General features: G+C 42.5%; 5 protein-coding genes and 1 pseudogene across 7 annotated transcripts; 1 reads left to right on the forward strand and 5 right to left on the reverse strand.

The window, feature by feature from the left end:
• Window positions 1-29,460: 29,460 nt before the first annotated feature.
• LOC116460420 (HLA class II histocompatibility antigen, DO beta chain) lies at window positions 29,461-33,987 on the reverse strand. Of its 2 annotated transcripts, none has more exons than XM_058432511.1 (6): window positions 33,795-33,987; window positions 31,976-32,242; window positions 31,252-31,533; window positions 30,655-30,765; window positions 30,372-30,403; window positions 29,461-30,183 (listed from the first exon to the last, which is right to left on the reverse strand). In XM_058432511.1, the coding sequence occupies exons 1-6, from the start codon at window positions 33,883-33,885 to the stop codon at window positions 30,148-30,150; spliced, it is 819 nt and encodes a 272-aa protein (XP_058288494.1). In that variant the 5' UTR covers window positions 33,886-33,987; the 3' UTR covers window positions 29,461-30,147. The 2 variants fall into 2 exon arrangements, with proteins under 2 accessions (XP_058288494.1, XP_031997450.1); XM_032141559.2 differs by having other exon boundaries at window positions 29,468-30,183; window positions 31,976-32,245.
• An 8,615-nt stretch (window positions 33,988-42,602) lies between these two features.
• On the reverse strand, window positions 42,603-56,402 carry TAP2 (transporter 2, ATP binding cassette subfamily B member). The gene is made up of 12 exons (XM_032141558.2): window positions 56,249-56,402; window positions 55,345-55,841; window positions 55,141-55,255; window positions 53,194-53,324; window positions 52,705-52,910; window positions 50,135-50,332; window positions 49,841-49,969; window positions 47,810-47,998; window positions 47,460-47,633; window positions 47,125-47,284; window positions 46,611-46,747; window positions 42,603-46,244 (listed from the first exon to the last, which is right to left on the reverse strand). Exons 2-12 carry the CDS (start codon window positions 55,835-55,837, stop codon window positions 46,065-46,067), a joined length of 2,112 nt encoding a protein of 703 aa, XP_031997449.1. The 5' UTR covers window positions 55,838-55,841; window positions 56,249-56,402; the 3' UTR covers window positions 42,603-46,064.
• A 1,919-nt stretch (window positions 56,403-58,321) lies between these two features.
• Window positions 58,322-62,198, reverse strand: PSMB8 (proteasome 20S subunit beta 8). Of its 2 annotated transcripts, none has more exons than XM_032141562.2 (6): window positions 61,874-62,198; window positions 60,542-60,689; window positions 60,272-60,383; window positions 59,734-59,863; window positions 59,130-59,334; window positions 58,322-58,650 (listed from the first exon to the last, which is right to left on the reverse strand). In XM_032141562.2, exons 1-6 carry the CDS (start codon window positions 62,006-62,008, stop codon window positions 58,562-58,564), a joined length of 819 nt encoding a protein of 272 aa, XP_031997453.1. In that variant the 5' UTR covers window positions 62,009-62,198; the 3' UTR covers window positions 58,322-58,561. The 2 variants fall into 2 exon arrangements, with proteins under 2 accessions (XP_031997453.1, XP_031997452.2); XM_032141561.2 differs by lacking the exon at window positions 61,874-62,198 and adding an exon at window positions 61,445-61,639.
• Window positions 62,199-63,177: 979 nt separating this feature from the next.
• Window positions 63,178-71,642, reverse strand: TAP1 (transporter 1, ATP binding cassette subfamily B member). The gene is made up of 11 exons (XM_032141560.2): window positions 70,650-71,642; window positions 70,000-70,114; window positions 69,721-69,851; window positions 68,579-68,784; window positions 67,955-68,152; window positions 66,639-66,767; window positions 66,292-66,480; window positions 65,557-65,730; window positions 65,150-65,312; window positions 64,695-64,831; window positions 63,178-63,384 (listed from the first exon to the last, which is right to left on the reverse strand). The coding sequence occupies exons 1-11, from the start codon at window positions 71,245-71,247 to the stop codon at window positions 63,178-63,180; spliced, it is 2,247 nt and encodes a 748-aa protein (XP_031997451.1). The 5' UTR covers window positions 71,248-71,642.
• Window positions 71,643-71,757: 115 nt separating this feature from the next.
• PSMB9 (proteasome 20S subunit beta 9) lies at window positions 71,758-78,238 on the forward strand. Its single transcript, XM_032141563.2, has 6 exons — window positions 71,758-71,905; window positions 73,740-73,807; window positions 74,861-74,992; window positions 75,599-75,728; window positions 75,958-76,099; window positions 76,997-78,238. The coding sequence occupies exons 1-6, from the start codon at window positions 71,846-71,848 to the stop codon at window positions 77,122-77,124; spliced, it is 660 nt and encodes a 219-aa protein (XP_031997454.1). The 5' UTR covers window positions 71,758-71,845; the 3' UTR covers window positions 77,125-78,238.
• Window positions 78,239-98,860: 20,622 nt separating this feature from the next.
• Window positions 98,861-99,650, reverse strand: LOC116460040 (putative protein phosphatase inhibitor 2-like protein 1; annotated as a pseudogene).
• Between the last annotated feature and the right edge of the window lie 17,365 nt (window positions 99,651-117,015).

Genomic DNA, 117,015 nt, shown 5'->3' on the forward strand with positions numbered 1-117,015 from the left:
CTGTCTATTTGTATTTATTCAGTGAAACCTCTAAAAGTAATTATCAATATTCTTGAAACATTAACTTGATAGATTCTTGTAAAATCACATAATCTATTGAAACTTTTACGGGTGCTCTAAACTATACCCCCTGGATAATCTTACCTGTACACAGTTTGAACAGATGTCCTTTACAGCTAGAATAATGATACTAGTTAAAATCAGAGGACTAATCTATGGGTAGATCGTTTCAAAATTTACTTTGAGGCTTAAAAGGAAATATATTTTGTAAAGCAAGAAAGTATATTTTCCAAGATCCAATTAGCAAGAAGGCATCCTAATAGTATCTGGGATCGTCACATGTGAAAAAAATAAACTATGTTACAAAAGAGAGGACTTACATACGCTTAGTTCTTGCAGGAGGAAAGGAACTATCTAGACGTTGTTATTTTGCTCAAAATAAGCATAAGTACAAAAATCTGTGGTAGTAAATCTAGTGCACTATTCTTACATGTGACACTAATAACCCGAGGAAAAATAATAAAATATTTCTGCTTCTTTTGAAATGAGCCTGTCATGGCCTGCATGGAAGTTCACTACTGATAAGCACTTGTTTCTTTATTCCCTTACTCAGCTTTCTTCATTTGTAGCTTCGTAGCAAGAATCACAACCTAACACTGCATGTTATGTCTATTATGTGACTTTTTTTATTTCCTGCTAGAATTAAAGCTCATAAAGGTAGGGACACATTTGCTTTTTTGACTATTTTATCTGGAATAGCATGTAGCACTTAGTAGGAGCTAAATAATTATTTGACAAATGAATGGATGCATTCATTGATGAATTTGATGTCCAAATAAAGGCTGTCTTTATTTAAATAAACCCGTTATATCCATGAGTCCCTTGCTCCTCCTGCTACATGTAGAGAACTATCATTCAGGATTTCAGCTGAGTTCTAAACAGTTGGATACTTTCACAATCAGGGATCTTCAATTTCTCCACTTGGTGTTTTATTGAACAAATGGAAGTGCCTTTGGATATTCACACTCGAGTGCTTCTAGACAGTTTCTTAGTAACCCCTCAAAGATGTGATTTCACATTTTTATCGATGTATAATTTTATTTAAACTGAAATGACATAATATTACTGTGTAAAATATTATAGAGAAAGTTGGTCATCTTTGCATATGCTATTTTCCATTTGAGTTTCTTCTGTGAATTACTGTTCATTTACTTTCCAATATTTCCACTAGGTTATTTAATCCATTGATTGGAGCAGTACTTTATTTCTTCCTTTGTGTAACATATGTATTGAAAAATATCCAAATATACTTCATAACTATGTTGTCCAAATTTTGTAATGCATATTAACAAATATCTACCTGTTATATTCATTTTTAAGAAATATACTAAAATGTAATAACTTGTACTTTTCTCATCCCACTTTGCTTTTCTAAGCAGTGTTTATGTATTTCAACTTTTTTTACAGTTTAAATATAATATACTTAGGTGTAGGTTTTCTGTGTTTTTTTTAAATATAGGGATTTCCTACAGAGGAACTAAACATAGTAATATAATAAAATTGCAAGAAGGACACCAGAGACATATAATTGTTGGTGGTCTAAATTATCTGCTTTCAGATAATTAGATAACTGATGTCTAAATTAATACCCCACATACACAAAGATACACATATTACCATTAAAAGTCATTGAGCTGGGAATAATGCCAGTGGAGGAAAGGAATGGCATGAAGGGCTCTTGTTTTCATTAAAATACATCTTTATTGTTTAATCCTCAAACTATATACAGGTGTCCTGATAAATTTAAAATACTGATTGTAAAACAAAATTTAATTCTTACTGAAATATCAACAATGCTGCAGAAGTTGACAGAATGCTCATTGTGAAGAAGGATAGTGGCTTGCACTAGAATGACAGCAGCGAAGTTTGTTTTAAGCATGTAATTTTATAGTACCAATCTCTTATCTGTGAGAGCGTGTAAAAGACTGAGCTCTTCAGTTCTCAAATAAAAGCAGACTTTAACTCCTACTCCAGTCATGCTTCTTTGCTTCTCAAACACCCACAACCACATCTCAGATTGCGTCATATTTTGAACACATGGAAGAAAGAGTAAGGGAAATAAGAGTGGCTGGGTTACCACCCTCAAGAAATGCTGATCCCTCAAATCTAGACCTGCCAAGGGGCCAGGAGAGAAGGGAAAGCAGCAGCTCCCTTGAATTTTTAAAGTGCAATGTCCCCCCCTACTGGTGAACATGATCCAGTTAACACCCCTACAGCTGTCCATGTCTTCCTAGGACACTGACTTCTAGTAGAATCAGTGTGCTTCAGCTCAGTTTTACACCAGAAGATAAACAAAATATAAATCCAAGATTTTTGCAATGCAGTGGAGGTCTTTGAGGGTGTTGCAATGAGAATTTTAAACACAAAGCTCGTTTTAAAATAACACCATAATTAGCAGTCCCTTTCCCCGGTATCTATCTACTCCTCACAGCTTCTGCTCAGATTGTCTTCTCTCCATTGTCTCTTCTATCGCCCTGTACAAATCTCCTCTTACACTGCATTTCCTGCCAACACCCTGCTTCCCCATGTGTTAAGTTAGCAGCCTTTTTTTCCTCTTGTTGTTTTCTGCCTTCTGGTATTTCAGATAAGAAATCTGTTTCTGGGCCGGGCACGGTGGCTCATGCCTGTAATCCCAGCACTTTGGGAGGCCGAGGCAGATGGATCACCTGAGGTCAGGAGTTTGAGACAAGACTGGCCAATATCGTGAAACCCTGTCTCTACTAAAAATACAAAAATTATTCATTGATCATCTACCTGGTGCCCAGCACCAGGTCATTCCTAAGTATCACTGAACTTTGTGATAACGCTGAAGATATGTTTGGAAGTTTCAGGAACCAGAAGAAGAACACGATTCAGGATATTTCTTCTTGTGACATTTATTTAAATTCTCTGGTTCTTATATTTGAGGTTTGACTGTAGCTGGGGGAGGGTGGGAGAGGGATGGGAAAAAAGAAAATGGAAAGATATTCCTTGGAAAAGAAGATAATTGTCCAAGAATTGTTCATTTTTTCCTTGTCTTGGCACTATGAGACACTGGGATATATATAAAAGATAACAGATTTTGAGAAAAATGCATTTGTCCCATAGTTGGAGAATGTATTAAGTTTGTGACCCTCAACAAATCACATATTCTCTGTTAGCCTCAGTCATTTTAACTTTAAAGTTTAGATAGCTTCCATTTGGTGGGATTAATATTAAGATGAAATAAAATTTTATATATGAGACCTACTAATTGCAGATTCTGACAGAGAGCTACAACACCAAAACTAAGCCCTGTTATGTGCTTCCACAGGGGACAAAATAGAGGCTGTGAAAAGTAGGTAGTTGAGTAAAGCTCATCGAATTATTTAATCAGCTGCCTCCATTCTTAACCATAAATCTTGCATAACCATTTAGAGGATGCTATCCTGAAAAAGAAAATCAGTTTTACAGAGAAGTCTTGGTAGCTCTGAGGCTATTAATAACCCCAGTTACTACAGTAACAACCGGGAGGTGAAACAGATTAATCAGAGGTAAATAGGTTAAAATAATAGTTATTGGAGTTCTGGGAAATCTCTATCTATCCCAGAGAAGAATAATGCATAATGAGTGGTAAAATATTTGATTTTAAAAATTTAAATTACCCACAAATGATCTCCCATTCACAATTGCCACAAATAGAATAAAAGACCTAGGAACATAGCTAACAACGGAAGTGAAGAACCTCTTCAAGGAAAACTGCAAATCACTCTTCAAAGAAATCAGAGATGACACAAACAAAGTGAAAAACATTCCATGCTCATGGATAGGAAGAATCAATATCATGAAAATGGCCATACTACCCAAAGCAATTTATAGATTTAATGCTATTCCCATTAAACTACCATTGACATTCTTCAAAGAATTTTAAAAAAAAACTATTTTAAAATTCACATGGAACCAAAAAAAGAGCCCGAAGAGCCAAGGCAATCCTAAGCAAAAAGAATAAAGCTGGAGGCATCACATTACCCAACTTCAAACTATACTACAGGGCTACAGTAACTAAAACAGCAAGGTACTGGTACAAGAACAGACATATAGACCAGTGGAACAGAATACAGAACCCAGAAATAAGACCACACACCTACTAGCATCTGATCTTCAACAAATCTGACAAAAGCAAGCAATGGGGAAAAGATTCCCTCTTTAATAAATGGTGCTGGGAGATTGCAGCACCATATGCAGAAGATTGAAACTGGACCTCTTCCTTACACCATATACAAAAATCAACTCAAGATGGATTAAACACTTGAATGTAAAACCCAAAACTATAAAGACCCTAGAAGAAAACCTAGGCAATACCATTCAGGACATAGGCATGGGCAAATATGTCATGATGAAGATGCCAAAAACAATTGCAACAAAAGCAAAAATTGACAAATGGGATCTAATTAAAGTAAAGAGCTTCTACACAGCAAAAGAAACTACCAACACAGTAAAAAGACAACGCACAGAATGGGAGAAAAATTTTCAATCTATGCGTCTGACAAAGATCTACAATTCAGCATCTATAAGGAACTTAAATTTACAAGAAAAAAACCCATTAAAAAATGGGCAAAGGACATGAACACATACTTCTCAAAAGAAAACATACATGTGGCCATGAAACATATGAAAAAAGCTCAATATCACTGATCATTAGAGAAATGCAAACCAAAACCACAATGAGATACCATCTCACACCAGTAAGAATGGCTATCACTAAAAAGTGAAAAAACAACAGATGCTGGAGAGGTTGTGTTGGTGGGAGTGCAAATTAGTTCAACCATCGTGGAAGACAGTGTGGCAATTCCTCAGAGACCTAGAGACAGAAATACCATTTGACCCAGCAATCTCTTTACTGGGTATATAACCAAAAGAATATAAATTACTCTATTATAAAAGACATATGCATGCATATGTTCATTGCAGCACTATTCACAACAGCAAAGACATGGAATCAACCCAAATGCCCATCAATGGTAGACTAAATAAAGTAAATGTGGTGCATTATGCAGCCATGAAAAGGAATGAGATCATGTTCTTTGCAGGGACATGGATGGAACTGGAGGCCATTATCCTTAGCAAACTAACACAGGAACAGAAAACCAAATAACATATGTTCTCATTTATAGGTGGGAGCTAAATGATGAGTTCATAATTCTCATTATATGTGGGAGCTGAATGATGAGAACACGTGGACACATGGAAGGGAACAACACACACTGGGGCCTGTCGGAGGTAGGCGGTGGGAGGAGGGAGAGCATCAGGAAGAATAGCTAACAGATGCTGGGCTGAATACCTAGGTGATGGGATGATCTGTGCAGCAAACCACCATGGCACACATTTACCCATGTAACAAACCTGCACATGTACCCCTGAACTTAAAATAAAAGTTGGAAAAAACTTTTTGATTTAAAAATAAATAAAAAATAAAAATAAATTACTATTATATTTATCAAAATTATTATACCTATTGGTATAACAGGAACAGTTATCTTTTTTAGACCTTAATATGTGCCAGACCCATTGTACATTAAAATATATTATCGGATGTACTTTTCTTAACAGACTATGAGGTAATTATTATTATCTAAATTTTCAGATAAGGAAAACATCCTTCAGTTTGAGTACCTTGCCCAAGATCACAGCTCATAATTTGTTTTAATGATATACCTTAGATAATCAGTTTTGAAATTTACATAATACTTCAGTCATTTACACTAATAAGAAAAGTGAGCAAAATATTTAAAAAAGCAAAATTACACAATTTCAAATAATACAGCTTTTATTAACCCATTAAATTCATTACAAGGAACCAGTCTAAGGACGGTTGATTGAATCAAAAGAGTGATTGTGACATTCTCTTTACAATTGTCTTGAAATTAATACAAAATACTAATTTATATAACATATTAAATATGAATTTAGTTAACAACATATATTAATTGATTCTGTATAAGTGCTTTCAAAATACTTGTGATGTTTGAAAATTAGACATACATCCATATTTTAATGCCCCAGTTGCACCTCTCTCAATGGATTACTGAGTAATCTTTTTAATTTTTATTGCACAAACAGAATCTCAAGTAAGTCTTTGAATTAATTAATGCTGGTGATTAGCAAATGAACACCCTTTATGCTTCCTATGTCATGCACAATGAAGGACCTGAAATTAATTGAGGAGAATAGAGAGCCTGCATTGATGAGACATTCCCTTGCTACCACTGTTGTAAGTATCCAGGTAATTTGGGGGTTCATTATGGACATGGAAAAAGTATTTTGTATAAGGAGAATCTTCCCATGTCTGCCTTTGGCTTTGCTCTCTCCCTATTACCCTTAGTTTTATGATTTTCTGGTTTTTCAAACCTAAAATGTTCACAGATCAATCTGAAGAATTCCATATAGATTCAACAGAAATTTACTAAATTCCTAAAATGTGTTAAAGATATAGATAAAATAACTGCCTCTGTTGTGTATGTGTATTTTGGGGGAGGAAATACACTAAAATGTTTTTTAAATCAAATATTTTACCAGCCATTATGCATCAGTCACTCTCTAGGTGCCAGGAATGTTACATGGAAGGAAAATGGGCATGGACTCTGCCTCATGGGGTTGAGATTGTAGTAAACATGACAAACAGTTGTATTTTGTTTTCTTATCATGTTAAGATCTGGCAGAGCATTCCAGGCAAAAGAGAGTGCAAGGCTCTGGAGGAGAGCATGAGCTTCGTGAAAGAGTAAGGACAGTGAGGCTGGAACAGAACGGATTGGTTGGATAATTGTAGGAGACAAGGTTGGACAGGTACACATGTAAGACATGGTAAGGAGATTTGATTTTATCCTAATGGTAATCAGATCAAATATCTCTACCCTAACACTTCACTGTCACATTTCATAAAGATATATACAAATGTGAAATCTTCCAGTGAATTTTTTCTGTTTTTTTTTTTTTCGAAACAAACCTTCATATTCTCAAAACTAAGGAGATAGCACCCAAGAGCAGAACCTACAGAGAAGCAAATCAGAAAAAGAGAAATTAGGAGATAAGAAAGTTAGCAGTTTTCTTTGATAGCAAGTGGAAGAATTAAACATTCCTACATTGGGCTGGGCGTGGTGGCTCACCCTTGTAATCCCAACACTCTGGGAGGCCAAGGTGAGAGAATCGCTTGAGCTCAGGAGTTCAAGACCAGTCTGGGCAACACAGTGAGAGCCTTATCTCTACAAAAACTTTAGAAAGAAATTAGCCGGGGCCGGTGGAATGTGCCTATAGTCCCAGCTACTAAGGAGGCTGAGGCGAGAGGATCATCTGAACCCAAGAGGTCAAGGATGTAGTGAGCTGTGTTTGTGTCACTGCACTCCAGCCTGGGTGACAGAGACCCTGTCAAAAAAAAAAAAATCCTACATTGGAAAAATAACTTCTATTTTTACATTACTAAAGGGGAAAACACGAAATACAAAGCTGTCAGCTGGCTTCCGCCAGCAGTGATCTGATGATGAACGGTGTCACCTCCGAATATAAAGGTGCTCTTTGAACGTTCATAGGAGCGATAACTAACCCAGATCATAGAGGGTGTTTGTGTTCAGAGGACACTAAATTTGAGTCCCTGCATGCATCACACAAGTGCTTCGCCCAAACTACCATTTGCAGGCTCACTTCTTAGCCCCACCCCTACTGAGAACGCAGAGCCATTTGCACGCTTCCTGTCCTTGGAAATGGAAGAAACTTCAATTACGTGATGGCTTTGTGCTACCTAGACCTCTTTCTTCAGTCTTTGGCATGTTCTAATCTTGGAGGCGACTTTCCACAAATGGCAACAGCATTCGCAGCTGGGAGGTCTTTTACCAGTGGCTAAAACTTGATCCAACAGCCTCAGCTGGTTCCACCTGACTCCAGCCCTCTAGATGCTTCTCAACATCACCCTCACCTCCTTTCCTTATTCAGGACAGTCATGCCAAGAAATGCCTAAGGGAAGGGTGACCCTGGAAATGTCTTGACTCTGGGAAGATCTTCTAACCACTACACGTGGTAATAAGCACAGTGTTGACAGGTGTGAGGACTGAAGTGGGAGATCAAAGAGGAAAAGCCACGAATGAGGGTATGGGGGGGGGGCAGTCAAGAGAAGCTCCCAAGGGAGCATGATCTGTGTAAATGCAGATTCTCTGGGTATTGGAAGATTCTTGGGAACAAATGCCAAGAAGACACCAACTTCTTTTATCAGCATCTCTCAGAATCCATACCCTGTGAGTAGTGATATGTGAATATCAGAATCGCCCTCCACTGCCAGAGAGACCCAAGGCTTAATCTTGTATCTAATTTGGAAACAAAAAAAAAATGTATATGATGAAATTATTCTGTAGTTTTGCTTGTGGCAGCCTCAGCCTCAGTTATCTCAAATATTCCTCCAACACATTATTTTCTTCATTAACTGTTACTATGCCCATGGCATTCATCACTCTGACACTTTCATAATGGATTCTGAGGCTTGTACTGATTTATTTATGTATTTGTCTGTTTGTCTGTTTTTTAGAGATGCGAGGGGTCTCACTGTGTTGCTTAGGCTGGTCTTGAACTCCTGACCTCTAGTGATCCTCCCGCCTTCCAAAGTGCTCAGATCATGGGCATGCACGCAGCCACATTTTTAACCTATATAAATAGAGATGTGGGGGGCAGGGAACAAAAAACTCCAAAGCATTTTTCCTGCTGTCTTACACAGTTACTTCTGACATCAGGTATGTGGAGATTTTTCCCCCACACCAAGCAATTCTCCAGCAGACACCAGCTGGGCGTCCTCTAAATCAATTCAATTCTGACACTATTTACCTAAAAATAGCATCAGATCCCACAGATTGAGGGCTCAGTCATGCAAAACTGCCCCCTCCCACTTCAGATGCCAGTTGCTAGTAGGCTGTCACCTGTACTTCTAACCATCCAGTTATAGATTGGAGGTTCCCACAAACCTCCCCTCAGGTTCAATTAATTTGCTAGAGCAGCCCAAAGAACTCAGGGAAACACTTACTTACATACACTGGTTTATTACGTAGGATAAGACAAAGGATAGAGACGAACAGATTGATAAAGGAAAACAAAACACATAGGACAAAGTATAGGGGAAAGAGTGCAGAGCTTCCACACCTTCTTCAAGAGCCTACCCTCCAGCCATCTTTCTGTGTTCTGCTATCTGGAAATTCTTCAAACTCTGTCCTTTTGGGTTTTAATGGAGGCTTTGTTACGTCAGCGTGGTGGGTTGATCAAACCATTGGCCATTTGCAGTCAACTCAACCTTCAGCCCCTCCCTTCTCCCCAGAGATTGTGAGTGGGCTGAAAATCCCAACCCTCTAATCCTGCCTTGGTCTTTCTGGTGACCAGCCCCAGCCACCAGTCACCTCATTAGCATGCAAAAGACACTCTTATTACTCTGGAGATTCCAAGGGTTTTAGGAGCTGAAGGGCAGGAACCAGGGTCAGAGACCAAATATATACTTCCTATTATATCACAATATCACATTCACTAGCTTGGGTCAGTCAGTTGCATTAATTATTTGTGTATGATGTGAAGTCCTCTTTTTTTAGTCACAAATTTATCTCTTTCAAATTACCAGGTAGGAAGTCAAAGGGAAAATTCTTTTTTTCACTTTTGGAAAACTAATGAATAAACTAAATTAGTAATTGCATGCTATTTCCACTTCTGTAAAAATGATATAGACCCTATATGCCTGTTATGAATAATAGATGAGCTTTGCAATGAAGAGCTAGGCATGCTACTTTTTATTACAATGAGTATGGCTTCAATTTTTATGTGACTATCAAAAAAGAAACATGGTTCTTTTTTCTAATTTAGAGTTTATCTAATAATGGTCCGTGAGCTCCTGTGACCTCTCTTTAAACTACGGTACATCTCACCGTTTCAACCCATGCCTCTGTGTCCTGCTCAGTGATTCACCATCTCCCTATACAAGGGATCCCTGACCTAGCAAGCTCATCTACAAACAAATAGTCTTATGCTTGGAACAGAGTTGCCAAAAGCAGAGGCACAAAGAAAAAAAGTCTGTATTTGAGAGCTAAGGAGAGAGAGGAGCCAAAAGAACATTCTACCAGCAGCTAATGATTTGGTTCCTGAAGCGATTCGCTTCCATGAATAAAAATACGAATAGGTACTCTCATTGGCACTTCTTCCATATCTGTAGGTACCTGAGATGACTGTGTCCTCTAAAGCTTCTGTGATGCTAGATGCACCCAATATCATTTTCTGTAGTTGAGGATCATAGCTTTCCCCTGTGATCCTCTGGCTCTATTGTGGGAAGATAGTCAAAAAGTCATCTTTTAAAATAGGAATAAACATCTTTTTACAGAATCAGCTCCCCTTCCTCTGCGCTTGTGGTTTCCATTACTATAAAAGAGAGCACTGAAGTCCAAAGAAACTACTGTGTATTTCCCTTTTGGGGCCCCGATGTCCTGCCCATGGCATTCATGCCCCCAAAATTGTTTCATGCCACCATGAAATTGCCTCTACATGGTGCCCATCTTTTTCCCTTCATTCATATTCTCAACATTTCCAGAACCAGAGAGAGAGACAGAGAGGCAGGGAAGTTCTGACCTCAACACCACCTTTTCCTACAGAATATGTGGCACCTGTATTGTGTCAGAGAAGACAAATGCTGGTTGTTCCTCAGATTGGTAAGATTCATGGGCATTTCATCCTCATAATATGAGGTTGTACGCAGGCAATACCTCCTGGTATCAAGAAGCCATGTGAGTTACACCACAGAGGAGAGGAAGTTAGGGGTTTCAAATATGTCAAAGAATAAGGAAGCTACGTCATACTCAGAAGTTAAGAAGAACTTTGGGGAGAGAGGAAGTCAAAACACAGAAATGCATTCAAAAAAAAGTTTCGGACGTAGAGGAGGATGGGATCACCATGAGAGAGCCGTCCAGTGCCCATGATAGTTCCTGTTACAGTAAGCCATGCCTTCAGATAGAGAGAGAAAAGACCACACGTATACTTGCCTTGTATGAATGAGCACTGTTCTTTAATAAATTCCATCTCTTCCCCTCTTTTCAGTCCCTTCATCTTCATTGTAACAACAAGACTGCTGGTGATGTGGCCATGCAGAGCTCTTGTCTCTCATGTTCTTTCCACCTCAATCTTTCACTTTTCTCTATTTCCGCTTCTCCTGGTGCTACCTGGGCTCTCCCCGAGGGCTGCTCCTCACCGGGCAGCTAGTTACATGGCCACCACCATCCTGCCATCTACACAGAGGCCCTCCATCTCTCTATGACAGTTTTGATGAGATCTCTTTTTTTCATGGCATCCATCTTGGCAGTAGCAAGTTCATTACATGTTGGGATGCACAAAGGAATTTAAACCCCATTAAAATTCATGACCCAAATCATTGTTTATGCTTAAGAGAAATAGCAACAATAAGATTAACTGAGGAATTATCTCATGTACTAAAACAAAGACCTAATCTTTTTCTGGGAGGTAATAGCCATGAATCCAAATCAAGCCTAGCAGTAGTACATTCCCCAGTGTGCTCAGAATATGCATAGAGAGTTTAAATCAAGGTGTAAGAGTTTCCAACCCTTCTGTCTGTATGGCCAAACCCCATTCATGTTAGTGCTGGAAGCATTCTTCCTGGATCTCATTGGTTTCTCAGGGACTTTTTCTCAATGCCTCCATTTAAAAATATTTATACAGAGTTCTGATTTCTGCTTGGGGATGCAGTGAACTAGAAACAATGATGCTCCATTGCAACAAGAAAGAAATCAGACAAATTGCAAGGTCGCAGTTTTTTTGAACCCATCACAGAGCTGAGGTTAAGCTTCCAACTAGCTTGAAATCTAGGAGAGTTGTCACCTGAGTGCTTGCTTACCTAAGGCAGGTACAGCTGGGCACTGGTAAGAATTTAGCTGGAATCATTTAAAAATTGACTGAAGTCAAATGTGGGCTGGAAAGAGTGCAGAGCCCCAGGGGCTCACAAGTATAGGGGGGTTCACACCTTCTTGCAAGCTTCTTATCCGGGAACGCCAGTGGGTGTTCACAAATAAAAAATGGGAGGGTCCTGAGAAGGCATTCCGCATGCTTTTCAAGGAAAAGAATAAATAGAAGTTAAAGGCTTTATACATCGATGTGCATCAAATGAGTTAATTAGCAGAATATAAGGGAAGCAAAGACTTTACTATCTCATGTTGAGAACAGACTACATACTCAAGCCCTATTTTGTCTGTTTTGTTTGTTTGTTTGTTTTGAAATGGAGTCTTGCTTGTCGCCCAGGCTGGAGTGCAGCGGCACGATTTCCTCTCACTGCAACCTCCGCCTCCCCATTAGCAGGGATTACAGTCGCGCACCACCACAACTGGCTAATTTTTTTTTGTATTTTTAGTAGAGACGGAGTTTCACCATGTTGGCCAAGCTGGTCTCGAACTCCTGACCTCAAGTGATCTGCCTGCCTCGGCTTCCCAAAGTGCTGGAATACACGTGTGGGCCACTGTGCCCAGCCTCCTCCGTTGATCTATTACCATTCTTCTCTAATATTCTCAAACTTATTTAATTCATTAACGTGATATATGTTGACATCTCATTAAATATGTATCTATTTATAGCATACTCAACAACATGTGTGTAGTGTTATAAAATTTTAATTTATTTTATAAATATTTAACACTTACTGAGTGCCAGGCATTCTTCTACGCACTTAAATAGCAGACAGGCATGGTGGCCCACACCTGTAACCCCAGCACTTTAGGAGGCCGAAGCAGGAAGCTCACTTGAGCCCAGGAGTTCAAGATCCTGTGGTTTCAGAGGCTGAGGTGGGAAGATCACTGGAGCCCAGGAGGTCAAGACTGCAGCGAGCCATGATTGCACCACTGCACTCCAGCCTGTGGGACAGAGTGAGTGAGACCCTGTCTCAGATGAAAGAGAGACAGAGAAAGAGAGAGAGGCATAGAGATGCATATGCACACAACGATTACATGGTAGGGCTCTTTAAATTACTCACACATTCTGGCTCCGGCGTTTGTGCTCTAAACCACTATTGGTATGCTATTTCTGTCTGGCTGGTCTGGAAAGCTTCACACCACTCCTTCTCCCTTCCCTGAATTTTCGTATTCCCCCCAACCCCCATTATCCCTTTCAGAGTCTCGCAGGTTGAGGTGATGTGAGAGAGGAAGCAGAAGCGAAGGTTACGCGAGGAAAGCCCCTCGTTAAACTTGGGATTTTCATGGGGATTCAGTCCAGAGGAAGTTGAGAAAACTAACTTGAATTACGGTCTCGGTCGCCATCTGGCGGTGGAAGTCCACATTACATCCCCGGAGCAATGGCTGGGAACGTTGCATAACAGAGCGGGGCTCAAATTCCAAATTAAGTTTCTGAATTTTTTCTATCTGGAATTTTATTTGATGATTAATCTAGCATCGTAATGGTGTCCTTCGTGTTGACGTGAAAACCCAGTCTTCCTTCAGTTCATTTCCCGTTTATTAGGGATGCAAAACTCCAGCCACAGATGACCTACGACTATGACTCCTTCCCCCACACTTTACCCTCCCCTCCCCCAGTACATTCTGGGGCTAAACCCTAAGAGGTACCCATGCATCGCTGGGCCGATGATGAAAATGAAGAAGTCTTCTGATGAAGCGAGAGCCCGGAAGTGCAGCTTCAGGCAAAATCCAGAGCGAATTCTTTGCTGCCAGGGACAGTCCATAGGATCTTACTCTTAGAAATCACATAAGCATGAGCAGTCAACGCTGAAAAGCAGAGAACGTGGTTTTCTGGTGGACACCAGAGGGAGACCAGGAAATCCTCTCACTTACAATCCATCAAGAGTAGTTCCTCCAAATTGAGTACAAAGTCTCTAAAAGCCAGCAGAGACAAGTACAAAGTCTCTAAAGGTCAGCTGCAGCTCACCATCCAGATCAGAACATAAAAGGCAGGAGACCTCACGGCCTGGAGACCCACTAGAGCAAAATCTGCCATCCCAGGCAGGGAGGAGAATCAGGGGGAGGCCTGACATGGTGAGGCCTTGCTCCAAGTGGAGAAGGGGCATAAACTTAACAGCTTTGTTATTGCCGTGAGGATGTGATGTGGCAAAGGGGACAAGGACTGGATAGATTGTCTTACTGATGGAAGTTGGTAACAAACAAGACAAATCAAAAAAGAAGCCATGAGATCCAGGAAACTGCTGTACAGGGGACATGGCTGCATAATATTGGTATAGTAACTCATTATGCACTTGTGTGACAGACAGTGGCTGAATTCTGGAGATGGAAAAAATTAATAAGACATGGAGACCTGCTTACCACCCAGGAGACATATCAGCAAACAAAGGGGCTCAGCAGAAATGTGTGTAAAATTGGGACATTGAAGTCACAAACAATTAGGAAAATTTTCTAGTGGAAATGACATTCAAGCTGATCGAGCGCATATAGAGAATGGCTTCCAAGTCTAACAAAGCATGACAGGCTTGGACACCTGCACAGGCTTCGAGGGAAGTGAAATCATTCGGAATTGGTAAAGTGGGTGGAGGACAGATGAAGCAGAGGGCTAGGAAAAGATGCCTCACACACCAGGCTAAGGACTCGGGTCTTTGATCTGCAGTCAGTGGGACCAGTATGCAGACTGACAGTAAGGGAAGGGTCATGGGCAGCTTCATGTTTTAGAAAGACTACTCTGGTGGGAAGACTGGGTTAGAGGAGCACAAAATTGAAAGCAGAGAAAGCAGGGTGGGTGACTGTTAGAGTAACACAGACCAGATATGATGCAGCTCGAATTAAAGTAGGATCAGGGAATCTAGAGAGAGGGTCAGAGACATGTGAGGGAGCAGATGCAGCATGATGTGTCCTCATCCATTGTATATGGGAGAGAGGAGAAGGTGAGAGCAGAAGATGCTTGGAAGACAAAGTGGTTAGTAATTCCAGTCGTCAAGAAGGGACAGTTTAAGAGAACATTCCACATTAGACATTTTGTATTTGTAGGGCCTATGGGTCATCCAGATGAAACTTTACTCTGTGTGATAGAGGGAATAATGCCCCCCACTGCCACCCCTGAAAGATCTGAATCTATGAAACCTGTGAATCTGTTACCTTACATGACAAAAGGGACTTTGCATTAGTGATTAGATTAAGGATCTTGAGATGGCGAGAGTATTCTTGATTAACCAAGTGGTCTTGATATAATTACATGGGTCCTTCTAAGTGAAAGAAAGAGGCAAGAGAATTGAAGAAGGAGATGTGATATTAGAAGCAAAAATCAGAGGAAAGTGATTGCTGGAAGGGGGCTACAAGCCGAGGAATGCAGCTAGTCGCTGCAAGCTGGAAAAGGCAAAAAATAGATTATCCTCTAAAGTGTTCAGAAGGGGAATACAGACAAGCTAACACTTTGATTAGCCCTGTACAAGTGTTAAAAGAAAAACTTTGAACAAATTAAATTTATTTTGATTTATTTGAGCAAAGCACAATTCATGAATTGGGCAGCATCCAGGACCAGAAGAGGTACAGAGAGCTCCATTCAGCAACAGGGGCAGGCAATATTTATAGAGAGAAAAAGGAAGTGGTATACAGAAGCAGCTTGATTGTTTACAGCTCAGTGTTTGCCTTATTTGATCATGGTCTGATCAGTTGGCAACCTGTGATTGCCTGAAGCTTGGCTGCTGTGTTTGCCTGAGATTCAGCTATTTATTACAAGAATATCTTCTTAAGTTAGGGTACAATTTTCTTACACATTAAGTTAGATTTCAGTATACTATGTAGGAATTCAAAGTACAGAGGCAGCTTTAGGCCAAATTTAATTTAATTTAACAGGACCCATTTTAGCCTTATAATTTCCAGAACTGTCCAACAATACATTTTTGTTGTTTTAAGACACTAAATTGTGGTAATTTGTTACAGCACCAATAGGAAACTAATATATCCTGTAATTATGAAGCAATATAGCTCAAACCTCAGGCTTGGGGGCCATATGGATTTGAGTTCTTGTCATAGCTCCATCACTTCCTACCCATATGAACTTGGGTGTGTTAATTAACCTCCCTAAGCCTCCACTTTCTCATTTGTAAAATGGGACTATCTACTAGAATTTCTGTCTGGAAAGAGGAAAGGGGAGGCAGTGTGGTCAGCTGTTCTGCATAACAAGCCCTGTAGAAATACAGATGCTCCTTGACTTAAGGTGGGTTTGTGTCCTGATAAACTGCAAGTTGAAAATGCATTCAATACCCCTAACCTATCAAACATCATAGTTTAGCCCAGCCTACCCTCAACATGCTCAGAACACTTACATTAGCGAGGCTGACTGGGAGCTGTGGCTCACTGCTGCTGCTCAGCGTCAGGTGAGAGTGTTGTACCACATATCACTAGCCCAGAGAAAGATCGACATTTTAAATTTGAAGTACATTTCCTCCAGAATGTGTACTGCTTTCACACCATCATAGCTGAACAATTTTAAGTGGCACCATCATAAGTCAGGAACCATCTGTATTTGATGTTTTAAACCATGTCATGTATAATTTTTTTAAAAAAAGATAAAATAATTTTAAATATTAAAATAGGAAAATTTTAAAAAGAAAAAAGACATTTTTTCCTTTCTTTTTTTTTTTTTTTTATACATGACATGGTTTAATTTATCTATTTCTCTCAGCCTGGAGTGCAGTGGCGCGATCTCAGTTCACTGCAAGCTCCACCTCCTGGGTTCACACCATTCTCCTATCTCAGCCTCCCGAGTAGCTGGGACTACAGGCACCTGCCACCACGCCCAGCTAATTTTTCGTGTTTTTTAGTAGAGATGGGGTTTCACTGTGTTAGCCAGGATGGTCTCGATCTCCTGACCTCATGATCCGCTTGCCTCGGCCTCCCAAAGTGCTGGGATTACAGATGTGAGCCACATTTTTTATTTTCTAAAATGAAAATTTTGATATTTAATTTTTAATCCCCTTCAGAAAAGTAACTACTGTGTTTATGAGATTTATAGAGAATTCCATATAGTTAATACTAAATACATTCCTACATCGGAATTTCTTTAACACAAAATCAATTATTTAGGTTAAAATGTTAACACTTTTCTGCTAAATTATCACTGCAATTGTATAACTTCAAAACGCTCAGGATATTGTCAACAGAGGAAATAGAAATTGACCTTCTTGCACAATAGTCAAAGAAAATTGACTGTACAAGATTTTGGATGCTTGTTACACTGTTGACTCAAAACAATTCTAAACAACTCAATGTACTTGATGGACAGAATGTATTAAGAAACCAACAAAAGCAATTCATTTCTTACTTAGCTACATAAGCTGTGTAGCTAATGCTACAGCAAATGCTGACATCAAAGGAAGCTTTCCAAGCATAGAAATAAACTCTGATAGATTATTTCAGATCCAGGATATTTGGAAAATAAATCAAATTGCCTTTTTGGATAATTCCTAAAGAATCACACAATTATGACTTTTGAATCCTTTATTAATGGAGGTTACAGCAGCCTAAATAACTTGAAAAGTGGGGTTGGCTCTCAAATGACATGGAGGGTTTGTTTTAGAGGAAACGTATAACACGACAGGACTCCAGAAGCATGTGCTTTAAGACATAAGGACATGTACCCCTGGTGACAAAGGGTGTATAAATATTGTGAGTCCAAATATATAGGCCACTTGTTTAAGAAAAAAAGACGTTAGGAGTATAAAAAGGAATCAAATGTAAGTGCAAACTCATAATAAATCTAAACTACATGAGGCATAAAGCCAAAATAAGTGCTTAAGTAGCTGAAATCATATCACTTTATATTGGAAACCTGAAAGGGACTAAATATATGACATAGAGTCCATATTTAAAGACTTCATGTAGGCATTAAACAGAAAGGATACAGCTCATTTGACAACCAGTAGAAAAGGCAGCTATTTAAAGAAGTGTAATCCTAATGATGTACATATATGAGGTATTAGAATATGTAATTCAATGGCCATTCATGATAAAATGCTCAGAAAAATGCAAATAGAGAGGAACTGCCTCAACTTGATAAAGAGCATCTGCAAAAAATCTTACAGCGGATATAGTGGTGAAAGACTGAAATTTTTCCCCCAAAGATCGGGAACAAAGCAATGATGTCCACTCTCGCCATGCTTATTCAACATAGCGTTGGAAGTTCTAGACAGTGTAATGGGCGAGAAAAAAAAAAGGCGTGCAGATTTCAAAGGAAGAAATAAAAATGGATCAAAGTCTAATATGTAAAACATAAAGTCACAAAACTGTCAGGAGAAAATCTTCAGATCTAGGGTTAAGCAAAACGCTTTTAGACTTGACACCAAAGGCATAATCCATAACAGGAAAAATTAATAACGTGCAACTACTAGTGGTTTGTCTCCACCAATTTGTATTTGAGGTTTATGGGGAGACTTTGACACTTAGTTTTGTTGAAAATGTTAAGATGTTGTATTAAATTATACTTTTTATTTTGATATAATTGTTGATTCACAGACACTTTTAAGAAATATTACAGAGATATCTCATGTGCATTTTACCTAGTTTCCCCCAAGTATAACATCTTGTAAACTACAGTAAATTATCACAGTCTGGATATTGACATTGATATAACTAAAATAAAGAACATTTTCATCACTATAATATCCCTCATTTTGCCCTTTCATAGCCACAGCCACTTCGCTCCCACTTCTTCATTAGCACAGCAACTATAAATTTCCATTTCTACAGTTTTGGCATTTCAGGAATGTTATATAAGTGGAATCATTTAGTAGACCACATTTTGCAATTTTTTTTTCACTCAGCGTAATTCCCTGGTGATTCATCCAGGTCGTGGTGCCTGTATCCAGTTTGTTCGTTTTTATTGCTAGGTAGTATTTCCTGGTATGGATATACCACAGTTTGTTTCCAGTTTTTGTCTGAATAAAGCTGCTATGAGCATACATGTGCAGATTTTTCTCTGAACGTAAGTCTTCATTTCTCTGGGATAAATGCTCAGGAGTGCAATTGCTGGGTTGTATGGTGGTTGCATGTTTCGCTTTTAAAGAAAATGCCAAACTATTTTCCAGTGTGGCTGTACTATATTACATTCCCAGCAGCCAAATGTGAGTGATCTATTTTCTCTGCATCCTCACCAGCATTTGGTATTGTGCCTACTTTTTATTTTTAGCCATCGTGATAGGTATATAGTAATATCTTATTGTGGTTTTAATTTGTAATTCTCTAATGGCTAATGACACTGCATATGTTTTCATGTCCTTATTTTGTATTTATGTATCCTTTTTGGTTCCATATGCATTTTAAAATAGTTTTTACTAGTTCTGTGAAGCATCTCAATGGTAGTTTAATAGGAATAACATTGAATGATAAATTGCTTTGGGCAGTATGGCCATTTTAATGATATTATTTCTTCCTATCCATGAGCATGCAATGTTTTTCCATTTGTTTGTGTCATTTCTGATGTCTTTGAGCAGTGCTTTTTAGTTCTTCTTGTGGAGATCTTTCACCTCCCTGGTTAGCTGTATTCCTAGGTATTTTATTCTGTTTGTGGCAATTGTGAATAGGACTGCATTTTTGATTTTGCTCTAGGCTTGACTGTTGTTGGTGTATAGAAATGTTAGTAACTTTTGCACATTGATTTTGTATCCTGAGACCTTGCTGAAGTTGTTTATCAGCTTAAGAAGCTTTTGGGCTGAGACGATAGGGTTTTCTGGATATAGGATCATGTCGTCCGCAAACAGGAATACTTTGACTTCCTCTTTTCCTATTTGGCCGCTATTTGTTCTTTTCCCTTGCCTGATTGCCCTGGCAAGGACTTCCAGTACTATGTTGATTAGGAGTAATGAGAGGGGGCATTCCTGTCTTCTGCCAGTTTTCAAGGGGAATGCTTCTAACTTTTGCCCATTCAGGATGATATTGGTTGTGGGTTTGTCATAGATGGCTCTTCTTATTTTGAAGTATGTTCCTTCAATACCTAGTTTATTGAGAGTTTTTAACATGAAGGAGTGTTTAATTTTATCAGAAGACTTTTCTGCATCTATTGAGATAATCATGTGGGTTTTGTCTTTAGTTTTGTTTATGTGACGAATCACATTTATTGATTTTTATATGTTGAACAAACCTCATATCCCAGGGACAAAGCCTACTTGATCATGGTAGATTGGCTTTTGGATGTGCTGCTGGATTCGGTTTGCCAATATTTTGTTGAGGATTTTTTGCATCAATGTTTATCAAGGATATTGGCCTGAAGTTTTCTTCTTTTGTTGTGTCTCTGCCAGGTTTTGATATTTAGATGATGCTAGCTTCATAGAGTGAGTTATGAATTTTTTAGAATAGTTTCAGCAGGAATGGTACCATTTCTTCTTTGTACACCTGATAGAATTCAGCTGTGAATCCATTTGGTCCTGGGCTTTTTTTTTCTTTTTTGACTGATAGTCTATTTATTACTGACTCAATTTCAGAGCTCATTATTAGTCTGTTCTTAGATTCAATTTCTTCCTAGTTCAGTCTTGGCGGGTGTATGTGTCCAGGAATTTATCCATTTCTTCTAGATTTTCCACTTTATGTCATAGAGGTATTCATAATATTCTCTGATGGTTGTCTGTATTTCTGTGGGGTCAGTGGTAATACCTCCTTTGTCATTTCTAATTGTGTTTATTTGAATCTTCTCTCTTTTCATTAGTCTAGCTAGCAGTCCATCTATTTCATTAATTATTTCATAAAACCAGCTCCTGGATTCATTGATCTTTTGAATCATTTTTGTGTCTCAATCTCCTTCCATTCAGTTCTGGATTTTGGTTATTTCTTGTCTTCTGCTAGCCTTGAGATTGGTTGGCTCTTGATACTCTAGTTCTTTTAGTTATTATGTTAGGTTGTTAAATTGAGATCTTTCTAACTTTTTGATGTGGGCATTTAGTGCTATAAATTTCCTCTTAACACTGCTTTAGTTGTGTCCCAGAGCTTCTGGTGTGTCGTATCTTTGTTCTCATTCATGTTAAAGAGCTTCTTGTTTTTTGCCTGAATTTCATTATTTACCCAAAAGTCATTCAGGAGAGGTTATTTAATTTCCATGTAATTTTATGGTTTTGAGTGAACTTTTTAGACTTGATTTCTAATTTGATTGTGCTGTGGTCCAAGAGATTGTTTGTTATGATCAGTTATTTTGCATTTGCTGAGGAGTGTTTTACTTCTAATTATGTAATCAATTTTACAGTATGTGCCATGTAGCAATGAGAAAAATGTATATTCTGTCTTTTTTGGGTGGAAAGTTCTACAGATGTCTATCAGGTTCATTTGATCCAGAGCCGAGTTCAGGTCCTGAATATCTTTGTTAATTTTCTGTCTTGATGATCTGTCTAATATTGTCAGTGGGATGTCAAAGTCTCCCACTATTATTGTGTGGGAGTCTAAGCCTCTTTGAAGGTCGCTAAGAACTTGCTTTATGAATCAGGGTGCTCCTCTTTTGGAGGTACATATTTTCAGGATAGCTAGATCTTTTGTTGAATTGAACCCTTTACCATTATGTAATGCCCTTCTTTGTCGTTTTTGATCTTTGTTGGTTTAAAGTCTGTTTTGTCTGAAACTAATATTGCAACCCCTGCTTTTTTCTGTTTTCCTTTTGCTTGGTAGATTTTTCTCCATTTGCTTATTTTGACCCTATGTGTGTCATTGCATGTGAGATGGGTCTCTTAAGGACAGCATACAAATAGGCCTTGGTTCTTTATCCAAATTACTGCTCTGTGCCTTTTAATTAGGACACTAGCCCATTTACATTTAAGATTATATTGATATGTGTGGATTTGATCCTGTCATCATGATGTTAGCCGGTTAATTTGCAGACTTGTTTATGTGGTTGCTTTATAGTGTCACTGGTCTGTGTACTTCAGAGTGTTTTTGTAGTGGCTAGTAACAGTCTTTCCTTTCCATATTTAGTGCTTCCTTCAGGAGCTCTTGTAAGACAAGTCTAGTGGTAATGAATTCCCTCAGCATTTCCTTCTCTGAAAAGGTTCTTATTTCTCCTTCACTTTTGAAGCTTAATTTGGCCAGATATGAAATTCTGGGTTGAACTTTATTTTCTTTAAGAATACTGAATGTTGGCCCCCCGGTCTTTTCTGGCTTGTAGAGATTCTGCTGGCAAGTCCACTGTTAGTCTGATGGACTTTTCATTATGGGTGACCTGGCCTTTCTCTCTAGCTGCCAACTGTTTTTCTTTCCTTTCAACCTTGGAGAATCTGATAATTATGTGCCTTTGGAATTATCTTCTTGTGAAGTATCTTACTGCAGTTCTCTGCATTTCCTGTATTTGAATTTTGGCTGCCGAGACCAGCTTGGTCAGGGAGACCCTAACCCAGCAGCGCTAGAGGAATTAAAGACACACACACAGAAATATAGAGGTGTGAAGTGGGAAATCAGGGGTCTCCTCACAGCCTTCAGAGCTGAGACCCCTGAACAGAGATTTACCCAAGTATTTATTAACAGCAAACCAGTCATTAGCATTGTTTCTATAGATATTAAATTAATTAAAAGTATCCCTTATGGGAAACGAAGGGATGGGCTGAATTAAAGGAATAGTTTGGGCTAGTTAACTGCAGCAGGAGCATGTCCTTAAGGCACAGATCACTCATGCTATTGTTTGTGGCTTAAGAATGCCTTTAAGCAGTTTTCTTCCCTGGGCGGGCCAGGTGTTCCTTGCCCTCATTCCCGTAAACCCATAACCTTCCAGCTTGAGCGTTAGGGCCATTATGAACATGTCACAGTGCTGCAGAGATTTTGTTTATGGCCAGTTTTGGAGCCAGTTTATGGCCAGATTTTGGGGGGCTTGCTCCCAACAGTTGGCCTCTCTAGCTGGGTTGGGGACATTCTCATGGATGATACCCTGAAATATGTTTTCCAAGTTGGTTTCATTCTCCCCATCTCTCTCAGGAACACCAATGAGTCATAGATTTTGTCTCTTTACATAATCTCATATTTTTCAGAAGTTTTGTTCCTTCCTTTTCATTCTTTTTTCTCTATTCTTGTCTGACTGTCTTATTTCAGAAAGCCAGTCTTGAAGCATGGAGATTCTTTTTTCCACTCTGTCTATTCTGCTATTAATAGTTGTGATTGCATTATGAAATTCTTATAGTGTGTTTTTCAGCTCTATCAAGTTGGTTATGTTCTTATCTATACTGGCTATTTTATCTATAAGCTCCTGCATTGTTTTATCATGATTTTTAGCTACCTTGGATTGGGTTTCAATGTACTTCTGTAGCTCAATGATCTTCGTTTCTATCCTTATTCTGAATTACATATCTGTCATTTCAGCCATCTCAGCCCAGTTCAGAATCCTTGCTCCAGAGGTGATGTGGTCATTTGGAGAAAAGAAGGCACTCTGGCTTTTTGAGTTGTCAAGGTTCTTGCCCTGATTCTTTCTCATCTTTGAGGGCTTATTTTCCTTTAATCTTTGAGATTGCTGACCTTTGGACAGCAAAGATCATCCAACCTTTTTATTTATCCTATTTATCCTATTTGATGACTTTGAGGGTTTGATTGTGGTATAAGGTGGATTCAGCCAATTGACTTCACTTCTGGAAGATTTTATTTGGCCAATATTCCCCTCCCAACTCCTGGACTGCATGCTGTAATTCTTTGGGACTTGTTTGGGGCCCTGACTTTGTTCTCTGTTTCCTCAGAGTTAGAAATCTGCTGAGATGGGCGGGGTTGGGCGGGGCGGGGGGATGGTGCAGTCCAAAGTGCTCCCAGATCACTGGTCACTACACTCCAATGAGTGGTGTCAGCCAAAGTGTTTCATAGTACAGTGACAGCAGGATCTGTCCTTGTTTGAGTGTGCCAGCAGCAGCGGTAGTGGCAGCTGCAGCAGAGTACTAGCAGGTGCCGGGGTGCCCCCCTCCCTGCAGTCATCCACCACAGTGGCAGAGGCAATGCAGCTGTAGGAAGGGCAGGGGGGCCCCTGCTGGCAACTGTGTGTGTGGTCACACAGGAGGTCATGTTGGCTCACACGCAGGGCATTGGCAGGTGCAGGTCGGCATGCCTTTTCTGTGCAGGAGTGGGGGAGGATCTACTGTTCTCTGCACAGTGTTAGCACAGGGTAGGATGATGGAGGGAGTGGGGCTGGCTGACTCTGTGCCCACCAAGGCTCTGTCTGCAATGGCAGTCAGCAGGGGAGTGGTGGGGGGTGAATTGCACTCCTATATGCTGGTGAGGCAAGGAAAACAAAACCCACCCAGCAGACATGTACCAGCAAAGTGATGTGGGGAGTTGCTGTGGGCCCAGAGGAAGCTGTAGTGTGGGGAGGGAGTATGCAGTCTGGTGCCTGGTCATAGGGGCCTCCTCGCTGGAGCTCTCCACTCACTGGTCAGGCATGGTCTGCCAGTGTAGAAGCTACGGTACAGGCCCATAGGGCACCTGAGGCTGCCCTGCAAGCAGATGTGGCCAGGCTGGGGCCCCAGGAGAGGCCAGAAGACCAAGGTGTGCTCAGATAGAACCAGACTCATCTGATGGGCAAGACCACCCTACAGATTTCAGGACCAACAGTTCTCCTAGGGCTGATGTCTCCTATGGGAGTAAGTCGAGCCCAGGGAAATGGCCATCAGGCTCCACTGCAGATGCCCCTGCACTGAATCCTCTAGGCTCCACACCAGCTGGCTTGCCGCCCCTACCACTTCTCTAAGCAGCTCTCCCTGCCAACTCAAGTGTCCATGGTGGTCGATGGGTATCCTCCTGCCATGGTTCCAGAGGTCATGGTGACAGTGGGTTGCTCCTTGCCAGTTCAACTCACCCATTTCCCTGGAGCCATTGGAGGACAGGAATGAGTCCGGATGTGCTGTAGCCCCACGCAGGGTTCCCAGCTTTCTCCCCCATCAGCCCAGCTTCTGCATCTTCCCTCTGTCCACTCTAGGTGTCGTCTGTCTGAACATCTGTTAGGAGCACGCCAGTCATCTGGGTTCCTCGTTGAGAGCTGTTGCACCTGGCTGCATCTAGTCAGCCATCTTGCCCTCCCCCCTACCAAGATACATGTCAATAAAATTTGTGGATACGAAAGAAAAAGAAAATATCATCTGGATACTCAGCAAAAGTAGCAATGACTTATTAATAATTAGATTATCATCAGACTTTTTGATAGCAGTTATGTGAAAATGTAACTTTTTAAGATACTCAACAGCAGAAAATGGAACCAAGATTTTTATAGCCACAAAACTGACTTTCAACTATGAAGTGCAAGAACTTCCTGGTGTAGACTGAATGTGCCTTCCCAAAATTCATATGATGAAATCCTAATGCCCAAGGTGATGGTATCAGGAGGTGATGCCTTTGGAAGTTGATCAGGTCATGAGGGTGCAGCCATTATGAATGGGATTAGGGCCCTTATAAGGGAGACTCCAGAGAGCTCCCTTTCCTTCTGCCACGTGAGGTCGTAGTGAGAAGATGCTGCCAGCAGGCCTTCACCAGATCCCTACCAGGCTGACACACTGATCTCAGACCTCCAGTCTCCAGAACTGTGAAAAATACATTTCTGCTGTTTTTAAGCCATCCAGTCTCTGGTAGTTGGTTATAGCAGCTCATACAAACTAAGACACTTTCCTAAGTCTTCCTGAGGCACCTGGGAGAAATAGTTTCAAACAATCACGATGACTACATCAGTAGTTTATAATTCTTTTGGTATCAGGATCCCTTTTTGTTCATAAAATCGTTGAGAACACCAAGAAGCTTTAGTTTACGTGGGTTATGTAAAGTGACGTTTATATTAATTTGTTATTAAATAACAACAAACCCATTACATATTAACATAAACAACATAACTTTCATGGAAAATAGCTGTCTTCTCCAGCACAAAGAAATAGTGGGAAAAAAAGGAATTATTTTACATTTGTAAAAATCTCTTTAATGTCTGGCTTAATAAAGCTAGCTTGGTTGTATATTCTTCTTCTATGTTGTTTTGGCTACAGTACAAGAAGAAAATTTGGCCTCGCTCTGATACACAGTTGGGAAAAGGAGGAAAGTTTCAATAGCTATTTCAGCTATTGTAACTGTTCTTCCTCGATAAGACACCAAAACTCAAGAAACGGCAGATTCTTGCAGGTTAGTTGCAGTGTGGAATCCGAAACCTTATCAATTAACTTTTCATATTCTGTTATGTTAAAATTCACTAGTCTATCTTTAAATGGATCTTTTCCTCTATGCATGACTTTGCAATATCATGCATTGATTATTTGTAAATTATTGGTTCATGGGATTATGCAGATCTTTAAAGTGTTGATATATTTTATTAAACAATAATTTTTAAACCATACTTGTTAATATCACCACCAATCTCATCAGAAAAATCTTTAAGTAGTGAGAAGCTGCAGCACATGTGGTTTTCCAAAATTTTAATTTTCTCTTGAAATTCAAATTTCCACTGTCAATATTATTTTCTTTTATAGGATAGGGTCATAGTGTTTATTTTTGAGAAAATTTCTACCAAATATCCAGGTCTGAATAATCACAGTGTGCCTTTCAGTCATTCTTTCAAGGAAAATGATGACCCACTAAAAAAAAAAAAATGTTTAACTTCACTCACAACTCATGCAATCGTACAATGGCTTTTCCACAGGACAACTGTCTTTCCATCAGTATGCACCAGAAATGCTGCCTATGTTCTTACACTGACTATTAAACAGATGTGTGCTTGAGGTTTAAAATTTAGTAAAGTAATGATTTTATTGCTTCATCACGGTCACTGGATTTTGCTTTTTTGTTGTTGTTTGTTTGTTTGTTTGTTTTTTACTGTAGGTTTATGGCAGCGAAGAACATGACTACCTGTACAGCTTGGTCTCACCGCCTTGATTTGTGCTCAGGCACTAACAGTTTCACATGACCACCATAGATTTCTGTACCACCATGTAAATAACACAGTGAAAAAGGCAAATAACATCTTAGTATAATTAGAAAAATAGCTTGACTTCATAGGCCCCTTGAAGGGTCCCAGGGACCCTCCCAGGGATCCATGGACCACACCTTGAAAACCACAACATGGCCGGGCGCGGTGGCTCACGCTTGTAATCCCAGCACTTTGGGAGGCCGAGGCGGGCGGATCACGAGGTCAGGAGATCGAGACCATGGTGAAACCCCGTCTCTACTAAAAATACAAAAAATTAGCCGGGCGTGGTGGCGGGCGCCTGTAGTCCCAGCTACTCGGAGAGGCTGAGGCAGGAGAATGGCGTGAACCCGGGAGGCGGAGCTTGCAGTGAGCCGAGATCGCGCCACTGCACTCCAGCCTGGGCGACAGAGCGAGACACCGTCTCAAAAAAAAAAAAAAAAGAAAAAGAAAACCACAACATGACAGGGATATCAACATAAGGAATGATGGTGAGCGTTAAACATATCTCTACTCACAGAACTAAGACTAATAAGGGAGCAAGCAGTCAGTGCAATGGTACAGGTTCAACTAATATAGACATAGTTCAACTAGAAAGTGGGAGAGAGCATAGGTAAAAAGGGAGAACACAGGTAATAGGGAGAACGTAGGTAAAAAGAATTTCAACCGTTTTCAGTAGCCATTTTGGTGGCTGTAGTATGAGTGTTATTATCCTTAGACTGCTGTCTATGTTAACTCAGGAAAAGCAAGTAAGTATGGACATTCTAACTGTGTCTGTCCCTGTGTCCTTGAAAACCAGAGATCTTGGTGTAAAACAAAGGAGATGCAGAAGTAATACAGAAAAGACCGATTTTTTTTTTTTTTTTAAGATGGAGTATTGCTCTGTCACCAGGCTGGAGTGCAGTGGCACAATCTTGGCTCACTGTAACCTCTGCCTCCCAGGTTCAAGCGATTCTCCTGCCTCAGCCTCCCAAGCAGCTGGGACTACAGGCGCAAGCCACCACACCCAGCTAATTTTTGTATTTTTAGTAGAGACGAGGTTTCACCGTGTTGCCCAGGATGGTCTCAATCTCTTGACCTCGTGATTCACCCGCCTCGGGCTCCCAAAGTGCTGGGATTACAGGTGTGAGCCACCGTGCCTGGGCGACTGATTTTTTTTAAATATATACATGTATAAATGTTTTATTTCCATTGAACAGGCCGGACACAATGACCACTCCTATCTATTTAGGCTCCCCCAGTGCCCCTCTCCCTGCTGTCTTTCCATGTCCTGACTGAAAAATCACAGAATGCCTCTGTGACCCAGCCAGCTGCAGGTTTTTCCCAGCAGGCTTGAACCCCAGCCAAGGTCTTGAACACTCCCAGGCACTGATAAAGGTATCTAGGTTGTTGCTCTAAACACTGAAACTTTGTCCCAGCGCTGAGCCAGGTTCCTTAAACCTTCATATAAACTCCATACCCTGACCCCCTTGCTGCTGACATACCTAGGCAGAACATCTCTTTTCTCTTGCTGTCTGCAAGGACTCCTGAAGCCCTCTGTAGGTAAATTCCCCAAACAAATGCTTTGGACTGATCACCTTGGCATTTAGTGCTTCTTTCTTTGAATCCTAACCCACACCATCTCAGAATGGTTTCAGGCACTTCCTTGTGGTAACTCCCTTGACGCCACTTTTGAGGTGACTCCAGCAGCGGGTTCAGTGGGACAAAACACCCTAACGCTGTATTATAGTCTTAAATGTCATTTCCCACTAAACTAAACCAGGGATTTCTGGAAAAATGGGTACCATCAGGTCTGGCCCAGAAATGAGCAAGATAACCAGAAACATCTTGTCATCCCAGATAACAAAGAAATTATCAAAAGAACTTTGTGTCAAAAGAACTCAGTTTCATTTTTAGCCACTTGAAGAAGTTTTCACTCACCAAAAATATAGGATATAAGCTTTAACAAGCAAAAAATTGCAATAGAATAAAACCTATCAAACATTTAAATCCTTCTGTCTATATTATTTAAAGAATGAAAAGTAAAACCTGATTGTCCATCTGTAGGTTTTATTAATAGTAGGGAACCAATTTGTTAACTTGAAAATTGGTAAATAAAAGGAGAGTCAAACACTGATCCTGCCTTTCCACTGTACCACTGAGTAGCCCACTAGTAAGTGGAGGGAAGTGTCTCTTCACTAGTAAATGAAGGGAACTTTCTCTTTGTAGCACTAATAAAGCATATGAATGAAGAAAAAAATGACAGAATACCACCACTTAGCAATCCCCAATAAATTAACAGACCTAAGTAATTAGTATCAATGGTTGCTAACATCACAAAAAGAAACAGCTGGAAATTATGTATCTCATGGTGAAAGGCCACAACACCACGTATAGATTTTCCAAAGGAAAAGATGGAACCAGAGTCTGATCCAGCCTCTGCATCCAGATGCCAATTTGTGGGAGGCACAGAGGGCAGAGGATGTGTTACACTGCATCATGTGCACGCAGCCAGCAAAATCCAGAGTGTGGGAAACTCTACAGGTCAAATGGCTCGAGTTTTCCACCAATTAATCATAAGGGGGAAAATGGCTGCTGGGGGAGAAACCAGTGAAGTATAAGAGATGTAAAAGCAACTAAGCTGTGGCGTCCAGGAACACATACCTGGGGGAATAGACTACAAAGACATGAAAGAGGTTACAATAAAGTCAGGATATGGTCACTTTTGAGGGGAGGGAGAGGCTTTGATTGGCCTGACATACACAGAGACTTCTGCTGGAGCTGGCAAAGTCCTGTTCCTTGACTTGATTACAGGGGTTTTCCTTAAATAATTCACTAAATTGTACATTTTTTTGTATCTCCATTTTATTTGACAATAAAAAGTTCTTTAAAAGCAGTGAAAAGGAAACAGTGACACCTGAGCATTTGTCTTCTGAAGACTGTGGAGACTGCAGTTGGAAGACAGAAAGCTTTGGAGATCATGACTTATAGGAGTAGGGCTGGACCACAGAAAAGTAAATGATTTGGGGCTGGAAGGAGTAAGGTCTTAGGAGAGTTTCTGGACAGTGTCCTTGGCAATAGGGATTAATGATGTACACATAGAAGGAAGAAGGGCAGATGGGTGGGAGATGCATGATCCCAGAACACAGAGCTCCAGAATCAGTTTGGGCTCCTCCAAGGATCAGGGAAGAGAGTTATTCCCAGAACATTGACCTCATGAATGTCCTTTACCTCACCCAGGGCCCAGACTACTCATCACTACTTCAGGTTCCAGAGAGAGAAGCTTCAGTGAGGACCTTAGCATGGCTGAGGGAGCAGAACAGCTCTTGAGACCTGGAGGAACAGTGATGAAGGTCTCAGGAGACAGCCTCACCACCCCCCACAGCCGTTCCAGAGACTCAGGGGATAGTCCCATCCAGACAGCACCAACCTTACTCCTCCCTACCCACATGTCATCTCCCTCTGGCCAAAGAACTGGGAGAATGATCTGCCACTCAAAGACAAGGAAAAAGAGACATTACCTCATTACCAGACATCTGCGTCCTCACATATCCTGGAAAGAAATCGAGAAAAGAATGGATTGCCCCAATTAGGACCCAATATGGTTATCCTGAGGGAAGAACAAATGGCTGTCAGTGTCAGCACTCTCTCTGCTTATCCCATTTCTAGCTTCAGAAAAAAATTATCCCGGTGATCCCTGAGAGGTACAATCAGCTTTCCTTGCCTCAGATCATTGATGTTAGGGAAGGTGGGAGTGGGGAAGGTCTGGGACAGGCGGCAGGGCACTCCTCACAGGCTCATTACCTTTCTGAGCCCTTAGCTGGATGACGATTCCCACCAGGAGGAAGATTAGCCCAAGTAGGAAGGCTGCAATGCCACTCAGCATCTTTCTCCAAGAATACTCAGACTGAGCTCCTATGGGAAACAGGTCTTAAAATTAGTAAAAATATCCCAGTATTTAAAGCACTTTCTTGGAATCCCAGAATCTGTACTACACACCAAATCCAATGCTAGCTAGAGGAAAATAAACAAATTTAGAAATGGTTCTTTGAAACCAAAGTTGGCACCCATGGAGTTACCACCCATCGGTTACAGATTCTTACAGCCCATAAGAATGCCTCCTAAATACTAAGACCAAAGAATTAGAGGACACCAGTTCATAGGGTTGGAAGCACATAATGAGGTGATTAGACCTCCTCATTTCTTGGAAGATATGAGGATAGATATCTGCCATGTTTTCTTCCACCCTAACCCAAAGACTCTGGTTTCTGTGACTGTCCCAGATCAAGGGAAAGAATAATTCATGTTGTGACCAAGATAAATGCAGAAGTGACACAGGCTCGGTATTGAGTCAGTATAGTCCTGAGTCAGGCCCAGAGAGTACTAGAAACTAATTCTCACTCCACTCCACAGAAACAGGGCTCAGCAGGCTGGAGTGATCGACAAGGCAGGTGTAGACATGTCCAAGTTCAGGAGTCATTTCTAGCATCACCACAGTCTGAAAGGTCCAGTCTCCATTCCCGATAAGGCCAGTGGACATGACCCCAGCTCTCTCCTCCTGCCCATTCAGGAACCACCTGATCTTGATATCCCCTGGATAGAAGCCTGTCACAGAGCAGTGCAGCAGATTATGCTGGTGCAGGAGTGGGGTCCTTTCTGGGTACACTGTCACCTCTGGTTGCACTAGGAAGGGAGGAAAAATGAGACACCGTGAAAGAAAACCACCAAGCTGGGACAGGAGATTCTTTAGGGACTATCACTATGTCTAATCTCTTTCCCAGATCACCCAAGTGAACACAAAGTATAGGCAAGTCTCAGCCCCCAAGATCAGTAACAGGGTATGTCAATGCCTGCCAGGAGGATTTAGACTTTCTGAGGTACTCCCACGATTACTGCTTCTCTTTGAGAGTACACTAGCCCTCGAAGTCCCTGAGAACCTTGGGGATCTGAGACCAAGATCACAGTGGCTGACTTGTGAGGATAATGCATCACAGCTGGGGCCAGAACATCTACACAGACAACCATTTATCCTAAAGCAGAAAATTGCCTGTAAGAAAGAAGAGCCATGGCCAGGTTCACATGGGAGACATTCCTGAGCCCTGCCAGACCTCACCTTCCAGCTCACCTTTTCTCCCCACAGTGAAGGGTGCGCCCAGCCTGTAGTTGTGTCTACAGACCCCATCCACGGCCTCTCTGCTCCTCTCCAAGAGATCCAGCCGGCTGTTCCACTGCTCAGCATCTGGCTGCCCCAGCTCCGTCAATGCCACAAACATCCCCACATCACTGTCGAAACGTACATACTCCTCCAAGTTAAAGATGAATCTGACCACAAACTGCACCTTTTCTGTCCCGTTGGTGAAGTAACAGTCAGCCTTTGCCTGAATCACAAAATCTTCTGGAAAACCAAAACCAAAACCATGAACCAGCCCCCTCTTCTGGGAAAACCCATGCCTGGTAAATTACGTCAGACCACATGGATCTAAGAGGAGGCCTTTGACCTCAGTATGCTCAAAAAGCACAGGGTCAAGAGAGAAAAGAAACAGAATGTGATTCAACACACAATGACATTTATTAAATTTTTAAAATACATAAAGAGAAATAATGCTACATATTTCTAAAGGCCACTCTCATACTTAGAGACATACCAGACACATTTAGAATGGATTCTCTAGGGAGGGGAGAGAATGGGAACGGAGGCAAGGGAAGAGACGAGAGAGTCTTGTACTACTGCTAATAATTACAATGTGCTGTGAACTCATTGGGTAAAATTAAGCCAATTCTATGCACTTAAGAACAACAACTACAATAAAAAGGAAATTCAAATGGGGTTAATAATGTAGGTAAGTCAGGAAGGACTTCCTGAAGAAATTGCATCTAAGTTAAGACTTGAAGGATAATTGCTATTAATGCTGGGTTGTAATTTACTTTCCTTTCTAAGTTCAAAAGCCTCCTCCAACTCTGAACTGAGCCATAAGAATGACCTTCCTGGGTGAACCCCACTTATCCCTCACTCAGTAGCTAATTTCAGATGCAGTTCCAGCCTGCAATTTCTCAGCATGTATATTCTTCTCTATTTCCTCTAGTAGTGTAAACCAGGGGGGGAAATCTGAATTTTTCAACATCATTTAAAATCTGTGCTGATTTTTTTTTTCAGTTGTATTGTTTAATGGACATTATAAACTCAGAGCGGTTTCTATTCTCTAAGAATGATGATCTCCCCCAGCCAAGTTTGTTCCTCTTTTGTATTTAATGAAACTAACATGCAAAGGGGATTCTGTTCTCAGCACATTACATCCTGTTTCTGCTCATTAATATGTGCTTTCATGGTCTCACATTGCTTCATGGCTGCATATTCTGTCACCTGTGCTAGAAAAATAACAGTGACAAGTAACTTGTACCTGGTAGCCGGAGGACAAGGACAATGTATTCTATTCAACTTCTCTTACTTCTCAAAACTGTTTAGTACAATTCTGACCATATAATAGTGGCTTAATAAATGACAGAAGGAGCATCCTTTGTTTCCAGGTTCATTTGTCCACATATACCCCAACTGAGGTTTCTTTCCGTGTCCTGACCGAAAAATCACAGAATGCCTCTGTGACCCAGCCACCTGCAGGTTTTTCCCAGCAGGCTCGAACTGAAGTCAAGGCCTTAAACATGCCCAGGCACTGACTGAGGTTGATACACACAATAAGGATCCTAAACAAGACACAACGTTCCCCTCTTCCTGCCATCCTACCCCTTGAATAGGTGGCTCTGTATATGAAGTCCATCCCATGTAAAGAGGCAAGGCGTACTTTTCTGCCAAAGGGAAGAACACTGCTCTTTGAAACCAAAAGCCACTTCCAGTCTGGTCTGTGGCCTGGACTTACAAGGAAAGGCATCACTCCCCCATGCCAATTCTTGCATACACACTGGAAAAAAAATAATTGCTCTGTTCTTACCTGGAGAGTCTGTGCCTTGAGTCATGGAGGAATCCAGTCTGGTCAGATTCACTAGCAGAGCCACCACCCAGGGGACCCACCCAGAACCCATTCTGGAGAAAGGAAAAAAATGAGAGAGTAAAATTGTCAGCCTCTTCAGAATGGGTTCATAAAATTCAGTCAAAAAGTACCCATTAAGAGTATAAATCGCTGTTTTTCTGGCTTCCCCAGGATTGGAAACTCCTCAGACTGACAACCAATCAAGATAGAAGAGTTTTGCATCATCAGGTACTGGGTAGGATACTTTCACCAAGTTGTGTCATACCACTCAACCATTGTTTGCCTGCAGAATCACTGACAGTAGTTTAGGTGTACTAAAACTGGGCTGCGAGAAGAAGTAAAAATATATGTTCGACATATTATGGGGCCCTAGAAGAACTAGGCAGACTGTTTATTATGTATTCTTGAACTATTCCCTGGCCTGTTCTGACCAATAGGTCTCCCTTCCTATGGGGTGTTGACATTGCCGACAGGCAGTGTGTAAATTAGGAAGGAATTAAGAGTATGTAAATTAAGCATGCTGAAGCATATGCCTCAAGAGGATTTAGTAAAGGGATTATCAGAGAAGAAATAGAAGACATAGAGAACATTTGGAGAGCACGATTTCCTATAAGCCAAAAGGACCACAAAAAAAGAAAAGAAAGAAAACATGGAAAGAGAATTCTCAAAGAATAAAATTTTGCAAAAAGGCTCACAGGATACAATATAAGAGAGCATTATTGTGTTTTATGATTAGTAGGGCACCAATAACCTTCAAGAGGACAGCAGAGTGTTAAAGGTAGAAGCCATATTTCAAGAGTGAATTGGAAACAAGAAAACAAAGGCAGCAGATTAAAACAGTCTTTCAAGAATTTTGAAAGTGAAAACAAAGGAAAAAATGGGATACACTTTAGAAAAAAACAACACTAAGAAAAAATACTTTTCTTGGGTTTTTTAAATTGACACGTAATAATTGTACATATTTATGGGGTAATGCATGTTTCAACACACGTATACATTGTGTAGTGATCAAATCAAGGTAATTAGTATGTGATATATATACATGATGGAACACTATTCAGCCATAAAAAAGCATGAAATCTTGTCATTTGTAACAACATGGGTGAACCTGGAGGGCCCTATGTTAAGTGAAATAAGCCAAGAACAGAAGGACTATATTACATGATTTCACTCATATGTGGAATCTAAAAAAGTTGACCTCATCAAAGTAAAGAGTACATTAGTAGTTACCAGAGGCTGGGGAGTCAGGGGTAGAAATGAGTAGAGGTTGGTAACGAGTACAAAGTTACAGTTAGACAGAAGGAATGAGTTCTGGTGTTTGGGGAAAAGAAACTTTTAAGACAGGAAAGACCTCAACAAGGTTCCAAGTGAAGTGGAAGGCATCTGTAGAAAAGAGAAACTGAAGATAAAAAAGAGAAGAAAGGGAACATTTTCTCCAAAATGCTGTGGTCTGAATGTCACTCAAAATTCATGTGTTGCAACTTAATCATCAATGTGATAGTATCAAAAGGTGGGCCCTTTAGGAGGTGATTAAGTCATGAATGCAGAGGCCTCCTGAATGGGATTAGAGACTTTAAAAAGGGCTAGAGAGAGCAAGGATGACGGCTCATGCCCGTAATCCCAGTACTTTGGGAGGCTGAGGAGGAAGATTGCTTGAGGCCAGGAGTTAGAGACCAGCCTGGAAAACATAGTGAGACCCCCGTGTCCAAATAAAATTTAAAAAAATTAAAGAAATAAACATGGTGGCATGCACCTGTGGTCTTAGCTACTTTGGAGGCTGAGGTGGGAAGACTACTTGAGCCCAGAAGTTCAAAGTTGCAGTGACCCGTGAATGCACCACTGTACTCCAGCATGGGTAACAGAACGAGGCCCTGTCTTAATCAATCAATCAGTCAATCAATAAAAATAGAAGGGTTGGAGGCAATAGCTTGGCACTTTTGCCCTTCTGCCTTCCTCCTTGTGAGGACTGTTACACTGGAATGATTTGACTGAAGTGTTTAGTTAAGTATTCTTTCAGTAAAACCTAGACAGTAAAACACTATCTTTAAGCAAATAAAACCAAAGGTGCAAATTGTAATTCACCATCTATGTTATTATTATTTAAAGGGCAATGTTTACTCATCGTTTCACATCATCTTTCATCATGAAATGTGGCCCTGATTTGCCTATACTGTGCATGTTAAGAATGAACCCAGGATATCATGGTAACCACAAGTTCACTGCAGTGACTTTTTTCAAGTCGATGGCCAAGGCATCAAATCTTCCAGGGCCATGACCTTGAACGTCTAGCTTCCAGAACTATGAGAAATAAATTTCTGTTCTTCATAAATTACCCTATCTCGCGTATCTTGTTACAGTAACACAAATGGACTAAGATAGAGAGCATAAGGCTTGGGGGAAGAAGGGTACACTTCTTCCGATAAAAGAACAAAGACAGGACGATTAGCAGGGGATAAAGGGAAATGAGGGAGTTCCATTTAGAAGGTTGCAAAGGACTCAGCTGAGAACAAGGCAAGATCTGTCAAAAAGGAGTTGGAAGAAAATATATTTGATAACTAAGAAGAGCAAGAAGATGTCTCTAAGTGAGTTTTTAAAGTTTTAATTAAGCAGGATTCAAAAAAGAGAGGTGAAATGCAATTGTGCAACCTTTTATTGTTCTATGACCCTTAGTAAATGCCCTTGGTTAGAGGCCTGGATCAGACCAATCAGAAAAATAATTTCTTCTCCACGGGAGATTATAACAGGTAAAGAAAAAGAGAGCAAGACGTGGAAGACATCTCTAGTGTTCATCCTCTAATTCCTAGGCCCATGGAAAACGAGAAACTAGACTTCCTACTCTCCTGGAGCTGTGCGACTCGTTCTCACCAACGGAAAGTGAACAAAAGGTTCCTGGTCAAAGAACTTAACTCCCCATGCATGACTCTTCTCCTCCTCCCCAACCAAGTCAACCAAGACAGCCTTGTGTTGAGATGGCGCAATCCCAGTAGAAAAGCAGTCGAATTAGCTGAGTCACCATGAAGAGCAGCTGCCCCAGGGAATCACTCACACCTACAACACACTCTGTATGAATGAGAAACAACTGTTCTTTAAAGAAGGTACTGGCTTGGTTACCACAGCCTGGCCTGACTTGACTTAACCGCTACAGGACAGGAGCTAGGAGGTTGACCCCTCTCCCTCCACATGTCTCATGTAAATGTGACGATTCATGAAGTGGAAGGCTGGCCACAGGCTTACAGGTAGACCCCATGTACAAGGCATTTGACCCTGGTCAGGTGGATGGCTGTGGAGCTCACACTGCGAGGGCTCGTGTGGAGCTGAGGATAAGGAGGCATCAGAGGGTGCTCAAGCCACTGGGTCTAACTTCCTCCCTTCTTCCTGCCCACACCTACCTTAGTCTTTCCCAGATGTCTTATTGCATTTGGAAATGGAGACAAACACCCAACTTAGGCTAAGTGAACGAGGACATGGCACGGAGATGATCAGACACAGTAATGAGCAGGTGGAAGAGGCGTATGCCCCTTCTTTGTAGACAGCACCATGGCTGGGCTTCTGCAGCTTCCCTCAGAGCTGAAGGAAAGTCTATGTGGAGAGGAGAGGAAGGGCCTAGACAATATGGATCAAATGGGGGCCTGTATTTAGATTTAGAGGAAAGAGGGGGTTGATAGATGGCAAGGGATGGGGGGATGGGGAGGAAGTGGAGGATATGGTGCTGGAGCAGAAAGTTAGGAGGGCTGCTCTTTCTTCTGTGTAAATGTGTCTAAGGCTCACAAACTCTAAAATCTGATTTGCCTACATAATAATAATAGCTAACATTTGTCAATTGCTTATTATGAGTTCATTTTCTAAGCACTATATAAATGTGTGCTTGTGTGTGTGAGAGAGAGAGAATCATCACAAAACCCTTTGCAGTAGATACTATCATGATCTCCCTTTTACAGATGAAGCAAGGATGGAATGAACCAAAGGTCCCATAACTAGTAAGTCCCTAGGCTGTACTTTTTCGGTCACACTGTATTTCTTGGGAACCCAGGGAAACTTTATTCCTATAGCTTTAGTATTCTGGTAATGATAAGATACACAAAAAAGCAAAATAACTAAGGAATTTCATCATAGCTATTTGGTGTCAGGACAGATCTCTGTCAGGAAATCATATCCTACCTAACAAAAGGAAACCAGTGATCTCACATCACAAGCAAGGAATGGCATAGAGCCTGGCGTGGGAACTAAGAAGAGAAAGCAATAAGCTTCAGTTAGCAAGCTATGGATCTCCTTCGTCAATGGCCTCTGGTACATCTTAAATAAACTGAAGCATCAGATTCACCCCATTAGAAGCGTTTTTGAGTCATTTTCTGTGCTTAGTGTCAGTGTCTACAATAGAAGGGCCTGGGCTTATCAGAGACACTGTTCAGTTCTGGGGAGACAAGAGGAAAAAGATGTGGTTTGCTTCCTTTCTCCCGTATTTATGTTTTTGTCTTCAACTTGAATGAGCCTGAAAAATAGGGCAGGGTGTTTTGATCTTTTTCTTCCTGCCTGACTTCAGCCAGCAGCCCTCCCTAAATAGCTACAGGCTCCTCTGTGATTTTTCACTCAAGCTCATATTTTGCTTCTCTTTTCTTTCCTTCCCCGTTCTCTGAGGAGTGAGAGAATTTGGGTGTATGTGTGGTTGTTTTTTGAGGGTGGCATAAAATTATTATTCTCCCTATTGCCTGACACAAATATCCCTTCAACTGCTATTTTGGTGACTTTAACATGGAAGTAAAACATACATCTCAATTCATTTTCTTCCTTCTACTTCCTCCTAACACATCAACATAATCCACACTGCCCTGGAGGAGTTATGAAAAATATTCTGAGTTGCTAGGTAGAAAATTAAATCATATTTTTAGAGAACACATTCTTGAGCTACAGTTTAATTGAGGGAATTGTACTAGGCTAAGAATTTTGCCAGCTCAAAATATTGGTTTAATTCTTTCTCAGTGGCGATTGACGTCTCAAACTAGCAAGAGGTGTAACATGAGGGGAAGGGGCCGGGGAAGAAGGAAAGGATGTGAGAAACAAAAGAAATAGTTAGAATTTGGGGTGTCCAAAGCAAACTCATGATCCCGCCTAGTGAGAATCCATTTGGAAACTGAGGAACCAAAGGCTTTGGGCTCCAATCTGCAGCCACTTCTTTGATATGACTTTGGGATGGGTGGACTCACCCAAAGTATTGTTTTATATGTACTATTTGCCCCAATTTCTCTGTGATGGTTTTCTCCATCACCTCATCCTGAAAAAATAAATGTTGGTGATGCTTTGTTCCACATATTCGTTCATTTGAACTCATTATTCCTAGGAAATATCCATTGAAATTCAAAATATCATGAACTTCCAAAAGGTTTTCTAGAAAAAGAAAAGGCCGGGTGCGGTGGCTCACGCCTGTAATCCCAGCACTTTGGGAGGCCAAGGCGGGTGGATCACGAGGTCAGGAGATCGAGACCATCCTGGCTAACACAGTGAAACCCCGTATCTACTAAAAATACAAAAAATTAGCCAGGCGTGGTGGCGGGTGCCTGTAGTCCCAGCTACTCGGGAGGCTGAGGCAGGAGAATGGCATGAACCTGGGAGGTGGAGCTTGCAGTGAGCCAAGATCGCGCCACTGCACTCCAGCCTGGGCAACAGAGCAAGACTCCGTCTCAAAAAAAAAAAAAAAAAACCAACCTTGATCTTGATGGATGGGTGTTTTTAAATCTGTGCTAGAATCTGTTTGCAATGTTTTATTTAGGATTTTTGTGTCAATATAATAAGTAAATTCATCTACAATTTTTATTTTTGTGCATTGTCATAGTTTAACATCAATATTATACTTGCTTCATTAAAAAATTTTCTTCTATGCCATTGAGCCATTTAATTTTTATTTGTTTGTTTGTTTTAGAGACAGGGCCTCACTCTGTTGCCCAGGCTGGAGTAAAGTGGCACAGTCATAGCTCACTGCAGCCTTGAACTCCTGGGCCCAAGCTATCCTCCCACCTCAGCCAAGTAGTTGGAACCACAGGCATGAGCCACCACACCTGCCTAATTTTTGTATTTTTTTAGAGACGGGTTTTCGCTGTTGCCCACGTTGGTCTCGAGCTCCTGAGTTCAAGCAATCCGACTGCTTAGACCTCCCAAAGTGTTGGGATTGTAGGTGTGAGCCACTGCACCCGGCCTCTATTTTCAATTTTAAAAGTTCAATACAGATGTAGCATGTCTATTTTTTTATTGATAGTAATATCTTCCATCTTCTGTGTTCATACTTTTTCTTTTTTTGAGACAGAGTCTCACTCTGCCACCCAGGATGGAGTGCAGTGGTGCAATCTTGGCTCACTACAACCTTTGCCTCCCGGATTCAAGCGATTCTCCTGCCTCAGTCTCCCAAGTAGCTGGGATTACAGGCGCCCACCACCACACCAGGCTAATTTTTGTATTTTTGGTAGAGACAGAGTTTCACCATGTTGGCCAGGCTGGTCTTGATCTCTTGACCTCAGGTGATCCGCCCGCCTTGGCCTACCAAAGTGCTGAGATTACAGGCATGAACCACCAGGCCCAGCCTATTTTTTTGTCCACTTAACTGGTCTAGTGCAGGGAAAGGGAATTAAAGTGTTCTACTGGTAGTACATTTCTGAATATTTCCCTTGTATCTACCTTAATTTCTGCTTTATAAGAGCTACCTATTTGGTGTTTAGAACTTAAATATATATCTCATATATTCATATGAATTTTATACTTTACATTATAAAGTGCCCTTCTTGTCACACTCAATTTTTTTTTTTTTTTTTGGTGAGGAGTGTCTGAATTTCACCTTGTTTGGTAAGACGAATGTGACCTCTGCTTCCTTTTTGTTTGCATTCTCTTGTTATGCCTTTGCCCATCATCTTATTTGTTGAAAATAATGAATACATCTTTCTGAGTGGCTTTATGTTAGGTGTCTTTTGCATATTGCAAATAATAGAGTTTTTATCTTAATCTAATTTAAAAATATTTTCATTTATATAGTTCAGTTAAGAAGCCCATTTGTAATTATTCATACAGCAAATAGATTCAATCTAATTTGGAGATATTAACTTCTGTTAAATATAATGTTTACATGAGTATTTATTTTTAAAAATCTTTCACTATGTCTTTATTGTGCATTTTTTAAATTTTACCTTTTCAGATATTAAGGAAGGTGCATATTTCAAGGTTGCTTTGATAAGTTTATTCGTATATAATACACTTAGTTACCTCTTTCTTTAGATAATTCCTATAGTTTTCAATAATGAACAATCATAAAACTAGCTCATATCCTCTCCCTTCCTCTTTCTTTGTGTGTGTGTGCGTGTGTGTGTGTCTACCTTTGTACTCTTAAATATGTAAATACAAGCACTTGATTTGTTAGTTTTAAAGAATATATTTTGACTCCTAGATATTACAGACAAGAACATCAACAGGCTTATTTGATATCCTTATTCATTTTTCCGCTTATTCTATAATCATTGAGAAATGTGTTTCAATTTGTCAATTAATTTCTTCTTATAATTCTCCTCTATTTCTTACATGTTTTGTAGTTTTATTGCTAGGTGCAAACTGATTCAGTTTTAGTATAATGTTCTGGTGACTTCATTATCACTATGTAATGGCTCTCTTTGTTTTTACTAATGCGTTTGGTTTTAGACTATACGTTTAGATATTTCTGTAACTACATAAGCTGTCTTTCTGTCTTCTGTTAGTGTTTGCTTTGTGTATCTTATATCTGGTTTTGATTTAACATTTTCATGTTTTTAGGTTTTTTGTGATCTTATGAAGGGCATGTAACTGGATTTTGCGATATTGTTAATCTAGTCTGAGAACTTTCCTTTAACTCCCATATTTAAGCTATTTATACTTGTGATCACTGTGCTATTTACATTCGTTTCTGTTACAATATATCGTGCTTTGTCTTTGCTATGTCTTACTTTGCTTCTTTTGTTTTCCTTGCATCACTTATATTAAATCAATTAAATTTTTATTTAAAGTATTCTTTAATTTCCCCCTACTGATTTAAGAGTTTTAAATTCTAATTATATTAGTTAAAAGTCAGTCTTACATTTTTAACGTGTTTACCAAATGTGGCAGCATCTGAAGGTAATCAATATCGCTATCTTCCTTTCAAACAAGAGAAAGACTTTAGGTGCTTTAACTTTGTCTGCCTCATTCTCATGTCATTTGTGGTTGCTCTGCCTTATTTTTAAATTTAACAGTCATTTTTATTACTGATTTTTATCGTTACAGTCATATTTCATTTCTCATTCTGATTTTCCAATATTTTAGACAGATTTGTTATTGTTGTTTGTATGTGTGTTTATTTTTCTCATCTTTACTCCCTTATCCTTCTGGGTTTAGTATCTCTGTTACTTACATGATAATATTAAAAAGCAAATGATAACTACAATACAATGCTACTTTCACCCAGAAGATTGTCAAAATTTTAAAAATTAACACTCTCTGTTGGTTATATATATATATATATATATATGAAGAAACAGATAAACTCATATGTTGCTGCTGGAACTATCATATAGCCTCTATGAAGGCAATTTTGCAATATCTATCAATATTTGTAATGCATATATTGGACTCAGCAACTCCCCTTTAAGATTGTATCGTAATCGTATTTTTGCACATGTGCATTACAATGTCTATGCAAGACTAACTAGCAACAGCAAAAGACTTCCAATAACCTAACTAGCCGTCAGTAGGAGGAAACAGGCTAAATGAAATATGGAACTTCCATAAAGTAGAATACTACATAGCCATATATTTTTAATTTAAAAAATAAAGTTCAAAACAGTGAACTTAGAAAGCTGCTGTTTGCGAAAATACTGAGCAAGAATAAAGATATACCTATTTGCTTAATGCACAGTAAACTTCTCTGGAAGGATAAACACAAAGCTGGAAGCACGGATTGCCTATGCAAGAGGGATTAGCAAGCCTTGGGGAAGGATTGAGAGTGAGGCTTTCCTCTGTATATTTCTTTGTGTCTTTTGAATTTCAAACCACATTAATATATTGCTTATTTAAATAAATAAATAAATAATATATTTTAAAAAGAGGATAGTAGGAAGATAAGTGGAATCAAGGAGCATAGGCAACTCTTTTGAGGAGGTGTTTTGCAAAGCTGGGCAAAGTCCACCTCTTCCTCAGCTATGTGACCCAGGCAAGTTAGTAAATGTTTCTAAAACTCCATTTTCTCGTTCTTAGATTTGAGATAGTAATACCTGCCACATAGAATTATCTTGAAAAATAAGGTAAGAAGATATGTGCCAGATACTTAGCACAGCAATAGCACATAGTAAGCACCACTGAACGCTTCTTAGTAGTAGTACAATTCGTAAGAGTCCATGGAACTCTAGGTTCAAAACCCAGTATCTTCTGGGACCATTAGATAGCATCAGACTCATGCAGGTGCTCCTCTAGCTGACAGCTCTAAAACACAAGGAAGATCTTTGTTTTCCTTATTCCCTAGTCCTTTCCCCACAAAATTCTGACAATTACGCATTTCCTGCTCGTTTCACAATTGCCATGTGGATTCCAAGTGGCTATCCCTGGGTGGAGGCATAAAGGACTTGAAACTCAATGCTGTTTCCACACAGGGCCGGGCAGACAGGGTATGGAGTTGTTTTGGCGTCCAAGGAAATCTATCAGTTTTCCAAGCCTTGCCCTCTCCATTCATACTTTCCTTTAGAAAGAATAAGGCATGCCTGGGTGGGAAAGATACTGCAGGTAAATGAGAAGAAGGGGAAATTACAGGGTAAGGAGATCGATCAAATGGTGATGGGGGGTAGGAGTAAACAAAAAGAACTCTGGAGCAAACGAGGATTAGTGACATCTGTGGTTCCCAGACAAACCACGCTTACAGGAATTTGTCTGTCTAGCCCGAATATTTTGGCTTTCAGGGAACATTTTTCTGTGTCCCTGACATAAAGCCTACCTGGCAGTTTCCCCTGAGATAAGAAACTTTCAGGACATCTTAACGTCTACTGCATCTTCCTGTGCTGCCCATCAAGGTGAGTTTTCCACCCAGCTTTATCATGATTAGCTGTGTGATTTCATGTCAGTTTCTCTGTAAAATTAGATTTGACTGTTGCATTATTTTTAAGATGCCTTCCAGGCTCAAAGTATTATGATGCATGGGTGTAACTGGACTGAGGAAATCAAAGAATTTTTCAGATCATCTTCTTCCGTGAGGGTTTCAGCTTCCATATAGTTGAGAGATACAGGAATTATTATTCCTGTTTTATGAATAAAAGACATTTGTGGGAGAGAAAGGAATCAGGCCAGAGTTCTTTCTCTCCAAATGCCTATTTTACCCTCTGTGAAATTTGAGAGATGGATGGGTGTGGAGCTGCAAGTCAGCCCCAGGATGAAAGAAAGGCAAATGTGCACAAGAAACTACCCACTCTCACCCCATCCTCACTGCACCCTGCTCCCAACAGCTGCCAGGCAAGAAAAAATGCAAAACAGCAGTTCTGGGGAATCCATTGCCTGCACTGGAAAGTACCTGCTGTTTCCGGGAATATGAAGGTTTCTCTTTCCTAGAATAGCAACCTTCCAAGGTAAGTCCCTGCCAACAACCAGTGATGTGTACAATGTTGCATTTTCAGTGGTGGGAGTGGGCAGGGAGGATTAAGATTGAGCACGATGGAGGAGATATTTATTCATTTATTCAATGGACTTTTTATTTATTCTCCACTATGAATTAGGCCCTCGGCCAGGTAGCAGATATAAAGCTTAATAAGATATATGGCTTTCCGCCCAGGTGCTCATGGTCTAATGGAAGGTCAAAAAAGGGGGGAAGAGGAAGATAGAGCTTTAAAAGCGCTGTGAGGAGGTAACCACACAGTGATAGAAGCACGTGGAAAGGGCACTTTCCCCAGACTGACGACATAAGGAAGGCCTCCTGGACAACCAGAACCCTTAGTTAAGTCTTGAACTTGAAAATCAGGGGCAAGTCGAGCAGAAAATGGGCAAGAAAACACCATATGCAAAGGCACAAAGGTATTGGGGAGGGCAGGAAGTTTGTTGTGGAGCTGAATGCAACAGGAAAGGGTGAGACAGATGGGATGGAACAGTGTGTGCTCTGAAAAGGATCTCAGCAGTAGGGCTTAAGAGCACCTGAAGGAATTTTCAGAAATGCCATAATCGTTATGTGACATAGAATTTAGAAAAACAACTTTGTGCAGAATGGCTGGAAGAGGGAAGCTAATGGTAGAGAAACCTCTCTGGTGATGGGTTCACCTTAAGTCTATGAGTGAAGACTATAACAACAGGACTGGAGAAAAGAGAATAGATTCAGAATTATTTAGCGCTAAAAGCAGCAAAGCTTTTCTTGATCGGATTATGGATTAGGGTTTATGGACCGAAGATGCACTATAATTTATTGGGTCAGGGTGTGGACTCCAGGGTCAGGCCTGTATTCAAACTCCAGCTCCACCACTACAACCACCTTGGGAAAGTCATTTAGCCTCTCTGAGCTTCAGTTTCCTCATCTGTAAAATAAGGATAATAACCAACCTCATAGGGTTGGGGATAATGATTAAAAACGATAATACATGAAAAACACTTAGCATAGTTCCTACTCACATTAAAACTCTATAAATGGTAGCTGTTACCATTATTAGAGTTATTCATACTGTTAATCAGGGAACTGTTCTCTGTCCCTCCAGACCCTAGCTTCTTCAAAACAGCAGACACTGGTGGGAACAGGAAAGGATATAGGAAGGCAATCTCATGAATATTTATGTCATTTTTGGTTAATTTCTATCTCAAAAACAGATAAATGACTGATGGGACAGGCAGCAAAATAGCAACTATGGTTATCTCTGGGAAGTGAAACAATGGGTACTTTTACTTTTCTGCTTTGTATTTTTTATATTGTCTAAATTTTCTATATGAATGTATACAGTTCATGTAAGAAGGAAAATATTTTAAAATATATTTATTATGCCACAAAATACTCCTCATCACCAGGCAAAGCTCTAGTCACCAGGGAATTAAGTTTCCTGGACACAGACAGCCCCCATCCCACCCCACCCCACCCCTCCACCCCACCAAAAGCACACAGTGTCCAAATCTCCATCATGCCTGCAACTCAGGAACAACTATCTGGCTGCACGGCTCTAGGGAAACTCAAAGCAGGAACAGCTCTGGGTCCTGGAGACGCCCCTGAGAAGAGGGCCCAGTATCCCTGGGGCCTCAGTCCATCAGCCGCTGCTGCACCAGGCGGGAATAGAGGTCCTGTCCCTCCTGGAGCTGGGCAAGCTTCTGCAGCTCGCCCTCCTGGAGCACCAGGATCTGGTGGGCGCGCTGAACTGTCTGTAGCCTGTGAGCAATCACCAGCACCGTGCGATCCCCACGAGAATTCCAGTCCTGCAGCTGAAGGGGTGATCACAGTGCCTCAGAAAGACAGGAATGAGATGGACACCACATCCACCTGGGCACCATCTCTTCTGATTTAGGGTAAAGAAGGTGTGAAATAAAAGAAGGTAGGAAAGGGCAGTAGATTAAGGCCTGGACTGCCCTTCTCTCCTGGCTGTACTGCCACAGCTGGAGGAATGGGAGCCCAGGAGGGACTTGGGGCTGCCCTCACACCACCGGATTCCATTCCCCAACCCCAAGAAGGCACAGACTCTTTCCACTAGTAGGTCCTTCGTCTTCCCTCTGCCCAATTCTACACAGGATGATCCTCCCAGCATGCCCCCTCCCAGGCCCACTGTCCCCTGCCCCTTTCACGGTACTCACAGCCTGCTCGCACTGCACATCCAGGGCACTAGTAGCCTCATCCAGGATGAGGACCCGTGGGTCTCGTACAAGGGCCCGGGCAATGGCCAGACGTTGTTTCTGTCCTGCAGCCAGCTGGCTCCCCTTCTCCCCTACATCTGAGGAAATCAGAGAAATTCCCTTCCTCAGATACAAGTGACAGAGACAACACACAAGGAGGGACAAGTGCAAAGCAGGTACTTCCAGTAGGACGTCGGGAGGTGGGAGGGCCCAGTGGGAGGAGGGCCACGGGGTGGGGACCTGACGGGGCAGCCCATGGAGGGAGCACCACTGCTGCATTGCTCTCTGCAAACAAAGACTCTGGAGCAAGAGGGAGGCTGAAGAATTCAGTGTGTGGGGAAGGAGACGTAAGAGTGGAGGAAAGGGCAGAGGAACAGCAAACATCCAGTTACAGGGACACGACCTTCACCGCTAAGAGTAAGTCTGATTTCCTCTTTTTTACTGAAGGAGTAGGCTTACAGTTTGTAGGAGATACCTGTGTATATTCCATGCTCCATTTCCTGGATGAAGTCGTCTGCGTGGGCAGCCTGGGCAGCTGCCATCACCTTATCATCTTCGCAGCTCTGCAGCCCATATGCAATGTTGTTCCTCACAGAACCAGAGAACAGCACAGGCTCCTGCCCAACTGAAACCACCTGTGCAGCGGGGACAGGGGCAGAGGACTATGTGTAAACCCCCAAGGCAGGGGCCCTCTTGTCCTCCCCACCTACCTCCCTCGGAATGAACACCTGGTGCGTCTTCCCATGGATCTCCCATCTGCTCTCTGTACATGCTCCCCTCACCTGTCCCGTCTTCTCCCTCCTCACCCACCTGGCTGTGCAGGTAGCAGTGTTCATATTGTGAGATGGGCTTTTCATCCAGCAGCACCTGTCCCCCTGTGGGCTGGTACAGATTCTGCAGCAGGGCAGCCACCGTGCTCTTCCCAGACCCATTGGGTCCCACCAGCGCCGTCACCTCACCAGGACGTAGGGTGAACGTCAGCCCCTAGAAAACCAGAAAAGAGTTAAGGGCCTGCCCCTTCTCCCTCAAAATCCCTCCATTTCTCTTCCTAGCAGAGACAAGACCAGTTTCTCAGAGGCAAATGAACTATAGGCTGTGATGTCCAATTATGCATTAGCAGCAGAGAGCAAGGGTCCAGGTTTCCTCCCTCTTTCATGCACCTTGAGCACAGGCCTGTCGGGGCGATTGGGATATGCAAAGGAGACATCTTGGAATTTCACAATCCCCTGCAGAGTGGTGGGGGCAAGTGTGCCAGGTGAAGGCAGATTTGGCTGTCGGTCCATGTAGGAGAAAACCTTCTCCGCAGCTCCCACGTTGCTGAGCATATCCCCATATATGTATACCAGGGTCTGGAAAACAGGAATGGGAGAGGCGGCTAATTAAACACACTTCTACCAGAAACCACCCTCCCAACTCCTCACACACTCCACTCACAACGGCACTGCTCCTCCTCCGTATTCAAAAGAGATTCTCCACCTTTAAATGTACAATTTGGATGGAATTTAAAAGTGGCACCAATACCCCAGTGTTCCAATTTGCAATGTAAAGGCTATACAGTTCATTCTCCTACCATACAGCATTGCCTCTAGCCCCAGATCTTTCAGTTACTGCTTCCTATTACTTATGCCCAGTTCTGTCTTGCTTGATTAGACGGGGAGCTCCTTAAATGCAGGCACCGTGCCCAACTCACCTTTGTAGCCATCAGAGTGCCTAGCGCAGTTCACTATACAAAAAAGATGTTTATCAAGTGTCTAGGAAAATGTTTAAATAAAGCCCTGGATGGGCCGGGCACGGTGGCTCAAGCCTGTAATCCCAGCACTTTGGGAGGCCGAGGCGGGCGGATCACGAGGTCAGGAGATCGAGACCACGGTGAAACCCCGTCTCTACTAAAAATACAAAAAATTAGCCGGGCGTGTTGGCAGGCGCCTGTAGTCCCAGCTACTCGGGAGGCTGAGGCAGGAGAATGGCGTGAACCCGGGAGGCGGAGCTTGCAGTGAGCCGAGATCGCGCCACTGCACTCCAGCCTGGGGGACAGAGCAAGACTCCGTCTCAAAAAAAAAATAAAAATAAAAATAAAAAAAATAAAGCCCTGGATGAAGTAGCTGTTTTTGAGAACTGGTGAATGTAGGAAGAGATCTAAATGCTCACTCTGCCTTTCCTTATCAAACTGTACCACCGGGTAATGAAATGGTAGATGAGGGGAAGTCTCCCTTCATAGACCTACTTCAGCTAATACATGAAGAATGATAGAGTATCTCCCTTTTGCAGCCCTAATTCTGTCATGGATCTAGGTACTGCTCATCGGTGGCTGATGTTGCCACAAATAGAGAACCAGACATTGTGTGCCTCTTGGAGGAAGAATTCATCACCACCTAAAAAGTACTGTTGCTGGAAAAAGACCAAAAAAACCCTCAATCTCACAAGCTTCTAGGTTTATCTATCAATAGACAGGAAGTACAGAGGCAGAAGAGCATATAATACCACAGGGATTCAGTCAACAAAATCCAGACCCTAAGAAACTCCACAGGACAAACAACCTATTTCTTCAACAAATAAACTGTGCAAGGGAAACTTTTAGAAAGATACATGGATTGATGGGTGGATAGATAGATAGATAGATAGATAGATAGATAGATAGATAGATAGATTTAAAAGATGTATCAACCAATCACAATATGTGGACCATTTCTGGATCCTGATTTAAGCAAGGTATAATAAACACACTCATACACATATATTACACGGATAGCACAAGTGGAAATTTGACAGTTGACTATTCGATAAATTTTAAGAACTATTGTTAATTTTTTGGTGTGATAATGGCTTTGTTGTTATATACTTTTAAAGATGTTTATATTTTTAAGAAACATACTGAAATATTTACAGATGAAACTATATAATATCTTGGATTTGCTTCAGAATAATATGGGTGGGGGAAAGTGGCTGGGGATACAGATCAAACAAGATTGGGCATGAGTTGATCATTGTTAAAGCACAGGATGTATACATGTGAGTTTCTAATATTACTTTGTCTCATTTTTGGCATATGTTTAAAATTCTCCATAGCAAAATTACTTGCGGGTTTTGGTTTTGTATCGTATTGTTAAAAGGAACAAATAAAGCCCAAGGCCCAGAAGGCCACAAAGAAAAAGAGAGTGGAAAAAGGAGAGCAGGCTTGGCTTCTCACTCACGTGCACATAGCTCCCCACGCTCTCCTGGTAGATCATAAAGGAAAGCAGGCTGCCCTGGGTGAGCTCCCCATCCTGCATCTGCTGCAGCCCACAGCTCAGCATCAGCATCTGCACCCCCAAGTGCAGCACCTGGGAGAGGAGAAGAAAGAGATGAGGCTGGGAATCTTCCCATTCTTTCCCCCTCTCTGCCTCTATGAGACTGAGCTGCAAAGGCCCCCAGAACCAGCTGTAGTTTCCCCTTCCCTTGCCCTCCCCCTTTCCCGGGCTCCTTTCACGACCACTCCACTATCTTACCCTCCTTACGAGCAGGTACAAGGCGCGTTCCAGGTCTCTCCGCCAATACAGCTGCCGGCATTGTTCAAGGGCCTCTTTATAGCGACAGACTTCATGCTCCTCAGCCCCAAAACTGCGAACGGTCTGCAGCCCTCCAATGGCCTCCCGCACCACCTGCCCTGCCCTGGCCACTGCATCCTGGATCTCCCGAAGCACTGCCTGGAAAAGAGGGTCAGCAAACACTGGGGCTGATGTGGCAGAGGACAGCAGGCCCCCACATCTTATTCCAGCCCATGAGATGCTCCCTACTCTACCTAAAAATACCAAACTGTTTCTTTCCCTCTTCCTTACTCTTCTTTCCAGAAGGAATAAGAGTGAAGGAGCGAGGGAACAAAATACTATTGAGCTCTCAGTGTTAGGCAGTATAGAAGATACATGCAATTTTTTTAACCTTCATTTGAGGTAATTCTCCCATCCCCAGTGTCTGAATCAGGAAGGAAGGGTAATTTTCCCAAGGAGCCACAGATATTTAAGAAAGGTGAAGATGTAATTCCAAATGGATCAAAGGCCTAAACATAAGAGCTAACACTATAAAACTCCTAGGAAAATGTGGGAGAAAAGCCTCATGCCACTAGATTTGGCAATGATTTATTGGATATGACACCAAAAGCACAGGCAACAAAAAACAGATAAATCAGACTTCATCAGAATTTAAAACGTTTGTGCATCAAAGAACTCTATCAACAGACTGAAAAAGCAACCATGAAATGCAAGAAAATATTTGTGAATCATATATCTGATAGGAAATGAATATGCAAAACATATAGTGAACTCCCACAACTCAAAAAAAAAAAATCAGAAAATGGGCAAAGAACTTGCAGACATTCTCTCAAGAAAGATACATAAGTGGCCAAAAAGCACATGAAAAGATGCTCAATATTTACTAATCATTAGGGAAATGCAAATCAAAACTACAAGGAGATAATCCTAATCACCTAATCACCATTAGAATGGCTATTAAAAACAAAGACAACAGAAAGTAGTAAGCGTTGATGAGGATGTGGAGAAACTGGAAACCTTATGCACTGCTGGTGGGAATTTAAAACGGTGCTGCCGCTATGGAAAACTGTACTGTGGTTTGATATGGTCTGGCTGTGTCCCTACCCATATCTCATCTTGAATTCCCATGAGTTGTGGGAGGGACTGGGTAGGAGGTAACTGAATCATGAGGACAAGTCCTTCCCATGCTGTTCTTGTGATACTGAATAAGTCTCATGAGATATAATGGTTTTAAAAAGGGGAATTCCCCTGCACAAGCTGTCTTTTCTCTTGTCTGCTGCCATGTGAAATGTGTCTTTCACCTTCCGCCATGACTGTGAGGTCTTCCCAGTCACGTGGAACTGTAAGTCCAATAAACCTCTTTCTTTTGTAAATTGCCCAATCTTGGGTATGTCTTTATCAGCAGCGTAAAAATGGACTAATACATGGTTCCTCAAAAATTTTTAAATAGAATTGCCATACGATCCAGCAACTCCACTTCTAAGTATATACCCAAAAGAACCAAAAGCAGGTTCTCAAACAGGTATTTGTACACTCATGTCCACAGCAGCATAATTCACAATAGCCAAAAGGTGGAAACAACGCAAATGTCCATTGACAGATGAATGGATAATCAAAATGTGATATATGCACACAATAGAATTATTATGCAGCCTTAAAAGGGAGGAAATTCTAACACATACTACAATATGGATGAGGCCTGAAGACATTATGCTAAGTAAAATAAGCCAGTCACAAAGAGACAAATACTGTATGATTCCACTTACGTACAGTACCTGGAGTCATCAAATTCATGGAGACAGAAGGTACAATGGAGGTTGCCAGGGACAGAAGGTACAATGGAGGTTGCCAGGGGCCGGGGGTTGGGGGTAGTAGGCAGTTACTGTTTAGTGGGTACAGAGTTTCATTTTAGGAAGATGAAAAAAGTTATGGAGATGGATGGTGACGATGGTTGCCCAATAACAATGTGGGTTTCCTAAATGTCACTGCACTGTACACTTCAAATGGTTAAAATGGTAAATTTTATGTTATGTATGGTTTACCACAATATAAGAGAAAAAGAGAAGGTGGAGCTGACATTCAGACTTAGGACTTCCTGACGATGCCTCCTTTCCCTATGCTGCATCCAGACTTCTTCTGCTGATTTTAAAGGGAAAATCTCCCTGCCTAAAAGCCTCTAAGAAATCATTTTTAATCTTCTCAGTGGGGGCGGGGGATGTACAGACTCCTTTGAGAAGCTAATGAAAAGTTATCATCGCCTATCATCTCCCCTTCCTATTCCCTCCCCAAACCTTCACATACACTTTTACATTTTTGTTTATAGTTCTGGAGAATCATGAAGCTTCTGAACTCAAATATCCATTGTTGGATGGCTAGACAAACAAAATGTAGTATATACTACAATATACCTTCTCCGCTAAGGGCTGAGAAGGGAACATCTCTCTCTAGGAGATCCTCTAGCCGCAAATATGGAAGCCTCCTCACCTGTCAGTTTTATTCTCCCTTTGGGGTTCCCTTACATGCACACTCACCTGATGGCGGGTGTTGTACACCTTCTCGGCTGCTATCGTGAAGGGCATGTGCAGCAGAGAAAGGAGGGTGAGTCGAGGCGATATGCTGAGCATGAAGCCATACAGCCCCACCACTTTCACCACGCTTCGCAAGAGCACATTGGCATTTAAAGGAAGCCAGTTACTCATCAGGGTGGTATCCGAGCTCAGCCGTGAGTTCAGCTCCCCTAAGAAGGACAGAGCAGGTGAGGAAAGAGGAAACCATGCGTACTGCAGGGCCCCCAGAAACTCCCTCCTGACTCTTCCCTCTGACACAGCCCCCTCCTCTGAACATCCTCCTTCACTTGCAGAGGGACAGTGGAGGCTGCTTCTCCACCCTGTCCCAAACAAGAGAAAAGCATCCCCAGGCCCTGGCATACAGGTGAAGGCAGGAGGAGAGGCTGTGGGTGGAAGGTCACTGAGGGGCAAGGGATGTCCATGGAAATCTCAGACCTGGACTCCAGGCCCCACCTGTCTTAGTCTCCTGGAAGAAACCGAGGTCCTGGCGCAGCAGGGAGGAGAAAAGCTGCTCCCGGATCCGCAAGTTGATTCTAGACATGGTGTAGGTGAAGCAGCCTCCTCGGCAGCCTGCAGACACTGAGCTGCGGGGTAGGACAATAAGAGGGGAGGGAGATGCAGAGAAGGAGCAAGCCAGCGGGTGACACAGAGGAGCAAGCCAGGAGTGCAGAGAAGCGCAAAGTCGGGGGAAAGCATGCCAGGAGAGGCAAAAGAGAAAGAAATGAGAGACAGACACCCAGAGAGAGAAGAGGTAAGGAATACACAGAGGAAGAAGAAAGAGGAGACACGGTGAGCTAGATGTGAGAACAAAATCATAACGTGTACAAATTCACAAGTATTTATGGAGTGCACTCTGTACTAGACACAATAGAAGACTATAAAAGAAGGGAAAAGATATTGTGAAAACAACTATCCCAGTGCTTGCTTCTGTCCTGGCCTCCCTCAGGCTTGTCCCTCTGTGCGTCTCCTCTGCCTTGGTCTCCTTCCTGCCCCATACCCAAAGCCCTTCTCTGTCATCATAGATACTTCATCATGGGAACTGCAGTAATAAACTCCCTGCCCCCACCATTCTCTGGAGCCCCAGAGTCATGTGATTCCCATCTTTCATCCTTCAAGTTGGAGAATTCGTCTTAGACCAATACATGTCTACAGTAAAACTTAGAGGAAAAAATATAAAAGCATAAAAGCAGGTATTTTACAAAATACATGTTTCTAATACAAATTTAGTTACCATATTGAAGAGGCGTTTGGAATAGTCAGACATGATATAATGAGGGTTTGGACTTTAATGACAGGGATGCATTCTGAGAAATGTGTCGTTAGATGGTTTCATCGTTGTATGAACATCATAGAGTGTACCTACACAAACCTAGATGGTTTCATCGTTGTATGAACACCATAGAGTGTACCTACACAAACCTAGATGTCATAGCCTACTGCACACCTAGGCCATATAGTTTAGCCTATTGCTCCTAGGCTACGAATCTGTACAACATATGATTCCACCTAACACTGTGGGCGACTGTAACACAGAAGTAAGTATTTGTGTATCTAAACATAGAAAAGGTACAGTAAAAATATGGTATTATAATCTTGTGGGTCCACCATCTTATATGTGGCCCATCATTGACCTAAACATCGTTATGCAGTGCATGACTAGTTTCAGCAGAAAGCAGCCAGGATGGAATGAAGGCACAATGAAGAAGTGGTTTTTGAGGGTATTCTAAATTAAGTATGACCATAAAAATAGAGACAATCAGGCCGGCTGGGATTTGGGTAAGATGAGTGCGCACCTCCTTAAACTTTGCACCCCAGGTGCCTCGCTCACCTCATCCGAGTCCCGGCCTTATCAAACAGTTTGTTTGTTTGAGTATGTCTAGAAAGAGAAGGGAAAGCAAGTGAAGGGAAAAGAGTAATGATTCTGGAAAGAAAGGTGATAAGCCTCAGAGTAAGATCTTCAGAGATTGGCAAGATGAGTTGGGAAAGAAGAGAGAGGGAGAAGCATGCCCATCCTGAGGAGACAGTGATCCTGGAGAGATACTTTGGAGACAGACTTAGGGGTAGGAGGTAGGAGGCAGAAAGAAATGGAATTTCATGGACCTAGGAATGTTGAGAGACAACTGAGAGACATTCCATCTGAGACTTAAATTCCTTTTGTACTACCTTCACTCATAACTTGTACCTATAATAAGATCAGATAAACTTTAAAGATATTGGATGAATATGAACGAAGGAAGAAATGAATGGACAGATGAAACAGAATGGTGACTACATTTACCATATTTTAGTTTAAGTATTTTTGTGCTTTGCACCTGAAACGGCCTAGAAATGTAGTTAGGGAAGTGAAGACCCCTGTAAAGATTTGGGGCTAGCAAATGGACCCAGCTGCCCATCACCTACCTGCCAAAGGAGAAGAGGCACATGAAGAAGATGGCACTGACAAAGGCATGGGGGTCAAAATCACCTCCCAAGATGTCAATCACACGACCAGAATAGTGAGGGATTAATGTCTCACCTGAAAGAGGCATGAAAAATAATACGTGAATGTGCTAGTGCCCAGGCCCTTTTACCACCTCCAACTCACAACGTCCTCTCCTGACTCACCCAAAACAGCAAGGACAAGGAAGAAGAAAGCGGCAACAAGGAGAGGCAGGTCCGGCCTGGAGAGCTTCAGCAGCCTCCACATCAAAACGTTGTTGTTCACCTGGTCCTGCTCCTTCTCCTGGGCTCCAGGAGGGCTCAGAACAGCCCACAGTGACCAGCTGAGCCCCGCAGCCCCGTACCCCACCAGCAGCCAGCTCCAAGAGGCTGAAGCGACTCTGGCTGGGGGAGCACGTAAGGCCCCCGCCACCAGGGCTCTCAGGGATACAGTCAGGGGGGTGGCCAGACAGAGCGGGGGCAGCAGTGTCCCCACAAATCCTAGCAGCCCACTTAGCTTTAGCAGCCCCCACAGCCCTCCCAGCCGCAGGGTCCCCTCCAGCCATAGTCCTGGCAGCCCTTGAGGAAGCAAAGTCCCCAGAGGGCCCTGAAGCAGCCACAGTAAAGCCGCGTCCACCAGCAGCAGGGAGGTCCAGGGTCTCAGGTCAGGGAGTGGCATGGCTCTGTCAATGGATACGAGATGAGAAATTATGGGGGTGGAGTCCCAATCCTTGTCCCTGCCCTCCTACCCGCCCGGCTCCGCCCAACCCGTCCACCGGCTTCTCATTTTATCCTGTTCGACCCCGAGAGCTCTCCTGAGTAACCGGTGCTCATCCGTACACCCCTCCTACGACAGACAGCTTTCGGCCTGTCTGGGGAGCTGGAAGCCTCGTGCTTAAAAAAAAAAAAAAAAAATCCCCGGACCCCCACTCCCACCCCCACTCCCGCCTGCCGCGGCGAGCTAAGTGGTCCGGGCTCCGCTCCCTCCTATCGCCGGGTGCAGAGGGACTGGGAAGCAGGAGCGTAGAGTGGGTAGTCATTTGGGCTGCGTCCCTGTTGGCGCTCCAGGTTCCCCTCCGCACCAACTCACCAGCCGCGGCGGGGAGACTGCAGCTCCGGGGGATTCTTCTTCAGCGCTGAGGTCCGCTCCGTCTCTCCCAACTTCGCTACCGGCTCTGGTCCGCCAGCTACGCTCGGCCAAGGCGGGCGTCAGGGCTCGGGCAGCTTTCGCTTTCGCTTCCCCAGCCAAGGCCTTCATTCTGGGCTGGGCCGCCGGGAGGGGGCGCGCGAGACCCGCAGACAGCGGAACTGGAGCCCGAACTCTGGTTCGCACGGCACAGGCCTGCAATGAGTCTCACTCGCCTTTAGCGGCGGTTACTCTGGGATATAAAACTGCAAAAATGTTTCTTTATCATTAGGTAAAATACAGTTGTCTTAAGGACAACTTTATCTGTTGTTCTTGCTTTGTAATTGGAGAGTGCTTTGTAATTGAAGAATCACTGAATTTTCTCAAATTTACTGCTTCAAGCTCTGAGCCTACTATTAAGAACTGCCCTCTTTCTGGCTGGGCGCGGTGGCTCACGCCTGTAATCACAGCACTTTGGGAGGCCGAGGCGGGCGGATCGCCTGAGGTCAGGAGTTCGAGACCAGCCTGGCCAACATGGTGAAACCCTGTCTCTACTAAAAATACAAAAATTAGCCAGGACGTGGTGGCGGACGCCTGTAATCCCAGCTACTCGGGAGGCTGAGGCAAGAGAATCGCTTGAACTCAGGAGGCAGAGGCTTCAGTGAGCCAAGATTGGGTCATTGCACTCCAGCCTGGGCAACAAGAGCGAGACTTCGTCTAAAAAAAAAAAAGTGCCCTCTTCCATGCAAGCTCCAGTTTTAGGCGAGCGAAAAATATGCCAGGCTCTCCTAAATAGAAGGTTCCAACAAATCTCACCAGGCCAAAGGGGATTTTCACGTACAGATTTTGAATTTAGTAGGCCCTGAGCGTTCATCTTCATCTGTCCTTCTCAGCCGGAGCACCTTGAGCTGGCGCGTGTTCAGGTGCCTCTAAGCCTGTACTCCAAATTATGTTGGGCGCACCTTCAGCTTATGAGGGAAATGCACGGTACTGGGCTTTGGTTCTTGTTCTATTTTAACACTGTTTAGAACAGTAATCAGGTTTCTAAATATCCTTCCTGACCCAGAGCCTACCTATGCAACAGAAAGATCCATTTATTCCAGAAAGGACTCTTCAGATTGAAACTACCTCCCAAACTAAAAACAGACAAACAAACAAAATCCCCAAAGGAAGGGTCGCTTGGATTCCAAATCACCATTTTGAAATGTTATCTGTGTGACTACCAAGGAGTCACTTAAAGTTTAAAATAGTAGTGGTGGGGAGGAGGGATTTTAAGTAGGGGCTCGCTAAAGTTTTTACAACTGTATTCATTCTGGCATTTTAAGAATCTCTCTCTAATGAAAAAAGCTCCATGCTCAAGCTCATGCTCCTACTTTCAAGCATTTGTTTCCTTTATTTTCTGGAAAGTGACGTGGTCCATAGTTCCAGCATGATTCCGAAACTCTCATGATGTGTGTCTCTTTCTTCTAACCTGGGTCTTTTACATTTTCCCCACACTCCCCACTTAGGGGAGTCCTCCTGATCTCTTCTTCCTCTAGAATTATAGTCCTGTCATCTTGCAATTCAGCATGACACATCATGAAATTAGACCCTTAATGTCTGTCTTTATATTCAATATCCAATATCTCCAAAGTGTTATTTGGGGTAAATGGTATGGTGTTTATATGATTACCGTATTAAGGTGAAGTGGAAGCTTTTTCATCCCACCCTATAAAGTCAAAAACAGTTATCCTAGGTGCCCGACTCCCTGTTCCTCAAACCATTAACAATGGAGCACACAGGAGTCCCCAGGTGTCTGTCTATGGAAAGGACCCTAACCTATGTGAAATTGCAAACAAGTGTCCATGAACAACAATGATCAGCCTTCCTGAGGTCTTGGAGAGATGAATGTGGAAGGAAATCCCAGGAAGAAAGATGTGGTGTGGCCACATTTCTTAGATAGGGGTCTGAGTCCCTTCTCCAGAAAAAGCATCTCTTTACTTTCTGCCCCACCCAGCAACCACAGGCCCAACCCCATTCAGCCACAAGACAGAGGCATTTATAACCGTTTTTCTTTATTCTACTTAGTGGGGCACCCAGAAACTTCCCTGGGGGAAATGCTTGTTCGAATAGAGAACACGCGGAAGATGCACTTCACCAGCCGCCTCTGGCTGCTGAGCCCGTACTCTCTCTTTAGCTCAGGCTAGGCCTCTTCTTCTCCTGGGACTTAACGTGGCTCAGGTCCCTGAGTCGGCCAAGCCCTCCCAGAGGGGACCTGCCCAGCTTCCACCACCACCATTACTGATTGGCTTCCCGGTACTGGTACAGCAGGTCACTGACATCTGTACTTTCTACTTTTACCCAACCATCTTCCTTCATGTGGTACACTGTGGACAAATGAGAAAAGAACACGGAGTCACCTTTCACCTCAGCAAGTTCCTGTCACTGGTGTTATGTTGAAGGCAGTAACAAGACACATGCGCAGGCTTAAAACCATATGACTGGGCCTTTAATGTCGTTCTTCTGACTCTGAAAATTTCCTCCCTACCACTCTCTCTCCTTTGAGTCTCTCAATCTTTTTTTTTTTCTTTTGAGATGGAGTCTCGCTCTGTGGCCCAGACTGGAGTGCAATGGCGTGATCTTGGCTCACTGAAAGCTCCACCTCCCAGGTTCAAGTGATTCTCCTGCCTCAACCTCCCAAGTAGCTGGGACTACAGGCGCCCATCACCACGTCTGGCTAATTTTTGTATTTTTAGTAGAGACAGGGTTTCACCATGTTGACCAGGTTGGTTTCTCAATCTTAAATCACCCCCCCACCACCCGCCGACTCCTCCCAGGCATGGTGGTGGGAGCATTGGTCTCTTACTATTGACAACGCCTCCGGAATAGCTGTCTCTGTGAGTGGCATAAGCAATAGCCCTGCGGCCAAGGTCATAGGCCTCTTCAGGGCTAAGATTAGGCCGATAGCCACTGTCCATGACCCCGTAGGCATAAGTGTTCCCACTACCAGTGGAGAACATATTTCCTGAGAGCCGAGTCCCATGTTCATCCACGTAGTAGAGTCCAGGACCCTATAAGATGAAAGATTTCAGGCTGAAATTGGAGAGGAAGATGTTGGTAACACGGGGGTTCAAATATGAGACATAAAAAGTGAACAAAAGAATTAATATTACCACAAGAACATTGGAATTAGGAAACCACTTTGGTAAAGTCATCGAACTTTAGAAATAAAAAAAGGAAAAACAAACTTGAAATCAACTGTTTAACAAAAGGGACAAGCTTACAAAACACATGCAATGATTCCTATCTGGGCCAATAAATAGTCCATGGATATACTGGAACAGTTCTATAACCAAGCACTCTATATGCCATGCATCTTGCCAGGGAGGGAGTAGGAGTATATGATGGGAAACGGATCTGTCATACAAAGGGAACATGGTGGGGGAACATGAAGAATGGAGAGCACCCACCTTCTTATCCCAGCCACAGATCATACTGCCCATAGAGAGGCCCATGCCCCGGTACTGGCACATCATGTTGGACAGCAGCTTGGAGGCTGCCGACACTGAAATACGTTCTCCATTTCGCAGATAGTACAGCCTGGGTGAGGACAAGGTGGAGTGAGGGAAGAGAGGTTAGCTCTTTCCAACTTGATGGGGCAGGAAATGATTGAAGAGATAGGCATTGGAAAGGAATTATTTTGTAGGATCTAAAGATCAGAGGAAGATTTGGAATTTAAAGTATCTGAAACATACAAAGGCAGCCTAGTAAATGATACTATCCCACCAGGGTGGATGTGTCAGTGCTAAATAACTGACATACTATCTGGCTTATGAGTGGAGCACAGGCTGAGATTTGGGAGAAGGTTCTTATCATTGAAAAGGTGTTTTGTGAAATATGCTGTTAGCACTAAGATGGACCACAAAGGACATGAGTAAGGAGCAATGATCTGAGAGATCCGGGGATTAACCACTAGGCTAAGAAAGGAAGATGAGAGGCCTCCCTTACCTGCATTCCTTGGCCAGCAGGCGCTCCCAGTACTGACAGTCTGCTGCACAGCCAGACATGGTGCCAAGCAGGTAAGGGTTAATCTCAATCACCTTGTTCGTCCGTAAGGTATCTGGAAGAAGATGGAGTTTTGGGACAGAAGGGATGATCCCACAGATCCCCCAGTGTGTCCTAAATCAATATCCACTTCCACCTTGCTGCAGAGTTGGCCTCCTGCGGAAAGGGGAGCCCAGCTCCCCAGAGTCTGCCTGCTGGAGCGTATACACTCACCAATGTAGGAGCCAGCTGAGGCCCGAGAATCCACTGCTACAATCACTCCATGCTGGAACTTGAAGGCGAGCGTGGTGGTGCCATGGGCCATCTCAATCTGAACGTTCCTTTCTCCGTCCCCACCCAGGGATTGGAAGAATTCTGTGGGCTGATAAGAGAAAAGAGGTTGAGAAAGGCAATGAAAAATTCTGTAGTAAGAGGCTCCAGGAAAAGGTTTTAGGGAGTATGAGGGTGAGGAGATATGCAGAAATTATCTAACCATCAATAAATGAAACAGTTAATAACCAATCTCTAGAAGGAAATGGCTTGGGAGAAGGAAAAGAAGAGGCAGGCCGTATCAACCTTTTCCATTTTCCAGCATAATAGAAATGAAAGCAAGCACATGTTACCATTACTAAAAAATTTTGAGAGTGACTTAAAGGGTTTCTTCCATGCATAAACCAACCCTCACAAAACACGTTTAGTAACAGTATCCTCACTTTACAGAAGAGGGGCTTGGGACCTAGACTAAGTGACTTGTTCTAAGTCGCGCAACAGTGAGTTGCTGAGAGGAGGCCAGCTGGCAAATTTCATAGGTTTCCCAAGGCACCACACACCTCCTATACCGTGTGATAACCCCAGGAAAAAGGCTCCACGATTTGTGTGTGGACAAGGGCAGGAAAGTTCTCTTGTCTTCCTTTGGGAGCCCCCACCTTACCTGTAACTCTTTGTCCTAACCTGCACTTCCTTCTCTCAGGCCCCATCCCCATGTGGCCTCTTCTTTGGGTCTGGCGCTCTCCAGGACTAAAGGCTGCCCCCCACTCTGTCCCCCGCGCTCCCGCTCTCGCCTCCTTCTCTCAGGCGACCCTCTACTCCTCAGCGCCCGCCTGCCTGCATCCCTGGGGGCTCCCCTACAGCCCCGACCTGCATTCCCGGGGGTAAGGCGAGCTCTGGAGATCGCATAGAGAAACTGTAGTGTCCTGGGTCCGAGCGACGCCCGCTTCCCTCAACCGGGAGAGCCCATTCCGGCCGCTGCCCTCCGGGAGCTCCGCATACGTCCAGTAGCGCCATGACCGCCCAGCACCCAGAGATCTGTCGGCTCTCGGAGGAGGAAGTGAAAGCGAAAGCCACAGATCGAAGGGGAGGAAACCAGAATCTTTTCCACATCCCTCTGCCTTTTCCGAGAAAAGGACAGTTAGTGCCTGGACCAGGACTATCACACTGGGGACCGGCTTCTCTGCTCTCCCTTTATGGGGGTCGGGGGAATGATGGGTCAAGGGTCTTCCGAAGAAAGCGAGAAAGGGACGGGCGCCTTCAAAAGCCCACTTGGCGATGGGTTACAGTAAGAGGTACCTCCAGGCCCGGGCATCCGCTGGAAACAGGGATGGGTAGGGTCGTGTCATCTAAAGGCTCAGCCTCAACCAGAAGACTGGAAGTCAGCCAGGAGCTGGGAGTAGTTTCACGCGGGGTGGGGGTTCCTATGGGCATCACTTTACAAAACCAGGAGGGACGGAAGTGCGAGGAGACAGAATCTTGGAAACAGGTCCTGGGGCAACTGCAACAGAATATACCCGCCGCGTGTAGGGGAAGGGGGCGCCAGGGAGAGGGCGCAGTCTCTGAATCTTTCCACGGGGTCCATCCTAGGGCCCCTCCCGGTTCAACGGTCTCCTAACCTGTAGTCACCCACAAGAGCGTGCCCTTTCTGCCCGCCCTTCCTTGCATTGCTCCCTGCTTGGCTGAGCACTGCGGAGTTTCACGCCTCTAAAACCAGCCTCTCCTTGCAACCTGTGTTGGCCTCATCTACCCGGCAACTGTCGACGTCACACGACCTGGGCCTCCCTGAATGGGAGATATTTACTAGACAATCCCGCCTACTGTTCTGAGGTTTCCCCTCCAGGTGCCGCTTCGGAGCCAGGCGAGCCAGGAAGGACCGGAGCCGGCGAGGTGGTGAGTTGTGAGGCGCGCCCAGTCCCTCCGTTCCCGCCTGGCACTTGCTCTGGCCGCGCCCGCCCCATCTGCCACCTCAGAGAGGCCACGGCTCTGAGCTGCGGCCGCTGGTGCCCTGGTGGGCCCTGTGGCTGGGGTCTTGCTCATTCTTGGGGGTGGGTGTAAAGGGATAGGGGAAGTGGAAGGGGCCTCATAGGAATTAAAAAGCTTAAGGGAAAAGATGATGCACTTAGGGGGTAAAACATTGAGGATGATAAAAGAGGAGACACCCCCTGCTGAAAAGTGCACTGCAAAAGGCAGTGAGCCGTTTGGTATGCCGGAAACAAAAGAAACCACAGTACAAAACACCAATTTTATTATAAATAATCAAGAACCTACAGGGTGTTTATGGGCCAGCATATGCCTTCAGTCATACTGAAAATAGCTGATCATCTTTCTGTACATTCTGAACATTTCTCAGTTTTCAGAGTGCTGGCCACACCAAAGCATCAACCCTGGCTCTAAACCCCGTTACACTAAGCAATTACAAATCCTGTGTTTGTCCTCCAGGAAGTCTGCATTATCACGAGGAGCTTGGAAAGGAGGTAACACACTCAAGGCAAATTTCAAGTAACTCATCCTAGAGGCAGCTGCCTACTCTGCAGCTGTAGTTCTCCACCACAGAGAGAAGAAAAGGAAGGGAGATGGAGTGCACAGGTCTGAGAAGGCTTTCATTCTGGAGCATCTGCAGGAGCCTGCACCATGGCCCAGTAGCACCCCTTTTTCTCCATGAGCTGCTGGTGGGTTCCCGTCTCCCGGATAGCGCCTCCTTCCAGAAAGAGGATGTGGTCAGCCTGCTCCACCAGGCTGAGGTGCTGGGTGATGAGAAGGACTGAGCGGGAGTACCGCTCAGGGCTTTCATACAGGAGCTGCTCCACCTGAGGAAAGACATCGGACCGTCAGAGCTGGGGACTACCCTCAGCCCAGGGAGACACCTGTGTTTCCAGGGACTGACCTCACAGGATCACTGCTGGCTCTGCTAACAACCCCAAGGACACCAAAGTTTCCCATTCTGAGTACTTCTCCGCAAACCTTTTGTTTCATTAAGGACTGTTTTACATGAAGAGTGCAAAAGTAGGATAAAAATGAGAGTCCTAGGGTGAAACACGTGACAGAAGAATAAAGATTATTGAACAGTCCTCTTCTCTACCCATGGACTTGGAATTTTTATATTAGATTTTAAAGAAATATAACTTAGTAGTAAAGAGATGAGCATTCAAATCAGGCAGATCTGAATTTGGGTCAAGGCTGCGCCACTCAAAAGCTATATGACCTCTATATGAGCGGCTTATTCAACCTCTTTTAACCTCCATTTTGTCATCTGTAGAATGATGATAAATGCCTAGCTCAGAAGGATTCCTAATGAATAAATGAGTGACAATGCATGTAAAGAGACTAGCTTAATTAATATTAATATGAGTAGGATGGGCTGGGCCTGGTAGCTCATGCCTATAATCCTAGCACTTTGGGAGGTCAAGGAGGGAGGATCACTTGAGCCCAGGAGTTCAAGTCCAGCCTGGGCAACATAGTGGGACGCTGTCTGTACAAAAAAAAAAAAAAAAATTAAAAATAAACAATGTTGTGAGGATGGTCTTTTCCTTATGTTTCCCTTTAGAAATTCAGTCTATAGAACTGGGCGTGGTGGCTCACACCTATAACCCCAGCCCTTTGGGAGGCTGAGGTGGGCCGATTACCTGAGCGCAGGAATTCAAGGCCAGCCTGGGCAACATGGTGAAACCCATCTCTACTAAAAGTATAAAAGTCAACCAGGCATAGTGGTGTACACCTGTAGTCCCAGCTACTCGGGAGGCTGAGGGGAGAATTGCTTGAGCCCAGGAGATTGAGGCTGCAGTGAGCCAAGATTGTGCCACTGCACTCCAGCCTGGGCAACAGAGTGAGACACTGTCAAAAAAAAAAAAAAAGAAAGAAAGAAGAAAGAAAGAAAGAAAGAAAGAAATTAATTCAGTCTGTAGTTTGTAGATAGTCTCTTTTAACTAGTTCTAGGTGTCTTGTCTTTGCCTCGTCTTCTATCTCTACTCCTTGGGGAGGCATCCAATGGAACTGGATTTGGGAACTGAGAATTGCAAGGACTGGTTTGTATAATTATGATGTTAGTAAAACTAACAGAAGATGTATAAAAGAAGCAAGATTGGGTGGGATATAGGCATTAAGAAGACGACTGCCTCACCCGTAACTGGCTGTTTGCATCCAGGGCACTGGTGGCATCATCCAGGATAAGTACACATGGTTTCCGGATCAATGCTCGGGCCAACGCCACTGCCTGTCGCTGACCCCCTGACAGCTGGCTCCCAGCCTCGCCTACCTCTGCAGAGCAAAGGGCCAAGATGAGAACTGTATAGCCATATGTGTGCGTGCATGTACACACACGCACATGCACACAGACACACTCATGCATTCACACACTCACACACACCAAGATCTGACAGTTGTAACTGGATAGGGGAGATTCTGGGAAGGTGAACAGACTCCTGAGGATGTCAGGGTGAAGAAACCATAGGAGCACGATCTTACAACTTCAAATTGATGTCCATGAGTCAGGAGGTACTGAAGGATAAAGGCAAGACTACTGGGGTTTCAGCAAAGGTAAAGATGGCTGGGTGGTGAGATGAGAGGAGAGAGTACCTGTGTCATAGCCCCGAGGGAGTCCAGAGATGAAACTATGGGCCCCAGACTTTACTGCAGCAGCTGTGATTTCCTCCATAGTTGGCTTCTGGGTCAGGCCATAGGCAATATTTTCTTGAAGACTTCTTCCAAATACCTGTGGCTCTTGTCCCACTGCTGCCACCTGAGATGAAATATGATGAAGAGTCATAGAACAAGGCACGTGGGAGTATGGTTATCTTAGAGATCGAAGACTCAAAATCTTCATTGAGAACATGTCACAAAATCATACTACCTCCCTCCTGACCACACCACCATCTCCACCCAAAGTCTCTTATCATTCCCTAACCCCCCTTTCAGAGTGCTCAGTAAGAATGCTCTTCTTATTTGATGCTCCCTGCCCTCCTTCATGCCACCTTCTTGCATACCTGCCTGTGCAGGTAGCGGTGCTCATATTGGGGAAGAGGCTTCCCATCCAACAGCAACTGTCCCCTGGTGGGCTGGTACAGATTCTGCAGCAGGGCAGCCACTGTGCTCTTCCCAGACCCATTGGGTCCCACCAGCGCCGTCACCTCGCCAGGGCGTAGGGTGAATGTCAGCCCCTAGAGGCCAGAGAAGCACACGATAAGAGGCTACCAAGGCCTCTAACCTTGAGAGTGTCATTGCCTTGTTACATAGCATGATGTCTTACCCAAGAAGAAAAACAGGGAGATATAGAAACTCCTACCCTCCCACATGCACAGATTTCTGAGTGATGCCTCCCCAAGGAGTAGAGATAGAAGATTTGGCAAAGACAAGGGCAGAGACCCAGCACCACACTACGCCACACACTTGATGTCAGATACCACCAGGAAAGGGAAAAATCACATTCCAAATTACAAAGGAAAAGGAAAGATGGAAGACTGAAGACACAGATTTTGCTGCAGCAATTCCTTGGAATATAAGAGCACTCTCTTCGAAACCTCTTCTCTCATTCTCTTTGGAAGCCCAAACTGGGTTCTTGAGTTTGGGGAAGATTTATGGAACAGATGATGCTTACCATTGCCTTTAAAGGGTTAGGGAGGATATATGCTTGGCAGTAAGCAGGCTGAAGGTGGGAAGAAAATTTAGGATGGCAGAATTGCAGTTGGGGCCAGTGGAATACAGGGAGTGGTAGGTTGTACCTGTAGCACTAAGACATCTGGACGGTTTGGGTAGGCAAAGGAGACATCTTGGAACTGGACAAGACCCTCCAAGTGTAAGGGAGTCAACAGACCACTGGGTGGGCAGCGAGGGGTGCGGTCCAGGTACTCAAATATTTTCTCTGAGGAGCCCACAGCCTTCTGTACTCTGGGGTAGACAGACAGCAGCACCTAGAGGGAGGTAAGAATAGTGAAAGTGAGGTGGGAGACCTAGTCTACTTGCCAGCATTATGCGAAGTGAGAAGCGTAAAGAATGGAAGGAAATTACACAGACGGTGCTGGGTCAGAGGAAGGAATCACACTAGGGAATGAAGGCGGAGGGACCTCACCTGCACAGCCTCGGTGAACTGCATCTGGTAGAGAACAAATGTGACAAGGTTCCCACTGCTTACAGCCCCACTGGTCACCAGCTGCCCACCGATGTAGAGGATTCCCACCTTCAGCAGCATACCTGAAATCTATAAAGAGACCACAAAAAAAAGGGACTAAGGTAGAGAAATCTGGAGGGGACACAAAGAACCGCAGTCATTAACCTAAAGGAAATATCAATTCCCTTTCTCCCAAGTGACATCGGCAGGCTCAATAGGCAGACAGGAGAATGAACCAGAGACGCCATGGAGTCTGACTCAATGCACATCATGGAAGTCACAGTTATCTTCACCACCATCACCACTATCACCTTGTCTGGGGAGAATTTTACTCTTCACAAAAGGCTTTCATTCATGTGATGTCAGATAATACATGAAGAGCCTTATAAAGAAGGTTATATCACTCCATTTTTGAAAAATGAGGAAACAGTCAGTCGGGCGCAGTGGCTCACGCCTGTAATCCCAGCACTTTGGGAGGCCAAAGTGGGCAGATCACAAGGTCAGGAGATTGAGACCATCCTGGCTAACACGGTGAAACCCCATCTCTACTAAAAGTACAAAAAAAAAATTAGCCGGGCATGGTGGCAGGTGCCTGTAGTCCCAGCTACTCAGGAGGCTGAGGCAGGAGAATGGCATGAACCCAGGAGGCGGAGCTTGCAGTGAGCCCAGATCGCACCACTGCACTCCAGCCTGGGCAATAAAGAGAGACTCCAGCTCAAAAATAATAATAATAAGTAAAAATAAACAAGCAAACAAATAAATAAAGAGGAAACAGTCTCAGAGAAGGTAAATTTGTTGTCATGATCACAAGGCAAGTAAATTGCATCATCAAGCCAGGACCTTCAGATCACTGGCGTAGCTCTCTTTCCAGTGCATCACAGATGTCCCTCATCCCTGGCTTCCACTATTCTCATCACTCTCACTAACACATCTACAAGGTACCAGCATGAAGCAGGCCCAGGTGCAAGAATTTATGGCTCCCTATGCTTCCCCTGAGAGGCAAAGGAAGGCCCTAGGACTGGAAGACATGCATCTCTCCAATCCATATGGTTGGGTGGATTTTATGTACCTACTGAAAGGAAGCCACCTAGCATTTTTAAAGAGAGGGATGGGGCTAGGGACACTGAGTAGAGTCATTGAGCCTCAGGTTGCTAGGATGAAAATACTGAACCAACCATTTCCCAGTAAAGGAGGAATGGGAGCATGGTCATCGGAACAGGAATGGAGTCACGGCATCTTAAGGACAAGGGAATGGGTATTCATCTTCAGGTGCTCACACTAGTGGTCCAGGAGTTGACAGCATAGGCCAGAGCCTCCTTCTGGTTGAGTGTCTTCATTTCTTGCAGCTTTTCCCTAAATTTCTGTGCTTCGCCCTCCTCGTTGGCAAAGCTTCGAACCGTAGGCATGGCCGACAGAGCCTCAATGGCCACCTGGCTGGACTTTGCCAGAGAGTCCCGCACCTGCACTTCCAGCAACTGTGGATACATGGACAAGAGATGTCACACGGGTTGGCAAACCATCAGGGACACTAATACCTGAGTTACCTATTTGGAAATTGAAGGTGAGAAGAGGCAGAGGAAAGGGAAAAAAGAGAAAGAGACACAGCTATGCCCCTTGGAAGCTAAAGAAATACAAGGAAGAGGAAAATGACTCAGAACGGGTTGGGGATCAAATTCTTAAAGACAGATTGTGGGGAGAAGCTAGAAAAAAAGACCCAGAGAGTATGGAGATTAATGTTTAGCAACCTGGGAACATGGACCACAGGGACAGGGCGTTCCATGAAGATGAAGAATCAGTAAGGGCGCCAGGAAAGTTGGACTGAAAGCAATGTGAGAGGAACTGAGTCTGCCAAGTCTGGGAGATGAGGGTCTGTGTAGAGAGGGCCAACTTCATGAACTTACCTGGTACCACTTTCCCACCTTCTTGGGCAGAAGGAAAAGCAGAGGCAGGGTGACCAGGGTGACCATGGTGAGGGACACTGATCCCCAGAGCATGATCCCCAAGAGACATAGGCCTCGCACCAGGTACCACAGAAATAAGCTCAGATTCTCACTCAGAGAATCACTCAGGGCGGACGTGTCCTCTGTTACCCGAGACGTGATGTTACCTGCAGGGTTGGGGAGAAGAGAGTGAGGTGAATCAGACAGCTTCCAAGTGATGAGAGGAGCTGACAATGAGCCAGGATGCCAGGGTCAGGGGCGTCAACATGGGGTTCTAAGGAGGCTGCAGGAAACAAGGTTAGGGTTCTGCAGAGGTCTGCAAATCTCAGTGCAGGGAGGATGAGTGTTAAAGAAGAAAGGCCTGACCTTCATTTTAATTATAAAGTCACTGATGCACATGTGAATTTCCATTTTCCTGAAAGCTTTCTGTTCCCTAGAGAACCTGTGTGTCCCATGTTATACACACAGGCAGGAAGAGCTTAAACTGCTCACATAACAGAGATGGAGGAGGAGGGTGCTGCTAGAAAGCATGCCAAAGTCTGTGGAGCACTCACTGGGACTAGGGTTCTAACTCCAGGTGTGTCTCTAGCCATATGTGACTGTACAGTTTCTAGTGCTGCTAGAAAGCATGCCGAAGTCTGTGGAGCACTCAAGAGACCAGGGTTCTAACCCCAAGTGTGTCTCTAGTCATATGTAACTGTGCAGTTTCAGCATTTAGGGTCTTGGCCTCAGTTTCCTTCTCTGTCAGATGAGGCAGTTGGTCTCTATGAGCTCAAAATTTCCATGTTTGAAATTCTATGGTTTCTATCTAAGGATACATAGGAATAGATTTATGAGAAAATGCTAGATGAAAACTCTAGGTTTTTCTTAAGGTAAGGAGGACAATATTTTGCTCCTGAGGTATATCAAGAATGAGAAAAAGCAATTGTGTGTGTGTGTGTGTGAGAGAGAGAGACAGAGAGAGAGAGGGTATATCAAGAATGAGAAGGAACAATGTGTGTATGTGTGTGTGAGAGACAGAGAGCGGGGAGGGGGGAGATCAAAGCAGATGTATGAGGATATAAACAGTACATGGTGTATAATGAAAGAGTTTCAGGAGAAACCTGTTTGGTTCTGTTGGAAAAACTCTGTCTCCTGGCGCAGGACAGCCCCAAACACCTCTCCCTGCAAGTGGCTGTGCACACGGCCCATGGTGTTGTTATAGATCCCATCACCCATGAACTCCAGCACTGCACTAGAAAGAACCCGGAAAAAAAGGGGGTCAGGGTGTGTTCAGGGAACAGACTGAAGGTCCCAGGTATCCCCATATAAGTGCATTTTGGACAGCAGCCCCAACTTCCAACTCCCTCATTTTCAGGGTGCCCCATTTTCAGCCCCCAGACCTGGCTATGGTGAGAATAGACATGAGAGTTAAGTTTCGAGTGAAGGTATCGGATGAGCCATCTTGTAGAATCCAGTCAGTGAGGCGGCCCGTAAAGAATGGAATGGCCATCTCCCCTGGAGAAAGAGAAGAGAGGTCACGCACAAATATTAAGTCTGAGTAGGTCAGTTCCAGTCAGACTGGCCCCACCACGCCTCCTCCCCCTCACCATTATCCTGGAGGGCATCAGCAGAAAGGAAACACTGACGTCTCAATCCGAACCTAAACAGGCTGCCCTGGAACTCACTACCCTGTGGTTGCTCTACCAGAACTTTCAGGATTTTATTAGGAAGGCTGGAGATCATGAAGTAGAAAAGCCTCCTGTTAGAGATGAGGATGCCCCGCCCTTCGGCCCCAGAGCAAAGGATTTCCCCGCTTCCGGCATGGCCCAAAGAATCAAGACCCGGCCAGCAATGGAGCCCAGAACCTCTGGCCCCCGCCAGTCCAGTACCGTTTCTTCTACACTGAAGTGGTGTTCCAAGACCCACGCTAGGAGTCCTTCCCCTGCCCCACATTTCCCAGAACCCACGCTACTCTACCTCACTGACAATTACCTTTGATTCCTGTCCCAGTCCCCTTGTGTCCTCCCCTCTTGCCCTGCGTTTCCCTTACCAAGAGAGGAGAGGACCACCAGGACCAGGAACAGCGAGAGGCGGCGCGTCTCCGAGCCCAGGCAGCCTAGAAGCCGACGCACAGGGTCTCCAGAGCCGCCCTGACCGCCGGGCACCCAGAGGCTCCCGAGTTTGTGCCACAGGGCTGCTGCGGGCAGTGCCGCTGCATAACTGATGACGAAGGCGCTAGGGTGACTTCCCCAGTACAGTGGCCTGGTGCTATCCGCGGCCCCGGGGGCTCCCCATGAGATCAGCTCTCGGAACAGGGCAAGTCCTGGCAAGGCCAAGCCCAGTGCCGCAGCTAATGGCTCCAAAGCAGCCAGCCAGCCCTGGGCACCTGCGTTTTCGCTCTTGGAGCCAATCGTTGCCCTGAGGAGCCCGCGGGCCCCCAACCAGAGCAGGGCCCAGCGGCTCAGGCCCACCACCCAGACCCGGAGCAGCGGCAGCGCGGTGGGCACCAGCAGGGAGAATATGCGGGGCAGCGCGGTCCGGAGCAGCACCCAGTCGGCGAGAAGTAGCAGTACGGTCCCCAGCCATGCGAGAGAAGCTCCGGAGAGGCAGCGGCACCCATGGGGAGCGGGGAACCTAGAGCTAGCCATTGGCACCCGGACGCCGTCCCCGTCCTGGTCCCGGCGGGGCCTGGGACTCTCCGCGCCCCGGTGGGGCCTGAGGCTCTAGGTGCCGCGGGGTCCGCCCCTACTAGCGGCTGGGAGAGGGAGCGAGGGTGGGGCTCTCGGAAAGTCCCAGGAACAGGCTGATCCTGCGCTGGCGAGAAGCTCAGCCATTTAGGGGAAAGCGAAATCGAAAGCGGCCGCCTGCTCACTAGATACGCCTACTTCCAAAAGTGGCCTGCCCAGACTATTTTGGGAGCAAGCGTGGAAATCAGATCTGAGAATCTCGGGAGCAGCCCTGGTGCCCAATTTTCTCCATCACGCACACCCTTCCCGCCTCTCCCTGCCTCCTGCCTTTCCACTTGCACCAGTTTTCCCACCCCAGCCTCAGGGCGGGGCTGCCTCATCAGTTGTCTCCGGGCAGATCTGCCCTACACAGGTTAGCGCCGAGCGCAAAGCCCCTCCACAGCACCCAGGCGCCTCCTGGCGGCGCTGCGAAGGGGCGGGGCTGTCGGCTGCGCGCTGCGCGCTGTCCCAGGTCGGAAACCAGTGCCCCAGGCGGCGAGGAGAGCGGCGCCTGGCAGGGATGCTGCGGGCGGCAGCACCAACCGGGGACTTACCCCGGGCAGGAGAAGTCCACACCGGGGTAATGGGTCTGGGCTTGAGGGTTGGCAGAGGGGTGGAGGAGGTGCAACGGCCAGGGGACCCTGGAAGCGCGCGCGGAGAAGTGAATGCAGAGACCAACGGGAGCTCCGGGAGGTCGCCTCTAGCAGCCAGCGCTTGCAACCCGCAATGAGCATAGAGTATTTCTTTTCTGAGGGGGTCGTCTAGAGTGTCCGTGAAGGGACCAGGCACGCGAGGCTGGTGGAAAAGGGGGTGCTTTGACTCTTAGCTGGAAGCGTCAAGGGGAAGCTACTCTAAAGCGCTTTCGCTTTCACTCTGGTCCCGGACAGTGGGGGCTGGTTAAATCAAGAAAGGGGGTTGGGGATGGTGCAAAGAGATGAGGCAATGGTGCCCTGGGCGAAGTAGAACAGCGCTTGGGAGAAGGAAATGTAGGCACTTATTGAAAAGGACCAATTCATCACACAGACTTTTGATAAACTTGCCACTGGGCAACTCTTAGCCCAAGCACTGATAATGGGGGTTCTGTGTTAACCAGTGATGCCCTTCCCTTGACCCAGGAAGGCCTCTCCTTGGCCCAGATGCTGCCTTACTCCCTTCCCTGTGTCTTCCCTGCCCACTCCCATGTGCCCACTGGGGGGACTTTGCTTAGGATGGGCGCCTGGGGCAGATGGCAGCCCAAAGACTGGCTGGCTGGCTTCTGCTCTGGACTACTGCCACCACTCGTGGCTTGGGGGTGGCTTTGTTATAGAGGAATAGCCTCTAACTTGAAGTTAACCCTGTTCTTTGACCGTCTATTCATGATAAGTCGGTCCGCCGGAAAGCATACTCAGAGGAGCGTCCTTTGGGGCCAGAGTAACTTACGGCCTGGTAAGAAAGGCACAGTGAAACCACTTATAATTTGGGAAATCTCCCCTCACTGCCAAATGAGCAGTAGCAAGTAGGAAGTAGAAGTGGAAACAAGGGATAAGAGTTAGACCTGAATTTTAGTCCCAGGTCTACTGTTAACTCTGTGTGACTTTGCATAAGTCGTTTGCCTTTTCTGTGACTTGGTTTCCTCATTTGAACTGAGGATCTTTAAGGCTCCTTCCAACTCAATAGTAGAAAAAATCTAGCTTTATCTTCCCTCACTTCTTCTTGATTCTTTTCTTGACCTAGAAAAGTCAGCTTAAACTTCTCAGTCAAATTCTCTCTTGGTACAAATTTACCCCCCTGGCTGCTGAGATATGTATTTACCTCTTGATCAGAAATTCCATAACTGAAACTTTTATTTTCAACCATCTATGTGTTCCTTGCTGCTTCTCTCCTGCCTTGCCCCGGCCATGCTAACCACTGCCCTCCTCGATTTTTTCCAATGTTCAGTAAATTGAAAGAGCTCACTTCTGATGAAATGGGGGGTGAGAGTGGAGGATTGTGGACCAAAAAAAAAAATAGACTGACCTCTTTTCCCAAGATCATAGTCAATTACTCTGTGTTGGGTCTACACCACATCTGCACATGCTATGAGCCCTTCCGGTGGAGAGAATTTTCACTCGTGGAGCTGCTTCACTTCTACCTGTAGGAGCCTCATCTCCACCTCTCTACAGTGGAGAGGATTCCACTAGGCAAGTTGGAACTTAGGGACACAGTTCTTTCTGTGTTGTATCACAGCTGGGCTGTGGCATTCCGCTGCAGCCAGATGAAGCAATAGAGAAAGTGGAAAGATGAAGGGAAAAAAAGCCTGTACTGACAGTCAGCTCTGGCCTGTTACTGTGTGATCTTTGAGCCAGTCACTTCTCCTCTCTGGGGCTGTTTCTTCTTTAACATGAGGGCATCAAGGCTCTTCTTGCCCTGACATTCCATATTCTGTGTCTCTGCAGACCACCATCATGGCAGTGGAGTTTGACGGGGGCGTTGTGATGGGTTCTGATTCCCGAGTGTCTGCAGGGTGAGTAAAAGTGCAGATGTATGCATTTGGAAAGAAGCTAATGGCCTCAAATACACACTTTTCTTACCCATTCATGAAAAGACTGGCGAACTGGAGCTTTGGAGGAATGGAGTTGACCTTCCCCAAAAGCCACTATGATAAGCTATTTGGTGGGTGCTTGGGTCTCTGAATTTGTGGAGGAGGATCTGGGGTCTGAATGCGTATGTGACCTGTCCCAGTAGTGTACAGGGATGAGTGTAAAGGAATAGGGTCTGAGAGGGGGATAGGAGACAGATTTTTGAGGGTCTTGTTTCCATCTGTGCTTAGGGATCAAAAAGATGATTCTGTCAAGCAGATATCTGGTTTCTCATTTACCATATATTGAACTATTTTGTCTCTTCTCCCCCTCCTAACCAATTTCCTCACATGCAAAATGAGTATATGGGGTTAGGTCAATATTACTTACATTATGTTCCATAGAACATAACTCTCTCAAGATTGTTAATAGCAAAGAAAATTGATGAGGCATATTTTTCTTACCTTAGCATTTTTTGCTTTGTTATAAAATCCAAGCCTGAAAAGAAGCCTAATTTTGATTAACATCTGCAGTGATTAACAATATCTGAGATGATTATTTGCCTCCTGCTTTAATCCAAGCATTAAACTTCATGCTATTCTCTTGTCAAATAAATTTGAGAGACATTGAATGATCACCCTCAAAAATTCCTGAGTTCTGGTTGGGTACAGTGGCTCACATCTATAATCTCAGCACTTTGGGATGCCGAGGTGGGTAGATATTTGAGGTCAGGAGTTCGATACCAGCCTGGCCAACATGTTGAGACCTTGTCTCTATTGAAAATACAAACATTAGCTGGGCTTGGTGGTGGGTGCCTGTAATCCCAGCTATTCGGGAGGCTGAGGCAGGAGAATCACTTGAACCCAGGAGGTGAAGGTTGCAGTGAGCCCAAGATTGCTCCACTGCACTCCAGCCTGGGTGACAGAGTGAGACTGTCTCAAAAAATATATATATATACCTGAGTTTTAACTTGGTGACTGTTGACTCCCTCCTGACAGCGAGGCGGTGGTGAACCGAGTGTTTGACAAGCTGTCCCCCCTGCACCAGCGCATCTACTGTGCACTCTCTGGTTCAGCTGCCGATGCCCAAGCTGTGGCCGACATGGCCGCCTACCAGCTGGAGCTCCATGGGTATGAAGCTCTGGAGTTCTGACTCCCCACCCACTAGAGCTCCCCCAACCTGCATGAATCCCTGTACAGTGTGCTGTTCCAGGAGCTGGACACTGGGAAATGGAAGATTCTTGTTTTGGCTCCTGCTGGCACTTGAATCTGTCAGTTTCTGCATCTGTAAAGTGGAGATAATATAGCACCTCATGAGATGGTTATTTTGAGAATCACGTTCTATATGTGAACACAGTTTAAAAGCTGTAAATCACTATCCTAATATAAATAATCAGGAAGAAGGTGATATTGTGACCCACCATAATATCAGGCAGTTACCATACGAGAAATCAAGGTCGTTGGGACGGAAGTAACCTTATCTGCTTTTCCCCATAAGGGCAGGGCCCTTGCAGCCGAAAGTTATATGGTTGGGGCTGAGCAAAAGAGTGAGCAATTGAAAGCTTCTTACCAGTTGGTGGTGTGGGACTCTGGTTCCCCTGTACATGTGGGAGGGAGGCTGCAGTTTGAGCTATTGCAGTTATAGTTTTCAGGGGTGGTTTAGCAGGGATGATGGTAACAGTATAGGAGAGTGAGACTTAAAATTCTATCAACCTTTATTCCTAATATTTCCTTCAGGATAGAACTGGAGGAACCTCCACTTGTTTTGGCTGCTGCAAATGTGGTGAGAAATATCAGCTATAAATATCGAGAGGACTTGTCTGCACATCTCATGGTAGCTGGCTGGGACCAACGTGAAGGGGGTCAGGTGAGTTTCTCCCAAAGCACTCTCTCCTCTGGGCTTCCCCACTCTCCTGCAGAGGGAGATGGAAGTCCTATGTCATTCTAGCAATGAGTTCCAAGGACACTACCTCTGAAAGCATAGTACTTTGGGGATATGAGATACCAGGGCTTCATTGCAGGGTGCAGAGACCACTTAATGTCTCAGTGGGAAGGAAGCGCTTGATGATTCTTTAACCTGAAGATCCATCTCCCAGGTATATGGAACCCTGGGAGGAATGCTGACTCGACAGCCTTTTGCCATTGGTGGCTCCGGCAGCACCTATATCTATGGTTATGTGGATGCAGCATATAAGCCAGGCATGTCTCCTGAGGAGTGCAGGCGCTTCACCACAGACGGTAACCAGCCAAGTGGAAGGGTACCTGGGGAGGGCTTTTAAACATGGGAAGGAAGTAGATTATGAGGAACAGGAAGAGAAATACAGGGGTGACCATTTAAGTTAATGCCTGGCCTGGTACACTTTTAAGAGTGAAAAGGGGCAGGACATATGCAAAGCTCAATGGGGCTCTTGGGCAATACGGAAAAACCAGGGCTGTTCTGAGTAAATCAAATGAGGATACACAGTCACTGTGAGAACCAGTAGTGTGCTAAGCACAGTGGCTCACACCTGTAATGCCAACACTTTGGGAGGCTGAGGCAGAAGGATTACTTGAGCCCAGGAGTTTGAGGCCAGCCTAGGCAAGATGGTGAAACCCTGTCTCTACAAAAAACAACCAAAAAAAGTACAAGAAAAAATGAAATGGGCATAGTGGTGCACACCTGTAGTCCCAGCTACTCAGGAGGCTGAGGTGGAAAGATCATCTGAGCCGGGGAGATCAAGGCTGTAGTGAGTGGTGATTGCACCACTGCACTGCAGCCTAGGTGACAGAGTGAGACCCTGCATGAAAAAAAAAAAAAAGAACCAGTGGTGTGCTGAGGTGTGCTGAGGCTGGCTTGGGACCACTCATGAGAGCTGATTGTTAAATAGTCAAGGATTTGTGAGCTGCTTGTTAAGCTATTTGTAACTTGCAATTCATCATAGCGGGAGCATTTACACCATGGACATCAGCAGATGCCACATATGGAAGCCTTTTTTTAAAAAAACCGATTTACCAGTACACCACTAAATATGCCTTTCTGGAAGATGAGTTTTGAGGTGAAAGCCGTAGTAGGCATATGGATGGAGGGGGAGTAAAAAGATTTTTGAAGCTAAGCCATTCTGTCTCTCCCTCTCTCCAATTTGAAACCCTCTGCAGCTATTGCTCTGGCCATGAGCCGGGATGGCTCAAGCGGGGGTGTCATCTACCTGGTCACTATTACAGCTGCTGGTGTGGACCATCGAGTCATCTTGGGCAATGAACTGCCAAAATTCTATGATGAGTGAAACTTCCTCAGACTTCTCTTTCTTATTTTGTAATAAACTCTCTAGGACCAAAACCTGGTATGGTCATTGGGAAATGAGTGCTCAGGGAGATGGAGCTTAGGGGAGGGGGCTGCTTCCCTCCTAGATGTCAGCATACACTCTTTCTTCTTTTGTCCCAGATCTAAAACATCTTTCCTAGAGAAAACAAAAGGGACTAAACTAGAAATATAAAGAGCCCTATACATGACAGGTCATCATGTACTGAATGATTCTGAAGTAGTACAAACAATAAAAATTCTCATTCTTATGCCCAAGGGATGACGATGCAAGTGAGGTGATGGGACTCTTTTCTTTAAGGCTAAGACTGACAGATAGGCAAGACACATACACACATGAGAATTAGCTAAGACTATCAGCAAACTCGCATGTAAAAGAATTCCTTTCATAATGCGTTCATTCATATTAAAGAGCAATACATGAAAAATGCTTAAATATTTTGGGGCACTTGTGAATTTCAAAGAATAATGACAATAACCAAAAGAAGCTACATTTATGGCATTGGCTAAATGTTTTATAAATTTTATCTCTTAAAATTCAAACCAAAAAAACCCCTGTATTCACACCTGTAATCCCAGCACTTTGGGAGGTCAAGGCGGGAGGATTGCTTGAGCCCAGGAGTTTGTGACCAGCCTGGGCAACATAGTGAGAACCCCATCTCTACAAAAAATTTTAAAAATTAGTCGGGTGTGGTGGTGCATGCCTGTAGTCCCAGCTGCTTGGGAGGCTGAGTGGGAGGATTGCTTAGGCCTGGGAGTTTAAGGCTACAATGAGCTGTGATTGCGCCACTGCACTCTAGCCTGGGTGACAGAGAAAGACCCTATCTTAAAAAAAAAGAAAAAAGAAAAAAACAAACAAAAAAAACACCCAACCCTATATAGGTATTATTATTACTTCTATAGGACACATAGAGGTTTAGAAAGATTAAATCACTTGACCAAGCTCACAAAATAAGTTCTGAGACTGGGATCTGGGATTCAGTTTTATTATATGCCCTTCCTCTACCACTCCCTAAAACTTCCCATTCCCTCAATCCCCATATGTCATCTTAAAATCTGCAATAAATAGCCCCATACATTCGTTGGCACTTAGGAAACTGTTATCAGATGGCTGAGTAACTGTATTAAAACAAATTTAATTCTGCTTCTATCTTCGCCTTGCACTTCCCGAGTGACAGGAGTGAACTCTCATATGCTTTTCTGTCAAAAGATGGGGCTGAACGATTTCTAATGTCGTTTACAGTTCCAACATTCAATGCCATTTTGCTAACAAGCGGGCAGTCAACAGGCATATTCAACAGAAATACTAGTAGGATCTCAGGCTAAACATACAAATTCAAAACTCTAAAACAATCACATCCCCCTGGAGTGTAAAGAAAAAAATCTAAAATTACAGATGCCTGAAGTTGTTTCTAGCCATGATATTTAACTTATTTGAGATTTTAAATAGCCCATTTTTCCCACTGATCACAGGTAGAAGTTCTGGGCAGTATACAAAAAGCAAGTACTCAAGGACTCCAAAAAGTAAACAAAAGCAGGTGGATTGTGAAGAGGGTCAAAACTTGGAGAGGGGCCCCTCCTGGGGACTCGGTTTTCAATGTTTTCCCCTTTTTTCTCCCAGCTCTGCCCTGACGTCAGGCCTCAGGTGCAGAGCTGCACTGCGTGGTAGCACAAGCCCTGAGTCAACAAGAGAAATACCAGCTTTCTGGCCAGAGGAACCAAGAAAAAGGGCCCCTGCAGACAGGACTGTGTAGGGGAATCTCCAAACTGAGAGTGCAGGCGGAAATTCCCTACTTCTGAGTCTGAACCCTCAGGAGTACTAGGTTACCCCTGAGCTGCACATGCATGTGACACGCCTTAAGGGCACAGCAAAGACTGAGAACTGAATGAAGATTAGATCTTTTAAAATTAGAAGACTTTGGCCAGGTGCGGTGGCTCATGCCTGTAATTCCAGCACTTTGGGAGGCCAAGGCGGGTGGTTCACCTGAGGTCAGGAGTTCGTGACCAGCCTGGCCAACATGGTGAAACCCCATCTCTACCAAAAATACAAAAATTAGCTGGGCGTGGTGTCTGTAATCCCAGCTGCTCAGGAGGCTGAGGCGGGAGAATCGCTTGAACCCGGGAGGCAAAGGTGGCAGTGAGCCAAGATCGCACCATTGCACTCCACCTGGGCGACAAGAGCGAAACTCCATCTCAAAAAAAAAAAAAAAAATTAGAAGACTTCATTTTTCTGCATTGGCCAAATAACTGTTCTAATGCCCTTTATTCCAATAAAAAGTTTGTAGCAGTTTACAGAGATAATTTAAAACAGTTTTTAAAAGAAGAAAACAACATTGGGTCAAAGAGAAAATATGGTTAAGAAAAATAAGTGAAGCCAAGGAGTGAAACTAATGGACAACATGAATATCTTAAAAAAAAAAAAAAAAAAAAGTGGTGTGCTGTGTTATACTGGCTAGCAAGAGCAGATTGTAAAGTATTCAGGATTTTTGAAGACAATTGTTAACTATTGGTAACTTGATATTGACCACGATGGAAGTATTTATACTATAGAAATCAGCAGTGCTACAAGTCAGAAGCATTGTTTTTCTTCAGAGAGCCAGTTTAACAGGACACATATTTATCAGCCAACTATAAATGCACAAAAAATAATTGGTTCCAGGCCATAGGATAGTGAAAGCAAAGAAGGAAATAAAATAAGGTACAAGATTCATAAGATTCATTTTTTAAAAGTTGCCAAAAACCAAAAATTATATATAATAATTCAAGCCCCACAGAACATTTACTCAAATAGGACAGGCATCATTCCATAAAGGTAACGCCAATAAATTCCAGAGTATCGGTATCTCAGAAACTATCTACATTCTAGGCCAGGAACAGTGGCTCACGCCTGTAATCCCAACACTTTGGGAGGTCAAGGTGGGCAGATCCCTAGAGCCCAGGAGTTTGAGACCAGCCTGGGCAACATGGCAAAACCCCGTCTCTACAAAAAATGTAGCTGGATGGGGTGCACCTGTCATCCCAGCTACTCAGGAGGCTAGATGGGAGGATTGCTTGAACCCAGGAGGCAGAGGTTGCAGTGAGCTGAGATTGTGCCACTGCCCTCCAACCTGGGCAACAGGGTAAGATTCTGTCTTAAAAAAAGAAAGAAACTATATTCTGCAACTATACTGTAATAAAATTAGAACTTGATAACTAAAACATACTTAAAATTGTAAGTGAACAAATATATTTTTCAGTAACATGGATTTAAAAGGCAGTCGTGGATGGGAGGATTGCTGGAGTCCAGGAGATGGAGGCTGCACTGAGGCATGATTGCGTCACTACACTCCAGCCTCAGCAATAGAGTGGGACACTGTGTCAAATAAATAAATAGCAGTTGTAAAGAAAATTAACTCTTTTAGAACCAGGTGGTAAAAATGTTACACATAAAATATACCTATAAAATAATGTTATAATTTCAAATACATTTATTAGAACAAGAAAAATTAAAATAAATGACCTAAAAATTCTACTCAAAAATTTGGAAAAAGAGAAGTTGAGCAAACCAAAAGAAATACGAAGAAAAGGAGTTATAAAGATAAGAATAGAAAGCAATGAAACAGAAATAGAGAACAAAAAATGAGGTAGTGAAAATTAACATACTTTTGATTACAAAAGCTGCTTATTTAAAAATATTTGTAAGATATTCAGAGTTACCAACAAGGCTGATTATGGATAAAGGGAGAAAAAATGAATAAACAAGTACATAATGAAAAATGGGGAACAGCCACAGATATGACACAGATATAAAGCATAGAGTGTTATGAACAAGTATATGCTAATAAATTTGAAAACCTAGGTGAGATAAGTAAATTCCTAGAAACACTTAATCTATCAAAATTAGCACAGGAAGACATACAAAACTTGACTATACCAATGAGTATTAAAGCAACTTTTAAAGTTATCAATGGCCTCTAGTAAAAAAAATTTTTGAAAATGCCCAGATGGTTTCACAGATGAGTTCTACCAAACATTCAAGGAACATGAAACTTCTATATTATGTACTTTTTCCAGAAAATAGAAAAAAATTAAACCTGATTAGCTAATTTTATCAGCCGAGTGTAATCTTGACTCCAAATTGAGTTGTGGAAAACTCAAGGAAAGAAAATAATAGACCCATTTCACCTTGAACACAGATGGGAGAAAAAATAATTATTTATGAACCGAATTCAACAATATTACAAATAGTAATACTCGGAGGCTGAGGTGGGAGGATCGCCTGAGGCCAGGAGTTCAAGACCAGTGTGGACAACATACGAGATCCTGTCTCTACAAACAATTTAAAAATTAGCCAGGTGTGGTGGTGAGCGCCTGTAGTCTCAGCTGCTGGGGAGGCTGAGGCAGGAGGATCATTTGAGCCCAGGAGTTTGAGGCTGCAGTAAGCTATGATTGCACCAAGGCATTTTGGCCTGTGCAACAGAGCAAGACCCTGTCTCTAAAAATATGTATAATAATAACAATAATAATAAGGATTATGCTAATAATGATACATCAAGATCAAATAGAGAATCCTTGGAATACTAGGGTGGTTCAATATAATAAAACATTGTTGCTATAATTTACCATATTCATAGACAGAAAAGTCATTTCCTTTGCTCAGTCTATTAATAAAAGACATTTGGTAAAGTATATCCATTTGTGATTTTTGAAAAACAGTTAAGGAAGCAGGAATCAAAACTTTCCTATTTTGGCAAAGGTTATAATCCAAAAAATCTGTAACCACTAGTATACATAATGGAAAAACCTCAGGTACCCAAGACAAGAATGTTCACTATAATTACTAGCTTAATATAGCACTAAAGCCTATGGGCAACATAACAAGACCCCATTTACCAAAAATAAATTTAAAACATTTTAATTGGCTGGCATGGTGGCATGCGCCTGTAGTCCTACCTACTTGGGAGGCCAAGGCAGGAAGATTGCTTGAGCCCAGGAGTTTGAGCTTACTGCGAGCTGTGATCACACCACTGCACTCCAGCCTGGGTGACAAAGGAAGACCCTGTTTCTAAAAAATAAAAAATACAAATACAAATTAGCACTAGACCAACAATGACTGTATACCATGAACTGAGGAATATTATTAGTTCCATCACTTGCATCTGAGGTTAACAATATGTCAATGACTTAAATAATATCATATCTCTGAGAGTAATTTCTCCTATATTTCCATGACAAATGTTAGATAGTTTTCCATTTTTTCCATTCAACAAAATAAACAGGAAATATAATTAAAGAGTTCAATTGAGGATTGGGATTTAGAAAGGAAGGCAGGAATTAAGAATAATCCTTAGTTCTCTTCCTAATTTGCACCTCTCTCATTGATACATATGTATTATTTTCTTTTTATGTCTTTTAGAATCTAATAGACATGTTTTATATTATATAACAAACTAGCATATGTGGATTATCTTTGGTCTTCCTTACCAAGTTCTTAACTCTGCTGGCTCTGGGGCACTGGACATACCATGTAAGAAGAAAAATGTTTTAACTCCACTGAACTTATTCAGAAGCATCGGAAATTGGTTCAGCAATATTCAATTTTGCCCAGCAATGTTTATGAAAGTTTCATATATAGTATAGTATAAGTATGTGTAATACAGAATTTATGCCCTCAAAAATGAAGAGAGAAAGTATGGAGATTCTAAACTCTGTTCACATAGAATAGGGTGGATTTCTCGAAGAAACAGCCTTCTATAGAAAGTGGCTTGTATGAGTCGGGATTCTCCAGAGAAGCAGAACCAATAGGATGTTGGCAGAGAGAGATTTATTTTAAGTAATTGGCTCATACTACTGTGGAAGCTGGCACGGTCGAAATCTGCAGGTAGGCTGGAGACCCAGGAAGAGCTGATGTTGCAGCTTGAGTCTGAAGGCGGTCCAGAGGCAGAATTCCCTCTTCCTTGGGGGACCTCAGTCTTTGCCCCTAAGACCTTCAACTGATTGGAAGGGCCACTTACATTATGGAGGGTAATCTGCTTTACCCAAAATCTATTGATTTAAACGTAAATCTCATCGAAAAAATGCCTCCACCGCAATATCTAGACTGGTATTCAAATGTCTAGAAACCATAGCCTAGCCAAGTTAACACATAAAATTAACTATCACTTGGCTCAAGGTGAAACTTCCAGATCGATGTGGCAGGAGTGTTGAGGAAGGAAGTGAACTCAGTTCTAACCAAGTAGGACAGCCGAATCATCACTGAAGTGTGGCACTGGCCTTTTGCCAAGGCAACACGTGGCAAGGTTTTAGGTTAGGCAAAAGCTGGGTGAATCGATGGAGGCTTTTGTGCCAACCTTCACAGACTGACTGCATCAGACTGCCCTTGAGAGCATACAAAGGAAAAAAGACAAATTAACTGCCTTTAATCCAAACTCAAGACATGAATGAAAAACTGTAAATGCCTCTACAGCAGTTTTAAAGGCTATCTTTTCTCCTGCAACCCAGCACAGATATGGCTGAGGGTCAAGCCCAGGGGCTTATGATAAAGGTTATGAAGTTGTAGAAATGTTTGTTGCATCATCCAACAGCAGCTGTTGTGATAAGGCAAGACCACTGGTTGGGATAGACTGGACCCTGAGGTATGAAATAGGGACATATCAGCAGACACAGAGAAGTCTGAGTGAGAACTATGAATCACCACACCCCCCCTGAGGGTCCTTGCTGGAAGAAGCAGACTCACTGTATTAGTTACCTATTGTCATGTAATGAATGACACCAGCTTAAAATAACAGACATTTACTATTAGGTGTTACTGGGACAATGGGGGATTTTTTAATATGGATTGTGTGTTTGATAATACGGTATCAATTTTAAGTATCTTGGGGGTGATGACAATATTAGGGTTTTGCAGGAGAAATGTCCTTATTCTTAAATTATACAGGACAAAATATTTAGGAGTCAAGTGGCATAATTTCCACAGATTACTCTCAAATTGTTTAACAAAGTGGTTCTTCAACAGTAAATGGATAAACAAAATGTAGTCTATTCATGCAACAGAGTACTATGTAAGCAATGAAACTTCATGAACTACTGAAAATGTAACAACGTGGACAAATCTCATAGAAACAATATTAAGTGAAGAAGCCAGACTTGCAGAGATACATACTGTGTGTTTCCATTATCTATTGCTGTGCAGCACACCAACTCCAAACTTAATGGCTTAAAACAAAAATAATCATTTTATTATCACTCATGAATCTGTGAATTAACTGGACTTTAGGAACCACTGGACTCCATGAACCAAAACACATGTTCACGGCAGCCACTCCACCTGGCACCTCACACCTGTGATATTTACTGGCTGCCCATCGGATTTGAACACCTTTAGAGTACTGTGAAATTTCCCCTACCTTTTGAGTCCTGCCTCCCAAAAGTAGAAGCCAGAAAACTCACTACCCCTAGCCTTCTTTGAAGCTGGAGCACCTAAGTTCCAACAATTAAATTCATCCACCTAAGACTTCAGTTACAAAGGGGGCCACAGGAAGAACCAGGGTGTGGGAGAGCAGAGCACCTTTTACTGTATTTATTTCTCTGGCAAAGGTGACAGAAGAAGCAACTGTCTTTTGGGGAAGCAGTGGATTTTTTTCCTGTTTTTTTTTAAGTGAACGTTCCTGAAACAGAAGTGGTTTAGGAGGTGTCTTCAGTGGTGGCTGCAGCAACTTCCAGGTCCTAACAACAGAACCAACAGCAGCGTCTAGAAGCCGTGGGGCAGCAGCAGTGGTGCTGCTCATCAGACCTGCTCTCTGCGTGGTCTGAGCCTTTACATGCATGTGCCTCTCATCTGTAGTTCCAGCATTTCCTCTCTACAAGTCTAGTTCTGAGAGAAATTTCTTTGGTAGACTTCGTTCAAAGTTTTATCAAACTCAAAGAGGGAACCAGGAAGAATACAAGAGCCTTGATCCAAAGAGTATTTGAAAAACAGCTGTATCTCTCTGTGAGGAAATAATTTCTAGGCTAGAGATTCAAAATGGCTAACGTACCAGAGGGCAATAAAATCATAACCTTGGCGTTATCTTCTTTACCAGAGAAAAAGAGAAAGCCAGCATCCCTTATCAGCTCTCTGCTGATTAACCTCTAATTGCACAGGGTTGGCCGGGTTCTTCTTAGGCAAATCACAATCCCTGAAACACTCAGGTTTTGATCAAGCAGGATTATGAGCAAAGGTTCAAGTGTGATATAAAATAATCAAGCACGTACAATTTTGCCTTATTTATAATTTTGAAACACTTTTCCTACACAATTTCTGACCTTAAGGGGCAGAATTAACCAAATAAAACTTTTCAGAAATGCTCTAATTCAGTTCCACTCATTTTATCGTCGCTATTTGGCCTGTTTTAGGGCCAAGATATAAAGAGCCCCTTGTTGTGTAGTTAGCAAAACAAAAGTCTTATGCTATGAAGACTCGAGAATTCACCTCTGTCTGGAAGGGCTTAGCCCATAAGATCATAATCATAATTACTTCTATCATGACCTAGCAATAATTGTATTGTCACTCATCAACTCATTTATTCTGAGAACTCTCCCTCAGGAGAACTCAACAGCTAAGGATTTTGCTTGCAGTGCCTGTAACTGTGGATTAAATCCCATTTTCTCTGAGATGCCCAAAGTTCACCAGTGATCTGGACTTGTCACAAGTAACATCCTTTTCCACCTGTCAGGTGGGGACTCAATAAGCTATGAGTTCCTGTCCTAGGAGGACTTTATAGACTCTGTTTCCACATAGGAACTGCAATCCTTGCTCTTTAATGATCTAATACCCAAGTAAATGAGATTTTCCATTAAATGTAACATTTCTGGCATAATCGTGATTCCAGATTTATAGGTAGAAGGACTATTGAACCATTGCACAATTAATACGTGGCTATAAAAACATAAAATGATCCATAAAAGCACCTCGCATCGTTTGCAGAAAAGAACTATATATCCAATTTTCTATAGAATCATCATATATTTTATCAGTGGTCCTGTCTATAAAAATGCTTGGTTGTTTATAGATGTATGGGAGCAAATTTTCACTCAATGTTCTTTCACAAAGGATAGTTGAGATTTTCCTAAGCTTAAAATATTGTAAAAGTACTTTCCAGAATTCCAGTCAATAGAGTCATTATCATCCTCAATTTCTCCTAATTACCTTGTAAACTATATTAATATTTACTATAGTTTATTTTTCCTGAATTCTGAGATTCCTTGGGAACAAGATACCATTCAAAGGACATTTAGTTTCATTTTCCACAAGCATAGGCTGAAATTGAGGAGTGTAGGTAGACAAACCAAGAAGAAATAAAATGCTTTCTCATATGCTTATCAGAAAATAGAACATTTATTCCGAAGGGCAGGCTTATCAGAAAAAAAGAACATTTAAAATAATATCTACAATATTCTGAAATAAATCATCATAATTAAACATTGGTTTACAACTTTACCCAGTCTCATTTCTTGTTCCACTGAGCTGGAGTTAGCAGACTATGTTGATGAATGCATCTGCTTCTGTACTAAAACAGTCCTATTAATGCTAATTTTTAAGTCCCCTGGCGTAATCTGACCAGGGGTGGCAACATCAGCCTAAACTAGTAAATTTGTTCTTGCAATTCTATTCTCTGCAATATCAAGAGTCAAGAATATCTAGTAGAGGCCGGATGCAGTGGCTCATGACTATAATCCCAGCACTTTAGGAGGCCACAGTGGGCAGATCACTTGAGGTCAGAAGTCTGAGACCAGCCTGGCCAACATGGTGAAATCCCATCCCCATTAACACTACAAAAATTAGCCAGGTGTGGTGGCACGTACCTGTACTGGGGAGGCTGAGGCAGGAGAATCACTTGAACCCAGGAGGCGGAGGTTGCATTGAGCCGAGATCTCGCCACTGCACTCTAACCTGGACAAGAGTGAGACTCCGTCTCAAAAAAAAAAAAAAAAGGGTAGAGTCATTTCCATGGAGCCTCTGAGGTTGTCCTTCCTGTTGTTCCTCTCAAAAGACCCAACTTTTGATGAGTAGCTTATAGCAGAGGCCTTCAGACAAGCATGAGGATAAAGCAGAAAGCATCTGTTCACGGCAAGGCCAGATGGCTCTGTTTAATTTATTACAGTGACCAACGATATCAGACTAGAAGAGTAGAATCTTCCATTTCACTATTGCACAAGGACTAAGAGTCATTAGTCCAAAGATATGAACACACTTTAGACAGTGAGGGCATTGACAACTTTCCATGATCTTCTTTCTAATCTACCCTGTGAAGTGTGCATTAGGACTCCTACGAATTGACAACAGTATTTTAAACCCAGAAGCAAAATCTTCTTCAAAATGTATATATTAACAGTTACCATGCCAGACTTGGAGTACGAACAAGAGCATCCATTTACCCTTACTGAAACCTATGTGGTCACTAAAACATATATCAATAGTATTTTTAACCTGGACAAAATTAATCTAGAAAATTGAGCTACTGTTTTTTATTTGCCAGCTTTTACCACATTGTGCGTTTGAGACGCAGGTAGCTCTTTTGATAGTACAGCGTTAATTTAAAATGTATAAATCATGCCAAACACATCTAATTACTTTTAGCTTCCTTCACAGTAGGCGGAGGAAGGTGAAAGATTAAGCCTTTTGCGCCACCTAGTGGCCAAATGGGTAGTGGCTGTCTAGTGAGAAAAAACAAAGATTTGGGGGCGTGAAAAATAGCTTGACATTGTTGGTATTCTGAATTCAGGGCATGAGGTTTGAAGAAGGCAATAACAAAAAAGAATTTTCAGAGAAACTGGTCACTTAAGTGCACAGGTACCTGAAAGTGAGCAATTGTTATAGCTTTGATATCTCAATAACCAGAGCGACAATAAAACATTTGAAAATAAACATAAAGAAGGTAACAATTATAAGAAACTTTAGGTGTTTCAGAAGCAAATGGTTTTTTGTTGTTGTTTGTTTGTAAAATAATTTAAAAACTTGATGCTATCAGCACAAAGCACTAAAAGTTATCAAGATATCAAGTGAGAGAATTCTGATAAGAAACCACTGCTAGCTGGGCAGATTACGCTAAAGGGAAAGAAAGTCTTTTCTCTCTCTTTAAGTGTAGAGTGTATATTCCAAGATCAATTTTAAGTTATAAATCCTCTCCTTTTTTGCTTATTAATTCGAATTCATCATTACGTGTGTATTTTACAGAAATACATATATAGTTGAATGACAATTTTATTTAAAGCTTTCAACTTTAATTTTAAAATGCAGTTAATCTTATCAATACAATACATGAATGTATATCCACACTGAATTTACCACCTTAATCTGAGCTTTGCAAAAATTAAATATGGACAAAAGTATATACATAGAAAGCCACTTAGTGACCCAATAATCATTCTATGATATACTTAAGAATTTTTTTAGATAATAAAAAGTCACTTCTTAATTAGCTCAATGAAAATTAGTCCAAAGTAACAAAATCATTTGAGGCTGCAAAACAACAGTATCCCTATTGATATTAGGAGTTTTTCAAAGAGGTAAAATTCTAAAATTTTTACATAGAGTGCAAGCTAAGTAACTAAGTCAAATGACTTGCAATATTTTTCTGAAATTCACAAGAGCCAATAGTTAAAAAAAAGCATCTCTTGTAACATTTAATTAAACACATACATTTTCATTTAAGTTTGCTTCCCACAAACCACTGACACACTCATTGACACAGTGAATGAGTCTAGTGACAGGAAACAAATCCTTTTTGTTAGGTCACTTCTAACACTGCCTCCAACAAAATAAAGAGGACCTACTCAAGCTGTCAGCTATTATATCATTTAAAGTAATTTTGGGGAGGAGGCCAGGCAGGAGGATCGCTTGAGGCCAGCAGTTCAAGACCAGCCCTGGGCAATATAATGAGACGCTGTCTCTATGAATAATAATAATAATAATAAAATTCATCAGGCATAGTCAGATGTCTCTGTAGTCCTAGATACTCGAAAGGCTGAGGCAGGAGGATCACTTGAGCCCAGGAGTTCGAGGTTACAGTGAGCTACGATCGCACCACTACACTCCATCTTGGGTGATGGGGCCAGCCAAACACCACAGAAAAAACTGCGACTCCACCCCCACCAGCTAAGGTCAAATGAGGAGCCTAGACTTTCACCCTCACCTGGCTGTCATAAGGAACCCAACACACACATGCACACACATGAGGATGGTGTCAGAGAAAGTGAGTAGGGAGTCAAGATGTTCATGCCCTCTTGGTGAAAATGTACTCCTTTCCCCAAGCCCCTGAAATGTCAGTGGAAACCTAGACTTCCATTCCCCACCCAACAGTAATGAAGCATCTCTTCCCCTCTTCTCTCGGGTGGTGTCAGACAATGCCTAATGGAGAGTCAGGATTTTCGTCACCACTCGGAGTTAATCAGCAACCACTCCCTGATACCTACCACTCCTTCTCCACTCCACTGTCCCATCTTGGTGTCAATAGAGGTCATATGAGGGATAGTAAGTGGCACTCCTCTCCCAACCAGCCAGGGAGGTATTAGTGGGCACCTAACAGGGAGCCAGAATTTCTGTCCCCATTCAGTAATAATGGGGACCTATATGAGGTGTCAGTGAAGGCAGAGTGAGAAACCTGGACTCCTACCCCTACCTGGCATCATGAAGCTCACCTACCTACCTGCTGGAGTGGTGTTAAAAGAAGCCAGCTAAAACAAAGAGTTTAAATAAGACTGATAGCCTTATAACATAATGCCTGAAATGTCCAAGTTTCAAGTGGAAATTATTTGTCATATCAGGAACCAGAAATATCTCAAACTAAATTTTAAAAAGATGATAAAATAGATGCCAAAACAGAAAGAAAAGCCTGATGAAGATTTTAAAGCCACCATTATTAAAATGCTTTGATGAGCAATTAACACTTTAAAGAATGAAAAAAAATAGGATGTCCAGTTCGGTGGTTTAAAAAAAAGGAAGAAGAAGAAAAGAGCAGAAAAAAAAAAAAAGGATGTTTCAGCATAAAAATAGGATATATAGGGAAGAAAACGTGGAAATTTTAGAACTGAAAAGTACAATAGCCAAAATAAAAAGCACAGTAAATAAGCTCAGCAGCAGAAGGAGAGAACAGAGGAAAGAATTAGCTACCTTGAAGAGAGAGCAACAGCAATCACTCAATCTGAACAAAAGAAAAAAAATACACTGGAAAAAAATGGACAAAGCCTCAGGGACCCATGGGGCTATAACAAAAGATTTAATGTTCATGTACTCAGAGTCCCAAAATGAGAGGAAAAAGAGAGTGAACCTGAAAAAAATTATCAAATAAATATGGTTGAAAACTTCCCAAATTTGGCAGAAGACATAAACCTAGTGATTTAAGGTGAGTGAACCTCAAACAGGACAAACTCAAAGAAAGCCACACCAAAACCACAGTAATTAACTAAAAATCAAAGACAAAAAAAATCTTGAAAGCAGCAAGAGATAAATGACATCTAACAGGTGAAAAAAATGACAGAGCAAAATTTTCATCAGAAAGTGTGTAAGCCCAAAGGAGGTAGCACCACATTTTTCCAGTGCTGAAAGGAAAAAAAAAATGTCAACTTAGAACACTATATCAGCAAAAATATCCAGGGAAAGTAAGACATACATAGATGAGGGAAAACTAACAGAATTTGTCACTAACAGGTCTACCCTAAGAAAACAAAAAGTTAAATTGAGGACAGTTGGAACATCAGGAAGGAAGAAAGAACATGGCAAGAAAAAATATGGGTTAAAAATGGACTTTACTTCTTCTCTTGAGTTATCTGAATTACAGAATTGAAGAAAAACTTATAATACTGTATCATATGGTTATAAATGTATGTAGAGAAAATATTACAGGCAATTATAAATGAGGGAGGGTAAACAAACATAAAGGGAGAAGAAATTTCTACACATCACTCAGACTGGTAATTAATGACAATAGATAAGTTACATAAATATAATGTAATACCTAGAACAACCACTAAAAGAGCTACACAAAGAGGTACACACACGTACACACACGAAGCTGTAGATAAATTAAAATGGAATTTTAAAATTATTTAGGAAGCAATGAAAAAGAAAACAAAGAAATGAAAAACAGAGAGAACAAACAGAAAACAAAAAATAAAATGTCAGACTTAAGCCTGGACATAACAATATTATAGGAAATATAAATGGCCTAAATACATCAATTATAAGAGACAGAGCTTGTCAGAATAGATTTAAAAATATGACTCTGTCAGATGTGGTGGCTCACGCTGTAATCCCAACACTTTGGGAGGCCAAGGCGGGTAGATCACAAGGTCAGGAGATGACTATCCTGGCTAACACGGTGAAACTCCATCTTTACTAAAAGTACAAAAATTAGCCAGCTGTGGTGGCACACGCCTGTAGCCCCAGCTACTCGAGAGGCTAAGGCAGGAGAATCTTTTGAACCCGGGAGGTGGAGGTTGCAGTGAGCTGAGATCACACCACTTCACACCACTGCACTCCAGCCTGGGTGACAGAGCGAGACTCCGTCTCAAAAAAAAAAAAAAAACTCAATTATTTGCTGTTTATGATAAACTCACTTCAAATATAATGATATAAGCAGTTTATAAGTTAAAGGATAGAAAAACACATATCAGGCAAAAAATAATCAAGGGAGGCTATATTAATATCAAATAAATTTAGAACAAAGAAAATTACTAGAAATGGATAGGGATGCTATATAATAACTAAAGGGTAAATCTACCAAAAGGACATAGCAATCTTAAATATGTATGCACCAAACAACAGGGCTGCAAATTATGTAAAGCAAAAACTGATAGAACTGAAAAGAAAATAGGCAAATCAACAATGATAGTTGAAGACTTCCATAGTTTTCTCTCAACAATTGATTAAACAAATAGACAAAAATTGAGAAAAAACATAGAAGAATAAACAACATCAAACAATAAGATCTAATCAACATTTATAGAACACACCACCCAACAACAGAAGATACATTCTTTTCTTTTTCCTTGCTTTTAGTAGATTCCACGAGATTTTCTTTTTTCTTTTTTCTTCTTTTTCCTTTTATTTTAAGTTCAGGGGTACATGTGCAGGTCTGTTACATAGGTAAACAGTGTCATAGAGGTTTGTTGTACAGATTATTTCATCATTCAGGAATTAAGTCTAGTACCCATTAGTTATTTTTCCTGATACTCTGCCTCCTCCCAACCTCCACCCTCCAATAGGCCCCAGTATGTGTTTTTCCTCTCTATGCATCCACGTGTCCATCATTTAGCCCCCACTTATGAGAACATGCAGTATTTGATTTTCTGTTCCTGCATTAGTTTGCTAAGGATAATGGCCTCCAGCTCTATCCATGTCCCTGCAAAAGACATGATCTCATTCTTTTTATGGCTGCATAGTATTCCATGGCAGAATACACATTTTTTTTTTTTTTGAGACAGAGTTTCACTCTTATTGCCCACACTGGAGTGCAATGGCACAATCTCAGCTCATTGCAACCTCTGCCTCCCAGGTTCAAACAATTCTCCTGCCTCAGCCTCCTGAGTAGCTGAGATTACAGGCACACACCACCATGCCTGGCAATTTTTTTTTTTTTTTTTTGTATAGATGAGGTTTCACCATGTTGGTCAGGCTGGTCTCAAACTCTAGACCTTGGGTGCTCCACCCACCTCCGCCTCCCAAAGTGCTGGGATTGCAGGCATGAGCCACCACACCCAGCTAGAATACACATTTTTTTAAGTGCCCACAGAATATATGCCAAGATAGACCATATCTAAGACAATAAAATACCAACAAATTTTTAAAATAAAGTCATAAAGTGTTTGCCTACCACAATGCAACCAAACCAGAAATCAACAACAGAAAAATAACAGGAAAATCTCTAAACATTTGGAAACAAAACAACACACCTAGAAATACATGGGTCAAGGAGGAAGTCTCAAGGAAATTTTTTAAAAATACACACAATAAACACAACTAAACAAAAATGAAAATATGCCATATCAGAATTTGTGGGATACAGTTACAGTAGTTATAAGAGGTAAATTTATTTTAAGTTCCAGGGTACATGTGCAGGATGTGCAGGTTTGTTACATAGGTAAACGTGTGCCATGGTGGTTTACTGCAGATGTCAACCCATTACCTAGGTATTAAGCCAAGCATGCATTAGCTATTTTTCCTGATGCTCTCCCTCCCCCCAACCTTTCCCCAGACAGACCCCAGTGTGTGTTTTTCCTCTCCTTGTGTCCATGTGTTCTCATTGTTCAGCTCCCACTTATAAGTGAGAACATGTGGTATTTGTTTTTCTGTTCCTGCATTAGTTTGATGAGGATAATGGCTTCCAGCTTCATCCATGTCTCTGCAAAGAACAGGATCTCATTCCTTTTTATGGCTGTATAGTATTCCATGGTGCATATATACATTTTCTTTATCCAGTCTATCATTGATGGGCAGTTGGGTTGATTCCATATCTTTGCTATTGTGAATAGTACTGCAATGAACATACATGTGCATGTATCTTTATAATAGAATGATTTGTATTCCTTTGGGTATATCCCCAGTAATGGGATTGCTGGGTCAAATGGTATTTCCGGTTCTAGATCTTTGAGGAATTGCCACACTGTCTTCCACAATAGTTGAACTAATTTACATTCCATCAACAATGTAAAAGCGTTTCTATTTCTCCACAACCTTGTCAGCATCTGTTGTTTCTTGAGTTTTTAATAATCGCCATTCTGACTGTCGTGAGATGGCATTTCATTGTGGTTTTGATTTGCATTTGAGAAGTAAATTTAAAACACTAACTGCATACATTGGAAAAGAGGAAAAGTCTCAAACCAATAATCTAAGCTCTCACCTCAACGATCTAGAAAAAGAACAGCAAAATAAAAAGCAAGCAGAACAATGAAACTGAAAACAGAACAACAAAAGCAAAAACAAAAAAATCAATGAAGCAAAGAGCTGGCTCTCTGAAAGATTAATAAAATTGGCAAACCACTAGCAAGACTCAGAAAGAAAAAAAGAAGACAGAAGATAGAAGCTATGAAATGAAATGGGATATCACCAAAGATTCTACAGACATCAAAAGGATAATAAAAGAATACTATGAACAATTCTACACACATAAATTTGACACTTAAATGGATCATTTTCTCAAAAAATATAAAGTGCCACAACTCACTAAATATAAAATAATTCAAAAATGTCTACACCTATTAAGGAAATTGAATTCATAATTTAAAAACTCACAAAAGGAAATATTTAGGAACAAATAGTTTCAATGAAGAATTCTATCAAAGATTTAAAGAAGAATTAACACCAATTAATCTCTTCCAGAAAATAGAAGCAGAGGAAGCATTTCCCAGTTTATTTTATAAAGCTAGAATTACCTCAATACCAAAACCAAACAATGACAATGGGAAGAAAAGAAAACTGTAGACTAATATTCCTCATGATGCAGCAATCTTTAACAAAATATTAGCAAGTGGAATTTACCAACATATAAAAAGAATTATATACAATGACCACGTGAGAGTTATCCCAGGGATGCAAAGCTGGTTGGATATTCACAAGTAATTAATGTAATCCATCATATTACAGGCTGAAGAGGAAAATTTACTTGTTCATATCAATTGATGAAGAAAAAGTATTTAACCCATTTTAACACCCATTCACTTTTTTAATCTCAGAAATATAGGAGTAGAGGAGATCTTTCTTTACTTGATAAAGATCATCTACAAAAATCCTATGGCGAACATACTTGATTCTGAAAGACTGAATAGTTTCTACCTAAAATCAGGAACAAGGCAAGAATGTCCAATCTCACCACTCTTTGTTTTTGTTTTTGTTTTTTGTTTTTTTGAAACGGAGTCTCGCTCTGTCGCCCAGGCTGGAGTGCAGTGGCGCAATCTCGGCTCACTGCAAGCTCCGCCTCCCGGGTTCACGCCATTCTCCTGCCTCAGCCTCTCCGAGTAGCTGGGACTACAGGCGCCCGCCACCACGCCCGGCTAATTTTTTGTATTTTTTAGTAGAGACGGGGTTTCACCGTGGTCTCGATCTCCTGACCTCGTGATCCACCTGCCTCGGCCTCCCAAAGTGCTGGGATTACAAGCGTTGAGCCACCGCGCCCGGCCTCAATCTCACCACTCTTATTCACAGTGTTGGAAGTTCTAGACAGTGCCATAGGCATGAAAAAGGAGATTAAAGGCATATAGATTGTGAAGTAAGAAATAAACAGCTGCCATTTGTAAGTGACATGATTGTCTATGTAGAAAATCACAAGGAAGCTACAGAAAAACTTCTAGAATGTGTGATTTCAGCAAATTAACAGAATACAGGATAAACCAGTATCAATTGTATTTCTACATACTCACAATGAACAAATGATACCAAAATATATATGTGTGTGTATATATATGTGTGTATATGTGTATATATATGTGTGTATATATATATGTGTGTATATATGTGTGTATATATATATGTGTGTATATATATGTGTGTCTGTCACCCAGGCTGGAGTGCAGTGGCACGATCTCGGCTCACTACAAGCTCCACCTCCCGGATTCACACCATTCTCCTGCCTCAGCCTCCCAAGTAGCTGGGACTACAGACGCCTACCACCACACCCGGCTAATTTTTTGTATTTTTAGTAGAGACGGGGTTTCACCGTGTTAGCCAGGATGGTCTCGATCTCCTGACCTCGTGATCCGCCCACCTTGGCCTCCCAAAGTGCTGGGATTACAGGCATGAGCCACCGCGCCTGGCCCAAAAATATAAATATATTATTTACAATTACTCAAATACATGAAACACTTATGTGTAAATCTAACAAAACATGCAAGACTTGCAAGCTAAAAACTATGTAATGCTGGTGAATGATATCAAAGAAGATCTATTTAGTCTCTATCTACATGGAGAGAAATACTGTTCATGGATTGGAAGATTCAACATAGTAAATATGTCAATTCTCCCCAAACTGATATACAAGTTTAACACAATTCCAATCAAAATCTTTGCAAGATTTGTTGGTTATAGGTAGGATTATTCTCAAATTTACATGGAAAGGCAAAGGGACTAGAATATCTAAAATATTCTTTTTTCATATTATTCTATTTTATTGCAGTATTTGTAGTGTATACTAACTTAAAGGGAAAAAAATGTAAACAAAATGAAAGACATGGGGAAAATGGCATCTTGCTTTAATCTTCAACTTAAAGTTACCCTTAACAATTCATTTATACCATTATGCCAAATTGTAGTCATCTCTGCAGAATTTTAGACAAATGAAAATGGACAAGGTAACACCAAAGAGATTAAGCACAGAAAGTGATATTGATTAAAAAGTTGAAAGTAAAATCTGCCTTGGCTAGAACTGAACATTCAGATGTGTCTCTAGAGGAAAATCTAACTTGAATCATATGGTTCATATTTTGACTAGTTCATAGCATATCAATTAGCAACTTACGACTTGAAAATACTTTTTCTCAGCTGCATTTGACTACCTGAAATCCTACCAAGCATGCTGTTTGGCATGTCTTACTCCTCTGAAATCATCATCTACTTTCTAAAAACCAGAAAATTAGTTTGCTTGTGATTTGAAATTCAAAAAAGTTTGTAGAAAACATAAAAAGAATCAACTATTTAAAGTCTTATCCTTTTCTTCTCTCTAAAACGGCTACTTCTACAGAAAGAAGAGTACGTGGATACCTTCTAAGAACTCAAAAACGAGAAAACCAAAATCAGAGGGTGCATGAATATATGTGCACAGGTATGTACAGACTTAATCTCTATATTCCCTAAAACAGATTTAAACAGGTAATCCCAGCATTCTAAATTCAGAAAGCAAAAATAAACAGTTTTGTTTCTAAATCAGTGGTATTACTAGCCAAAATGTTTAGTAGAATACTGCACCTATAGTTCAGCAGTACTTTGAGTATGTACCATTTAAGAAATCAAAATAATAAGCACATTCTTCTAACAGCAAAGAATTCTCCGACTTTTTATTTATTTTGACATATTGATGTTTCCATAAACTTGCAAGTGGAAAATAAGCTGTTCAATAAAAGCCTTCTTACATATATAATATACAGAAATTATTTTAGAAGTATGTTCATATAACATATTATTTTGGCACTAACAAAAATTGTATACAATCCATCAACTGTATGGATAGAAATGAAACCATCACTAAACCAAGACACACAGGGCTTTCCTGCACTTAGTTTCAGGAAAAAGTTCCAAGTAATTCTTACTGTGTTAGAAGAATAAAGTACATTTGTCATAGTATACATTATCATATTCCCTTAAAGCAGGGACTAAAGTTTTTAAATTAAACAATGTCCAGGCTTCCTTCTGTCTGTACATTCAGGAATAATCATATCACTGGTTACATACAAAAACAAAAAACAAAAACCCTGTTAGTTGTTTTCTTAAGTCTAATTAAGCCAAACAAACTAATAAAAGCCGTTTAATTAGCAAGCTATAAATCAGAAAGGTATAGAAATTCAGCAGTTAAATTGTATTTCCCGCCTACAGTACTGCTGCTACTCAATCTATTTTCTTCATGTATTAGAAGAATTAATAGGCATTGATGGTCAAAATAAGAATTTCACTATTGCAGCAAATGACAGAAGAGTGAGTGAAAAAGTTCCTAATGTGTGACAATCTTAATGATTCTTTAAAAGGTAAAGGATTGTGTACGTGTGTGGAAAGGAGTAGGAAATAAAAGTAGGAGGTTAAGACAGGTATTTAAAGGGAATGCCGAGATAGCTGCATTAGAATGTTTGGTTTTTAAAAAACTGAAGTCTGCCCAGTGTATCAAAAACATTAAAAAAAAAAAAAAAGAGCAGACACTAGTGCAAGTTTAACCTGATAATTTGTGAGAAAAAAGCTAGTTTTGATGAGAAAAAGTTCAGTCTTTTCCTTGTAAATACAAAGAAATGCAACGGGAATTTTAAAGGTAGTAGGCCAGAAAATGTAACAGTAACTCTTACAATCCTTTTCAATTTTTTTTTTTTTTTTTGAGACAGAGTCTCGCTCTGTCGCCCAGGCTGGAGTGCAGTGGCGTGATCTCGGCTCACTGCAAGCTCCGCCTCCCGGGTTCACCCCATTCTCCCGCCTCAGCCTCCCAATTAGCTGGGACTACAGGCGCTCGCCACCACACCTGGCTAGTTTTTTGTATTTTTTTAGTAGAGACGGGGTTTCACCGTGGTAGTCAGGATGATCTCGATCTCCTGACCTCGTGATCCACCCGCCTCGGCCTCCCAAAGTGCTGGGATTACAGGCGTGAGCCACCCCGCCTGGCCACAATCCTTTTCAATTAAACAGACAAATCAAGTTGAAGACAAGTGTTAAAATACTATTCAGCCTGAATATTTATCAGCCTATATATCCTGTTGTTCAATTGGCTTTCGGTTAAAAAAAAAAGTCAACAAGCTTTATAAGAGTTACCAGCACATTTAGAGTGATGAAAATAAATTAGTTCCCCCCCAAGATATTGTTTAACCTCTAAAGCATAAAAAGCTATGTAATATACAAATTAACCAGTGTTTTTACAAAAGTAATACAGTTTTGGACTGATGATATTACACTGTATTTGTGGTAAAGTACTAGGCACAAGAATATATATATATCAATAAGGCATTTTCAGTCTAGTCTTTAAGGTTTTCATTTAATTCTTGGCAATATATAATAACTGGTATGCATTTTGGTACTTAAGTCATGACTTGTGGAGAACGAGAAGCAATGTATTATAGCAACGGGGCTCATATCTAACAAACAATAAGAGTGTTGAACAAATCTCTTCTATGAACTTCGTGATTTATTTTGCTGTTGGTCACTTGCAGTAGATCCTTGATTTGATTCTTCCGTATTCATGCTTTCTCCATGTGCAGTCTCTAACATTTCTTCAACTTCGTCATCATCGTGTAGGTCTTTTGAAATTGTCTAGCTAGTTTGATATTGAGTCCTTCATTGCAGTGAAGCGTCCTTTTCATCTCAAATTGTCGCTTTTTTCCTCATTCTTCAGGTGAGAGGTCACTATCCTGCTCTCCACTGCCTTCTTGTTCCTGAACCCGACACTGCAAGCCTTCAGCAGCAGCTAATTTCTTAGGAGGTGCCATGGCTGCAGTGGTTTCTGTATCACTGCATGCATCTTCATCATCACCCATCATACTATGGTAAGGAGTGCTTGGTTCATCTATTTTCATCAAACCATAGTCTTTGTCCGCTGGACGATATGTCGCCAGGATGTTCATTTCATCCCACTTCTGGGATTTTTTGCTCAGCTCCTCGTGGACACTTCCACGGGGCTGTTCGGCCGACGCCACCATAGAGGACGTCGTAGAGGTCTTGTCCTTCAGGATCCCCTTGAGGGGCCGTTGCGAGGCCGTCGAGGCCGCCATTGCAGGGCGCTCCGCCTGTGGGCTCAGGGTCGCTGCTTGGCGTGGGATCCGCGAAGAGAAGGGTCGGCACTAGCAGAGACCAGCAGGCAGACGCGGAGCCGGCCTAAGGCTAAAGCGGCCGCACCTGCTGCCTCGGAAACAGGTACCAGGGCGGTTGTCAAGACACAACGACCCCGACGCCAGACCCAACGCAGAACGGGGGGAGGCTCCTCGCACACCCTCAGCCGCCGGCACTTGACCCCATGGCTCGCGGGGAAACGCGGGCCTAGAGCTCCAGGGCGGGAGCGACGCCGACGCCTAAAACGTTCTTGAAAAAGAAGAATAAAGTGATTGAAAATCAGTCTGCCCTATTTCAAGTCCTGTTTTACAGCTACAGTAATCAAGACTGTGTGGTACTAGCAGAGGAATGGACACACAAATCAGTGGAACAAAATAGAGAACGCAGAAAAAGACCCACACAATCTGCCCAAATGATTTTTGAAAGAGGTGCAAAAGGAAGTCAATGGAAGAAAAATAGCTTTTTTAACAAATGGTGAATTAAACAATGGTGAAATGGAACAATTGGGCATCCATAGGCAAGACAATAAAATAAAAATGAACCTTGACCTAAGTCTCACGCCTTATGCAAAAGTAAATTCAAACTGGATTGGAACGTTTGAGTCCAGGAGTTCAAGACCAGCCTGGGTAAGATAGCAAGACCCTGTCTATACACAAAAATGAAAAATTATGTTGATGTTGTGGCTCCTGCCTGTAGTCCCAGCTACTTGGGATGCTGAGGCAGGAGGATTGCTTGAGCCCAGGAGTTCAAGGGTGTCATAAGCTGTGATAGCACCACTGTACTCTAGCCTGGGTGACTGAGCAAGACTCTGTCTCAAAAAAAAAAAAAAAAAGTCAGAGAAATGCAATACCTTAACCTTTACCAGATACAATTATTTAATTAAAATAAATAAACAAAATGGATTATGGAGTAAATGTAAAGCATAAAAGTACTAAAAGTTTAGAAAAATAAGAGAAAATATTTGAGATATAGGTCTAGGCAAAGAATTCTTAGGCTTGACATTGAAAGCATGATCTATGAAAGGAAAAACTGATAAATTGGATTTCATCAAAATGTAAAACTGTTGCTTTGTGAAGATCTAGTAAGTGGATGAAAAACTCAGCTACACAGTAGGAGAAAATATTTGCAAACTATACATTGAACAAAGGACTAGTATCCAGAATATATAAAGAACTCTCAAAACTCAACAACAAAGAAAACACATTAAAAATCCAATTAGAAAATAGGCAAAAGACTTAAGGTGATATTTCACTAAGGAGGATATAAAAATGGCAAATTAGCACATGAAAAGTTGTTCAACATTATTAGCCATTAGGGAAATGCAAATTAAAACCACAATGAGATAATCACTCCACACCTATCAGGATGGCTAAAATAAAAATAGTGACAATGGGCTGGGTGTGGTGGCTCACGCCTGTAATCCCAGCACTTTGGGAGGCCGAGGCGGGCAGATCACCTGAGGTCGGGAGTCTGAGACCAGCCTGGCCAACATGAAGAAACCTTGTCTCTACTAAAAATACAAAAGTAGCCAGGTGGGGTGGCACATGCCTGTAATCCCAGCTACTCGGGAGACTGAGACAGGAGAATCACTTGAACCTGGGAGGCAGAGGTTTCAGTGAGCAGAGATTGCACTATTGTACTCTAGCCTGGGCAACAAGAGCAAAACTCTTTCTCAAAAAAAAAAAAAAAAAGCAGCAATGCTAAATGCTGGCAAGGAAGAAGAGGTACTGGATCACTCATAATTTCTGATGGGAATATAAAATGGTACAGCCACTCTGGAAGATGATTTGGCAGTTTCTTAAAAACAAAACAAAACCAACAACAACAACAAAAATCCAACAACTAAGCATACTACTACCATCCTGCCCAGCAACTGTACTCCTGGGTATTTAGCACCAAGAAATGAAAACTTGCACACACAAATACACACGCACAGACAATGCCTTCACACAAAACCTTGTACGCAAATGTTTGTCTAACTGCCCACTCATTGTAGCCAAAGATAACCCAGATATCCTTTAACAGGTAAATGGTTAAACCAACTATTGTACACTTATACCATGAAATAATACTCAGCAATAAAAAAGAATGACTGATACACACAACAACCTGGATGAATCTCCAGAGAGTTATACTGAGTGAAAAATGCCAGTCCCAAAAGGTTACATACCGCAGTGAGCTGTGATCATGTCACGTCACTCCAGCCTGAGCAACAGAGCAAGACCGCATCTCTAAAAATAGATAAACAAACAAAAAAGATGGATTACAGAGTAAATGTAAAGTGTAAAGCTATTAAAATTTTATAAAAATAGGAGAAAATATTTGAGATGTAGGGCCAGGCAAAGAATTTGTAGGCTTGACATCAAAAGCACAATCCAGGCTGGGCGTGGTGGCTCACGCCTATAATCCCAGCACTTTGGGAGGCCGAGGCAGGCAGATCACTTGAGGTCAGGAGTTCCAGACCAGCCTGGCCAACATGGTGAAACCCGTCTCTACTAAAAATACAAAAATTAGCTGAGCAAGACGGCACATGCTTGTAATCCCAGCTACTTGGGAGGCTGACTCACGAACATCACTTGAACCTAGGAGGCGGAGCTTGCAGTGAGATGAGATGGTGCCACTGCACTCCAGCCTGGGTGACAGAGTGAGACTCTGTCTCAAAAAATAAATAAATAAATAAAATAAACTTTATTGAAAAGAAAAAAAAGCACAATCCATTTGTATAACATTTTGTACTAAGAAGCTTGAAATGACAAAAGTACAGAAATAGAAAAAGTTCATAGTTGCCAGCGGTTAAGGAAGTGATGGGGGTGGGAAGGAGGTGAACTGACCATAAAAGGGCAAGATAAGGGATACTTGGAGTGACAAAAATACTGTCTTGACTGTAATATTGACATTGATACAAATGTCAATATCCTGATTGCAATACTGTCCTGAAGTGTTACATTACCATCGGGGAAACTGGATTAAAGGGTAAAAGGTTCTGTCGGTATTATTTCTTACAACTGCATGTCACTCTCTAATTACCTCAAAATAAAAAGTTAAATTTAAAAAACATGTATGAGGATGTGCATAGTTTTTCAAAATATATTTAAGAAGTTCATGAGTGGAAAGTTTGAGTGAATAAAAATTATATCTGGAATTCTGGTTTGCAAATTATCCTGGGAAATGTAGCCTGACTCAGTGTGACTCAGTTCTATACCACTGTTCTCAGCTCTGCTGTTGCTCACTGCTAACATCAAAGCCAGGTATCTCTTGAGTTGCAGGGCAACCAAGATCCCATGATCCAATGTTGCTCTCACTCACCTTGGCCTTTGAGAGAGAACAGGAAAGAAGATGGAGAAGAAGGATTTTCCCTTTGCCCCATTTTCCTCTTTTTGGGCTGAACTGTGTCCCCCTATAAATTCATAATGTTGAATAAACCCAGTACCTCAGAATGTGAAATCTTTTTGGAGTTAGAGTCTTTAAAAAGATAATTAAGTGAAAATGAGGTTATGAAAGTAGGTCCTAATATAGCTAGTATCCATATAAAAAGAGATTAGGACATACATACACAGGGGGCAGTCCATAGGAGATGCAGGGAAAAGACAACCATCTGCCAGCCAAGGACAGAGACCTTGGAAGAAACCAACCCTGCTGACACCTTGATCTCACATTTCTAGCCTCCAGAGCCAGGAGGCAATAAGTTTATGTTGTTTAAGCCATTCAGTCTGTGGTACTTCTTATGGTAGCCCTAGCAAACTAATACATCCTCCTATATTTGGACATAGGCCTGTCCTTCTTGATTAAAGGAATGTAAAAATAAGACTGCTGTCAAAGTTTTAACAAGACTTTATGAAGGCTTGGGCAAAATTGAAAAAAAAAAAAGACAATAGAAAATTCTTCCATTCTGATCACAGATATTATAGATGTAAGAGATCACAGGCGCCAATCATCTGAGGATTCTCCAACTAGAAATAGACCCAGTATGGCTGATGCTACTAATACCTGCCATGTTTCTTGGGCCTTACCACTGTAGTGCACACGGGCTGGACATTTGCATCATTCCTGAAGCCTTCCTCAAAGCCAAGAAGGGCCACTCTGCCCGACTCACAGCAGACTAGAAGGGCTGAAGAGTTCACGTGTCAGGCAGCAGCCTTCAACCAATGGGAATTGATGTACAATTGCCCAACTCCCTCCTTCCATGGCTGGGTTAACTCTGAGGCATGTGTTTTCCCAGAATTTCCCCATGGGATTAAGTGCCAGTCATTCACCCTTCGTTGGCTGTTTTCCCTTCTGAATCTTTTAGTCAGCTGCTACTGAAGTGTCATGCACCTCCAAAATAAATTACTTTCATTCATGTCCTTGTGTCAGGGACTGCTTCTGGAAGAAACCAAACGAATGCACCCCAGGTTAGCTTCTAATTTGCTTCACAGCAGTAAAGGTCAACTTTTCTTTACATTACCCAAGAGAAAACTTAGCCATGACCTCATCATGGCGCTTGGATCCCCAGAACCCTGTCTCTCATGAAACCTTGATTCCTTCCTTTCCTTGTCAAGATCTTTCCTTACCCAGTGTAGATGACAGTCCATTCTATTGAGTACTAAGCAAAGAGAGTTTAGAAACTGTCAGAAATATTTTTATTTCGTTCAAATTTGTAACATTCCGTAGACCAGAAACAGCACACTCTTTTATCCCATCCTTTTATGCCCAAAATATCTGAGTTGGAGGAGGCACTGACCTTCTGTCACACAGTTTAACTGGATTACAGAGTGCAAGACCCCAAAACCAGTTCCTGACACTCTTTCTCTCTTCAGCCTGTGGATTCTTATCACTTCCACAGAAGAAAATTGGCTCTAAGATTATCCGGAGTTCTTCCCAAATCTATTATTTATGGAACAAGTGCTGACTTCAGACATCTAGTAATCTAAAGTTTTTCATCTCCAAAGACCTTTCTTTCATTTGGCCTCTACTGGATTTTCTATCTCTCTATCTATCTATTTATTTATTTATTTATTTATTTAGACAGTGTCTCACTCTGTCACCCAGGCTGGAGTACAGTGACCTGAACATGGCTCGCTGTATCCCCAACCTCCTGTGCCCAAGTGATCCTCCTGCTTCAGCCTCCTGAGTAGCTGAAACCACAAGTGGGCGCCACCATGCCCAGCTAATTTTTTTTCTTTTCTCTTTTTTTTTTTTTTTTTTTTTTTGTAGAGACTGAGTCTCATCATGTTGTCCAGGCTGGTCTTGAACTCCTGGGCTCAAGCAATCTTCCTGCCTTAGCCTCCTAAATGGTTAAAGGCATGTGACCATCACACCTGGCCTGCCATGGTTTTCAAATGTAAAATTTTAAATGAAAAATCTTAATCTTTTGGTCATTGCTGTTTTGCTGTGGTCTGTCTCCCATGGCATGAGGGGAAATGCGTTATCTGCCTCTGTTGTAGAAAGATGCCTGAGGAAAACAATCTTCAGTTGATGTCTCAGGATTTTTCCTGCCATATACCTGGAATGTGTAAAAGCACAGGAAATATCCTAGCATAACACAAACTACACACAGTTACCTTTGGGACCTAGAATGGAATGGGGAGGAGGGAGAAACAAAGGAGACCTTTTACTCCATACCCTTCTGTATGGTTTGAACTTTTTTTTTTTTTTAGACGGAGTCTTGCTCTGTCGCCCAGGCTGGAGTGCAGTGGCGCGATCTTGGCTCACTGCAAGCTCCGCCTCCTGGGTTCACGCCATTCTCCTGCCTCAGCCTCCCGAGTAGCTGGGACTACAGGCGCCCGCCACCACGCACGGCTAATTTTTTGTATTTTTAGTAGAGACGGGGGTTTCACCGTGTTAACCAGGATGGTCTCGATCTCCTGACCTTGTGATCTGCCTGCCTTGGCCTCCCAAAGTGCTGGGATTACAGGCGTGAGCCACCACACCCGGCCGGTTTGAACCTTTTATAGCAAGAGTGAATCCAGATATTTACTATGTAATTTTCTCATTTAGTCTAATCATTTAGATTAGACTAAATAAGTAAACTTAGTCTAATCATTTAGACTAAATGATTAGAAGAAACAGGACTTAAAAAGAAATGAATGAATTTCCACTAGGGGGTGGTAGAGAATCACAAGCCATATCATAGTCTGAAACTGAAAGGCAAAAGGAAATAGTCAAGTTCAGAATCACATGCTGCAGCCAATTTGTAGTTGTAAATCTTTATTAACTAGCTCAGTGTGAGATCCAATTTCTTCAAAAATGCCAAATAATATATAATATGTTCTTCTGAGCTACGCTTTTCAGATTATGTTCTCATACAGCCTTTTACAGCCCCTTACAGCTTTTCTGTAAACTGGCCTGAGATGTACCACTAAATGAAATTGAATGATAGGAGTCCATTGTGGTTGGAATAGATACAGTGATTGATTTAGGTAGATTAGAAGGTGGATGGATGGATAGATAGATAGATAGATAGATAGATAGACAGACAGACAGACAGACAGATATGCGCACACACATTCCTCTCCTTGAGTCCCCCTGGGTGAGCTGAGGCATGAGTACTCTGAAGGAAAAGCAACCATGAGTGAGCTGCAGCATCCTTACTTAACCTCCAAACTTAACCTTTGTTGTAATATATATAGAAAAATGAATTCTGAACTGAATTCCCTCCTTAACCTCCAACATGCAGGCACTATGCCTCTGCCCAGTTTCTTTACCCATGCCTTTTATTATATCCCATCCCCAGTTGAACCCTATGTAGACCTGGTCAATAGGTGTGAGACCCAGATATTCTTATCCGGGACATGCTATTTCTTTTTTTCCAGAGGGCAAAGGTGGTTTTTAGTAACCACCTGTATCATTTTGCAGGGGCTTCTTAAAATGGGTGGCCAGACTCACCTCACTGTGCCTAGGTGCCAATATGGCCTCTCAGCTTTATTCCTCTTGCAATCCAAAATCTGCCAGAACTGGACAGCAGTTTGATCCTTGAATTAGACCCTGGTTCATGATGCTTGCGTCTCACCCTCCCACCAGCTGTGCTTTATTTTTCTTTGATTCTAACTATTACAGAAAAGACAAGTCGGACGCCTTCATCGCTGGGCAAAGTTCCAAGTAAACTGCATTGGGAATCCTTGGCATTTTAACAATGGCTCACTGCTCCCCTTGTGACTAATGGGCAACACAGGCCTGTTTATGAGTTCAAGTCTCTGTCCCTGGATCACGTAATTTTAATTGTTCTGTTACTTCATTTCAATCCTGGTCCCTACAGCATTTTTCTCACTGTTCATTTTCAAATTTGGTGTCCAACCTATTCCTGTGTGCTTTCCTTAATCCCTAGACCAAGCACTCTCTGGCTTGCTCATTTTCCCACTTGGGCACCCTGGATCCCAGCCAGAGGTGGCCCTAACCACTTGGCTCCTCCCTCAGTGCCCTTGGACCTCTTTGGCTCGTAACTGCTTCTGCTGAAGGTCATCCTTTTGGCTCCATGATCTTCATGGCTGAGGTTGCTTCATTACTTCTGGAGGGAAATCTTGCTGCTTTCTGTAAACATTTTTTTCTTATGGCATATTTATGTGGAACTGTGCCATTTCTTTTCCTACTTATTCTGAATGAATTGAGCATTCCTGAACCAGATATTAGTGGAAGACTCCTGTTGGATGGGGGTGGGATGATGGGGTGGTGAGAGAAGACATGGGCAATAGTAACTCCCAGGTTTTACAACCAAAGGACCAATCCTTTATTACTAACACAGTGAACTTTATCTTAAAATACGCTGCAACCATGTTTTTTCCAACTTTGGGAATTTAATCTATTTCAGCAAGGATCCTACCACGGTGTGAGGGCTCCCTGCATACCAGAGGGATCCTTTGTTATCTGCCACCTTGGAACCTCCAAAACAATGTGTGCTCCCCCAATACGTGGGCCTTATTCTGCCTCCCCCAGCATCTGGGCCTCACTGTAGCTCAGGCCAACTGCCAACAGCTCCAACCTAGGCTGGCTTCTACTCTGAGAGAGAGAATATTTTCGGGCCCTTTCCGAGATCCCCGCACCACTAGTTCCCTCCACGCTTCATCTGTTGCCACAGCAACATTTTGGCTTCTTGTGCCCAGTTCCGCTCTCCGTTGCTTTAAGCACAAATGACATGCAATTTGGGATGTAACCATACTTTTTGTTTCCTAGTTTCACTGAAAATGAAGTTCTTTTGTGGTTTTTTCATTCTCTTTGCTGTACCATATAGAGAAATGAATTCTGAACTGAATTCCCTCCATATTCCTGCAAAAACATAACTTCCTTGAATTGCAATTTTGATTTCCTTTTCAACCCAAAAATTAGTGAGATGTTTTTAAGTTTCCAAGTGGAGTCTTTCTTGTTAGTATTGTTTTGGTGAGGTTTTGTTTTATTTTAGTTTTGTTTTTCTATGTATGTGTTTTATACTGGTGAGAGAATATAGCCCGTATAGTTTCTAATTTCTATTTAATTTTACTTTGTGGTTTAATGCATTATGTTTGGGAAAATATGTATTCACTATTTGTTGAGTACACAATTTTATAAATATTTGATAACTTAAGATCATTATTTGCTTTAGCAAAATATCTTACATTCTTATTATTTTAAAATTGAATATGACAGTTTAGTTTAAAAGTATGCTAAAAGCTCTTAAACGTGTCAATTTATCCTTCCTAACAAAGCACATTTTTTTCCCTAAATTTCAAAGACTTGTTTAGGATATGAAGGCTTATAACTTATGGGCAGTTGGTGAATTGTACATTTTAGCATAATAAAGTATCCTTTGACACTGAAAAATTTCTTCATCATTTATTCTACTTTGTTCAATATTAGTATTTGCAATGGTTTGAATGTGTCCCCAAAAAGCATATGTTGGAAATGTAATATTCAATGCAACAGTGTTGGTAGGTGAGGCTTAATGATGAGAGGTATTTAGGTCTCCATCCTCATAAATGAATTAATGCCAATTATAAAAAGGCTAAAAGCCTGTGAATTCAACCTGTTGCACTTGGGCGCTCTCTCTTTCTTTCTCTTTCTCTTTCTCTCTCTCAGCCCTCTTTTTATCCCTTTTGCCTTCCATCATAGTATGAGGCAGCCAGAAGCTTTTTGCAAGATGCAGGCCTCTCAACCTTGGGTTTCCTAGCCTCTAGGACTGTAATAAGTCAATCTCTGTTCTTTATAAATTATCCAGTCTTGGATATGCTATTATAGCAGCACAAAATGGAGTAAGACAGTATTTCTATCCATAATTAATTTTTGTTAGCATTTGCCTGAGTATATCATTGTCCATTGGTTTAATCATTCGGTGTCATTTTGTTTTAGGTGCTCTTCGTTTGTTTTTGTTTCTGTTTTGAGACAGGGTCTCACTCTGCCGCTCAGGCTGGAGTGCAGTGGCACGACTATGGCTCACTGCAACCTCAACCTTCCAGGCACAAGCGATCCTTGCACCTCAGTTTCCTGAGTAGCTGGGACTACAGATATGTACAACCACGCCCAGCTAATTTTTTTATTTTTGTAGAGATAGGGTCTCGCTGTTACCCAGGCTGATCTCAAACTCCTGGGCTCAAGTGATCCTCCCTCCTTGGCCTCCCAAAGTGCTGGGATTACAGGTATAAGCCATTGCCACCAGCACTTTTTGAATAGCAAATACACACACACACACACACACACACACACACACACACCATCTTTACTGAGAAGCAGAAAAATTTAGACTTAAAATTTGATAGATACACACACACACACCATCTTTACTGAGAAGCAGAAGAATTTAGATTTAGTGCAATGATAGAAATGGGCATTACAAATGCATATGTATCTGGATTACTTCTGCCATCATATTTTTGTATTTACCATGTTTTTTCATTTTTTAGTCTTCCGTCTCAATAAATGTCATCAAATTGCCTTTGTTACTTCTGTCCCTATGCAAATGATTTCTTATACATCTTTTTCCTTATTTCTTATGATCCAGTTTTTGAAATATTTTTCTACAAATAAGTAATGCATGTGATGCATATGTACAAGAATTTTAAACATCCATTTTCCCACCAGTCACATGAAGGAATGGAACATTACCCTTAACATTAAAGTTTCCTGTATTTGTCTTCCCTTAGAATCTCCCTTCCTCTCTGCAAAATGCAACTATTATTCCAAATTTGGAGTTGATCATTATCTTGCTTTTCATCATAGTAAATATTGTCTTTGTCTCTGACAACAAATTAACATCATAATTAATATCACAATGTATTTTTCTGTTACTTGTTTTCTTCATTCAACAATATGATTTTAAGAATTATGCAAGCTTATTATTGTATCTGTATTCCACTGATCTTGATGTTGCATAGAATTCCACATTATGATTATACCAAAATTTGTGTATCAGTTTACCTGCAAATGGACACTGGGTTGTTTCCAGCTTTTTGCAATTACAAAGAATGCTCTCGTGACTTTTCCTGCACATTGCTCTTGGTGCCTTATTCAATAATTTCCCTAAGGTGCATATATATTTAAAGAGCTGCTATGCTTTAGGATATTCTCAGCTTCAACTCTACAAAATGCCAATTTTTTTCCAAGTAGATTATTTCAGTTTGAAGTCCACCATCAGAGTATGAGTTCCCCTCACCCTACATCCTCATCGATTTTTGATAATGTTAGACTTTTCAATGTTTGTCTATTTAGTGATTTTAAAATGTTATTTCAAGGACTGTTCTAATTCACAATTCTCTGATAACTATTGTGAGCTTAACTTTTGTGTATTTATTGGTCTTTTATATATCCCTTTTTGTGAACTGCCCTTTCACATCTTTTGATCATTTTCCTATGGGGCTATTCTTAGATGTTCTGGATATTGATCCTATGTAAATTATGTGTGACATAAATAAGTTTACTTTGCGGCTTTTTTTTTCCTTTAGAGTGTATTTTGATTAAAGTTTCTAATTTTAATGTGGTCAAATTTATTCTTTTCTTAACATTTTTGTTTTTAAAATGCGTATGTGTGGCTTTTTAATAAATATTTTTCTACTTTGAAGTCATACAAATATTTCTTTCACATTTTCATTTAAAAGTTTTACAGTTTTGCCTTCAATACGTCGGTCCTTAGGTCCTTAGTTCATCTGGCATTTATTATGATGTATATATATCCACTAATCCAGTGTCATAAATTCAAACTTATTGAATTACACATCCTTTACCCACTGGTCTTTAATGACCATTCTTCACATACAAGGGGTCCTGACGCTCTTTCCATTCTATTCTGTTGGCCCAGTTGTCTACTCCCTCTCTCACCAATAATATCATATGGTCTTAAATCCAGTGTTGTATATAATATCTTCTCATGTAGTCAGGAAATTCCCCAACTTCCTCTTTATTTTCAATGGTATTTTGGTTCTTCTTGAACTTGTGTTCCTTCGTTTCATTTTAATATCATTGTGTCCAATTCTATAAAACATTTTGTTGAAATTTTTCTAGAAATAGCATGAAACTATAGATCACATTGGGGAAAACTGGCATTTTAATGATATTGATGCTTCCTAACCATGAATATATCTCTCCATCTGTGCAGTACTTCCTCAACTTCTTTTAATGATTTTAATTTTCCCCACTAAGATCTTGCATGCCTTTCCTTTTTGAGAATTTATTCCTGATTACAGTGGACCCTTCAACAATGCGAGGGTTAGCAGTGCTGACCACCTGTGCAGTCAAAAATCTGCACATAATTTTTGACTCCTCCAAAACTTTACTAATAGCCTACTGTTGATCAGAAGTCTTGCCAATAACACAGTTATTTAACCTATATTTTATATTTTTATGTGTTATATACTGTACTCTTACAGTAAAGTAAGTTAGAGAAAAGAAAATGTTGGCCAGGTGCGGTGGCCCATGGCTGTAATTCCAGCACTCTGGGAGGCTGAGGCAGGAGAACTGCTTGAGACAAGGAGTTCGAGACCTGCCTCAGCAACACAGCGAGACCCCATCTCTACAAAAAATTAAAAATTTAGCCAGGTAGGGTGGCATGCACCTGTAGTCCCAGCTACTTGGGAGGCTGAGGTGGAGAATCGCTTGAGCCCAGGAGGTTGAAGCTACAGTGAGCCATGATCACACTGCACTCCAGCCTGGGCAACAGAGCAAGACCTTGTCTCAGAAAAGCAAAGAAAATGTTATTTAAAAAATCATAAAGAAGAGAAAATATATTTACTATTCATTAAGTAGAAGTGGAGCATCATAAAGGTCTTCATCCTCATGTCTTCATGGTGAATATGCTAAGGAGGAGGAAGGGGAGGAGGGGTTGGTCTCGCTGTCTCAAGGGTGGCAGAGGCAGAAGAAAATCATATATAAGTAGACCTGCACAGTTCAAGCCCATGTTGTTCAAAGGTCAACTGTATATTTTATTAACCAGTTAATCACATTTCTACTTTTTTGTTTTTATAGAAAATGCAAAAGATTTGTTTATATATTTAGCCAATCGCTGTGCCAAACTCTTGATTATGTTTTAGATTATTTTTCTCTGTAGACAACTGTATCATCTATGAATAATGAAAGTTTGCTTTATTTCATTCCTATCCTTCCAACCTTTTTTTTGGTCTGTTGTTAAAAGCCTCCCTATCCCATGCCTAAGTAATAGGTAATCTCAATATTATATTCCATCTCATATAATAAAATTTGACTTCCTAAAAGGGCTTGCTTCTTTTTAATTCAATGTCAACGCTGGAATGTCAGTTCTTAGCCTTGAAACCCTGGTGAAAAAATTCTCAGCAAAGTAAGAAGGAAAAAAATGTTCTCCCCTGCTCCTGAAGCTGGGGAGAACAATAAATGAAAACTGTTGTCATAAATGGTTATTTCTAACAATTTTTCAAACCCCTAGACTTCAAATATTTTGGACAGGACCTGACAAAATGACCCTTATCTGTAAAACATCTGTACTTTTGACCACTCATCTTTCTTAATAATTTAGTTCTCTGGTGATAAATGTTTGAGCTTAAAATCTCTATCTTCAGAAGATAACGTGATTTGTGAATTTTCTGTCAAATCAGAAAAGAATCACTCGCATTGCCCTCTTCCCACACATGCATAGGATAAAATAGCTCTACTGGACTTTTTATTAATCAAAGAGCCCGAGAGACAGCTGAATGGCTGAACCAAGCAGAGAGTGGAGACTTGGGGAGGGTAATTCCTTGCTGGGCCTTAAAAGGAGTCCACAAGATGGAAAAAAAACGAAAAAGCCAAATAAGATGAACCTCTATTTAGGCCCCAATGAGAGCCTGCTTGACTCTGATCTTTTGTTAGCTGGCTCAAAATTTTGTTCTTAAAGAATTATTTTTACTCAAAATCAAGAACTGTTAGAAAATAAGAAAAATTATGGAGTTTTGTTGATTTCCACCTCTCTACATATATATATATGAAATATATATCTCCTCCCGATACACATGCACACACGCAAAAACATATTTAACTGAAACAAAGGTTTCATGAAACTACAGTTAGTCTCATTACCTGTGATGCAGGCAAGTATTTTCAATTCTATTTTATTCTATTTCATTTTACTTGGAAAAAAAAAAGTCTTTTGGTCTCAACATAAATGGGTTCTGACCTGCAGTTTCAAGCCAATACGTCACAGTAAGAGTAAATGTAGGGTTTTTCCCAGTTTTATCTGGCAGTCCCAAAGTCAGGATGAGAGTAACCGATGGAGCATCATCTGTACGCTCCACGTCTGAGGAGGAGGTCTGGGAAAAGATCCAACGTGTAGGATGGGCGCTGAGGCTCCGGCCTGTAATCCCAGCACTTTAGGAGGCCGGAGGCGGGAGGATAACTTGAGGTCAACAGTTCGAGACAAGCCTGGCAAACATGGTGAAACCCCGTCTCTACTAAAAATATAGAAATTATCCAGGCGTGGTGGTGCGCACCTGTAGATCCAGCTCCTCGGGAGGCTGAGGCACGAAAATCGCTTGAACGCGGGAGGCGGAGGTTGCAGTGAGACGAGATCACACCACTGCACTCCAGCCTGGGCGACAGAGCGAGACCCTGTCTCAAAATAATAATAATAATAATGATAATAATCCAATGTATCCCTAGTCTGGCTTTCAGGGTCTTAGATGAGGTTCGGAAGTGGACTTTGGGGACTTAGGAGCCTTAGGAGCGCATCCAGTGCTGTGGATTCCCACATCCACGGGACCTGCGGTTTCGGGTTATTCCATTCAGGGATAGATGACGTCCCTCATTTCTACCTACCAGTGGGCTGGTCAAGATTCTCATTTATCAAGTCAGTTGGAGTGGGCTTAAGTAAGTTCTCAGCCAAGGCTGTGGGGTCTGGAGGACCAGATATCTCGACCAACCCCCCCCCCCCCAACTCCTTCCACACGCCTGCCGCAGAGGTGCACGGATGGGAGTGGGGAACTGAGGCAAGAAGCAGATGGGGCGGCACCGAGAGAAGAGAAACTACCCTAGAGGAAAAGCTCGAGCTGTTACCCCTCCCAACTTCTTCCGCCTCCCCCCTTACCCTCTTGCCCCTCTCCAGCCTTTCTGGTACAACCCTCTTCTGCGCCTAACACTGGCACCTCCTTTTCTTCCGGCTGATGAATAATTATTCGCATAGCAGCCTTCCTGGGGCACTGAGGGGCGGGAAGGTTAGAAGGAGCCAGGGCTAGAGTCCCGGAAGGTGGCAGTCAGGTCGCAGGGCCACAGCAGTCACTCTGGGACTCTCTCTTCCGGGTGTTTCTCCAGCGCCAAGCGGGAGAAGACGGAGCCTGGGAGCTGGGACTGGAGGAGCGGGAAGTGCAGTATCGGGACCACGGCCCTGGGACCAGGAACACTGCAGACTCTCCAGAGCCAATTTCTACTTCAGCCAGCGCAAGGGCGCGACAACCTGGCGCCGAGCATCTCAGACCGCCGCGGGGACCCCCCTACGGGACTCGGGAGCACTTGCCTACCCTAGAAGAGGCGGAGAATAACCCCATACGGAGTTAAGCAGGCTCGGCCTACGGCGTTCCTCCCGCCTCCATGGCGCCGAGCCCTGATTGACGTTCAGCCAGGCCAATCATAGCCTCAGCGTCAGAGGCGCGCGGAGCTGGAGCGCCCAGGGCACGTCCGCGGATCCCAAGGAGGCAATCTCAGGCGCCGCCGCCCGGGCGGCAGTACGCCTGAGGGGGTCGGGTCCTCCGTGTGCGCGCCTCCCGCCGCCGGCACTGAAAGGTCTGCACCTGAGCCTGGATACTTGAACAGAGGCAGACACTGCGGCTCAAAACTCCAGGGGTAGGTGCCTATTGTGCAGAGTCCGGGAACGCCTGCCTGGAAGAAGAGTTCCGGCGGCTCCCCGAACTTGGAGAAAGCGCTTGGATGCAGTTGCAGGGTGAGATTTGGGATGGTGATTGTGTTTTCCAGCAGGCGCTCAGGCGGGGTGGTGAAGGAGGGATACAGACCTCTAAAGATTCCTCTCTTGTTGGGGTGAGGTGGGGGACAGCAGTGAGAGTAGTTCTCATCCCTGAGCCTCCTCCGGGCCGGCCCGTGGAGGAGAGAGAAGGGGAGGGAGAAGGGTCTGCGCAGGCCTTCAGACACTTTACTTTGTGGGGGATGTATGTACTCTGAGTGTCCCTGCTCTGGAGGGATTGTTAAAGAATCCACGTTCTTGAGGAGTGTCTCAGGAGAACACTCGAGGTGATATCCTTATTCTTCCTATTTTCACCGTGTTTTTTTTGGGATATAACTTGTTCCCTTTAACCCGAGGTGGCCTTGGTGTGTGGCAGCTGTTTTCTCTGCCAGGCATCACCCTCTGGGCCTCACGTCTTCATCCCTCAAGTCCGCCGCCTCTGAGCTGCTACTTAGATCTGGTCTGTTTTTACCTCTGCTGGACCAGAAGTTTGCATTAACGCCCCCACCCCATCCTGCAAGACCAGGGCTTCCAACCAAGGGCTCTCTCCTCTGAACCTAGAACCTGCTTGGAAATCTGAGTATTTCTTCTATGCCCAGGTGGAGATTGATGTTTGCGTTTCACATCTCCCAACTCTGTTGGGTACTATGTCGTTTCTCAGCTTGGTTATATATGCCTCCATTTAGTGGACCTTATCTCCAGAATTTCTCTTAACCCTCCCTGTGTACTCCCCGGCAATCCTCTTTCTTTTTTTTCTCCAAATCCCCCTCCCCCCACCAGAAATGACTTTACCCCTGTGCCACTTCTTCTGGCATGGAGCATAAGGAGCCCTACCACACCCAGTGCCAGAGGTGGAAGAGAAATGAGGTTTGAAATGTGGGGAACCAGAAGCCAATCTGTGGGAAATTCTTTCACTCCTCAGACGTGTGAAGATGTGTTGGAGACTCTCATAAATATGTATTCAGTAATTCAGCATATACAATGATGACCATATATTCTTTTTTATGGGAATCAACAATTCAGAATGATCAAAAATCCCTGTGTGTAGACGACATGAATCTATAGGAATATCACACATAGTGAGCACAACTGTGAGTGAAATCCCATGTTTCATGCATCCCAACAGTCCCAAAGGGAGCCTCCAAATGTGTACAGGATTCAGACTCCATGTAACCTGCATCTGTCTATGCACTAGCTATGTGAGCTGTTACCTCAGTCTTGATGAGGTTACTCAGGAAGTCTGGGATCTTGATTTTTGCCAGTCACTGATCACCTGGCTACAGGAAAGGAGACGTAAATCCAGAACTTATATTTATGAACACCAGGTCTGTGGGCACTAGACCTCAGAAGTAGGTGGCTGTTGGTTGGTCCCTTCTGGAGTGAGGCAGAGATACCTATGCCATATGCAACATAAAAGGTTGCCTGAGCCCCTCAGCCTGAGGTAGAGTAAGCTGGGAGAGGTGAAGAGGGACTTTCTTCTCAGACCAGGGAAATCAGAAGCCATCAGATGCCTTCAGTAGGGAATCCAGCACAAAGAGGATCATAAGTCATCTCCCCGCTTCTCCATAGTCATAATTGCTAGCCTACCCTTCCTTGGTGCTCTGGTTAGTAGAGTGAAGTTGAGATAATATAGATGAAAAAACTGAGCAGAAAGGGAGTGAGGATACGGGGCCTCTTCAGTTTGCCTTATGGGCTTCCCACTCTAAATAGATGAGGTACACAACATTCTGGCAGTGTCACACTAGGGCCAGAGTTGGTAGCTCACAGATGTACGATAGAGGATGGAAGGAGTATGCCTCTCAGGCAGGCAAGTTTAGCCTGGTAGACAGAGGATGTGGCTTAAAAGTCACTGCCTACAAGACCAGGGCATGCAAGTGCGTCCCTGCTGCTGCTTGAATCAGAGGAGGTGAGGCAGAAGGCTGATGAAAACCCACCAACTGATGGTCAGTCTGAGAAGCAGTCAAGATGGAAAACTGCAAAATTAACAGCATGAGTTTTCCAGGAGTCTCAGTGCCCAATGTCAGGTCTACCAGGGATGTCCAGCCCCTCTGGTCAGAGCCCCA

The sequence above is a fragment of the Hylobates moloch genome, unplaced genomic scaffold (genome assembly GCF_009828535.3).
Source record: "Hylobates moloch isolate HMO894 unplaced genomic scaffold, HMol_V3 SCAFFOLD_20, whole genome shotgun sequence".
Lineage (NCBI taxonomy): Eukaryota > Metazoa > Chordata > Mammalia > Primates > Hylobatidae > Hylobates > Hylobates moloch.

Bases quoted from the DNA above. Each gene is read 5' to 3' on its own strand.
- PSMB8 (XM_032141561.2), bottom strand. From the start codon at position 61,591: ATGGCGCTACTGGACGTATGCGGAGCTCCCGGAGGGCAGCGGCCGGAA. The intron at 59,864-60,271 runs GTAAGGGAGGCC...GTCCTCACCCAG, and splicing joins CTGCTGGCCAAGGAATGCAG to GCTGTACTATCTGCGAAATG. The intron at 58,651-59,129 runs GTAAGAGACCAA...ATTTGTCCACAG, and splicing joins TTCCGGAGGCGTTGTCAATA to TGTACCACATGAAGGAAGAT.
- LOC116460420 (XM_032141559.2), bottom strand. From the start codon at position 33,885: ATGGGTTCTGGGTGGGTCCCCTGGGTGGTGGCTCTGCTAGTGAATCTG. The intron at 32,246-33,794 runs GTAAGAACAGAG...TTGGTTTTCCAG, and splicing joins TCAAGGCACAGACTCTCCAG to AAGATTTTGTGATTCAGGCA. The intron at 30,404-30,654 runs GTAATGAGCCTG...ATTTCTTTCCAG, and splicing joins CCAGCTAAGGGCTCAGAAAG to GATATGTGAGGACGCAGATG.
- PSMB9 (XM_032141563.2), top strand. From the start codon at position 71,846: ATGCTGCGGGCGGCAGCACCAACCGGGGACTTACCCCGGGCAGGAGAA. The intron at 74,993-75,598 runs GTATGAAGCTCT...TATTTCCTTCAG, and splicing joins TACCAGCTGGAGCTCCATGG to GATAGAACTGGAGGAACCTC. The intron at 75,729-75,957 runs GTGAGTTTCTCC...TCCATCTCCCAG, and splicing joins ACCAACGTGAAGGGGGTCAG to GTATATGGAACCCTGGGAGG.
- TAP1 (XM_032141560.2), bottom strand. From the start codon at position 71,247: ATGGCTAGCTCTAGGTTCCCCGCTCCCCATGGGTGCCGCTGCCTCTCC. The intron at 70,115-70,649 runs GTAAGGGAAACG...CTCTTTCTCCAG, and splicing joins GGTGGTCCTCTCCTCTCTTG to GGGAGATGGCCATTCCATTC. The intron at 68,153-68,578 runs GTAAGTTCATGA...ATGTATCCACAG, and splicing joins AGGTGGGAAAGTGGTACCAG to TTGCTGGAAGTGCAGGTGCG.
- TAP2 (XM_032141558.2), bottom strand. From the start codon at position 55,837: ATGCCACTCCCTGACCTGAGACCCTGGACCTCCCTGCTGCTGGTGGAC. The intron at 49,970-50,134 runs GTAAGATAGTGG...CTCCTCTCCCAG, and splicing joins TGTACCTGCTCGTAAGGAGG to GTGCTGCACTTGGGGGTGCA. The intron at 46,748-47,124 runs GTATCTCCTACA...TGATTTCCTCAG, and splicing joins GGAGCATGGAATATACACAG to ATGTAGGGGAGAAGGGGAGC.